This window comes from Lissotriton vulgaris, chromosome 3_1, assembly GCF_964263255.1.
Source record: "Lissotriton vulgaris chromosome 3_1, aLisVul1.2, whole genome shotgun sequence".
Lineage (NCBI taxonomy): Eukaryota > Metazoa > Chordata > Amphibia > Caudata > Salamandridae > Lissotriton > Lissotriton vulgaris.
Genome location: NC_141689.1, coordinates 253,827,460 through 253,971,638, shown reverse-complemented (window position 1 = coordinate 253,971,638; position 144,179 = coordinate 253,827,460). Strand labels below are relative to the sequence as shown.

Here is a 144,179-nt window from a genome sequence, read left to right as displayed (position 1 = left end):
CTCTCGCAGGAAGAGATCCAAGAGAGAGAAAGAAGCAGACTACATGAGTTAGAAATGGCACGGCTCAAAATGGACGGTGAACTAAAATTAGCCGAACAAAAACTGAACCTAGAACATCTGCGGCTCCGAGAAGAACGGGAAGAAAAACAGAGGCAAAGAGAACTCGAAGAAAAGAGACTAGCGTACGAACACGAGCGCAAACTGGCAGAATTAGACCTACGGAAGCAAAACAAAGATCTGGGGGTGCCCGAGCAACCGCGCACCCCAGGAGCGACAGAAAAAAAGGTCCACATCCCCAAGGATGTCGTACGAGAATATTTCCGAGACGACGACATCCAACAGTGGTTCAAGGCCTACGAGATCGCCATGACCTCCCACCGGATCGACCGAAGTGACTGGGGAGCAGGTCTATGGGGGAGGTTCGTCAATGAAGGCCGCAATGCCCTGTTACAGCTCCCCGACCATCTGATGACATCCTATGACCACATGAAGGCTGCCCTCCTCACTCGATATGGGCTCACACCCGAAATGTACCGCCAGAGGTTCCGAGACTGCACCCGGATCCCGGGTACAACTTGGGTGGAATATGTAAACTATTTCAGCCGAGCCTTCGAGGGTTGGATCAAGGGGAGCCACGTAACGACCTACGAGCAACTTTTTAATCTCATGGTGTGGGAGCACCTCTCCAACAACTGCTTCGTCGAGCTCAGGCAGCACCTCCTCGACAGTAAATTGACTGATCCACGGCAGCTCGCCGCCGAGGCTGACCGATGGGAGAGCACCCGAGTAGGCCGGAGTGGGCCGCACGAACAGAACAGGAACAACCAAGGTTAGCACCGTCCCCGAGGAGGAGGAGGAGGCCAGGGCCGGGGGAAAGACACCGCCCCGGCCGCTCCCGCTACCAGCACCCTGCCCCCGGCGGGCCGGGGCAACCCCCCGATGCGCCCGGGGTTCCGAGCCAATGTCACGTGTCACCAATGCCAGCGAGTCGGCCACTACGCCAATGACCCGAACTGTCCACAGAACCAGACTCCGAGGCCCCGCCAGGTAGCTGCCGCCACCCTGGGGGGAGAGCAAATCTCCGAAGAACAGGAAGAATGCGAACAAGAACAACACGAGTGGGAACCGGCCGCCATGGTGCTAGCGTGCCTAGGGGGAAGAGACATGGTCCCGCGGGCTCCCCTACCCGCCAACACCAGAAAATACAGTCAGTGGGTGAACATTAATGGGCGCAGGGCCGAAGCACTACGTGACACGGGGGCCAGTGTGACGGCCGTCCGCTGTCACCTGGTGACCCCGGAACAGATCCTGCGGAACATCCTCTGCCCCATCCGTTCAGCCGACAATTCCGAGAGTCTGTGTCGGATGGCCTGCGTCCCCTTCGAATGGGGAGGAGTCTCCGGCATGTTGAAGGTGACGGTCCGAGATGATGCCCCCGTGGACTGTCTCCTGGGGAATGATCTTGAGAGTTCCCCGTGGGCCGCCGTGGAAAGAAGAGAGCACCTGGGGATGTTGGGCCTCCCGGACTGGGCATGCGTAACCACTCGGTCCATGGCCGCCCGGGCCATCTCCCGACCTGAAGAACCAGAATGGCCAGCACCTCCTCCCCCGGTCGCTCCAGCGGAGGACACCGACCACACCAACCCCCCTGAGCAAACCCCCGAAGGGCTCGCTCAGCTCCAGGACCTTCCCGACCTGGCTCAGTGGCGTCAAGAAGGGGGACCCACCCAGGAGCAGTTCCGTCAAGAGCAGAAGACCTGTCCCTGCCTCGAGGGACTGCGACAGCAAGCCCTCGCCCAGAGCGCGGGAGACACCGCCGGAGCCCATTGGATCTATTGGGACAACGACCTGTTGTATAGTGAACAAAGAATCGCGGAGTTAGGGGCCAGTTGAGTGTTGGTGGTGCCCCTCCGTTTTAGAGACTTCTTGTTGAATTTGGCCCACGATGTCCCTCTGGCTGGACACCTGGGACAGGACAAAACCTACAGTCGCCTGGTGACCCACTTTTTCTGGCCAAAGATGAGAAACGACATCCTCAACCACTGCCGGTCCTGCCCCACGTGCCAGGCCAGCGGGAAGAGCGGCCGCAAACTCAAAGCACCTCTGCAACCGTTCCCGGTTGTCACCGCCTCGTTCGAGAGGGTGGGAATAGACATTGTGGGGCCCCTGGACCCCCGAACAGCACAAGGACATCGGTTCATCCTGGTACTGGTGGACCACGCCACCCGCTACCCCGAGGCTGTTCCCCTGCGAACTGTAACAGCCCCGGTGGTCGGCCGGGCCTTAATGGGGATCTTCTCCCGGGTGGGCTTCCCCCGAGAAGTCGTCAGCGACAGAGGCACAAACTTTATTTCAAAATATATGAAATCCCTCTGGCAACAGTGCGGGGTCACCTACCGATTCACGACCCCCTATCACCCTCAAGGAAACGGACTAGTCGAGCGGTTCAACTGCACGCTCAAGGGAATGATCGGGGGGTTGGAAGCGCCCCTCCGTCGCCAGTGGGATGTGCTACTCCCGTGCCTCCTCTTCGCCTATCGAGAAGTCCCCCAGAAGTCCCTCGGCTTCAGTCCTTTCGAACTCTTGTACGGACACCCTGTTCGAGGGCCCCTCAGCCTAGTCAAAGAAGGTTGGGAGATGGCCCCCCTGAAGACCCCTCCAGACGTCTTCAAGTACCTCCTGACCCTACGCAATCAGACCAGACGATTCAGAGAAATGGCAAAAGCGAATCTTGAGGCCAGTCAGGAGGACATGAAGCAATGGTACGATCAAAATGCCTCCTCCATCGAATTTGAACCTGGCCAACAGGTGTGGGTGATGTCCCCCACCGAACCGTGTGCCTTGCAGGACAAGTGGACGGGGCCCTTCAAAGTGGTCGAGCGCAAGAGCCCCGTCACCTATCTCATCGATATGGAATCTCCCCGGAACCCCCTCCGGGTCCTCCACGCCAACAGACTCAAACCCCACTTTGTGCGCTCGGAGCTCAGCCTCCTGATGGCTACGGACAGTGGAGCGGAAGAAGACTCCGAACCTCTCCCTGATCTCCTAAAGACCCGTGAGAAAGATGGATCCGTAGACGGGGTCCGACTCTCAGATGTCCTCACCCCGGAACAGCGCCAAGACTGCCGGGACCTCCTGCTGCCATTTGCGACCCTGTTTTCCCTCACCCCAGGGGTCACCCCCTGGTGCTTGCACGACGTGGACACTGGGGACAGTCCCCCTATCAGACATCGGGCGTACCGCGTACCAGATCGGGTACGTGCCTGCATCCAAGAAGAAGTGTCAAAGATGCTCACGCTCGGGGTCATCGAGCCCTCGGACAGCCCCTGGGCCAGCCCGGTCGTGCTGGTCCCCAAAGCTGCTGCCCCCGGCACCACTCCTGAGCTCCGATTCTGCGTCGACTATCGGGGCCTGAACGCTGTCACCAGAACCGACGCTCATCCCATCCCCCGAGCAGATGAACTGATCGACCGCATGGGGGCTGCCCGCTACCTCAGCATCTTCGATCTGACAGCGGGCTACTGGCAGATCGGTCTCACACCCCGGGCCCAAGAACGATCCGCCTTTTCCACCCCCGATGGCCACTACCACTTCAAAGTCATGCCATTCGGCATGAAGAACGCTCCAGCTACTTTTCAGCGACTGGTGAACCAGGTATTGGCGGGACTCGAGGAGTTCAGTGCCGCCTACCTGGACGATATCGCTGTGTACAGCCGCCACTGGTCAGACCACCTCCGCCACCTCCGAGAGGTCCTGCAGACCCTCCAACAGGCCGGCCTCACAATCAAGGCCAGCAAGTGCCAAATTGGTCAGGGGTCCGTGACCTATCTCGGACACCAAGTGGGAAGCGGTTTGGTGGCCCCTCTTCAACTCAAGATCGCTGCCATCCAGTCCTGGCAGCCCCCAGTCACGCAAACCGAGGTCCGAGCCTTCTTGGGGCTCACCGGCTACTACCGGCGGTTTGTGAGGGACTATGGCAGCATTGTGGGGCCCCTCACAGAACTCACATCCAAAAACCACCCGAAGGAGGTCAACTGGACTCCAGACTGTCAAGCGGCCTTCGAGAAGCTGAAGGCCGCCATGTGCACTGCCCCTGTGCTCCAGGCCCCCGACTACAGCCGGGAATTCATCGTACAAACAGATGCCTCCGACCATGGCATCGGGGCGGTCCTCTCCCAGTTGAACCCCGAAGGACTTGACCAACCGGTGGCCTTCATCAGCAGACGCCTACTGGCCCGAGAACAGCGCTGGAGCACCATCGAGAGGGAGGCCTTCGCAGTAGTGTGGGCCCTCAAGAAGCTCCGGCCCTATCCCTTCGGTACCCACTTCCGGGTGCAAACAGATCATCGGCCCCTGCAGTGGCTAATGCAGATGCGGGGGGAAAATCCCAAACTATTGCGTTGGTCCATCTCCCTGCAGGGGATGGACTTCACTGTGGAACACCGACCTGGCCAAGACCACACCAACGCGGATGGCCTGTCACGCTTTTTCCGCCTCGACGAGGAGAGTCCCCAAGAGGATGGGTGACTCTCCCCGCCTTCAGCTGGGGGGGACGCATGTTGGACAGGCCACATGAAGGGCCCGCTCCCTCCCCGCATGACAGGGCCCGAGCCCCGGCCCTCCAGGTGTTACCCACAGAAGCAACCCGCACCCCGTCCCCTACGGGACTCCTGCCCCCGGACATCTCTGTATCATGGGGCCGAGCCACTACCAGCTCCATCGCCCGGCCCGGCCGCCATCTTGGACCCTGCACCACAAGGCCGCGTGGCCTCGACTCGACCCTAACCCTGGGCCTGGCCAGGCCCCGACATCCCGGCACCACTATCCTCCCAGGAGGTGAACGGACCACTTGGCAGGTCAATGGGAGAAAGAAGTGTCAATGGCTCTCCCCCGCCAGGTGCCGATCGCCCCCAGCTCCCCTGGGCACTGGCTCCACCCCCCTGCTGGGTGTCTGGACTCCCTCATCCCGGACCTCCCGACCTCCAAGTGCGAGGGTCCGGACATCAAAGGGCGCCAGACCTATAACTCAGGCAGCTCCAGAGTAGGAAGGCAGTTGTATCCTGGAGTCGAGAGACCCCGTGAAGAACTCATCCTTGACGGACTACTGGCGCTGCCGTAGCCCTGCCTTGTGAACTATCGTCCTGCCTGCTGGCGCTGCCGCAACCTTCTGCATCCTTCATCCTCGTCGGGACCTGCTGGCGCTGCCGCGGACCGTCGCTACCTACGATCATCCCGGGACCTGCCGGCGCTGCCGCGGCCCGTCCACCTAGAACGCCGAGCTCGAGGATTGTGAGCTATCCATCATATCATCGCATCTACCAGATTGGCAACAAGACTGTCCCGCTACCCCCTTTCCCATCCAAGAGACTAGAATCGAGGGGACCCCTGAGTCCTGACCTCCTTGTACCATTCTATTGTACTTCAAGATTGCTTATAAAGAACGTTAAACCTTATCTCTGTGTGGTGTACATCTGTGGGGGGGAAGTTACTCGTCTGTACTATCGCTGGAGATGGCTCTCCCAGGAGACCTCTCCCCTTGTCCTCGGCCGACTCTCCAGGTCCGTCTAACACCACCCCTCAGGTGGGAGAGGCGCGGTGAAGCACGACCCCGGGCTCCGGCCATCTTGAAGATGGGGAGCCCTGCCCAATCACAGCTAGGCTCCTGCCCCCCTCCCACAGGAGAGGAGCAGGCAGGGGGTGTACCCACCCCAGGACAGGGATCTATTGGTCCCTACCCTTGCCCTACCTGTAAAGCCCCATAATTTAATATTTAGGGGCACCCTGAACCTTCCTGCCTCAGATCCCGATAAGAAAAGAAGATCAAGCAGAAGAAGACCCGCCATGCAGCTGCTAACAACAGGACAACACCCACAGACTTGGCCACAGCCCTACCGGCCTGTTGATCCTGGAACCCGCTCCTGCTTAATCCTGGCGACTCCTGCGGACAGCAACCTTGGGACACCCGGAGTACCTGCCTGCCTTGACCCTCTTAAAGACTGGGACTCCCATAAGCAGAGGCTCTGCTTCAGCAACCACCCCCTGGTGCCAGCCAGGAAGCTCAAGACCTGCCCACTCTGAACCCGCCAAGCCCGGCCCGTGCCCAAATGATCCAAGACCACAAGGACGTCCCCCCAGCGACTGGGACCCAAAGTCCAGTGCCCAAAGACCTTCCTCGATGAAGCAGATGACATCTGCAGCCTCAAGAACCAGAGACCCCCTCAACCGCGACCAGCTGAGGGTAAGATTCCCGACACCAATAGACACCCCTGCACCTGGCTCCCTGCAGCCCCCTGTGACTGCCTTTGGGGTACCTACCTCTTCTCCAAAAACCCAACTTACCTCTCGAAGTGGTGGTCGCACCTGAAGAATCACCGTCCCCAAGTCTGCAGCCTTTGTTTCCTTTTTTCTTTTCCCCATTGAATGCCATTGAGCGCCCGACGGCTCAACAGCCCGCTGCACCCAGCCGCCCAAGTGCCTCTGGCTGCGCAGCCTTTGTCCTATCCTACTTCCCCCTTTGCCCCAAGCAAGTGACCAGGAGCCCAGCTAACACAGCCACGTGGCCTGCTAGCCAGCAGCCACCAACCGGAGGCCCCCTGCCCCTCATTGGATAACATTGGGCCTAACTACCTCTGCACACGGCTGCCCCTGTGCCGCTGAGGGTGAACCAACTGTACCTACCTGACCCTGAGGGACCCCTGAGTCTATGCCCAGAACCCTAACTTCACCAGTCGAGTACTCACCTGGAAACTGGTAACTCACTTACCTGCCTTTGGATAACATTGACTGGTTTGACTCGAAAAATCTTCTGTGTGAAGTTTTGAAAACGTAAAATATTCCCATAAAATCAACCGAATTCCGAAGTACTCACCTGTGATCAGGAGATAAGCCAGTACTGCATCTTGCAGTGCAGTACTGAACCGCAAAAGTAATCCTAACCGGGTTTACTAGTAACTTAAATTTTCTCCATAGGAACCCATTGTGTATTTTTCTGTGATATTTCTTCTGTGTCTTCTTTTGAAAACTTGAAATATTCTTTAAAAATCATACCAAATACTGAAACTTAATTACTTACCTGTTTTAGGTTGAGACCCCAGTGCTGGACCTAGGAGCCTAGTACTGGATTACATAAGTAACAAGATCGTACTTTAACTGCAACCTGAATTTTCTCCCATTGAATAACATTGCCAGATTTTTTTTGAAAATGTTCCAAGTGTGATCTTTTAAAATAGCTTTAGATTCCTTAAAAATAACTAAAACGTTTTTACTAAACTGTTTTCAGCTTAGATCCCAGGACTGAATCTAGGATCCAGTCCTGGAACTACCAGAGTAATCTACAAAGTAATCAGCTGTATTTATATAGAAAAACCCATGCGCGCCATGCTAAATTGCGTTTAGAATTGTGTACTGCAACCCCTGTACCTATTGTGTTTACAAAGTTTATTGCCTTTCTGCAAAGTACTCATCTTAGACCTTTCATATTGAGAACATTATATTTTGATACTTGTTGGTTTTAAAAATAAAACAACTATATCTTTGATATAAAAACAATTGGCCTGGAGTTTAGTCTTTAAGTGTGCGAAACCTTTTGCTGACTGAGTGTCTACAACAAATGCTTTATACTGTCCTCTGGTACTGCCTTACTGCTCGACCAAGCTACCACTTTAGAGAGCAAGGTCACCCCTGGCTTTAACCTCTGTTATACCTCTGAGGTTTGTGGACTCTAAACACACTAACTTATCTTGGTCCAGTATATATAGAGCCACTTTCTCACATTGGTGGATCAGCGGTGGGATACAAACTTGCATTTGCTGGACTACTTGGTTACCATCTGATCACACAACAGAACTCATAAAGTGCCTTTAGAATTCTAAAATTGGTTTTTCCAAAATACTTAGTCTGGTAGGGCCATGCTTATTTACCGTTAAAATTTTAGAAAAGTAAAAGTCACTATAGTTAAGGTTGAGGGTTAGAACTGTCAGGTTAGAATGTCTCAACAGAACCCAGCTATTAGTGGAGATAACATGGACCTGGTTGAGGAGCTGGACCTCACACCTTACTTGCACTTGAATTTCAAGGAATTGAGGTCCCTATGTAAACTTAAAAATATAGTCATGGGCTTGCATCCAACCAAACAAGGGTTCCAGGAGCTCCTGGCTGAGTATGCAAAAGGCCACTCCTCTGAACAGGGTGACACCCAGTCAGAGGAGGTGGAGGAGGAGGATGATAGCTATCACCCCACCATCTCTAGGGAAATAAGGATCCCCGTACCCTTAACTCCAAGAGTCAGCTTCTGGGAGCCTGGGAACTACACAGGTGGACTAGGCCACAGAGAACACATCGGGGAGAGCCCCAATGAAGAGGACGACTTCTTAGCAAAGTTGGCCAAGAGATTAGACCTAGAGTCCAGACTCCTGGCTCCGGAAAAAGAAAGGAAAGAGATGAGCTTAGCCCCCATCTCTGGTGGCAGTAATACCAATAATAAGGATAAAGAGCAATCTTATGATCCTAAAATCTGTAGGAGAGTAGGGTCTGCTTCCTATGGTCACCCCCACTTTTTGCTGTGATTCTCTGGTTTTTCGACTTTAGTGTGGCTGTGGGCCTGCTAATCAGACCTACAGCCCAGCTGTTCTCTCTCTAAATTGATACCTTGTACTTTAGGTACATACCAGATTGGTTACTGGGTCACCCTTGTGAGCCCCTGTATAGTGTACCATAGGTACCTAGGGCATAGGTGCACCCTAGGCCACCCAGGGGCTGCAGCATGTATTGTGCCACCCCTGGTTCGCCTTCCGAACTGACACCACAGGTCTGTTCACGCAGCCTGGGTAAGGTTGTGTAATCACCTCTTACTTAGATATAATATACCTATATCTACCTTTATATATGGACACATATACACCTATAAGCCACTCCTATGGTAGGCCTCGACAATCCTGGAGGCAGAGTGCTTGGCTTTATGTGAGAGGGTGCCTCAGCATGAGCTGAGCCCCTCTGCAGCTTTCTGAACCATCTCCTTATAGCTGCTCTATGATATAGCCATACCATATACTCTTAAGTGCATTATATTCCTCACAGTTAATGCTAACTTTGGTTTGGCTTTATCAAAACATGTCGTGTAAGGTATCAAACACTTTGGAATACTACACCCCCCCCCCCGCAAATTCTGGCGGCAGGGGTAGCATTGCCCCCTTCTAGAAGGAAAAGACATGTAGCATACTGCTTTAACGGTTAAAGTTAAACAGAGCCTCAGCATCACAAAATGGATGCTGCTGCCACAGACACGAGTCTGACCTCCTGTTGCTGGACGAAACTCAGCAAGGGCGCGAAACTGGACAAAGAGAAAGGGGTAACCACCCCCTTCTCAGGTCCACCCATAGGAGGGACCTAGTCAGGTAATCCAGCCCCCATCCTTAGTATAAGTATAGGAGCTGTGTCCCTGGGACTTTAGATTATCCTGGACGAATCTTAGAAAGACATATCTTGGAACTTCGACATTCCACTCTGACTGGAAAACATCTCCCTTGTTGTCAAGGAGTGACCACCCTGTGCAAACAGGCACCAACAGCAACTTCGCTGATCTGCAGTTTCAAGGCTCCCGTTGGAACCCGAAGACTCTGCGACTCAAGAACTGGACTTCCAGACTTCTCTGACCCCGACCCACGTCCACAGCAAAGCTGAGACCCGTGGCAGACACGAGAGATGTGGGGCCGGACATCTTGGACTTCCTGCATTTTGCTACCTGCACTCCTTTCCTGATGCCTCAGTAAGTTGTGCATTGAGGTACGAGAAGCCCCAGCCCCGAGCACCATTTGCACTGAAGCCCAGGCCCCCACACTTCGCAAGTGTCCCGTGGGCCCCGCCTTTGAGCTCAACGCATCTTCCAGGTTCCTTGCCCGTTGGCTAGTGAGCCCCCTGAACACGCCATCTTGAATTTACTTTGCTTTCTTGGTTGCTCCAGGCTTGCTCCAGCTTCCCTGAAAAGGAGAAGCACCACAGGCCTTGCTGGTCCGCAACAGAGCCAATCTCGACATCCTGCTTGCGTTGCGGTTGCCAAGGTTTGTTGGGTCCAATCCGGATACAGACACTGCAGTCGTCTAGATCCATCGTGGGACAGTTCGAATCTTGCACCTGGCCATCGTCGATGCCTCCTGGATCTCGTGGCTGAAGAGACAAACTCTTCTCCCTCAAGCACCCTACATCGCCTGGTTCCTTCCTGGTACCTTCCTGGTCACTGGCTAGTGACCCAGACTCTGTCCCCTCTTCTTTCAGGTTCTTCACATCACGATCCACCCGGACACTTTTCCTCTGGTCACCTGTAGCACTTCTTTGCAGCTCACCATAGAAAACGATGATGAAACCCGACACAAAAAGACACCTATGCACCCGGCTTCCCTGGGTGACGTAACACGAGTACTCCGGTGCTCCCGTGGGTCTCGACTCTCGAAGTGTCCTAGTTTAAAAGGGTTCCATCCTAGTCCATCCGGAAGTGTCCTTAAATTGCATATTTGTAACTTCTTCATTTCCCGTAGAAAGTCAATGGTAACCTGCGTCTGTGTTTAGACACTGCACGCGTCTCCCGTGGGCCTCCTACTTCCTAACCTTTGGTTGTTTAGTGTAGCCCCAGCGATTCCACAGGCCCCAGGCCTGCTTTCTAACTCTCACGTGGTACTTATACCACTTTCTTAGTATATGTTTTGTGAGGCCCCTAGGGCATAACGTATACTGTGCAACTTATCGTATATTAAATGTGTGACTTGTATTGTATTTTTTACCTCTGACCTCATAAAGAGTGCAGAGGGGTTGTGTTTAGATTAAATACATATATATTTGATATATACCTTGTGTGGTGTCCTTTCATTTGGTATTCAAGGGATTATATATGGTAAAACAACTTGCTTAACTCGCCTACTGAAGTCTTAGCCTGAAGACTGCTGGTTCATGCTAGCACTAGGATAGCTTTCTATAAGGTTTACTTTACAACCACCATCAAAAAGGGTCGTTTAGACTGGTGCAAGGTGCCCTCTAGAACTAGTGGACATCCTATGCCAGGCTAACTTCTCACAAAATCCCCAAAGGGATTGTCCCTAAATTTTAGGAAGGTGATATCACCAAGTGGTTCACAGCCTTTGAGAGGGCTTCTGATATCAGAAGACTAAAGAACCCTCTCTGAGGGGCACTCCTGTGGGAACTGTTCTCTGGCAACTGCAGAGACAGGCTTCTGACCCTCTCTGGCCAGATGCAGAGTCTAATGACCTCATGAAAAAAACTTTGATTGCGGGATTTGGACTCACTAATGAGGAGTACAGAATTAGGTTAAGGGGGTTCACAAAACCCAGACCCTAACCTGGATAGATTGTGTAGACTACTCAGTAAAGACACTGGGTGGTTGGTTAACTGGACACAATGTGCATGATTTTACTGGACTTTATAATTTGTTTATGGAGGAACACATTTTGAGTAATTGCACAAATGAAAAGTTGCATCAGCATTTGGTAGACCTAGGTCTAATTTCTCCCCAAGAATTGGGAAAGAAGGCAGACCATTGGGTCAAGACTTGGCTGACAAGGACAACCACTGGGGGTGACCAAAAGAAGGTGGTTACAAAACCTCCCCAGGGGAAAGGTAGTGAGAATCCCCAAGATAAAAAGTCTGAGTCTTCCAAAGGGCCCAAAAAACCTGTTCAGGTGGGTGGGTCCCAAACCACTCCCTATGTTGAGGTAATAGAAATTTTTAGGTAACCAATGTGTCCCCCACTCGCACCCTATCCATGCACCCATGTTCCTTGTATGTCGTGTAACTTCTTTTCTGTTCATGCTAGAAAGACGCAAATACATTTGCGTCCAACGTTAATATGTCAGCTATCCAGTCATGCATAAAAATCCCGTTAATTAGGCTTCTAGGCCTATGGTGCCAACGTCTTTACATGGTGCGCTTTCACGTTTTCCTCCACGTTTTCTGGCCCAGTCGAGTTACGCCCTTAAACGCCCTTAAACTTAAACTTCCTTAAACTTAAACTCCCTCTGAAAGCTGCCGTTTAGGTATGCATCCCTGACCTCTGCCTTACTTCCTGCCTCAGACGTGCGGTGCCCGGCTCGGCCTGGTTCGCTTGCCAAGATGATGTTTTACCTACAAGTTATCTGCTCAGCCTCCTCGAAAACACATTCCAGTCTAGTGAAATAGGTAAACATATTCCCGGCTGCAGAGCAAAGGGCCCTGCCTTCCTGTCTCCATGCAAGTAATTTACTGCTCCTGTTACCATGGTAGGCCCATGGCCCCCGCACTCTACATGAAGATCCGTATGCACGCACTAGCATTCAGTGTTGAACGGCCCCTGCCCGAGAGACCTTTTACTCCAGACTCTACATCCTCAAAACATACGATATCAGATATGCTATAGGTACAGGTCGTTTTGACACCCCAGACATTAGTCTCCTCTACTCGTGCAAAAGTCAAAGCCCCTGCAAACTTTCTCTATGCATCCACCCACTTGTGACGTTTCATGTGACGATTCTCTGACATGTCCAGTGCACGCCCATGTGTACGCCTTCTTACACGCCTCCTGTTATGCACATGTGTTCTTATCTCTCTCTTTTCACCTGTTACGCCTACTGTACTCATTTCCATGTATACTGTTTTACTATATATAATGTGTGATGCTAATAAAATGTTGAATGTCCCTTCCTGAACCTGAGTGGTGATGGAACCCGATGTCCCATGCTTCGAAGCATTCCATTAAAGCCCATATGACTCAGATACCACGGACTATGCCTCTCATTTGATTGAGCTATCCTTATGACTTGTAATTAAATGGCAAAAATGATACGGTAATATTAATTTACCACAATGTGCTTCAGCCAATAGGGGAAATAACTTAGATCCTAACAAGGCCTATCGTAACAATTGTAAAAAGTTGGGACATTTGACTGTAGACAAAAACTGCCCCTACAATAAAGCCCCTAAGACACCCAGTACAGCTACTCCATGGACAGTGAGTCTAAAGATGGGATCAGATGAGTACCCAGAGCAAATCTGGGAATACACTCAAGCTAGTCTAGTATCCTTTCGGGAAATGGAGTATGCCACTGTAGCTGGTTGGCCACCCAACTGTAAAAAGTATTTGCAATACCCCTCCATTAATGGAACTAGAGTAGAAGCCCTGAGGAATTCAGCTGCCAGTATCACTATGGTGAAGGAAATGCTGGTTTCCCCAGAGCAATACTTGATTGTGAAAACGTACGCAGTCACCAATGCTGACATCATTACCACCCAACGCCCTATGGTGACATTAGGTTGGGGGGAGGTTACTGGCCTGAAACTGGTAGGGGTCTCTTCACAATTTCCAGCTGACTGTCTGCTTGGAAATGACCTGGAAACCTCAGCCTGGGCTGAGGTTGAGCAAATAATCCATGCAGCCATGCTGGATATCCCTAGACTGGTGTTGGTGCAAACCAGAGCACAGACAAAAAAAGAAGGGTGAACAAGTAGGTATGGAGCCTGAAAGTATGGCCCATCCAACCAAGAGAAAAAGTAAGGTGACTGGGAGTCCAGCTTCTACACAGCAAGCCTCTCAGGACACCTCTCCTCAGGGAGAGGACTTGGAAACCCTAGAGGGAACTGAGCCCATGGAGCTTGAGCCTTACCAGGTTGGACTCCTGGGCCCAGGGGGACCCACTAGGGAAGAGCTGTGCCAGGGTCAGCGAGACTGCCCCACTCTTGAAAGCCTGAGGCAAGAAACCCCACTCCTGGAGCTACCAGGAGGGTGGTAGTGCCACAGAAGTACAGGGGGTTCCTCCTAACTTTAGCTCACGACATCCCCCTAGCTGGACATCTGGGGCAGAACACAACTTGGGAAAGGCTAGTTAGCCACTTCTACTGGCCCCAAATGCACCAAAAGGTAAAGGAGTTTGTGAGCTCCTGTGTTACCCGTCAGGCCAGTGGCTAGACTGGTGTCCACCCAAAGCCCCCCCCCATACCACTGCCAGTGGTGGGGGTACCCTTTGAAAGGGTAGGTGTGGACATTGTGGGTTCACTTCAACCTCCCACAGCCTCAGGGAACAAATTCATTCTAGTAGTAGTGGATCATGCTACTAGGTACCCTGAAGCATTTCCCTTTAGGGTTACTACAGATCCTGCAGTAGCCAAGGCCCTCCTGGGTGTCTTCACCAGGGTAGGGTTTCCTAAGGAGGTGGTTTCAGACAGAGGTTCCAACTTCATGTCTGCTTACCTGAAACACGTGGTAATTGAGCAATCTGGCAATGATAGGGCCAGGCTGAGCTCCCAGGACCGGTCCCAGGGCAAAGGAGCTGTGGACCCTGTCCACTTCCAAAATATCCACAAATGTCTCTCTGCCAAGCAAGTCAATGAGGAGTTGTTCAACAAAGCGCTCCATGTGGTCAGAATTGGTATACACCTCAACACATGCTATCCATAGATTGTTCCTTTTTGTGGGCAGGCTTCCAAATCTTTGGTCTTCGATTGTAACACAAGAAGGAGTTTGTCCATTTTTTTTTGGCAAGCTAATATAGTGACTCAATCATCTTCAACCTCGGAGACTCTCCTCTCCACCTCATCCAGTCGCTCTGCACGATTATCTATCCTCTCAGACATGCGATCCATGTTGAATGTTAGCGCATCGATCATTCCGTCAATCTTTGTAAGACTGTGCTGCATGGGTGGAGTATCTGTTTCAGGTCCCCGCTTTCCTCTAGTTCAGGATTATCAGACATGGATCTACACGCAGTAGTGCTAGTCTCCCGGATCTTGTTCTTTTTTTTCGGAGTTCGAGTTGCAGCTGGGCTGAGATTTATCTAACTAGTCCATGTCGGTGAGATGAGCTGGCGACGTCTGACAAAAAAATGCCCCAGTTGTTGTAGACCACTAAAGCCCCCATGATTCTAGGGGCCACGCAGGTAGTCATGCCCTGTTACACAGAAGGATCCGGCATACACCACTAGGTCACTGTAGCCCAGAAATGGTCAGGGTGAGGGCAGATTACATCAAATTAGGGTGCTTAGGCCTCTTGCTCTGCCCGTATTTTGATGATTAACTTATGCCAAATATAAGGGTTACGTCCAGCTCGATTGGAAAGTGTAGGGTTTGCAGCCACTCCACTGTTTATAGCGTTGTACAGGGTCCAATCTTATCTGTGCCCCTCACCTTCAAACACAAAGCGCCTCGCCTGAGGCACTCCAGACTCTAGTTTGCAAGAGAAGCAAGTCCCAAAGGGCAGTCAGACAGAGAGTGGGGAAATTATCCTGGCTGTCCTTAGATGTCCAGTACCATGGGCTTAAGATGATGTCCGGGATCATGTCTGACCATGCAGGCAGAAAATGTAGTCACAGCAGGGCCTCAGGGCTGCATCTGCTCACAAGAGGCAGGACCTGGGGTAGCAAACCAGCCTTTGCAGATGCGCAGCGGGTACCACCCGCTATCGGTCGAGGAGCCTCCATATCTGCAGGAACCACTGCCTCGGCCGCACTCCCCACCGCTGTAGTCCAATCCTCTCCACTGGCATGTTGCACGCCGCCATGGTTGCCCAGGAGCGAACAACTGCTAGGCCAGCCACACCATAGGTCCGATCCTCCGGTCTCTACCAACTTCTTTCAGGGCAGGGGATCACGTCAAGATCCCCGCCACTTCACTGCATGTCAGCGAGCCAGCCAAAGCCCACAGCTCCAGGATCGCCGCACCAAGGACACGGAGTGCAAGGCGAGTCACGGCAGCATCTACCTCCAGCAGGGCCGCCAGCAGGCCACCGTCTAGGTGTTGAGAGGTGCTTCTGCTGTGCAGGCTACTAGTTAGCCACCACCTCATCTGGTCGTTTGTTCAGGAGTTTCTCACTGGCTCCGGGTGCCCCAGTCTTTAGCAAGTATAGGGGCCCGATTGCAGCTGGAAGCAAAGACATCTAGGCACTAGGATTGTTTACGAATTAATGGACAGCAGAATGAGCACACCTATGTGGCAGCCATCTTCGGGCTGAGCAAGCTCCGCCCCTAATCCATTTATATTTACTAAATTAGACAAGCTCCAAAATGTAGATGAAATTAAGCTTTATGTTGCTCATCAGTTCTTCATAAGCTTACATTTCTCCTTCATTCTATCGTCAAGAAGTCCATCTTATAGGTCCACCTTTGGTGTACAAACGTTCATCTCACTACATACTTGCACTATCAAACTATTATTTCTTATATCCCAATCAAACCATTTGTTATTGGCCATGTAAAACAATAGTATGACGGTGCAAGTGTATATGCATTGTGCAAGGCAGCCTACATTTTTTGTGCACAGTGGGAGGGAGAAACAGTGCCATATCTTATTAGATATGGCGTTTGTTAGACTGGGCATCTTTGGAGTGGTTTCCCCTGACTTTTTGCTTCTACCTCCTGTATTTTTGATGCTGAGCTGGATTTCGTTTTTGCTGGATTGGATGCTTTGGGCACTTTGTCACTGCTGATCAGTGTGAAAGTGCAAGTGCTCTTTGTGTAAATTGTGATAACAATTGGTTCTCCCGGATTGGCATATTTGATTTATTGGTAAGTCCCTAGTAGCCCCCATGTCAACCTGGAAGTGCACCAACTTGCCAGGCCCTAATCTTACATGTAAGGCACCCCTATGGTAGGCCCAAGGTACCCCCATGGGCAGGGTGCAGTGTATGGGAAAGGTAACACATGTACTGGTGTGTGTGACATGTCCTGGTATTGAAAGGCTACCAATTTTATTTTTCACTATTGAAAGGCTATCTGTCCCATAGGATGGAATGGGAATACTTTGGAACATCTTACAAGTATAACTTCCCATTGGGACAAGATAAAGAAATAAAGTTTAAGCCCTCTGAACTCAGAATGTAATAACATCTTTTAGTAAAGATGGTTTTTAAATTATGTGTTTGAAAATGCCACTTTTAAAAAGTAGGCATTTTCTTGTTTAACCATTCTGAGTGCAGCTGTCTGGTTTTGAAGTGACAGGGGCTGGGGATGTGCATTCACTGGAGACCACCACTGGGGGGTTGAGGTGTGTCTGGCCCTTCCTGGATGACTCAGAGCTGACCTGAATGGGGCCTGGCTGCATTTAGAGTAGTGGGAGATTTCCTTGCACCTGAATAGGGCCCATCTCCCGTGCACAATGTCTGTACCCCCGTGGTCCTACTGCACCAGTGAGTACAGAATTGGTTTGGACTGGCCTCAGAGACCCTTGCACAAAGAGAACAAAGACAAAATAGGGTATATGCAGTAGACCGTAAACCCCAGAAGATCACTTCTAGGTGGAGAAGTGTGGCTCAGGGGTTAGAGGCGGCAGACCCGGAAGCTGCGATCGGCCCTGGACCAGGGTTCAATTCCCCGCCTCGGCGGGTCTTGGGCTAAAAATTCCACGGACTCGATAATTCTCGCTCCGGTGCCTTCTCGACTCACGGGTTCAAACTCTGCGACTCTGGGCAATAGCTCGCTTAATCTCCACAACGGCCCCTCGCGGCGGGATGCCTGGCTTTCACCTTGTGGATACCCTGCCGGGGTTATCTCACAGGGGAATACCAGGACGGGTTCCCTAAGCAAGCGCCGGGAAACCCACTGCGGGTAGCTGTGCGCTATATAAGCTCAAATACATTTACATTTACATTTAGGCTCAAGAGGCTTTGCCAAGGAGAAGAGCTGAAGAGCTGTGAGGAGTACTGCCCCTTTTTGCTGTGCGGAGTTGGCCTGCAGTTGCTATTTCTGCCAAGGAAAGGAGCAAGACTGAAACTTTGCCGTGAACCTGCTTGAAGAAGAATTTCCATGGGCCTGTGTGTACTGGCCTCCTGTTCTGAGGTTTCAGGGACACAAAGACTTCACCTCCAGCTCCCCTGAACTCTGCTACTGAGAGTTCTGACCTGCCAGGAGGTGCCTGTTCCAGTTCTGGGCCTCTGGAGGAGGTTCCTGCTGGTGGGAGCTGGAAGAAACCTGAAGAACTCAACACATCGCCTTTCTAGCAGCTGTTTCCCCGACAAAGCACCGCCACGCGAGAAGAATCTCCAAGTATCACCGCCCCGCTGCCGAGATGAAGCAGCGCCTGTTGCAGCTGCAAATACAAATGCATTGTGGGATTGCGGCTGAAGAAACCGACGCAGTGCAGCTTGTCAAAACATCGATCGCCAACACATCTCAGATTTCCATACATCGCACCTGTGCAGCACGTTTTCCTGATGCATCACCCACAGACCAGAACCGCCTTGGAGTCAACGCATCACATCCCCCTACAATCCGGTTTCGACACATCATTTCTCTTGCATGCAGCAGAACTGTTGCATTGCCTCTTTAAGGACTCAGGAACCGACGCATCTTTGTTTCGATGCTTCCCATCTCTGCAGCGGTTTGGTCTTGTGAATTTTGACGCATCTACAGGTACTTTGTGTAGAATCACACATCAATAGTTTTCTATGGACTCAGTTACTTGAAAGCTTTGAAAAGTCATATTCTTATTATATGTATGTTGGATTTATTGTAATTTTGGTCTTCTTGAGTAAGTGTGAGCACAAAATCCTTTCCGCTCGCGGATTTTCGGTAAATCCACGAACTCCCGCGAATTTAACGAAAATCCGAGAATCCGCGAGCAGCGGATCCGGGGGGCAAAAGTTCAAGCCTTCAAGCTTGAAGTTGTTGTTGTTGTAACTATTTTAGGATGGCGCCGGCAAGCTGCCAGCGCCATCCTAAAATAGTTACTAAGTTAGCTTCAACAGGAAGCACTAATAGATAAAATAAAGCAGGTGCTCGAGCACACACATGGCCGCTGGAACTAGTTGAAGCTCAAATTCAGTGACTCATTCATCAGCCCAAAATCAATTGTGAGAGTCGTCGAGGCTGGGCAGGTGTGCCTTCTTCCCAAATCTACCGTCGAAAATCAGCTGTGATGCTGGATAGAGGCCTTTGTATCCTTGACTTTCACGAGCGCAATCCTTGTGCTGTTCCTGTGACCAGGAGCTTCTTTCTCTTGATCTGCTGTCTGATCGGTCTCTGACCATTTATACACACAAGAGGCACTTGAACTCGCACAGAAGACCCCCCCCATTTAAAAAATCCGCAAAATTCACGGATTTTGCGGATCCGCGAATCCGCAAATCCGCAGATCTAAATCCACGAAATCCGCCCATGCTTATTCTTGAGTTTTGATAAAGATAGTTTATTTTTCTAAACTGGTGCGGTGTCCATTTGTGGAGTTATCACTGTATTACTGTGTGTTTTGAGTACAAAAATACTTTACACATTGTTTTTGGGATGTCCGTCTACTTGTACCAAGCTACCTACCCCTGGGTTGAGCAGGGGGTGTCTAAACTGTGTATACCACTTACCCAGGCTAGAAGCAAGGGTACCTATTTGGACAAAGGTACCTACCTCTGCCAACTAAAGACCCTCATTTCTAACAGTGTTGTTCTGCTCGCACTCTCTCGTGTTACACAGCACAGCAACTTTGCATGAAAAGTGATTAAATCCTCTCCTGGAAGTGAAAGGGGGGGGTGGGTGTGTGTATTTTTTTTTTTTACATAATTATTTCTATAGCACAGACCTAATCACAAGGGCAGTGGAACATTTCACAAGAAAAGAGATGTAAAGGGGAGGATATGAAGACAAGTGTTTACCAAGGATTGCTAAAAAAAAAATAGGTGTTCAAATTCTTTCGAACTGTAAGGAGGTCATGACTGAGCCTGGTGTTTTGAATGGAGCACCACAGTTTTGGGACTAGGCAAAAAAAAAGGCCTGATTGAACCTTTTGCCTTTTATTGTTTTGGGGGTTTCTAGAATGAGACAATGTTTTGCTCTCATGTTCTTGCCCATCTGCAAATTAAAGTTTCTTGCCCAAGTAGGAGAGAGGCCGGACTAAAACGCTTTATGTATTATTCAGGCTTCCTCAATTGAACCACTTGTACTAACGTTCTAAATTAGGGGTTTGTGGGAGGGTAACTGGACGGTAATATTGTGCTCTCAACAATAATCCTAAAATCTGGATCTCTGTACATATTTTGTTCTTGGTCTATGTGAGCCTGTCAAGCTAAACTCACTTGTGCACGACTGACCCCTCAGAAGTAGGGAGGAAGAACAAAGGTGTTGAAAAGATAAGATGGACTACTCATAAGCCTATAAGAAGTTGGCCCAGGAGTATTAAGTATGAATGTGCAATATTACTATGCAGCAGCATTTCCCCTCCACTAAGTATGGAATTTCAGGCTAACCCTTCCCCAATTTGCATGACAGGTAACAGCAACCGAAACTCTTGGGGCATAGCTTGGTCAATAAGCTTGGGGGGCGTGAGCTTCAGATTGCCCGATCGTTGCGCTGGGATTTCTTGCTAAAACACATTATATGAGAAGCAGGACAAATTGGAGGATTAAGGGTCAGGGGAGAGGGAAAGAGAGGGAGAGAGAAAGAGTGAGAGAAAGGGATGTATGACGTTACCACGCAAGGCAGTATAACGAGTGCCGTTACATCACAGTTGTTACAACGACTGCGATGTTAACTTACTATGCCATTACAACGGAAGTCTTTACATCGACTTGCACTAGATGGCGTGCTAACATTAGAAAAGTGCAATTTACTATTCCAACTCCAGTCCACTTAACAGTAGGGAAGGTGTTGGGATAGTAAACTACACTATTTGTAATGTTAGCACGGCATCTAGCGTAAGTCGATGTAAAGACTTGCGTTGTAATGGCATAGCGTGGTAACATCGCAGTCGTTGTAACGACCACGATGTAACAGCATCGCGGTGTACTGACTGCGATAACGATGTTTCCCAGAGAAAGAGACCATGAAAGGTTCTGAAAGTGTAACCTGTGAAGGCTGTGATGCCCAAGTGCTGGTGAGGGACTACCCTCAGCTGCAGCCGATAGCAAAGTTAGAACTGAAGCAGGCTGCGATGCACACTTTACACATGGCAGGCATACTTGCAATGAGAAGGAAAAAAAAAAAAAAAAAAGCTCCTTTGCACTGTGATATCAGTTGCTTTCCAAACGTTTTTAGGTCTCGCCTGAGCCAATGCGCCTGCGCAATGCTGGCGAGATTTTAGTAAGGGGAAAAGAAAAGTCTAACAAAGCGGCGGATTAGACACAGTTCATGTGAGACAGGCGCGTGCACAACACCAGCCACGTCACACACCACCATTTGTCTGTGCCTCGACATCAGACTTCAAAGGCTGCCCCGCTTCAGACTTCAAAGGAATGCACTTCCGCTCCCCCACCCCCCGCCACAGATATGCCGAGAGCTTGTTTCTTTGAGTGTGTGTGTGTGTGTTTCTCTTGTAGCCGACGTGCCTGTCACCTTCCATTGTTTCTTCAACTAAGACACTTTATGTAAAACACCTAAATACACACAGATGTTTTCAGGGCTAAAAGTTCGGATATATTGTTCAAGCACCCGCCTCTGAAGAAGTTTTCATCCTTTCTCCTACGCCCATTAGCAATGCCACACGCGGCCATCCATTTGTACATACATGTTTGTGCAATTGCGTGTTTGTATGCCGCTTTTTAAAAAAAATTTGAGTGTGTGTGTGTTTCTCTTGTAGCCATCATGCCTGTGACCTTCCATTATTTCTTCGACTAAGACACTTTATGTAAAACATGTAAAAACACACAGATGTTTTCAGGGCTAAAAGTTTGGATATATTGTTCAAGCACCCGCCTCTGAATATGTTTTCATCCTTTCTCCTACACCCATTATTTATTAGCCGCCAACTTTGTTTACTTTATCTTTAAAATGCTGAATTGCGTCATTCACACTTAAACTATGTTTAACCCTTTCCCCTACACCCTCCCTTCTCCAACTGCTCCTGCCCGCACCTTGTCTGTCCGCATCTGCCAACTTGGTTTATTTTTTCATAAAAATGCAGAATCGTGGCACAAGCACTTGTACTTTCACCATGTTTAAAGTAAAGCGGGTTTGACGGTCGCTTGTTGTATGTGGGTGTGTAATGCAGCATACGGAAACACGTGCGCTGTTTATGTGCAGTATTACATGGAGCCACTTGTGTTCCTTGTCAAGCGTGCACTGGACTATGTGTGTTAATGCTAGAGTGTACTACTGAGCCCTATTTGGGCATATATGTTCGTGAAATTGCGTGTTTGTATGCCGCTTTTTTATTTCTTTGAGTGTGTGTGTTTCTCTTGTATGCCTTCAGAGGTGTGAAGGGAAATCTGACTGAGTAAACAGTACCCTATGCATTTCCATCGAGAGTCAGTCAAACACTGGTTGTTGCTACTTATATGATCTTTTCTGTAAGTTGCTAATTTCTTAGCGGCCGCTTCCAGAAACCGCGTGAGCTTTGCTCACCTTATCGAAATTAGCGATAGCCATCCTCCTGTCAGAGACCGATACCGAAGCAGCGGTTCAGGCTGCAACACGAGGACTCTGCACATCAGAGGAATGCAGAGATGCCTGCAGCACTTCTGCGACATTCTAGTTTTTGATGTTGAACTCAAACGTGTGAATAGAACACAGACTGGACACGCTATGCCATTACAATGCAAGTCTTTACATCAACTTGCGCTAGATGGCGTGCTAACATTAGAAATAGTGTAGTTTACTATCCCAACACCTTCCCTGTTAAGTGGACTGGAGTTGGAATAGTAAATTACACTTTTCTAAATTAAAGCGCCTCACACTCTGCACCCTCCCACACTCTGCACTCTGCACCCTGCACACACACACACACACGCACGCACGCTCTGCACCCTGCACATACACACACTCTGCAACCTGCACACACACACCCACTCTGCACCCACACACGCGCACTCTGCACCCTGCACACACACACACTCACTCTGCACCCTGCACACACACACACTCTGCACACGCACACACACATGCACTCTGCACCCTGCACACACACACACACACACACATGCACTCTGCACCCTGCACACACACACACACTCTGCACCCTGCACACACACACTCTGCACACACACACACATGCACTCTGCACACACACACGCACTCTGCACCCTGCACACACACACACACGCACTCTGCACCCTGCACGCACACACACTCTGCAACCTGCACGCACACACCCACTCTGCACCCTGCACGCACACACGCACTCTGCACACACGCACTCTGCACCCTGCACACGCACTCTGCACACACGCACTCTGCACCCTGCACACACACGCACTCTGCACCCTGCACACACACGCACTCTGCACCCTGCTCACACACGCACTCTGCACCCTGCTCACACTCTGCACGCACCCTGCTCGCACCCTGCACGCACCCTGCACGCACCCTGCTCGCACCCTGCTCGCACCCTGCTCGCACCCTGCTCGCACTCTGCAAGCACCCTGCACGCACCCTGCTCGCACCCTGCTCGCACTCTGCACGCACCCTGCTCACACTCCGCAATGGAACATACACTCCAAATACCACTCCGTGCCACATAATTACACGCCACATAATTACACTGCACTCAATGCAACATACACTCCAAATCCCACTCCATGCCACAATTATATGCAACATAATTACACTGCACTCAATGCAGCATACACTCTAAATACCACTCAGTGCCACATAATTACACACCACATAATTACACTCTACTGAATGCAACAGACAATACCACTCAGTGCCACATAATTATAGTCTACATAATTAGACTGCGCTCAACGCAACATACACTCCAAATACCACTCAGTGCCACATAATTACACGCCACATAATTACACTGCACTTAATGCAACATACACTCCAAATCCCACTCCGTGCCACATAATTATATGCAACATAATTACACTGCTCTCAACGCAACATACACTCCAAATACCACTCAGTGCCACATAATTACAATACCACTCAGTGCCACATTATATGCTACATAATTACACTGCACTCAATGCAACATACACTCCAAATACCACTCAGTGCCACATAATTACACTCTACTGAATACAACACACTCCACACAATACCACTCAGTGCCACATAATTATACTACATAATTACACTGCACTCAATGCAACATACTCTCCAAACAATACCACTCAGTGCCACATAATTACACGCAACATAATTACTTTACTCAATGCAACATACTCTCCAAATACCACTCAGTGCCATATTATTATATGCTACATATTTACACTGCACTCAATGCAACATACACTCCAAATACCACTCAGTGCCATATAATTACACACCTTATACTTCGTCTACTCAATGCAACATAAATATACTTTAGCTATCTATCCATCACCATCACTATCTGTCTATCGCCCTCCCTCTATCTATCTATCGCCCTCCCTCTATCTATCTATCTATCGCCCTCCCTCTATCTATCTATCGCCCTCCCTCTATCTATCTAGCGCCCTCCCTCTATCTATCTATCTATCTATCGCCCTCCCTCTATCGCCCTCCCTCTATCTATCTATCTATCTCCCTCCCTCTATCTATCTATCTATCTATCTATCTATCGCCCTCCCTCTATCTATCTATCACCCTCCCTCTATCTATCTATCGCCCTCCCTCTATCTATCGCCCTCCCTCTATCGCATCACTCGTCGCCACCACAGCATCACTCGTCGCCACCACAGCATCACTCGTCGCCACCACAGCATCACTCGTCGCCACCACAGCATCACTCGTCGCCACCACAGCATCACTCGTCGCCACCACAGCATCACTCGTCGCCACCACAGCATCAATCTGTGCAACCATTCAACAACAACTGGTTCAAATATGTTCTCAATATTTCAAGCTTTATTACAAATGTCACAATTTTTTTTTATATTTCACTTCTGTTCTTGGATTTTCGTCATAATAAAATACAATGATACATAATCTTCACAAAAGTTATTTACAAAAGCTATTGCCATTATAAATTACAATACCTTTCATTTAAGTATTAATTATTAAAAAAATTAAAAGCCATTTTTATTTGTAATATCAATACATCTAAGTCACGTAAATACAACACATATTGCATTACAAATGCTATAGGTGTCACATTTCCGAAAGTTATAACTATTGGCATTGTAAATGACAAAGCTATTAATTTCGCTGTTTTCAAAACCAACACAAATAAAAAATTTGTCATTTACAATACCAATAGCTCAAACTTTCCAAATGCGAGACCTATTGCATTGCAAATGCTTGTTCCTTTTTCTATTAATAGTGACGGTCTTATTCACAACTGCTTGGACTGCACGTTTATTTTCCAGTTAGATGAGACACAGAAGTGCGCGAGTTTTCAACAGTTACTTAGGCCTGGCACAACTTTGCTTGCGCTGTTACTGACACGCACTTTAACTTGATTTGGCAATCATAGAACATTTTTAAACATTCCTGAAATTTCATCTGCGACTATTATGCAGCGCAAAGAAAATGAGAAAAGCGCAGCAAAAGTGATAAAAGCTTGTATGGATCATGGGGGTCGGCATTCAATAAGATTTTATTATTTCATTAACCTGTTGCTAATTTTTTTAATGAGTATTGATGTCTTCAGGCTCCTGTGGGAGGGCTGCACACATTCAGGTACTGAGGGGGTTGGAAGTGGCGCAGGTTTATTTGTAGCTCTGAGGTGTGATTGAATCCAGGATTTGTAAAAGTATCAAAACAGGAGGAACAGGCAAGAGAACTGGTTCCAGGCGGCTTCCTTTTCAAGCTCCTCTCCATGCAGCTCTGTAGACACAGCCTTTTGAGGGGGCCATGCTCTTCACAGCAAGGCAGTCTCCAACCTGGAGCACCCACAACAAAGGCACAAAGAGGTGTGAACCATGTTCATCTGGCTATGAACAGCCACAAAGACAGTGATCAGGAAAAGGAGAAAAAGGCTGGTCTCAACTAAAGGTCCTTTCTCACCCTGAACAACCCCCTTCACCTCCATCGACCAAGTGGCCCTGCTACTACTTTAATTTCTATAGGAGTCTGGTCTCCTTTGCCGTCACTGTCCTGTCTATGTCTCCTCACTCTTGCTACACTTGCACTGTCTGGGAAAAGAACGTCACCCCCACCCTGTGCATAGAAATATCATGGACATCCAAATGGAGCCCACAGGCCTCCATCACTCTGCTTTGCTAATACATATACTGCACTAGTCACACACAACATACACTTGGACAGGATTAGCTGACAAAGCAGGCTATATTCTGTTTGCGCAATGACGAGACGCACTCAGACTGATAAATAATAATTTCAGCTAGTGAAAAAAAACACATTTACAGAATAGTGAAGGAAGACATTTAAATAAGAACGGCTCTCTTTCTTCGTCAACTTCTCTTGTGCAGCGTACAGAGCCTGTACAAAGGTTAGGACATTCCAGACTATGCTTAAGAGGGTTGTCCTAAGCTTGGCACACAACAGCTAGGGCTCTTAATGTTTAAATGACATACACTTATCTTACCAATCATTCACCTAAAATCACATAGCCCCTCATAATAATCCCGCCTACCTTGCATTATTAGATCACAAAGAAACTGGAGTAAATGGGTGCAGGTTTCTGAAGAGCACATGACTGACCACAATAACTAACAAACACTGAACTAACCACTAACCTAGGGTTCCGGAGTAGCGTGCTACTCGCCGTAAAGCACTTCATCAGGGATGGTGAGCGCTATGTAAATCCAATTACAAGTATGGAAGCACAATTGGTTACACTTGCTTGTCTGTTGAATGTGTCTATGACAGAAGCATGGTTTGTGTTCTAGAGTGCAGATATGAGAGGTTGCACAGCAACTCCTTCACCCTCCTCTATAGGGAATTGTTGGGGAGAAAGATATAAAATACACCTAGTTATTTGGGAGAAGCGGACCCTAAGATTAGAGGCTAAAGGGAATGTGCCGGAGCATCCCTATCCAAATGCAGGTCGTAACAGCTTTCTGAGGTAAGTATAGTACATGGCTTGTCATAAAATAAGGAGATTACTAATAGTACAGCCAATACAATAATCATGATGCTGATATATATAAAAACATTTATTCACTGGAAAAAACAAAGGTTACATGGGTGTTATATTTACACTCTGGCAGTTCTGGTTACCTGAGCGAACTATAACTTACGCCCTGCAAATGGCAGCAAAGTAAACGTCAGTATACTTAAAAAAGTACCATATTCATTTTTTTAAAGTATGACGACGACACAGGTGAGAGAGATACAGCACAGAGCTCACAGTAACCTCAACTACTACACTCGCTTATCACACAAGAGACAGTTCTCAGTGGATAGTCCTGTATTTCCTAAACTACTACAGTAAACAGTACTGGCCTAAGTAAAACGTCTATCTGTATACGTTAAACTGTTGCAAACCACACCACCACTATTCACAAACCTGGAACAAGGTTGTAGTGCAAATGTCAGATTTACACAAACCACTACGACATACAACCTGCGAGGAGGCGTTAGCAGACAGGCCACTGTGTAACAAACCACTGGTAAAATTATTATTCTTTATACTGGTGTCTACCACAACAAGCCATCATCGTAGAGAAAGGTCTTCGTGAACAGATGAATTTATTGTAATCTACTACTAGTGTCATTCGTCACAAAGGAGAGATGTTAAAGGAAACTGGTCAATATGTCATAAAACAGAACCATACTCAGCCATCACAGTGGAGGCAAGTCTTAATGAAAAGCTTAGACTGTTGCATAGCACAATCATACACATACAGCAGCAGGGAACCTGTGTCAGTGTAGAGGCTAGTTTACTGATAAATAGTACACCTGCGAGATGTAGATCAGACGGCATATGTTAGAAAAAGGATCACTCAGTAAAACAGAAAGAATAGTAATTCTAAGCAGTAGCTTAGTATATATATCTTTAAGTCTCAGAAACATTTACGAAACACTTCAACTCACTGGATGATTTAATAAGTGAGGTCACTGACCAGGTCATGAGTGATGTAATATGTGAGGTCATAAGCAATGCATTATGGGGGCGCAAGTTCTAGTTTGCTCAGGTAATTAGAACTGCTGATGGTTTTGTGTGTAAAATCAGGTCGCTAACTAGAATGTCCCTGTAACCTTTGTTTTTTTCTGTGGATTTCTAGGGCCTTTTTTTCTAACGTGAAGTAATATTTAATTAAGTGGATGTGTGTTCTGCTGTGTGAGCAGCTGCGTGAGTGGCTGTATGGGTGTGTGAGTGGCTGTATGGGTCTTTGAGTGGCTGTATGGGTCTGTGAGTGGCTGTATGGGTCTGTGAGTGGCTGTATGGGTCTGTGAGTGGCTGTATGGGTCTGTGAGTGGCTGTATGGGTCTGTGAGTGGCTGTATGGGTCTGTGAGTGGCTGTATGGGTGTGTAAGTTGGTATGTGAGTGGTTGTAAGGGTAAGTGGTTGTGAGTGGGTATGTAATTGGGTGTGGAGTGGCTGTGTGGGTGGTTTGGAGTCTGACCGGGTGCGCAAGTGGCTGTAGGAGTGGCTGTATGAGTGGGAGTGGCTGTATGAGTGATGGATGTATGTGTGCGAGTTGTTGTGCGGGCATGTCCGTGTCTGTGAGTGATGTGGGTCTGTGACTGGCTGTATGAGTGTATAAGTGGTTGTGTGGGTGTGTAAATAGGTGTGTGAGTGGTTGTGTGGGTCTGAGTGGCTGTATTGGGGTGGGAGTGTGTTTGTGGTCGGAGAGTGAATATGTGTGTGAGAGTGTTTCTCAGTGGTTTTGTGGGTCTGTGAGTGGCTATGTGGGTGAGTGGCTGTGCAGGTTTTAGTGGGTGCAAGTGGTTTTGTGGGTAAGTGGCTGCGTGGGTCAGTGGCTGTGAGAATGGTTTTGTGAGTCAGAGAACGGGTGTGTGAATGACTGTATGGGTGTGAGTTGGAATATGGATAAGTGAGTAGGTGTGTGTTTTTGTGACTGTGTTGGTGTTTGATTGGCTGTATCGGTGTGAGAGTGGTTGTATGGGTGTGAAAGTGAGTGGCGGTGTGGGTCAGTGTGAGTGGTTTTCTGTGTCTATGGGTGTGTGAGTGACTATCAGTGTGCAAGTGGGCGTGTTAGTGGGCGTGTCTGTGCCTTTGTCTGTATGGGTGTGTTTTGATGTCCGAGTGGCTGTGTGGGTTGTGTGCGTGTTTATGAGGGTCTCAGTTGGTGTACAAGTTGTTTTCTAGGTCTATGGGAGAGCGTGTGGTTGTATGTCTAATATGTTGCGTAAGAGGGTCCGTGAGTGGTTTTGTGAGTCTGTGAGAGGGTGTGCCAGTGATTTTGTAAGTGGGTGTGTGAGTTGCTGTGCGAGTAGGTGTGATTCAATCAACCAGTCAGTATTTGTATAGCGCTGCTATTCACCCGTATGGAAATCCAGGCGCTCGGTAGCGGGTTCACAAACGAGCAGTGAGCGAGTGAGAAGCACCGTGTGGATGCGGCAAAAGCAGATCGGAGAAACAGGCAATGTGACACACACGACTGCGCAGGCCGCACTTGTGTTTATCACAAGCCCGAAAACCGCGAGGTATCTGACAATGCGTTTCTCTTTCTTAGAGAACGACTGATTTTGAGTCATAATCGGAACCCGCAAGCACAATAAGGAAGGCGATTCCGTTACACTTACAGCCCCGGACGGGGCGGTAGACGGGGGCGAGAGGCGGCGCCTCGTTTTACAAAAATACAGGTACGAGAGCCTTCGAAACCTGTTTTCAAAGGTAGATGAACTGCTTTGTGGTAAACCCGCAAAGAACCGTGCACTCATAAGCGTATTGCCCAAACAGGTAGTCGCGGCAGCGATTAATGAAAAGACGAAGCATTTGACTGTGATCATCACGGTGGTTTGCATGACAGGTACGAGAAGTACATTATGTATACAAGCACCTCAAGTTTCATTAAAACATATTGGGTTGCTAAAAGCAGGTTATGTGTTGGCAAAAGAAAAAGATATTCCTCCGCCACTCCTTGCATCGCAAGATTGCTCAGACTAAGGTATGAATTCCTTAAATATAACAATAAGTTGTTGTAATGCCCCATGACCACGTCCTGTAAATGTGGACAATTTGTTGTTCATTTCCTAGATTGTTTTTGTGGAAAAAAGTGGTCCTATTTGAGACCTGAAGAAAGGATTGTATCCATTAATGACAGTCACTACAGGTCAACTACATAGGAACATACAGGTACATTTATCCCTTATCCAAAACAGTGGTATCTCAGAAAATAGGCAAACTGGTTGTATTAAAACTTCGTTTTTTGCATCTTAACAGAAAAATAACAGAGCCCTGATGATGGTTTGGACATTTATGGCCCGAACTTGAAACGCGTCGGCAAATCCAGCAAGAGCTAATAGTAACATTTAGTGTGTTTTAGGATAAAAGTGATAAATCCTTTTTTTGCTCTTGTAATGAATTAGCTCTTTTCATGAAAATAACTTTGATCATTGAAATGGTTTAATATATTGCAAAATTGTTGCACTGCAATTTGTATTGTTTGTTGGATGTAATATTGATATTCTTTTGGATATTTTCGTAATGTGTTTTGTGTTAATTGTTGATTGAGTAAGACTGTCAGTAATCTTTTGTATTGTGTATTCTCTTTCTGCCATCTGAAATTATTTTTTGTATGATATAACATGACTAAAAAGGTATAAATAAATATACCGGACCAGATTTAATGAAGTTGTTTCTTTGGTTCCAAATTACAAGTAAACTGAGAAGGGGGCAATCTTCTGTGTTAGATTTCTGGGAAGGTGGAATAAATTGTTACCACCTTTTTGGAGAAGAATTCGGCTGATTACATAGCACCTCAGAGCCCACAACTGGTGTTGCTAAGCTGGTGGTAGAGGTCAACTCCTTGTAGACCTTGAAGAGCTCCCAGAGATTAATTGCTGGCTGAATCTATTCTCTCTAGAAAATGCTCAGCCTTGGCCTTCCTGATTAGTTTATGGTAACACCTTAACTTCTCTTCTATAAAGCTCCTTCCCTTGCTCGGAGTAGTCTTTCCTCCAAAGCCTCTTCCGATGTTTACACCCCGCTTTAGCTGCTCTCAGGGTCTCGGAGTACCACGGAGCCGATTTCTGTACTGTTTTTTCTTAGCCCATGCCCATGGGGTCGTGCAGTCCAGGGCCTCCGTGATACGCTTAAGTTCTTGCAATCCGACTCAGCATCGCAGCCCCCTGGTGGGTCATCCTGCACCAGGGACTTTATTAAAAAGTTCCTGCGAAATAAAAACCCACCTCCTACAGACCGCTATCTTGCTGCAGGATTCCGGTTTCATGGCCTCCGGTCGCCTGATCACAAACGGCACTAAATAGTGATCCGTCCAAATGACAGGTAGAGGGGTATGGGCCACAATATCCTCCCAGTTAGTAAACACTGGATCCAGTAGATGTCCCTTTCTATGAGTAGGGGCAGTTGATCTGAGACCTAGTTGCAGTGTGGCCATTTCCCGACAAAATTCCATGGCCGTAATGCAGGTTCTATCCTCAAAGTGCAAATTCAGGTCCCCAAGCACCATGAATTTCTCATAGCGCAAAGCTGGTTGCGCCAGATAATCCAGTATGCTGGCTACAAAGCCTTTGGGATGACCCGGTGGTCTGTAAATTAAGACCCCTTTACAATGTAGCTTTGGTCAACCGACAGCGTGAAAGACCCTGCCTCGCAATCAGTCAGGCTAATATCCTCCAGCGTGCAATTGACATGTTTATGAATAATTGCAATGCCCTCCCCCCCTACCACCACTCCTATCCAAATGGCTAATCGCATAACCCTTAGGGACGGCTTCTATAATACCCGGGGCTGCCTCCTCCTCCAGCCAGGTCTCTGTGAGGAACAGGATGTCAATCTGGTCGTCAACCAGCTGGTCGTAGACCTCCAGTCTATGTTTCCTTAAGGATCGGCAATTCACTAAGCAGCACTTGAGTTCACTCGTCAAGCCCTCATCCTCCCCACTCCCCATTTGAACATTCTCCGGAGCTTTGGGAGGGTGTGGAAGCAGACTGCGTTGATCAGCTGCTTCATGGTGAGCTTCCTTAGCAGGATGATGTAGAGGTTGCCAGCATGGTCTGTCAGTCGAAGTCTGAGTACGGCAGGTAACCAGGTGTTGTTCCAAGGGGAGGCGTTGTTGCCAAAAATCAGCACTTTGGTCTTGTCAGTGTTGAACTACAGACAGTTGGTCTTCATCCAGTCTTCATGCAGTTTTGGAAGTTATTAGGCTCTGCCGAGAGGGTGATCTGGTGTAATTGGCACAGGATACGATGTTGAGGTCATGGGTTCTGACAATTTAGGTGCTGAAGAGGGTGGGGAGGAGGAATGAACCGAGAGACGCTGCAGGTGGTGCTCTTGGGTTCTGAGGCGAAGAGAGGTAGACTGATTTTCTGAGTTTGGCCTGTGAGGCACGATGTGATTCATCGGGGGACATCTTCCTGGATCCAGATGTGGTGTCGACTCTTGACTAGTGTGTGGTGGGATACAGTTTTAAATGCTGCGGAGAGGTCAAGGAGGATCAGGTTCGCCAATGCTCCTCTGTTGAGGAGTGTGAGGTTCCGTGACAATTGTAAGTGGTGTTTTTGACTCGCCCGAATATGGTCGAGTCTGGTATCTATGAACCGCAAATGACGAGTTTAGTGGGTGTACGCGTTTTCGCTGTGCTAGCCTAAACCGATCGTTTGTTTCGTGGGTTTCTTCATCTGAACCCACGGGTTCCATTTTAGATATGGCATCCATTTTGTTTCTTGCCCTCAAGTAGCCAGCGAACGGACACTGTCCGCTTCGTGACCCTGGGATTCCCAAGCTCTTGCGGAAGACACGTGTTCCTTTGAGGGTGTCTTTATGATGAGGGGGATGACACTGCAAGGCAGATGGCCCCGCTTGAGGCTCATCTTGCCGTCCCAGCCTATTGTCTCAGTTGTGCATTCATTAGGCACGTCTCCTTTGATCCCTGCAATCGTGTTTCCTGATACCACCCCTTTTACACTCTCTTCGATCTGTTCGCTATCCTAGTCTTCCTCTGCACCCGTTTCTGACTCTTCCTTGATTCGTTTACAGCCAAACGGAATGCACTAATGATGGGAAGATGTTCTATTACAGTTGGGAACCGACAAATGCTACTGTAATTATGTTCCGGGCCCTGAATACATGAAAGCGACCCCCTATGAAATTTACTGTGGGAACTGGGTTGTAACCTTTTGTTTTCCATGTTATCTTATGACGAAAAACTGTATAAAAGGAGCGATCCACAGATACAATTCGAAGCAGTCTCCGTGAACCTACATGTTATGTACTTCTCGTGACTTCTGTGTTCCCTGCAGTAAATAAATCTCGAATTTTTGACGCCGAAGGAAGTGTCCCGTGTCTCTGTCATTTGTACGCCGGAACAGGTAACCCACGAAGGTTTCAGGTGTTATTCCTGGCACCGCTGGGTCTTAGAAAAACCAAGTCCTTCAGTTGGCGCCCAATGTGGGGCTGCATCAGTGGTACCGGTCCAAAGCCCGACGATCGTGAGGAACTTCGTGTGAAATCTCCGAGGGAAGGTGCACCCCGCTTCATCGATCCTGTTGTCGAAACAAGTGGCCCGAAGACTTTTCCCGCGAAGATCCCCGCCTCCTGACGGCTGCGACGGACTGCTGCCTTGACTGTAGACCTGTTTTGGCGCCTGGCGTAGACCTTGGTACAGCGAGACGATTGACGGGCCTTCCTGGTGACGCCATTGTTCTTTGAGTTAAGTATTTGTGGGTCGCTCCCAAAATCCTTAGTTGTTGTGGGTGCTTAGTGGTTGCATGGTTCCATTGCATTTGTGGTTCTTTGTATTTTGTTCTTAGTTGTTCTATTTGACGTCTGCAGTCGCCAAAAACCGAGGGTTTTTGCACTTTTGCGGGGACATTGTAATCCAATAACCCTTGACGTTTGTGAAACTCAGTTAGTGTGCACGATGCCTGGCCGTAGTACTTGGTTCAGTTGCTTTAGAGGTTGTGGTGCGGATTCCCGATTGGAGGACTCATGTCCGATACCTCCAGTTGGAACTCCAATTTACGAATTATATAGTCGACATGGTATGGGTCCCATTACATTCAATGATTGCTGGGTTCGCTACACTAAAAATGACGGTGTCCTTAGTTGGCCACCTCATGGTAGTTTTGAGACCCCGATTTGAGATGATCTTGAAGCTAAATTATTCCAAAGAAAAGCAAGGCGGGCCATGTTGGATTCCTTCCGGTTATGGCGTAAAGAAGCCAAGCAGAAAGAAATCAAGCAGCTTAAACGTAATAAGAGAGAAGGTATCGTTACAACGATGAAAAATGCAGAGCAGTTTCAGCGAGACAAAGAAGAGAAGGAAAAGGAAATTTTTGATAGATTGCAACGTATGACAGTGGATAAATGCTATCCCGCTTTACCGACGGGTACGGAAAAGAAGGGAGAGGAAGCAGTAGAGGATCCTTTGTTGTCCTATCTACTGAAGTCGCCACCTCCGTATGCACAGGATAACACAGCTCCCGTGGTTCCTCCAGTTCCTCAACCTGCTGTTCCGGCAGCTGCTAATCAGCCTATCGTTAACCCTGTCATTGCGAATCCTCTTGTTCCTATCCCTCTACCTGCTACTGTCCCTACTGCTACTCCGTCTATACCTTCTCAATCTACTGTTCCCGCTACTCTTGTGGCTACCCCTGCTGCTCCTGTTCCTCCCGTTTTTGGTCCTCCTATTGTTACCCCTTTACTTCTCTCTTCTTCCCCGTCTGTTCGGCGACGCATTCCTAATATTGTTGCCAACTTCTACTCTCCTCTTGGACCGATTCTTGGGTCTGCTGAACCTGATGCTCCCCAAAGACGAAGTCAGCTTCCTGGTGGTAGGGAACGTGACACGCTATATAAAAAGGCGAAAAACTGGATTAGGTATCCCCTTAAGAATCCTCCACGTATAGTTGTTGACACTTTCTCTCAATTCAATGAGCCGACACAAAGATTTGTGTTTGAAGAAATGTGCAAACTCTTACGCGATGAGATATCAGTTGACGCGGCAGATGATGTATTGGCTGCTCTGACTGAACTTCAGCTTCAGTTTGCGAGTGGTATACTAGTGGGTAGCAATGTTCGAAGTGCAGTTGAGCTGCTACTATCTTTTCGTCCCACTATAATGCCTCGTGCATTGTTTAAGGACGAACATGAAGAGTGGATGGCAACGCCTGGTCAGTATCCCATGCGAGAGGTTCCACCAGTGTGGATGCCAGGTGATGCTACTGCTGTTCCTATTGTTCCGTCACATTTCCAGAGTGTGGATACACCTTCCATGGAAACGATCGGAAGTTTTGCAGGTTAAGCAGACTTTGCCTGACCCTCGCAAAAATCCTGCAGGGTACTATAAAGAATTGTCACAGTTAGTGGATGCTACGATAATGAATCTTGCCGACATAGATATGTTGTTTGGTAATGTCGTACCGCAACCGGTATGGGTGAAAATTCGTCACGAAGACCATGCAGCTGAATTAGGTGGTGATTGGGCTGCGCTTACAGCAGCTGATGTACGACAAGTTGGTGGGGCTAAGCCTGAACAGCTTATTACCGATCTTCCGCAGAGGATAATTACCCTTATGAAAACGCTTATGCCAGCTATGAAAGTTAACTGGGACAAATTGTCTGCTTGCAAGCAAAAGAAAGACGCGAGTGTCTCCGATTTCTTTACAAGATTTGAGGAGGCATTCATCGATCATAGTGGTCAAGCTATGGGCACTGAGGGAGGCCAGAGATTGTTTGTGGATAAATTTGTGTTGAATTTGTTGCCTGACCTTAGCAATAAATTACGAAATTCAGAGAGTGCATGGGCTGTTTCTACTTCTGCCCAAATATTGGCTACGGCTCAATATTATGAAAATAGGGTGAAAAAGGAAAATGACCATGCAGATAAAAAGACGAAAGAACTCAAAACGAAAGTTTTGTTGCAACAAGCGTATCCTCCGCGCTAGAATCAAAATGATTCTCAGCAGCGGAATAGATCGCAATCAGTCATCCAGGTCACAAACGCGAAATGACTCTTCTTCGCAGAGATCTACGCTTGGGTACAATCAGTGTGCCTATTGTAGAGGTGAGGGTCATTTGAAATTTGATTGTCCAGTTTTGCGTGATCGAAATAGTGGAAATTCATCTAGAGGAGGCCGTAGTGGTCCTCAGCAGGCTTCACGAGGTAGAGGTCGTGGCGTTACGCAGAATCAAAATGATCGTTCTAATAATTCCTCTGAATCTAATAATTGTTTTGATCAGCGTGGATCATCGTCAGGTAGATCTGCACAGTACAATGTGGACGATTATTACGTCGATCAGGGTACTGACGACGGTAATTACTAGGACAGACAAGGAGAGGGAGTAGTATCAGTTCCGGTTGATCAGAGAGGGCCTTACGTCGCAGTTGCCACCTCGGGCGTACTTGAGCCTTTTCTGTTGGACACTGGTGCAGCGAAAAGTTCCATCATGCATTCGAAACTCCCTGGCGCACCTTTGTCTGGCTTAACAAATGTTTCCGTTGGATTCTCCGGCGCCCCTGTTAGCAATCCGGTTTCTCGCCCTTTGCCCCTCACAATTGGGCCTCGTGAGCTGAAAGCTCCTTTGATTTTAACTACTGGTTGTGGTGAAAATCTTTTGGGCCTGGATTTGTTGAAACGTCTGTATGCGACTTTGTATTGTTCTCCTGCGAGAGTAAAGCTTACATTGGGTGAGAGAGTAATCTCTCCCATGTACTTGTCCATCGATAAGCTCCCACCGGAATTGAGTTCTCTTCCTGCATCTTTGTGGGCAACAGGTCCCAATGATGTGGGCCTGCTCGACATCTCCCCTTATGTTGTTCAACTGAAATCGAATGTGCGATTACCACGTATGCCCCAGTATCATATCTCCCTTGATGGTGAGAGAGCGTTGCTAGCAATCATCTATGATTTGATCGAGAAAGATGTTATCGAGGAGACTCGGGGAAACGTATGTAATAGCCCTGTGCTACCCATTTTGAAACGCACTGATCCATCTAAGCCTCCTGTTTATCGCTTTGTCATTGATTTACGGGAGGTGAACAAAATTGTGGTTCCTCAGTTCCCTGTGGTGCCTGACATTACTGACTCAGATTCCAGCATCTGCGTCCTGGTTCTCAGTGATCGATCTGAAGAATGCTTTCTTTAGCATTCCGATTGCTGAGGAGAGCAGGGACCTTTTCGGTTTCTCTTTAGGTGGCCGCAGCTTTAGGTTTAAACGCGCTCCTCAGGGCTACTGTGAGAGTCCATCAATATACAGCCAAGCCCTGAAGAGCCAACTTGACGCGTTTGTGTTGCCGGCTGGTGCGGCTTTGATCCAATATGTCGATGACTTATTGGTGGCTGCGGACACACAAGACATTTGCAAAACTGCTACGGTGTCTTTGTTGCAACATCTCTGTGCCTTACATCACAAGGTGTCACCTTCTAAACTGCAATATTGTTGTCAAGAAGTAACCTATCTAGGTCACTTATTGTCAGAGGCGGGAAGAAGGTTGACCCCAGAGAGAATTGCAGCGATCGCTCGGATGACTGTGCCAACAACTCAGAGAGATGTGCGTGCCTTTCTAGGTATCACGTCATACTGCAGGCAATGGATTCCAAATTTTTCATTGCTAGCGAAACCATTGGTAGCTCTTACGTGCAAGGATGTTCCAACTCCTTTACCATGGACGGAAGAGTGTCAGAAAGGTTTTTCTGAACTGCGTGATGCGTTGTGTTCGGCTCCTGTGTTAGGTACTCCTGACTACAGTAAGCCGTTTACACTATACGTTCACGAGAGGGAAGGTTGTGCATTGAGTGTTTTGACGCAACAATTTGGCGGTAAGCAGCGTCCATGTGCATATTTTTCCTCGACCTTGGACCCGGTAGCTAGAGCATTGCCGAGTTGTTTGAGAGCAACAGCGGCAGCTGCGGTGTCCATTCGACAATCTGCAGGATTGGTCATGGATAATATGCTTACGGTGATGGTTCCGCATGCAATTGACACTCAATCGTACGAAAACCCAACACTTGACGAGCGCAAGGTTGTCTGGTTATGAGTTGACGCTTCTGGCAAGTCACATTCAAATAAAGCGCTGCAATGTCCTAAACCCGGCGACTTTGTTGCCAATCAATATGGAATCAGACGAGGTACCACCACACGATTGTTATTTGCGAACTGAGGAGGAAACGAAGGGTCGTGTTGACCTAAAAAACACTCCATTGGAAGAACCCGATGACACTAGGTTGGAGGCCGTCGATTCCTAGGAACTCCTGGGGATTGACTATTGCTACACAGAACGAAGTGCGTCAAGAACGTTGCGGACTGTTTTAGAGGATGGCTTTCTCAAAGCTGTCGGAAGTGGAGAAGACTCAATCACAAAGATTCGAATTGCATAGGATTGTACGTACTAAATGCTTTATGTTTCAGGTGTTCCTTCTTTTCCTAACTGTTTCCTCGTTATTGGTGGGTGGGGTGTATTATGCGATACAGTCATTATTGCCTTCTGTTTCACCTACCCCTTCTTCTGAACCTAAACCTACTTCCACTGTTTCTCCTCATTCCTTCCATATCTTACCCCAACACGAGCAGGTTAGACGTGCGGAATTTATGAACAATTCCTTCGTTCAGCTCCTTCATCAGCATCAGTTGGTAATGAACACTACCAATTGTTGGGTGTGTGGGTTAATGCCACATACCACCGATAGGGGAATTCCGTATTTGGTGCTTCCTTACAGTTCCCAGGGTTCAGCTCGAGCATTCCAAACAATGTTTCGTAGCACACTAGATTCTTACCCCCATCGAGAGCCACGCACTGCAGCTCATGGTCCTGGCCCGTACCACAAGCCTTTGGCAAGAGCGATTGCCGATTTAGATAGGGATATCTTCGACGCATCGCTCATCCCAGAGGAAGAGGTGCGAGCATACCGAGATCTGAGTGAGGCTGAGTATAGCATGTCAGTGGGTGATCGGCAGCTTAAAAGCTCGTCTCCGATCTGGATCGTACCCCATCTTGGTAATTTCTGTCTGAAAGGCCTAGGCCAAAGCCCGCGAGCTCAACTTGGGAGGAGTGCCTGTACCAAAACGTACGTTTTGCCGATGCTCTCTTCCCCTGTTCTTTTGACTGCCAAGGGTACTTACTTTGTTTGTTATGACCGCGCATATACATGGTTGCCTCGTGACTTCTCAGGCACTGTTATATTGCGAATCTGTTGCCGCCGACCTTTACTGTTGGGTCGGATTATCACAAGACCAGAGTTGTGAGAGGCGTAATTAGCGAAGAGGACACTGCCGGTCAAGAGGCAGGAGACTTCTTTAAGGGTGTCTTGCCGTTTTGGGGACCTATGATCAATAGTAGGAACCTGAGACAGTTGACTCGAGTGGTGGAATCGACCGCTAATATCACTGCGAGCGCCCTTGGCAACATCACAGCAGAGCTTCAGGCGGACAGGCTTATGAAGTTACAAAATCGTATGGTTTTAGACGTTGTCCTTGCAGATAGAGGTGGAGTATGTAAGGTGATCCATTCGAGTTGTTGCATTTTCATTCCTGACAACGCTCCAACTGTCTATCAAGCCATCTCGAAGTTGCATAAGATCTCCGAGTCCATACACGTGGACGTAGGGGATTGGACGCTACTAGGGTGGTTTTGGGGCCCGATGTCGACGTGGGGTTGGAAGATTCTGATCATTGGGGTTGTTGTGGCATTTCTGTTCACGTGTTGTCTTTGTGTGCAGTGTGGTCCTGCCTTATGTGGCCTCTGTGCTACGACGTGTATAAGGCGGCCACCTGCTACCAAGGAAGCACTGATGGATAGAATAATGTTGCAGCAGCATCTGGATGGTCTGATGAATATCGAGATAGATTCGGATTCCGACTAGTGCTTGCCTACATGAGGGCAAAAGGAGCGTCTGAGGTTCTGTGACAATTGTAAGTGGTGTTTGTGACTCGCCCGAATATGGTCGAGTCTGGTATCTATGAACCGCAAATGACGAGTTTAGTGGGTGTACGCGTTTTCGCTGTGCTAGCCTAAACCGTTCGTTTGTTTCGTGGGTTTCTTCATCTGAACACACGGGTTCCATTTTAGATATGGCATCCATTTTGTTTCTTGCCCTCAAGTAGCCAGCGAACGGACACTGTCCGCTTCGTGACCCTGGGATTCCCAAACTCTTGCGGAAGACACGTGTTCCTTTGAGGGTGTCTTTATGATGAGGGGGATGACACCAAGGCAGATGGCCCCGCTTGAGGCTCATCTTGCCGTCCCGGCCTATTGTCTCAGTTGTGCATTCATTAGGCACGTCTCCTTTGATCCTTGCAATCGTGTTTCCTGATACCACCCCTTTTACACTCTCTTCGATCTGTTCGCTATCCTCGTCTTCCTCTGCACCTGTTTCTGACTCTTCCTTGATTCGTTTACAGCCAAACGGAATGCACTAATGATGGGAAGATGTTCTTTTACAGTTGGGAACCGACAAATGCTACTGTAATTATGTTCCGGGCCCTGAATACATGAAAGCGACCCCCTATGAAATTTACTGTGGGAACTGGGTTGTAACCTTTTGTTTTCCATGTTATCTTATGACGAAAAACTGTATAAAAAGGAGCGATCCACAGATACAATTCGAAGCAGTCTCCGTGAACCTACATGTTATGTACTTCTCGTGACTTCTGTGTTCCCTGCAGTAAATAAATCTCGAATCTTTGACGCCGAAGGAAGTGTCCCGTGTCTCTGTCATTTGTACGCCGGAACAGGTAACCCACGAAGGTTTCAGGTGTTATCCCTGGCACCGCTGGGTCTTAGAAAAACCCAGTCCTTCCAGTGTGTGGATGCCATCAGTGGGGGCGGTCTCAGTGCTGTGGTTGGCTTAAAAAAAACATTGGGAGGTGTCGAGCAGGTTCACTCCAGAAAAATACTGTATACAATATAATATAATGCTGCACATTTTCTTCTTTAGTCTGATAGCCACTGTTGCAACTATCTCATGTGTTAAAGTCATTGTTATACATATGTTATGCACTAGGATAGGAATTTAATCTTTTTGTAATAAATAAAATTAGGAAGCTATATTGTTTGTGAGTAATTTTGAGTGAGTCTATTCATGGTGAAATTGGGTCTAGAACCTACTAACAAGTATTTCAGTGAGTCTCACAGGACTGATCATTACCCAGAATGCACCATCTTGATCTAGCGTGCAGGATGTTTGTGGGGTTATTGCCCACCAGGTTCTCGGTGTACGAATTGGTCAATTAATTAAGACCTTGACACCAAAGGGGTTAGACGGCCCCCAGTTTGGGCTGTATTCTGGATAAATCCAGAAAACGTGTCAAGCCTGATGGATGAAAGGCAATCAATCAGGGTTGGTAGGCGTACCTACTTACCCATGAGGGTCTCAAGGCGCAGTTGATGTCTAAACAATCAAGCCTAAAGTTTCTGTAATCAACTTCCTAAAGGGCGTTTTGGTGGCTTCATGCAATTTTACCATATTATCTACTAGAAAAATTCTTAATCTGCACGCGGTCAGGGGATAATACCAAAGGCCAACCTTTCATTACAAGGTCAATTTACCTTCTAGAAGGTTGTAGTGCACTAATTAGATACACACTTCCATACCTGTGGACTTATTTCTTAGAGGCATTGTGTGTGGTCTTAAAAAAAAAAAATAGACAAAATATCCAATTTAAAACTAATATAAAAGGTGTCCCAGAAGATCGAGACTTACTCATATTTATAACTACCAAAACCACATAATGGAGTTAGTTTTACTGAAAGGGCAAAGGTGAAATAAAAGGGCAAAGGATCAGAAGTAGAGTTGTGAACTGACCTCCACCTAATGCTGTCAGCATTATTGAACAGTGAAACTAACAGCAGTGTGAATGTTCAGGGTTGAGACATATCCCTGGAATTAATTTTCCTTTCACTCTGAACATCTGACAAACCACTAGCTTTGTAAATAAATTTAGTTTATAATTAAATTTGTTTTACACAAAAAGGCAAACAAATAGTTTTCTTTTTTTATAGGAAAGCGACTTTCATGGAAAAAGGTCAAGCAAAGGGCACTAGGTGTCAAAGATTATAAATGTTAATGAACAAGAACTAAATTACACCATTCAGTTCTGATTGGATGATCATATAAGTGATTTATCCCTAACAAATGTGTAATAGTGTAAAAGATAGGTCTACTGAAGCAATGCACTTTGCAAAAGTAAAGTCGATTTTTGACACTTATGAACAGTAAGAAACATATATAAAAAGTAATTCATGGAAAAAATGATATGAAGCTATTAAGAAGGAATCATAGTAGCTGTCAACAGTCTGAATACAAAAAATCTTTTTTTCACCCCCAAATGCGGTGGTTCAAAAAATGTACCGACATGTAAACTTTCTTCAATATTTTACAGGAAGTGTACAGCAGTAGATCACAGTGTAGAAAAGCTGTACTGCAGATTTGCTTATTTTGAAGATATTTCTACAATCCATTTGCGATCTCCATATTTAGCATATTATATAAACTGACCTTCAAATTGTGTACTTCATCTAATCACCATATTAAAGAAAAAAAAGAAGAACTTGCATCTTTCCCAAGAGCACAAAAAACAACCACATCTCGCACGACATGAATTGCTCATGGCTTAAAGTACTTTAACATTCTTGATTACGGAAATACTCCGAACAGAAGAGTAAGGCCAATTCAAGAGACGATTGGCTTTTCCATACATAAGCAAATGTAGCAGTGTGCTTTCCGAGGAGGTTTCATTCATTGGAAGAGATATCAAGCTATCTATCTATATATAGAGAGAGACATAGATAGATATTTTACTAGAGCATTGTCCTAACAGATTCTAGTTTCTGCATTTGACCTCCAATATCATTTTGTGGTCTACTTTTATCCATAATAAACTTTTCAGGCACAGTCTATATTTTTTAAAAACCTACAAAGGGGCTCTAGTTCAGAAATAATGCCTTGATTTGGTTCCAAGTAGTAGGCACAGTTTCAGGCACAAGGCTCCTGATCAAATATTTTAGTGAAAGGTCATTGCCAATTAAATAGTCTCCAAAAACCGTAAGGAGCTGGGATCACAGTGAATCACGTTTTTTCCAACACCACTTGCTTGAATTAATCTTTGCCAATATTCTTTTTATTCTTGGATAACTGTGCGTCTGCTCCCTACTATCACAGAATGTTAAAAAATAGCACATTAATTCAAGAATATGAAAAGCAGAATCAGTCGAATTGAGTGATTAGCAAAAAAAAAAAAAAACGAAATTGATTTATATTAAACATTGCTTCACCAGAGCAAACTTGGACTCTTTTTCAAAGAGCTGAGCAGCACTTACACCTCTAACATTGGTGTGTTTTGCACTAACATACAGGAGGCCAGTAGTTGGTTTAAGGTTAAATTTATTCACAGCGATAACTGCGGTTGGTACTCACACTCCAACCAGAAAATAACTGTCTGCCACAGGAACACTGTCGAGTCATGGAACCCAAGGGTAACAGGACACTTGCATAGGGACATTGACAAAGCAATGTTATACATGCACATGTCCATCAGCCAATCAAAGAGGTTGCCTTCAACATATTTTAAGCATTTATTGTTTGTTCACAAGGGACATCAATTCACCAAGTTACTGGTTTCGACATGTGAACTGTGTAATAAGTAAGAATAGTCTTGTGGCCTTCACATTCATTTCTTACGGATAGGTTTGAGTAGAGTTCTCCTAATGCACTAGTATTTATTTACAGTACTAACCTACATGGGAACATTTTGACTATTTTCTTTCAGCATGAATCATGCCACACGTCAGTCCTGGTAAATGGGGGGCGGGGGGTGGCACTCATGTCTCTTGGTATTCCAAAAACACTAAACATGAGTGCTCCCTATGTGTTTGTGGGGTGCAAGCTGAAGCAATGGCATATCGGAGGTCTGTTCTGAAGTGGTCATCCTGGCTGGAAAGTTTTATAGCATCTGCACATGCTTTTTGTCTAAAAAAAAAAAACTCACATTTAAGATTGGGAAAAATAATTTCGGCTTTATTTTTTGACACTTGCTTTTAGGCTTCTAGAAAATCAAAAACAGTTAGAAAAATATCACAAAGTGGCATAAATGATTACATACTGGCAATAGTAAAAGCATCCTTTAACTTTGGTCCTTCAACTGTTGAACGTGATAAACATGTTGAGAAAACAAACAGAGCAGTTACTGTTATGGAGTACTGTTTCTTTTATCACAGAGTGCATTCGTTGCAAACATTTTAAAAAGTGTTAAAAACGTGAATAAGGAAAAAAGAAACAAACATTCATTCTGTCTAATGCAATTGTCACACTGTTTAGGGTTGCTTTGTAAATTAGCCCCAGAAAAACAGTCATATCAGAGTAACGACGCAGTACAAATCCCATTCTTTTGGGGACAGTTATAAAAGATACTGAGAAATGTTATACTTGCAAAACTCAGTAAAGGTTTGTGTGAAAAATGTTAAATAAAGACACACAATTCGTTCTAATACCATCAGTCCAAACCAACTTCTTGACAACAGTAAAGTGTAAAGGGGTTGCCAATAGCTGAAGTTTCTTCAGGCAAGGTGTCCAGAATAGAGGGGTTCATATCCATGGTCTTTCTTTCGGCATGTGATGACACAAACACTCAACATCCCGAAGAACTGTGGAAAAATTATACAATTTATCTTCAGATAAAAAATAGAATGAAGAAAACAGACTCAATGCATTGCTGAAAAGGTGAATGATACATCAAGGTATTTCATTGCACTAATATATGCTACAACTCATAGACATGCTTCAATAAAACAAGTATTGCCATGTTGTAGTCTGTATCCAATATGGAAAAGTTATGTCCGTAACCATTAACTTGATTAACCTGCTAGAAATGAGCCCAAGATCTATTGGTTATCCATTGGAAAGAGTAATACGCTTGAATAAAGTTTAAATCATCAACCAAATGGTTGAGCCAGATGACAGCACATCTATGGGCGAAGTCATACAGGTTTACCCCTACATAGACATTTTGGTGAAGAAGAATTTACTTCAGCAATTTCAGGGCTGCATGAGTAGGACCATCCTTTCACATGTCTTTATTGTACAGATGAAAGCCATGAAATAACACCACTGCAATTTAAATAAGTAAAAAAGAGTTAAACTAAACTTCCATTATTGACCTCAAAGACACAAAATCTGGAACAGATCAAACGCTCTCTTAATGTCTTTTCCTAGTAAATCGGCCATGCTGACCAAATGTATGGTGCAACTGGAAAGTGAACTGAAGCGGACTTAGTCCCATGATAAAATAAAATGGATTCCTTATGGAATTAGATTCTGGCACTTTTAAATAAAGGAAACAGTTTTTCCTACCAAGATTTATGCAAAGCAGCATAAAATGCGTAGTAGTCTGTATATCGATTGCACGATCAAAAAAACTCAATATTCTCTTCGATATACAACTTTCAAATGCAACTTGTGTACTTGTTGCACCCCAGATCTAAAGTGCAAGTCTCAGGTGCACCTGGTCTTGGGCTGAATTTTGCTGAATCAGAGTTTGATCTTCTTTGCAAGATATCCAGCCTACGCAGAACCTTCTCTTATACACCATAAAACCATGCCTTATGTGCCAACAGCATTCCTTAATTGCCGCTAGAATGCTCCTCCATGAACGATGGGCGATTCCAATAATAGCCTCACCCAATCTTTTTTAGAGCATCCTCTACATATGCTAGCTATGCACATGTCCTATAATTACCACTTTCTCACATCCCACATGGCTTTTTTTTAATAAAGGGTTCACAAGAAGCATGGCCCAAACAATCACCAGCTGCATAAAGATCATGTTTGTATACAATGTACAACTAGTTCAGGTGGCAGAACAGAACAACGTAGATTGGGCCACCAAGTGTAAAAGTGATCTATAAAAATGTTCCTGTTCTCTGGATATTTGTAGGATCACTATCACACTGGTGTAACCAACCAGTCAATTGTGTGCTACCAGTAGCAGAGACATCTTCAGAGCAGCTCGCAGCATTGTGTTCATTTTTAAATAAGGGCAGGGTCACATTTTTCCTTTAAAGATAAGTAAAGGGTGTGTTCAATTGACATGATCATCATCAAGCTGCAGATGGCCGGACCTGATATTGATCAATGCTCAATCAGGTTTATGAGCCAGGCTGGGCACAGTGATGAAGAAATTAGATATTTAACTGTTAAATAAAAGTCCTTGAAAACTCATCAGTATATGAGTTAGAGAACATCATGATGTTTCAGAATGATTTTAAATGACAGAAAAGTACAATGAAAAGCTATTTTAATTATGAACTCTTCATTTTAATTATCTCCCATTTCCTAGTGTCGCTTTTGCTCCCTGTGGCCGGTAGACACTGAGCTATATTTATAACTGAAAAAAACTAATTTCTACAAAAATCCATAAGGAAAGCTTGGACATCCCTCAAAAAGCCAGTCGTAGTCAGCAAGATGTAGCGCCTAAGGGCCACTGTTGTGGAAACCGCTCTGCCTAGCAAGTTGGACGTGTCAAGTCCGCATCGAATTGTGAACTTTGATGCATATCGCCAGTCTATGGACAACTTGGGAGAGTATGGCCCAGGCCTCCTCCGGGACCTGTCGCAGCACTTGCGCAAATGTATTCCACAGAGTGCAAGAATAACGGCCCAAAAGGCATGCGGTGTTCACGGACCGCAATGCCAGTATGGCGGAAGAGAACATCATCTTCACAAATATAAACAGCCTCTTGGATTACCTATCTGGGGAAATGGTAGGGAAAGAGCCTTGGAGGTTGAGGATGGACAACCAAGCTCGAAGGTGTAGGGTGTTGTGTGTGCAAGTTTGGGTCCTCAGGTGAGGGCCAAGGAAGCAGGCAATTGTCCTGCTCACAGAAGCCTGTGTTGGGTTTTACCAGGTACCAAAAAGGACATCAGTGAGAGAGTAATTAAACAGGAGTAGGTGTTTGGATGTGGAGACTCACTGGTTGCAGCACCTCTGTTAAGAGGTTAGTCTTAACTGCCACCAAGGGTAGCTGAAGTTAAAGGACCTCAGCTGCCCTCCGTACCACCAATGCTTAGAAAGCTCCCTCCTTCATAGCCACAGTAGTGGGGAGAAAGCAGACCAGCATCTGGAGGCTTATCCAGGCCACTGGGTTCACCCAGTTCCTCACACCAGTCCATATTTTGTTCTTCCTCATAGGGCTGTTATTCAAAAGGTTCCAACGATCTCTCCCAGTCTTCCCCTAGGAAGAGCACAAGAGAATAGGGCACAAGCTCCGGGCTAGGAGGCAAGGTACCTGTCAGCATCGGAGTTGGCATCAGGCAATGGGGATCAGGATTCAGGTGCCAGCTGGGAGCGTCAGCACTGGATCAGTGTCAGCACCTGTCAAAATCCAGAAATGGATCCTTGGGGGCCAACTGGAGCCGGGGCCAGATTCGCCGGTGTGGTACCATATGGGGCTTTCCCCACTGGCACCACAGGGCCTGAAGGAATGTCAGAGGGGCCAAGCCAGCCGAATAGGAGGCGCATAGCCTCATAGAACTACTTCAGTTAGGCGGGGGTCGCTCTGGGTCCCAGAAAGTTGGGGAGGCGCTGAGTTGGCCCAGGTTCTGAGGAATGAGGCCTAGATTGCAGATGCTCCCTCATCTCATTGTGTCGTCAGACAGGCAAGGAGAAGTTGAACGCTTAGACGTATTCTTTTTCCAGAGGACTTTGAAATGTATAATGTAGACTTCGGGTCCCACAACCAGGACCTTTCCCTCGACCAGGACTTTGTCTTGCGCAGTCACATGCCGGGCCACCTTGAGCTTTAAGGACCACTTTCTCAAAGCCTTCGGATGCATGGCCCAGTAATCAGAGCACAACTTCGGGTAGTGGTCGCGTTCCAAACACCACGGACAGACGAGGTGTGGATCGATCACCGAAATTGGGAAGAGACGGACTCCGCAGGGCTTGAGTACAGACAGTCTTGCACGATGACATCCTCGACACATCAAGAGGAAAAAACTAAAAAAAAAACTTTATAAAACATCTATAAAAAAAAACTGTCAAAAAGTGACTGAGGGATAGCTCTTTTCTGATCAGCGCTGGCTGGCGAGGAAAGAAAAGAACGGACGTCAGCGCACCCATGTGGTGCCTATATGGGTACCACAACGTCATATCGGACACGGATGATGCCAAAAGTGGAGCCCATAGACGCAACCTCCCAGCACACAGGGGCACTGCTCACGAAAAATCTTCTGGATCTAGTCTGATACCCAAATTCAAAGGTAAGGAATCTGCAGCTAGAAATCTCGATCAGACAAGTCAAATATAGTTTGGATGTTTTCAGCAGCACATATTTTGTGTTGATCAGGAATAGCCTCATCAACAGCTTGATGGTCCCAAACCCTTTCTTAAAACCAGCCTGAAGGAGAATATTACTTACTCTGTAACCATAGGTTTGAAGTTTGTAGATTTGTATAATCTCAATACTCCTGTAATTTAATGTTGGGCGTGGTTTTTGGTAAATTGTTTTTGTTTGAAGTAGTCGGTCTCAAGATATCCAAGGGCTCTCCTCTTAGCTCACAGAGAACCAGGACAAAACCACGACAACTATTTGCTGTGAAAAATATCTGAGATCAAAGCTCACTACCGGGGAGGTAAGAGATAGGAGTGGGCGCAACTTGTGTAATTCTGCAAAATTACAAAAAATAAAGCAAAAGTACACATCGGGCACTGAAAACATTACCTGACTGGTGCGTATGGGGTAGAAATGCAACAAAATGTTCAGTTGATTTCCAGTTGCTAGTGTTTAAAATACTGCCGCTCATATTCAAATTTGAAGTTTTGCATTTAAAAATGACCAGAAAGGTCCACTTGGGTAAACAAATCTACCAAAAGTATTTGTTGAACACACATTAAAGGAACTGCCACTTGCATTCAAAACACTGCAATTTGCGTTCAATGATCACCCGAACGGTCCACTCTGGTTTAAAAAAAAAAAAAAAATGACCTAAAGCACTGCTCACGTTCAAGAATTACATGAGTCGAACATCTCAAGTTAAAATTTCTCCTTTTCTGCACGTAGCATGTGTTGCTGCAGATGATATGTTTTTCATGGACTACACAGAAGTAAACTCCCTTAAGAAGTGGCAGTTGATGTAGATGCTTCTAATAAAGTTCTTAATACTATTTGGCCAACTCAAGCCTCTTGTTGGGCTCGAATGACCACACAATAATGCTTACTGCGTGGCTCTGCGGGTATGGTCTACTGATGTGCTGGCTAAGAATGCCATGTAGACTCCCTTCTATTTAGTGCAATGTGCTTTAGGCACTGAAAGCGTATCCTTAGCTTAATATGACTAAATGTACTTAACTATCCGTCTATCCCTCCCTTAGGAACTGGGTTTCCTAGTTGAGGCTTTGCGAAAGCAACAAACAGTTGCTCTGTGCTATGGCTAGGTTTCTCCTGCTGATGCAGTAACTCAGTGTTCTTGGAAATCTTATGTGTGTAAGAAACCGGTAACTTAACTGTAATTAGGTCTTGCCTTCGCAACGCCCATGAGTTGCAAAGGAAAAAGACCTTTTCCGAGCGCGAAGGCTTTTTTTAGCCAAGCACGTGCACGCGTTCCATTGCCTTCAATGGCAACGTGTGCACGTCCGGAGATTCCCTCGTGGGAGCGTGCGCCACCATCTGGCAGCAATTATCACTCCCTCGAGTGAACCTCGCAGCCCCCCTCGTATCCCCTGCTGCCGGCAGCGCTACATCCTCAAACAGCCTAGGAATGCGTGAATCTCTCCGGCGCTCCCATGACTGTGAAAGCCACATTCGTGTTAACCACAGCATCCTTTGTCTCTGCTCTTCAATACCCGGTTTCCTGCATTCTGATGGTGCAAAATATTTTTCATTTCCACCGTAGATAATGATTGTAAATGTGTGTGTGTCGTGTTACTCAAAACAACACGTATAAGATGGCCGCACAGGCCCCCCTCCCACCCCAGGCACACGCTAGTTACATTTTGCCTGCTATTCCCTGCCGTGTCTACACCACCGGTGCCCACCGCATCCCCCCTGAGGGAAACTACCCTCTCCCTGCTGCCTGGCTCCTCCTTACCCCTCCTAACTGGAAACGCACAATGCCATCTCTCCCCGCACAGTTTCGCCACTGTCCAGAAGTTTCTTGGACTAGAGACTGCGGTCTGTTAGCAGCAGCCACCGCCGCCATGCCACGACTTCAACCGACCCTCCCTCCGGACCGGGCGGCAGATCCAGCCAGGAGCAGCAACAAGGCAGACATCTTCCGTCGAGGGCAAATGAAGCACGTAGCTCTCCTCCCCAGCCCCACGGTGAAACTGAGCAGTGGGCTGGTTTAACTGGTTCTGCACCCTTGGTCTCAGCTGAGAATGCATGCTTCCAGACGGTGACTGGGGGGCACAGCTACTGCAACCCCAGAGGTGAGTGAGGCCCAAACCGCTCAGTCCCCGCGGTAATTAGAGTACCCCTTCCCAGAGGAGAATACTCGCCCATGAATACTCCCATTGCTCTTGGTTTCTGTGTGATAGCTTGGGTTAATGCGCCTGCTGCCGAACGCGCGGCGAGGCCTTCCTGTGCCCTTTGACCTTTCACCTTTTCTGTGCATCTCCCACCCTGCTCTCATAGTATTTTCTCGGTGAGGCACGCTTTTTCACCCCCACCCTCCTGAATCTCCTGTTAACTCTCATGGTGCCCTTATAACCCAGCCCACCCTGTGGTCTGCTACGGTACCGTTCCATTGCAATGTGTTGACCCAACACTATGAGGGAGCCCGGCTTGGACGTGCGTCACAGATTCACCACCGGTTTCCTTAACTGACTTTTTTTTGGTGTCCCCGGCCTGTACCTTACTCCATGGCTTTTCCTCCGAGACTTGCTCTGCGTTCTTAGCCCTTTCCTTTTTCCCCCTTCTTCCCTAATCGCTCCATTGGTCTTGTTTTTTGTTTCTTAATGCCCTAGTCAACTGTTAACTGTAGTAACGTTGTAACACTGTACATCCTCTTGTAATTGATCCCCGTTACTTTTCCTCTGTTTCCCCATTTACGCCATTGGTTCTGTTTTTTGTTATTCTAATTGCACTAGTAACTGATGTAGCTGTAACTGATGTAACGCTGAAACTATAAATTAAACTGTTTAATTCTCATGTAAAGCGCTCTGATACCTCCGGGTCTAGCCAGCGCTATATAAAACTCTGCAAATAAAAAACAAATACAAATAAAAATACAATTCACCAGATCTCCCCTGTGCGAGTAGGACTTTCCTGCAGGGTGCCATCCGAACTACATGCCCGCCATTGTAAATCATGGCACTCTGTGCTCTCACCCCACCTCTCCAGGAGGACGCAACGGCCCTACTGTCTCCCCTCGCACATAGTGCATCAGCCAGTGACCCTTCTTTTGTGAGTACCCCTGACACCACCTCACCACCGCCTTCCCCCGCTCCCTCTCCCTCTCTATCCCTGCCCTCTGGAACAGTGCTGTGGGATAGATGGAGAATTAAGAAGCAGTATGGAAGTAAAAGATGGAAAGGGGGGCAAAGAGACACCAAAATCTACTTTCTACCAAGGTACAGTCACAAATATACCTTTAAGGCTCTCTCAGATCGTGCACATGCTTGGTGCCTCCTTTTTTAAGAGCCCCAAGCAAAATTACATTTTGCCGGTTTAGTGCTCCCGCTTTCCTGGCAACTGGGGAATTTGCGTTCTGCATTTGCAACGTGGTAGACCACTGTCGGTTGCCCGATAGTGCTTGCCTAGTTTCAGTAGTCACTATATGCATCCTAATGTGCAGTGGTACCAAAGGTATGCTTATTTCTGTATTATGGAATCCAAGGTCCGTAGTAGTGTTTAAAAGCTTGAGTGCTGAATATTCTATCTGAAAGATCATGAGAGAAGTTTCAAATGAATTTGCTTAGCGAGTGTCACAGACAAGAAATGTGTCCTAAATGATAGTGTGCTTCAGGGGTGGATTGAAAACGAACATAAACCTTCGAAAAAACACGATCAAACCAGCCATAAACAGAAGGGGGCTGCAGCTAGACTTTGGCCGTAGGGGCTTTTTTAGTTGGTTCATGGCAGCCCATTCAGGTCTGAAAGTAGACCCCTAACGCCTTGGAGACCAGCCAAATTGTATGAGAGACGGCATGAACTCCAAGGTCTGCTCCATAAGAAAATTCAATCAAGAATAACTGAGAATCGATACCATGCAACGAATTTCAGCAGAAAATTGTTTGCACATTTACTGGCGATTCAGAAAAATTTGGATCTAATAAATAAAAATGGCAAATGAGTCTTTTTGTATTTTTTATTATAGACTTGGGGTGTATAATTAATATGTCCTGACTGGGAGCAGCACAATATTGTTGAAGGGTGCTATTAATCCACCTAGTCATTTCTGTGTAGCATGGAATCCGTGCTAGCCCAGCAGGTGTGTGAAAGTGCAGATACAATCCCCAGGATTTAATAGATCAAGAGTTTGCACATAGAGTTGCAGAACCACGACGGATATGCAGAGCTGCTGGGGTGAAACAGATGTACGCTTTTTGTCTTCACAAGCAATCCAGCATAATCCTAGAGGTAGAAACTGCCCCACAGGTCTTGCAGGTTCTTCCTGTTCTAGTTAGGGGACTGTTACCAGTTTCACAACTTCTTTAAACAAATCCTTTGAGAGCTGGGGGCTGGTGAACTTCCTTATTTCGTTATGAGATCCGCACATGTAAAGAGTGCTCCTGTATGATAGCTGGCATACTTTGTGAAAGGTCACAAGAGAGCCCGCCCATCTTCCTCCTCTTGAAGAACTGCCTTGTATGTAAGGGGTATAGGTAGGTGACAGTCTTAGATCTTCCTCCCCCATAGTGTCTGAAAATCCAAATTTCACTATCACACATCTTGCAAATCAGTTTGCTGACATCATATTGGTGTTTTTAATCTCACATTATTGTAGACCTTACAGTTTTAGTTGCAGCTTGCTCTCTGCGGAGGACCAAGGTAATCAAACCTGTTTTGCAGAGACACGCTACCATTATTGTGTCTCCAAGTCCTACATAACAGAGAAACTGCTGTATGCCTCCTGGTACAGCAATGCAAAGTAGCCTGCATTTGACATTCTGCTACTGAAAGCAATGTCACTTCTGCATTATGGCAGGTCGTTGATTTGGGTAACCTCTATTTGCCAAGTTTTATTCAATCAATCAAGAATTTGTAATGGGCGGCAAATCAACGAGAGGGTCTCACGGTTCTGGAGTTGCTGCTGCTTACATGGTGATCTGTTCATTTGAACAGCCAGGTCTTGAGTTCTTTCCTGAATTGTTGGAGCAATGAGGTGGTCCTGGGGTGCAGAGGAAGGTCGTTTCAAGCTTTGGCTGCCAGGTGTGTGAGAGCGTGTTCTCCGCTGTTGCTTCGGCAGATTCGGGTGGTTTCTGCAAGGAACAGGGAGGCAGATCGTAGGCGTCTGGTTGGTGGAAGGTAAAGCGTTTGTTGATGTACGCTGGTCCATTGTTGTGCATGGCTTTGTAAATGTGGGTCAACATCTAAAACTGGCATCTCTTCTGGATCAGGAGCCAGTGTAGCTTCCTGAAATGGGGGGTGATGTTAGTACGTTGGGAGAGGTTGAGTGTGGTCGTGGAGTTTTTTTTATTACCTGTAGTCTCTGTAGGAGGCATGTGGTGATTCCTACATAAAGTGTGTATCCATAATCCTGTGGTTTAACCACGTTCCTAATTTACACATGGATTGTGCTCCATTGGAGGGTTGCTCATTTTGGAAGTGCAAAGATGAAGGAAAAAGATGCAGTGCTAACCTAATATCTCAACCTGTTTTCTTTTGTCATCCACCCCAGCACAAACATTTTATTCCTAATATGCATGAATTTTTATAATGCTGTTAGTGTGAAAGAGCACTTCAGGCCAAAGGCTGTATTGGTTACATTCTCTCAAGAGGTCTTCTAATTATAGGAAGGCTGAGGTTCTGGTATCTGGCTTAGGTGGAAAGCTGCTTAAGATGTTTTCTCTCTCAGGCGGTTGTTTATCTGTTGCTTTTGTGAAATCAGAAATGGCTAGAATCAACTACTAACATTAAGAGGACTCTTTCGGTTTGTCCCGAGAGGTTGACTTTATGCAACTTTGAAACCTCCTTTACGCAGACAACGAAGAGCACCATATAGGAGCTGTGAAGGGTATATCCATGTACTGCATTAATAGGATGATTCCACCTCAAAAGAATGTATTGCCATTTGTTCTATCGAAAACAGGCTCTTGTACACCAGGGAAATAAAGAAAAATGATTTTTCAAGAGAGTAACAATGCTGAAGTGAATCATACTTTGATGAGCTGGTGTCCTTCTGCTGTTTCATTGGCCGTATATTAGTATTTCCGTGTTTATCGCCATTGCGAGGAGCCTTCAAGGACAAGCAACCGCCTGTGGATTGAGTCATACCCACTTCTGCAGCTTAGTCCTTGCAGCTTTTAGTGGAGGGAAGTTTGTTGGGAGATGTTTGAGACAGTGACTTTGTAGCACCTCTGTTTTTTTTTTTTTAAAAGAGCACCCTAAATTGTGTTAGAAGGGCTGCATGAACTCTGAAGAAGACACAAGGGCTGAATTTGGACCTTTTAGACGGTTCTTGTGCTACCTCCAACCTGGCCTTCTTGACCAAGTTGGACTTATGCACTGCATTCCTTTCATTAGGCTTTTCTATGCTTCTAAGGGATACGAGACAAGCAATGGCATAGCAATAGGTCTCGCCTTTTGGACCTTCTAAATGTTTAGTTATCCAGCACAATATCCTTGATGCAACAACATCAACTGTTGCATGGCTAAACATTTATAAGGTCCCAAAGGCAAGACCTATTGGCTATGCCAATGCTAGTTTTGCAGCTGAAACGTCTCCAGCTTCACGTGCTTTAGACAATCCTGCCATCTAATGGTTCGGTCCAGAAGTGTCCTCACAGTCTTCACAAATTTGTTAGTTTAATGTTTAGGTGTCAACATAGGTCGACGTCAACAGTAATCCCACAATATTAGAGTCTTTTTTCTTTGTTTTTCCCTAACTTCCTCGAACCTCCTGATAAAAGGAAGTGGTAGGGTTGCATGTGAAATTAGAACTGCTTCAAGCTGCAAACCATAATTTCAGGTAAATTACTGGTTTCTTTTGCTGCATGAAATCTCATCTAGATTTACAAGCTTTGCACCGATTACGTAGCGGTGTTCCTTTTTTGCGAGTAGTGGGTAGAAGAGGAAATGGAGGCAAACTTGTTCTTCAGTACAGCCTGCTCCACTGTAGTGGCGCCGCAGCTAGGGTGACTGACTCCGGAATCTGGGGATCACGGCCCGATCCCCAGCTCCGGCGGCAGGTTAGCCTAGCACCAGACTCTGGGCAATAGCTTGCTTAATCTTCCAGACGGCCCCCAGCGCCTGGAGACCCTTACGGGTGATTATGCGCTTTACAAATGTGAATTATTATTTTTATTACTTCAACCTCTGTACGCCAGTGTACGTGCACGCAGTAATCTGTTATGAATGTATGTTGAGAAGACAAAGTGGCATTTGTGCATTTATCCTGTGTAGAGACATTGTAGCCCACTTCTTCCTAGTGGAGTGTGTCTTTGGTTTGTCGAGCATGGGTTTGTTCGCTGAACAGTAACATAGTTGGATAGTCTGAACAATAGTGTTCTTGTAAGCAGCCATCCCCAGAGATTCAATTGAGTAACCCACAAAGATTTGTGTTGTCCTGATGCGGTGGGTCACTTGCATGTGCACATGACTGCCCTTCTGGCATGTAATGCGTGACAGGACCATTCTGCAGCGCTTGCAGGTTTCTGGAAGAAGGCTGGTATGGTGATAGCCTAATTTATGTGAAAAGGTGAATAACCTTCGCAGGAACTTTGATTGCGTCTTCGTTATTACTTTATCCTGGTGTATGGCTATATAAGGCTCCTGTAACGTTAGCACCTGTAACTCACTAACTCTTTTTAAAGATGTGACTGCTACCAAGAACACACTGCTTCCAGCGTGTAGCTTTGTGCATTGGTTCGAAAGGTGCCTTGCTGGAGAAAATCTTTTCGCTCCTTTGATGAACCTTTAGATCAGTGTTTCAAATAAGTCTCAATGACTTATAAATGCACCTTTAGTGAGGCATATGACAGTGTACACTTTGTTAAATGTGTTAAGTACCAAACTATTAGTGTATACTGATAGAGCATGTGGTTCACTTTCTTGGATTGGCACTGGGTTACATATATTTTCCACTTAAAAGCGTAACACCTACTGGTAGCCGACCTTTGGGGTTCCCCAATTATACATAATGTGGCATTTGGTAGATTTAGGTGTTCAAATTCAATTGTTTCAGGAACCCTGCTGTCAATTGCATTTTCCCTGGGTTTGGGTGGAATTCCCTGCCCTGCTCTGCTGCATGGTCAGGGTGTCCCTCTGCACAGGAATTAGGAATTTAGACACACTGTTTCAACAATTGGATCAAGTAAGAGAACCAAGGCTGTTGAGGCCATCTTGGAGCTATGAGAATCATTGTCATGATGGAAATTTTGATGTTCTCTAGAACTGCTGGAATCATCTGTATTGGTGGAAATGTTTATGTAAAGATCCCGTACCAACTAATCAACGGGGCATTCTCCAGTGATATGAGAGGGTAGTGCCTGGTTGCCAGCATTTCACATTTTCTGATGTTGTGAAGAGATCAAGATTTATTTCATTTATTTGAAGAGTTTTAGAAGTATTCTCCACAGATCTAAAACTGTGTCTTTTATAGACTGTTATTTCCCAATCATGCGTGCAGTTTGCTTGTCAGATTAGGCAGTCTGCCTTAACGTTTTCCATTCTGGGGACATAACTTGATATATTCTCTGCTTTGGCCCACTTCTAAATCTTGTGAGCTAACTTTGACAGCGGATACGATACTACCCCGCTCCCCGTTTGTTGATGTAAACCATTGCTTTTGTATAGTCTGTAAGACTCTCCCCACCCATAGGAGCGAAGAAGGGTTCTAATATCGGAGTTTTGGAGTAGGACTAACTCCAGAAGCTCGAGAGGAGTCATTAGAGAAGGGTGAGGTTTTCAATCTTTGATGAGTCGGAGCCTCTAGAGGTGAAGTCATGGTGGGTAAGGGACATACAGACAGCCTAGTCCCGGAATTCAAGGGATGAGTGTAGCTATGTGGCAAAGACTTTGAAGACCACCTAGACCTCTCCACACCCGACAATACCAGACAGTTCTGATGTGAGGAAAAAGGCATTGGACAACTGCCTTGAGTTGTTGAAGGGTAAGTGAGATATTATCTAGGCTGGCTTCCAGTCTGGTGTGGCGATATGTTCCTGGTCCTTGGGAAAAGGGGCTTAGAGGAGGAGATGCACCGGGGGAGGGGGGTATGAAGGGGGGGGGGGGACAGTAGGGGAGGGGGGTATGAAGGAGGAGAAGGTTAGAGAGGTTCGTAGACTGGATAGATGTATGGCATGCATCATGCAGTGGTAGGGGAGGTACCTGGTAGTGAAGTGCCAGGGGTTTATGTGCCCCGTTGGTGGCCAGGTTAGGGAAGTTGGCAGATTAGAGAGGTTCATAGTCATGATGCATATATGGGATGCATCATTCGGTGGTAAGGGAGGAGTCTGGTTGTGAAGAGGTACCAGGGGTTTATGCGCATGACAGTTGTGGTGAGAGGGTGCGTTGTGTGTAATGTGTGAGCGAGGAGGACAGAAAGGCGGGGGGCGGTGGTGGTTTCCCTAATTTGCTTAATAGCCTCTGATCTAGCAGTCTTAGGTGGTTGGCGATCCCGTTGGCAAGTTGTGGAGTAGAGAGAGATGTGGTGTGACCTCTTGTCTTGGGAGGATTGCTATTTAGATTGCAGGTCTCTATAGTGAAGCTCTCGAGGGGAGGGGGTAGGGTCGCATGGGGTATCGAGGCTGTGAGAGTACACCAGCGAGGCTGAAGGGTTGCTAGCAGGGGAAGTGATCTTGGGAGGGCGAAGGTTTGTACTTAGACAAAGTGTTCTTGAAGTTGGGGAAGATGTTGAAGATGCCCAGATTGTGATCAGATGATTGTATGAGAATGGTCTCATTGATGTAGAGGGAGATGGTTGCATAAAGTTCGTAGGAGGGAGAGGGGGCAACCGTAAGTCTGTGCCCGTGGCAGGGGGAAGGGGTCTTCTTGGATGTGACAATTGAGCTTTGAGTAGAAAGCCATCCTCCATTTGGCACGTCTTTTTGTGAAGATAAGGTTACTAACTACCACACCTTCTTTAATGCAGAAGTAGGAATCAGAGATGATTGTTTCTGCGTGCGCTTTTAGGAGTCTGTGTTTAAAGTTTTTGGATGCGTATTTTGTAAGGTTAGGCGGGTAATTGAGGAGGCACTGTGTACCGAAGCCTCCAGATTAGACAGGATAGAAGTGCAGACTATAGGATCCATCCTCAGGCTTTGGCCAGCTTGAGTCCTGAAGACTGGTGGAATTGAGTACAGTGCTCTGCTAGCCACGCAAGCACAAAGAGTGGCAATACAAGTAAAGGCAGTAACAGAGAAACGTAAAAAGTGAACTATATCCCTGGTTCCACAAGGAGCTTTTAATGCTTGGAAGATCATTGAATAAGAAGAAAAGGATTGCCTTGTGGATGAGCATATGTAGAAAAGAACCTAGGTAAGAGCAATGGCATAATATTGTGTAATGGAGAAACACCAGCTGTTAGTACAGTAACCCTGAAGAATTGTTAAATTTTAGTTGTTCCCACTTATTGAATTCATAGATTACATAGCTATCTTCAGAAAAAGAAGGAAAAAAAAAAAAACTAAAAAAGTCAACCGGGAGTCCTCTTTTAGTTTTACCAGATTCAGAGCAAGGGAGAGGAGCGAGTGAGTCTTCTATTTAGTTGGCATCGGCACAATTGTTAAACCACAGGATGGAGAAGAGCCATACGTGCCTCTTCTATTTCTGGAAACCTAAGTTGGAGGTACAAAATGGCTAAGCGGTGGAACAGAAAATGGTACCGTCCCAAATGACCCCAGGCTAAGAGAGGCACGGCGAGTATAAATTCATCTGAAATGCATTGATTCGGGCCGGGAGCGGTGAAATGCCAAGTCAGGTAGGAGAGAAGCCCTGAAACCTGGCTCCGGGAGTGACGATCCACTGCGGCGTCAGCAGGGTCATGTATCGCACGACCATCGATCTCAGAATTAGTCATAGTGGCCCAATGAGAAATTAGACCTAGCAAGGCGGAGCGGAGGAGACCAGGGCTCCCAATGTGCTGTGAAGAGTGGAGACTGGTAGTCCCCTTCGAGGTGAGTAATCAGGGGGAGGGAATTAAAAAGTCAAGTCAAAGAATTTATATAGCGCACTACATACCCAGAGGGTTTCAAGACGCTTAGGAAGGGGAGGAGGATTACTTTTCAAATATCCACGTTTTAAGTTGCTTTCTGAATGCTAAGTGGTTCTGGGTAAGGCGAAGGTAAGCGGGGAGTGAGTTCCATGTTTTAGCAGCCAGGTATGAAAAGGATCTGCCTCCCATGGTGGTCTTGTTGATGCGAGGTACAGTGGCGAGGGCTTGGCTGGAAGAACGTAGTTGGCGGGAGGGGGTGTAGAAGGACAGTCGTGAGTTGAGGCATTCTGGACCGATGTCGTAGAGTGATTTGTGTGAGTGGGTAAGCAGTTGGAAAGTGATCCTCTTATTGACGGGTAGCCAGTGGAGGTCTTTAAGGTGCCTTGCTATACGACTTCTCCGAGATCCGAGGTCTCCAGCAGATCATGTGCAATTACGCCAGCCCAACGTGGAACGCCAGGTTTCACTGCATCGAGGGGGGTTGCCACACTAATAATGCCGATCTTTGTGCCGATGCTTATTGGACGCCAGCTACCGCTCGTGCCTCCCGTGTTGCCCAAACAGCCCTCTTGATATGCTGAGCTTCACCGAGTCGATGCGAGAGCTAGGGGGCCCACGAGGAACACCCACCATGACGACTCCTGGGCCGATGCCTCATCGGGCACCATAGGCTACAGCCCCTCATCTGTAGTTCTTCTAGCCCTATGCAACTCTGGTCCTCTCATTTCAGTGCAGGCACCTCTGAAAGCCATTGTGTGCGCGCTGGGACCTGCGTTGCTCAGTGATCGCAGCATCGAGAATGGCCGAAACTACCCTTCGTTCATGGCATTTAGAGCACCACCACACCCTACTGTCCCGGCAGTCTTCCTCACGTGGGTAACAGTGACCTGCGGCAATTACCGACAACCCAAGCAGCATATGGTATCCGGAGTGATACCCGGATCGTCCCATCAACAATTACTGGAAACATCGGGTCAGGATGTCGGGGAAAGGCAGTCCAACATGTCTAATCTTCTGCAGTGCTTGATTCCACGAATTCTTAGTGTGGATGGCAAGGGTATGCAGGGCTTTGCACCGCTGGTGATCCCTGCCCTCAGGAGCTCAGAGAGTGCACCCCTGTGCGAGCGGCCATCTTGTAGATATATGCAGGAGCAAGTGCCTCATGGAGAAACCAGGTCTCCTCCTTTTCAACCTATCTCCACCCCAAAAACCTCTGCTGCCTTTGTTTTTTTTTTTTTTAACCACTACTTGGTATGTGCAAATGTTATGGGGAGGAGGGTGAATAAGGCCAAAAAGGATAGGACTCTGTCCTTTATCGGAGAGCAGGCCTCTACTTCCTCCCACATGATTTCTCCTATTTCAAGTCTTTGGGATTGAAGCTGCAGATACCTTACTCCTCTTCCTCTACATCTGTATCCTGACTTTCCTTGGATATTTAATCCTGATCCTCTGATAAAGTATCTTGCATACTACTGTTAAGCCCCATCGGCCTAGTTTTTCAAAGGAGTCGTGGCTTCCTCAAAGGCCATCTTTTTTTTTCAAAAGGTTCTCTATGTCCACTCCCAATGCCTTTTTCTTTCGCTCAGCATGACAGATGTCGATGTCTTAGGCTCTCCATGAACCTTCTCCTTTGAGGACGCCTGTCACTCCTTCCCCCTCTGCGCTTCATCATCCTCAGAAGTAGACATGTCTTTCGGATCATCCTGAACAATGAGTTTCCCCAATAAGATGGAAAGTGCCTTGTGCTCCTCCGACTGCTTGTCTATTTGCCTTTCAGGACTTTATTTTCAGTAAATCTAGTGTATGACTCGAAGAACCATGCTTTACGGCTTGTATGTATGCCCGTCTTGTGTTTTGATGAATTTGGTGCGTTACTGGCATGTGGCACTGTGACCTTCAGGTCTTTACAGTGTGTCTTTTCGACCTTGTATAGATTGTGTTCTACATCTTGGTGTTCTCTTTGGGCCACATGCACCTCTATCTTCTCGTCGTCAGAGAAACCCATCTCCTCCATCGCCGGACCATCCTTCTTTCATGTTAATATTTTTGACATGCCCACCACTCATGCTCGCACAATATGCCAGAAGAATCTTGTCCCATTTCTGAAATTATTGCTGAAGTACTAGTCTACTTGTTGATGTGTTTGCTTCGCACGTCAAAGTCATTATCTTCCCGGGCTAGTACTACACCAGTAGATGGTGGTTGCGAATAGCTCTATGCCACACCATTTGAGGCAGAGCAGAGACCTGGGGAGAGGGATTTCTTCTCTGTTTGTAAACCTAGTACTTGGTGGTCATGCTGTCCATCTCTACCAGGGCTGTTTCCCACTGAACGAGTATATGAAACGCTCAAAGTGCCAAATGAATGCTGCAAGCTCTATGTAATTGATGTAAAAATGCTGTGCTCCTGGCATGTGGTTCCATGAGAGTGGCATCTGTGGTAATGGGCACCTGCGGTTGACGCTCTACAAATGGCCTGCCCAACATCCGTGTTCGTTCTTCTACCATTTAAAAGTGTGCTAAACTCTGGGCGCCACCAACACTAGATCTTTTTGACACTCTACTTGTGACCACTGGCACATCAGACACTCTTGAATATTGTTTTCAGTACAACGGTTATGCAGGACGCCATCAACCACAATAATCTCATTACTGTCCTCACAGTAATGGAACGTGTTGCCTGAAAAGGCAGTAGCAGCCTTTGGAGTGCCATCATCTTTTCTTGATCTGGGTAAGCTTTACCTATGATGGAGTTCAACACAGCTCTCAGAAAAGGTTGGACCTTCTGAGGTGTGACTTTTTGCACACAATGGTCAGACCTAACTTGTGAAACAGAAGCACTGTTGCCTGAATGCGTACTACGTATTTTTGCTCACTGCTGCTCTTCGTTAGCCAATCATTCAGATAGGGATAGACATGAATGGCACAGTTGCACAGATGTGCTGCTACACATTCTGCAAACACCCTTGGAGCCATAGGACCCAGAATGGGTAATGCTATTTACTTACTACAGGTTGCTCTGAGGTGCTAGAAATATGGGAAGTGGAAGTAGCCATCCTTGAAGTTTAGCGCTAACAGATGATCTCCTGCGCAGAGCAATAGGATGACATATTGTATGGTTTTCATCTTCAGATGCAGATGCAGAAATGTAGTGGTTCAAAGTTGAGACGAAGTTGTGTTGTACCATCCTTTTAGCCAATGAGAAAGTATACAGAGTACACTTGTTGGCCATGCTGTTGTAGGGGCACTGGCTTGAGGACACCCTTGCTTAGAGGAGCTTCTCTTCCTCACACAACACTTGCTGGTGTCCCTGACTGATTGCATGCTGCCACTGTGGGATATTTGGGGTCATGGTGTGCACCTCCAAACAGTATCCCTGCTGAACAATTGACAGAACCAGCTGGTCAGGGGTTACTTCTTCCCACTGTAGAAGGTATAACCCAATTCTGTCCCCGACAGGTGTTGTGTGATCAGGGAGGATGGCGTATAAATCGTTGGAGGTTGAGGTGCTCTCCCAAAACCCAGCAGTGCTATTTTTGGTTGTGTGAAAGCGGTTGTGTTGAGACAGTCTTTGCAATGCCTCAAAACCCAGATTTCTATGTCTGGGCCTGGAGTGCACCCATGACCTTTGCAGTGATCGTTTTTAATCTTCTCCAGCAGGAAGTTAACTTAAGGCAGAAGAGATGTTCCCCATCAAATAAGACATGGACGAGATTGCTGCTGCACCTCTGGCTGAAAACCGGACACCCTAAGCCATGCACGACTATGCAGTACAATGCGCTTGTGTTGACCTCATTTGATGTGGCATCTGCTGCATCTACTGCACATTTAATGTTTTTTTTTTTTGCACCAATTTCCGGAGGCCTCTAGGAAATCTTTGATGTTATTTCACCACCTGCAAATCATACGTATCATACCTTGAGAGATGCCCAAATGAGCTGGCATGGTTATTGTGTTGCCGCCCCAACTGCAACACATTTTCTGTCAGCATCAACTTTCCTCCTTTTCTTATCTGGTGGAGTTCTGTCCCTCATTCCAAGTGCAATAGCTGGTTTATGAGCCATGGGCACTACCTAAGAATCTGGAGGCACCGACCACAAATTTAGAGTGGGACTTCTGAGGCACACCTATACCTGGTCTCCAGGCTGGGAGTAATAACACATTTTAACAGGGTCCTTCACATTTTCTGCTGCACATCTTGCAATGCTGCTTAAGATTGGCAGAAACTGTACTGCCTTCACAGGTTTGGGCAGTCTATGGATATGGGAGCCCTCCTCTTGCTCCATCACATGGAGCTGAACTTGAGTGGCCAGCCACCCTTTAGATTACTGAATGGTATACTCTGGTATTATCCGGAGGGGATCCTTTGACTGGATATGGTTCTAACCAGCAGTGCTCTTGAAGATGGGGTTCTAGTCTTCCTAGGCATCTTCCCTATCCTGTACTGGTACTGGGTGTTAGTAAGCATCTTGTGGGTTATACTGTCTTGATCAGAGTCCGATAGTGTGTGATGATGTGACTCCTATAGTAATGGAAACCTATGTGGAGACAGTGCTAGGGTGGCTGTGGTCTGGTGATGGTGCAGCAGAGACTGGTGTTTGGGAGGCAACCACTAGTCCCGTACCGCTCTCTTTGTATCCTTCATATTTGTACGGCAGCCCAGTATATCAACTGGAACCCTCAAACTCTAGAAGTTTCTTATACTCTCATCCTTCAGAACTTGTTCTGTAATGACATAGCCTCAGGGTTTTATTGCACCAACATCCCCCATCACATACACACCAAGTACTGCTTTTAGCATTACATTTCAAGTGCTGAGTATAGATTAAATTGCCTTGAAGACAGCTGCATTACAGTGTCTGATAAAGAATATTAAATACCTTCACAACTGCGAACCCAAGGATAACAAGAGAGGCGTAACTGAGGACGTGCTGCAGCCAATGGTCCAGTTTTTCTTCACAGCCCTATAACATAAGAAAGGAAATACTTTATATTAAAATGTCATGTTTGCCAAGGATCTAGGAATTTGACTGGAAGATGGGAAGGAAATGTACATTTGTACGAAAACCATCAGCTGCTACATTAGAACAGTATTCTATCTCTGCCTCAAACTCTTCACCCACAGTTTTCAGAATACAAAAAAAGAGAGCCCTTATGTACCAGTGATCCTGGCCAGAAAGGTCTATAATAAAAAAGTGAGATTTGTTTTTATCTGTCCATTTGTCTACCTATCTATCTTCACTCCATTTAGAAAAGCAGCCCTCACAGGGATCCACGATTTATTCATTTTATTAACTTGGTGTCAAAACTAAAGTGTTTTCTAGCCTGGTCAAAACATATCGTTTTTATGTGTTTTAGGCACTATGTTAATAAGCTGAATTAATCATAAATGAACCCCATAAATGCTGCTGTGTTCCCTGGTGGAAATATAGATTGAATTTATAAGCTGGCAACCTGCTGCAGCGCCCCTCCCAAACTTGTGCACGGTCAGGAAACTAGATCCGTCACTTGCACAAATATATACATACATACACACACACACACAGATATAGATACACAAAGACACACATCTCACATTTCATCACACGCTCACAGAAGATGTACTGAGACTTGCACTCCTTTCTGTGATTTTATTTCCAATAGCCTTAAATAATAATAGCGTACTACTCTGTCCAGCACAACCAGGGGCCACATTAAACACGTGGCGCACTTTGCTTCATAGCACCTGGTGCAATGAAGGAAAGTGTGCCGCATTATGGGGAAAGAGCAGCCCCCAGGGCAGCACGAACTCGTGTTGCCCAGGGGCATGTGCATCCACGTGGAATACGGAGCGGCATTTTTACAGCCGCTCCATATTTCACTATGCAGCGAGCAACCCATCTTTACTTTTAAAGGGATATAGAGATCCCCTTGCAGGCGGGTGCAGTCTGTGACTGCACCCCCCTGCAAAGGAATTCCTGGGTGTCATGGCCCCCCTTTACTCTCTGCAGAGGGCTGCTCTCCGGAGGCGCACCACGTTTTAGGTGCAGTCCTGCAGGCTTCTTTGCCTCTGCTCCCGCATCAGTAATACAGCACAAGGGCAAAGGGATTTCCCTAATTGGCAAAGGACACCCCCAATGCAAATAAGGGAATGCCTCCTTGAAGACATCACTGGTGCTTTATGTGCAGCAGCGTTATCGATGTTACAGAAAGGGCCACACAAGTGTCTGCGGCCCCTTCTGTAATACTAAAGTGTGCGCACTTTATGTAATACTGCCCCCAATTGGCAGAATATGTTCGCTTGTGAAGGGTGAGTGCTTCCAGTAGTATGTGACTACTAGCCTGTGCAGGTTGAGTTGGCGCTATCTGTACAGTGAGACTGCTACTTGCTGTGGGGTGCAAGAACGGTTTGTATTGTGACCGTTAGTCTGCAATGGTTGAGGGGGTGCTGTTGGCCCATGAGAACACAGTCAGTGTGAGACTGCTACTCTGTGGAGCGAGTATCTTCAGTAGACTGCTCCTCTTAGTAGGGTGTAAGGAGTGTTGTCAGGGTGTCTGAAATGGGGGTAACATGGTATGGAGATGCTTCCGTATGGCCATCAGGAAACTTATTGACAAACTAAATAGTCTAATCTGGTCCTCTAGCAATATGGTCAAGTGGGAGAGAAACCAATTCCCAGATCAGGGAGATGAGTGGTTCCTAATTTCCATAGGGCTTGAACTGTGGGCGAACTAAATGCTTTGGAGATGGAAGCCTGTCTTCTATCATTTTGCCAAAGGGTTCTAGGATAATCTGCAGGCAACTAAGATAAAAAGTGCTGCAAAAGTGGAAGGCTTACGGTGGGGCCTCTGCAAAGTCTGGCCCCAGGGTGGATGACTCCCAGATTAGTGCATCAGATAAAAATGCCACCTCACCTCCAGCTCATCAGAATGAGGAACATATTACTGCCTGGCCAGCCTGCGAGGAATGTGTATTGCTGCATTCCTGTAAGCTTGGTGGAACGCACTGAAGAGAGGGAGAGCCAGGCTCCCCAGTACACTTCAAAGGGTGCTCTTTGATTCAGAGAGAGGTCAAGATGAAGGGGGCTGGGCACATCCCAGGAATGGGATTGACTGCTATGAGAATCAAAGCGTAGGGCTGAGGGCCTGGGCTCACCTTTTCAATATCACTCTGGCTAACATCAAGGTGTGAACTCCTAGTCATTCCCCTGACCTGTGATGTGGGGCCATTAGCTTTGGGGTCACTCCTGCTGAGAGAGACTGCTTTCTGCAGAAAGAGAGCAGAGGAGTGAGCACTTCAGAAGGAAACAGACTCCCAACATAAACTTAAGACTCAGATGCTTGCTAAGACCAGTGTGCCGACCAGTGTGCCAAGTGAGGAAGAGGAGAGCACTGGAGGGAGCGAAGTCCAGAGGGGAGTCCTGCCGAATGGATTCCCTTAGCGAGGTGTGAGGAGAGGGCTGCTGCACTGATTGGGTTGTTGCCCGTGTGCAGAGAAAGTCTGCAATCCTCCTATGTAGAGGAGGTCAGCTGTGAAGTGAGCTGTGACCATTGTTGCACCAACGGAGTAATCGCCATGTGCAGTGAGGACCAGGTGACCCAGTATGTCAAGAGGGGCCGCCTTGAGTGGGCCGTGGCTCATGTGCAGTGGTGAGCCAACAACCCCGTAAGGCAGGAGGGGCCGGCATGAAGCAACCTGCTGTGCCGATCAGGTCGAAGCCAGTGTGCAGTAGAGAAATGGTGACCCCGTATGCCAGAGATGGCCACCTGGGCCAAGCAAGAAGTCTAACCAGATCGGGATAGTCATTTGAGGAGAGAGGCCGCTGTGGTGACCCCTGCAGGCCTTTAAAATAATTGTGAATCAGCATCAGGGACCAAAGAGCTTCTCCAGCTTTGAGGAGCCATGAAAAACCTTCAGCCACAGCGGCTGCATGGCAGAGTGTGAGAAACTTGAGGGCCAAGCTGAGAGATGAACTTACAGGAGAAAGCAGTTGCAGCTCCAGAGCCCATGAAGGGGGAACACTCAGGGACTCCAGTCGCTCCGACCCAGCAGGTGTGGGTAAGACTAATATTGGACCAGTTGGCCCCAGGGAAACATGCTTTCCAGATAGCACAATAACCACTACCACTAGAGCTAGGAAAAAGTCCCTCAGGGCGGTTTGGGACGTCTTATTTCCCTTTGTGGTGGTAGCTGTAAAATAAATACTCGTTTTTTAAAAAATAAAAGCAAATTTTATACTGGACAATCATTTATTGTTGCTGCTCGAATTCTGAGTTGTGCACCACCCTCCAATGCCCAACCCCCTCCCCCGAAAATAGTTCGACTGCTCCACCTGCTCTACTACAGAGAGTCAAGTGCCGAAGCAGTATTTGGCCCAGTTGCTCAGGATCCATTGTAGATCTAGCCCCAGGACACCCAGGACATCAGGAGTGAAAGGCCTTAACGCCCACTAGGTGAACCCAGCAAAACCCTGCATGCCACATGACCCTCTGAACAGGACTAACAAAACTGTTACACATTACACTGGAGAAAAGTCTGCTGTTGCTTGCATAATGGTTCAGTGATTGAGCAGAGTTCTCAGTGAACTGTGATGGGACCAACCTAGACAAAGCAAGGCTATGTTGGTGTGTCAACCCCTCCCAAGTTATGAATTCCCTTTCTCTCACATTTCACCAAGGACTTGAAGCAGATAGCTAATTACTGCATTGGTTTGACAAGGGTGGCACATCTTGGGAGAATCAATTAGTACCCTGGTTTTACAGTTTTTGTTTGGAGATGGAAAACGGAAATTCAGACCATCTCGGATGACTACAATTGTATTTGATCATTTAGAGAAGACTACATGATATACACTGAGCCACTTACCTCTTTGTTGAGTTTTGCAGGCTCAGCCAGGCTTCCTGTGCAGTTTACAACATTGTGCTTACAACAGCTCTCAGGAACGGAGTTATTGCGCGTGCCGTTAGACCAAGGAATGTGCCCCCAATCGGTAGAATTATTCACACCACAACATTGCAACTGTCAATATAAAAACGCATGTAGTCAGTCCTGTAGCACAATGACAGACACCTATCCTCAATAAAAGCCACTCAATTAATTAAGATGCCATAAAGTCAAGACACAATAATAAAAACACAATGCTGAATAGAACACAGTACATCACTGGCTTTTTCTCCTTTGCAAAAAGTGAAATAAACATTTATAATTAATCCACATTATCCCTCATCCAATATTAAAATTGGAAGCTGAAAGTCCTAGGTGCTTGGCAAATAGGAAAGGGTATCACGGTATGTCACTACATTTTACAATGGAAAGAGGTGAAGAAAATCTGAAATGCATTTGAAGGCGAGGTATAGGCCTTCAAAACTGGACTTTGGTCCTTATAAAAAGCAAGTGGAGACAGATGTGTGAGCCAGTCTGGGATCCTTATTAGACAAGATGTTATCCAAGGCCTTCTGATTTCCAAAAACTTTATATATAAACATACTAATATGGGTTTACAGCCAGCCATCCATTGGTCTGGTTATTTGTCATTAACATTTTTCTTTCGCCTACTACAGCATACAGCATGAAGCAGTAGGACAGGCCACTTCAGCTTCAGAATAACTTCACTGTGAGTGATGCCATTCTGCTCTTTCACTGGAAGCACACCCTCACTCAAAGTACTTCCCTTCAGTGCCAGGAACTACTATAGCAATGCATGCTTCTCAAGACCACAAAAATGGGATTGGACTTTTTTTTAAATATATATTTTTAATGGCCCAGCAGCTTCACCACAACAATAAATCTTTACAAAAACTATGACAAAACAAAGCAAGCTTTTACAAAGTCAAAAATCTGGCACCCAACAGCAGACCTATTGGCTTTGCCAATACTGGATTCAATTCTGTGGCTAGGCTGGTTGCGCCATTTTGTATTTTTTTTTATCTATCTGGTATTCAGGGAAGCTCGTTGTGGCACAATATACATGTCTGCTTAGTTTCCTTTTTGTGGATCAGACCTAGTAATGTTAGTAAAACATACAGTTTAATTTATTATAAAATAATCACAGCAGACATTAGAAATTGCAAAAATGTAAAATCAAAAAAAAATTAAAAATGTAAAATATATGTAACAGTGATATCTAGCTGTGCAACTCGGTTGAAACGAAAAAGCTCAGCTTTTACAATGGAGCTCACAACAACAGCATGGTGCTCCTGGGCTCGGCACAATATGATCTTTCTAAGAAGCCTTAGTCAATAGATGGTTCTTTTGACAACAACACTCACTAAGGTTTGTAGGATGAGGTCGCTGCCGAGGTGTACTCTGGTACTTTAGGTCAGGCTAGGGAGTTATCAGACAGCTTTACTTGGAAGACCTTGTGTTGGAAGACCTTGTGGGATCAATATTTAAAGAAAAAAGGTAAAAACTGAAAGAAAGTTGAATATGAGATGGTCCACTTCATCCATTAGCTTTTATAAATTCTTCATGCTTTGCTATTAGGTGGATGGGCTGCACATCAAGGGCATGGCATTTTGTGAATGGTTTATAGTGTCCAATTTGTGTTCCCTTAAAGGTTTTGATTGTTGAAGAAGGCTGCCTCAGATACATTTGTGAGGCTCCTAAATTCTGCCTAAGCAGAATAAGAGGATATCAGATCATTTCTAACCTATCTCGCTTGAGCTTTTTCAAAATAATTTTCTGAGCCCTGCATCTGGAGGTACTGTTGGGTATTGCCTGGATAGAAGTTAAAGTGGAGACTGTCCTAGGAGGATGTGCATCAGCAGGAGTAAACTGGATGGTGAAGAAAACAGAAAGAGCCTTGAGAACCTTGCAGTCTGCTGGTATTTTGTCATTGATCAAAATGTCAAGCTGTGCATATCGAAGCAGAACCGGTTGACTGTGTGCCCCTACGTCATTTCTTTCTACCTGGCTATTTCGTGGAATGGGGTCAATGGCTGCAGTCGGTTGAGGATAAACTGGCTGAATGAATGGCATCCGCTATGGTGATGAGTGTGATATATGTCCCAATTTGGGTTGTAAACAAGATTGGCACCTGTGAAGTAGGTTGATGGACACATGGACATGTTTTGATAGTGCTGCCATGAAACCCCTCCCACCTCACGTTCCCCCCTTGCAGTTGTATGTGAAAGAGGTCTAGGAGAGAGTATAGGTATAGGTTATGCTATGCAGATTTGTAGAGTGCACTATCTTTCAGGAGGGTATCTTGGTGCTGAGCAGGTGAGAGTTTAGACACACCTAGGGCCTAGTGGGAATACTGAAAAAGTCATGTCTTCAGCTTCTTGCCGCTGGAGGCTCTCATGTGTAGTGGCAGGTTGTGTCATGCTTTAGTAGCAATGTAGGAGAAGGTTGGACCACCAGATCTGGTTGTTGTCATGCGTGGAATTTGTGCAAGTAGGAGTCCGTACGAGCAGAGGTGTCTAAAAAGTTTCAGAAGGCAGATGTGTATGTTGAGCTATGCTGGTCAGTGTTATGTAGTGCCTTGAAAGTATTGGTGAAGAGTTTTAATAGTGCTCGTTTATGAAGTGGGAGCCAGTAGAGTTGTGAGATGGATGTGCGGAGGATGAGAATGCAAGTGAATCTAGCTGTTCTGGTAGTTCACTACTTTCAGGCTATGGTCATCCCTTTGGGCAATAATTATATCCTGAAAGACATTTGTGGGATAGGCAGACATTTGGTCATTGGCTAGGGCGACCGACATGCACTTAGCCAGAGGGACAGACATTCCCTTTTTGGGCTGGGTTCACAAACTGGCTGTGGGCGAAACCGTTGTTGGCACTGCTAATGGAAAGCCAAAATTGGCTGTGGATTCTCAGCCCACCCTGGCACAGCTATCAAGCCCATACTTATTTGAAACGGAATGCACTATAATATAAAGCCAGGTGTACTGGGCAGAGTGACTTCTTTACTTAAATGAGTGGTATGCAATGTAAAAGGCAGAGGAAAGCGGCTAATCCCACTCTTCAAGGACTGAATACTCTGGCTGCTAAAATAGGCCCCATCTGACTCCAATTCAGCTGCATTTTATTGTCTTAAAAGACAGTATTGGCAGGCTAACAGTAGGCAGGGGGGACTGGCTACCGGGCTTTTCTTAATAAACAATGCAATACAAATGTTTAAAAAAGTACGCTTTAAAGCGTATTGTATTGTATTAATTTTGAAGCGCTGGCAGCTACTCAGCAACAACATCAGCCCCCCTCAGCAAATAACCTAGACCCCACCCTGCCACCCCAGGAAAAAAACACCCGGTAACCAGTCCGACCCGACAGTAGGTGAAGCCTGCAGGAGGACTGGCTGAATGAAAAAAATCCAACCTGACATGCCCATCAATATTTCTAATCTTCTATGATGGCATGTGAAGAACAGCTATTCATCCACGCATCTTGGTTCACGCCACTCAACCAGTGCCTCTGGCATTATGGCCAATGCTTGCAGTGTAAGTGAGGACTTGTCTGATGCAAGCCCAGCAGAGGATGCCCTACAGAAGCCTCCCAGGGAAGCGAAGAGTGAATGCCCAAGCCACTTCTCTCGTAGCGCGATAATTGGTTATCTGGTAGGAAGGGGACTAGAGCCACACCATGTATGGTTCTTCCTCTAGGGTGGCAAGATCTAGTGAGGTTAGACTACTCAAGTTTCAGGCTTTATCAGCAGTGTTCACAAGTCAAGGCAGCTTTAAACCTGGCTGTGGGTAATCCCATGATCAGGGATCTCCAGCCAGACAGGGCCACCAACTGTGCAGAGTGGCTTCTGGCTGTGTGAGGTGAAGGAGGCATAGAAGAGCACCTGCTCTCCTGTGTGGCTGCATAGTGCTGGTGCAGAGATCTAGGCCAAGCAGCACCTCAACAGCAATCGGGAAATCTCCAAGTCAAGATGGACATATATGATCCAAAGCAGAATTGCCAATGAATTTTATCTTTCGGACTGTAGTGCAGTGTTAAGATAATGTAGCCACTCACTGTAGTGCAGCTTTAGAAACAGATTCAGCTGAATTACTCACTTCGCAGAGTAACACAACTTCGCAGTCCACTGTACCACAAATTCTGAAAGAAAAACATGACTTGTATATAACAAAATAAGCTTTACCTGTTCTTGCAAGAAATCCACAGCCCTGGACTCCGGATTTTTCCCATCATATTTCTGGAACACTTGCGTCATACTTTTATCCAAGTCAGGCCTGATCTAAAGTAAAAGTTTAAAGAAATGAAAAACTGGCCACACAAATAAGATCATAAAAACTGAGCAAATAGTAGTTTATTAATTAACTCAAAATTAGGTATAAATGTCCACGACACCCCAGGACAGATGCCAATAGGTGGATCTTCATTAATCATATTCCTTGCACAACCTAAACCGTTTGCCAGTGGACATCGAGGTGATAAAAGGAACTTTGTCACAACAATAATTATCGACACGACTTCCACACACACTGATACCATCACAAACGTCGCAGGAGGAGCCTAAGCAAAGACCACTGCAATAATTCCAGGGATTCTGAATATGGACTGGTGTTTCCTACTTTGTAAGTAGACTGCTATAGGTGCCAAACACACAACCGGACCATTAGGCCTGATCATATAACAGTTAGTAAATACTGAGTGCCTTGAACTGCCGCATGTAACGGGTTAACATGATGTACCACTAAAGGTGGTCAAACTGTCTATTTCTTACTATGTAGCAAGCATGCCTAGTAGGTCAGGGTACATCCTTTAGTACTGACAAGAAATATAGAGGCAGGTTTATAAACTTTCAGGTGTTATATAGTTGATCAGAGACCTTGGACTGGGGTATATATTTGCCCAGTGTCTTTGAAACAGAAGGCTGTACAGGCTCTCACTGTCATTAAATGGAAAGGGTAAAGTTGGTACGCCTCATAGGGAGCAACCAATATCATCATTGGTGCTGGGCACATCTTCCGTATTACATATAACAGAAACTTCAGAGGGTAAAGGCAAATTTCACTGAAAAATGTATCTACAATGTTTTCCTTTGGGATTGGGGTAGTGGTTAAGTTAAGTGGTTTCTTTGGCATTTTATATTCTTCATAGCAAACATCTAAATCAGGTTTACTCCACTTTAGTTCAGTACAAGATTGCATCGCTACTTGACCTGTTTGGGAGATTATTCTCCGCTCCTTGCAAAACTTCAGACAACTGGCAAATGCTTTTTGCTAATGCGCAATGCTAGTCGGGACAACCCATGTGGAATGTCCCTCTGTTCTCCTGCATGTACTTAATTGTTGTAGTACCTTATCCTATAATGGGGTCTGTGGTAATGGTTATCTGTGGGCATGGGCCGGAGTAGGCCCAGCATTTTATCAGATTGTGGTGATCCAGCACCTTAGTGTGTTCTGAAGATTAGCCATTATTGGACTGAGATTCTCCAAGGATACAGTCGCCTGGGAACATTGGCTGCCTCATCTAAAGTCTGGCATAGAGGGCATTATGCCCAAAAGGCACATCACTTTCCTCAATGTCAGATTGTGATACAAGGAAATCATCTGCAGTTTGGGAACAACTGAATAACCAGTTTAGTTTGTTGCAGGGATTGCCTGGAGGTCTTATTCACCACCACCCATTCAAAGAATAGGTAGACATGGATCAACGGACAGTGGACGTACGCAACCACTAATGAGTTGTTTGACAAAGACATTTGGTGCAGACTTGATGGCAAGTGATAGAGCAGTATGAAGCTAGTACATGTCTCAGAATGAATCTGAGGTAGTCAGTGTTTTGGAAGTGTCAAGCTGTAGACTGAATCATTCCATGGTCGTGGGTCCTTGTGTATTCACCTATGTACAGCAACAGTGGGAGGTCTTGCACAGCACATGCACAGAGCATTTTAGTATTCTCAAGTCCAACATGGGTTGCAAGAAATCATCCTTTTAGAGGAGGGAAGAAAAAAGTATAATCCTGGCTGCTTTCTGCAAAATGATGCAATTCATTGGCATCCTTCAGTAGAGTCATAGTCACAGAAAATGGTCTGATCTGTGTTTGCCATGGGTTTATGGTGACATGTAGTGGGCAAGGTTCAATACAGTAATACCTGCTGATTGAATCCAGTATCCACCTGCTAGGAATTCTTCAACGTGCTTAAAACACTTCGGTTTTCCACCAACAGGTCTGTGGTGGATGGGCAGAAGGGCATACATGACCTGGCTGCTTAGTGAATATCATATGCCTGTGTGTGTCTGGGCAACAATTGAAGCATTGATACTGTGAACCTGCTGCTGTGGTTGTTGCACAAATGTGTGGTGGCAAAAAGTGTAACGTCTGGTCTATGAATGAAATGAGACTTCCAGTAACATGGCAAGTGTCACAAAAATTGTATTGCTTTTATTGTCAGCATCTTTTTTTTAACCTTTTCAAAGTCCCCTTCTACGGTCAGGCCAAATAAATGGTAATCACCGAAAGGCAAGTTCAGGAACTAAAGCTACACTCAGCTGTAATCCAGAGAGATGTTGCCATGCAGAAGGTGGAATATGGGCTATTAGTGGCCAGCAGTTACATAGACAACTGTCCACATGATCATATTAGAAATGGTCTATGGTGTCATGCCTTAGAAGGATGAAAGGTGCCCTATTGCAATTCGAGTCTGAGACCCTCAGATTGCAAAACTATCTGTACCAGATGCATGTGGCAATCTCACTAAACTGCAAGACATTTTAAACCACATGATGCCTCATACAGACTTGGGCATCAACAATGGTACTTGACATGAGGGTGGCCCGTGGAAAGATTACGTAGCTAAGTAAGAGGGGAGAATGGGACTAGAGAGAAACAAATGAGTGAAGAAACATGGAAATTAAGAAAGTGAGGGGACGGGATGAGGAAAAAGTAAGTAAGTAAGGTAAGCCGGTAGGCACGAAAGGAGCAGGAGAAGCAGCAAGAGGAAATGGAAATGAGGAAGGAAAAAGTAAGGAAGAAAGGAGATGGTAAAAAAAGGAATCTGGAAACAAAAGAATGGAAGAGAGCGAGGTTAGGTGGAATTAAATATGTAGTGCAATGGCAAAATTGTTAACCATTGAGCCCATGCCTCCGTTCTACCAAACTCATGGGCGTTTCCTGAAAGGCTTATCTTAATTTTTAAGAGTTGAATTGATCAAGTTTTGCAGATTAAAGAATAACACTAGCACAAACCTGTCCATTTATAATTTGCCCTTCCTCATTTTTTTTTGCTCAGTGCAGTAAAACCATAGTGGTCTTTCTTCTTCAAAGGTGTCACTGTTACGGACGCATGACATACCTAACAGACAGAGGTCAGTGGACATATATTAGCAGGTCTATGGGTTTTCATTTGGTTGAAGCGTGAACCTTTGCCACCTTAAGAAGCTGTACTTATCAATGCAAATCATCAGAGGCTAATGTAAGAGTTCACTCAACCGATGCTAAAATCACACCCTCTTCCGGCTTTTGGAGCCTACAGATGGATGGCAGACGTAACTTGCTTCTTCTCGGGCCAAAGCAGGGTTTAGAAAGGCGGTGCCAAACATGGGCCGGTCTTTTATCAAAACCACACTTAACTACAAGTATGTGACCTATAAGAAAGAAAGGCCGCACCATTTCTTACTAACACAAAGACGTCTACAACCAGGCGTGCAGAAATGTTGTGGCAACAAGTCAAGGTTGCAGGCACAGGCATTCAGCCATATCTACTGAAAAAATCAAAAACAATATAGGAAGGACCAGTGAGAAAAGCGAAACTAAAAACCTAACTGGTTGAATTGCTTCCTACAACATGACAATACATGTTTTCTATGTGTTTATTATTTAATTGGCTTTGCATATAGATTTCCTAATACCTCAAACTGAAACTTACCTTTCCACGGTATACAAATCCCAACACAAAGGCAGCAACTTCAGCAATAAAGATAATGAGAAGCAGGAACAGGAACTGCAAAAGACAATTGGATTATGGTAAGGACATAACATTGTGTTTGATACAGAAATAACCTGGTCATTTTAAAACAGCAGATGAGCAAAACATTTCACTACTTCTTCAAACCAGCTATTTGCTTGGTTTTACAGCGCCAGTAGAGATGTCACAGCAAGATACAATTACCTCAACACTATTATGTCCATAATACCTGCATCTTGCTCAGCTACTCTCACCCTTTAGCTAACCCTAACCCTTAATCTAAATTTTTCCTTTACCCTTTATACAAACACTACACCACCCCTAGCCCTACCTCAATATCTATCACTAATTCTAAATAGGCCTGGGCGGTAAATTCCATTCAGTTTGCGGAATTTGGGTAATTTCGCGTTCCGCGGAGAACGCAAAATTGCCCAAAATCCTGCGTTCCATGACTTCACGAATTTTTTTGCTTGTACGCTTTCTCAAATGCGTGTTCGCAAGATATTTCCCCCGAGCTAGCAAACAGATTGCGAACAGTAAAAAAGCATCGCAGACCAGCAATTCCGCGTGTTCGCTGAATTTCTGCGTGTTCACAGATTTATTACCGCTTCGCAGAGATTTGCGTAACGCGATTATGCAAATTCGGCCCACCCCTAATTCTACTGAAAAACCCCCAAAAAACACCTGATCCAACGAGAACTATTCTGGATCTTCAAACTCGGTACCACTGTATCGAAAGGACTCAACGAACGTCTGGAATTTAGCAGCTTCCTTTGACTTGCTTTATATAATTGATTGACTAGTGTTTATTGGTTTTTCAGTATTTTGAGCATGCATACTTACTGTACCCCATTTTTGTTTTGCATATCGTATCACACATCTTTTACTACACCCATCTTTCTGGTAACGGTTTCTTTCCATTGTATTTTTCCATCGCAACTGTGTTTTTCTTCCATGTGCTGTTTCACTCACTATGAACCTTACTCTATTTTTTCATATTCCCACTTTTCTTTTCTTCGATATATCCTTTACCTTCCTTGGTACACTCGTCCTTATTTTCCAAACTATTCTACAGTCTCATTTGTTTTACAGGCATTTCCCTATGACTTTTCCATCAGCCGACCGGTTTTCTGTTTTTCTTTTCCCCATTACGTTCTCACGGGTTTCAGTTCGTCTTCTTTTCAAACTCGCCCACTACATTTAGACGGATGCGCAGTGTCATCTGCTACTTCCGAGTCCTTCGGATGGAGTCTTTCACCCTCGATTTCTCCAACTAACCCTGATACACTTGGTAAGAGACTTTATTCTTTGGTCACTAAATCAATTTCGCTGTTCGCAGCCACACAGTTCCTTCAGGTGTTCGCTACTTATTTCTCGCGGTGATTTTATATTCTTTCGTATGACACCACACTACCTCCTCCACGCTTACGGGTGTATTCTTTGACGTTCACTATCCACGTACTTCAACTTACGATTACTTTACACTTTCGCTAGAGTCTTTTCACACTACTAAGTTTTATCATTTAACAGCACACGGGTGATTAATTTGGTTCTACACCTCTGATGCCATTAACCTCTTGCATACTTTGGACTTAATATTGCAATTTGACACAACTAAACATTCAGCATGGGTTCTAACTCCGGACATTTCTATCTCTTCTACTTTCATAAACACTCGGCTCCTGACTTACGTACCTCTTTTTTCCACTTGTTTACAGTACAAATCTAACCCCCTGACGAAGAGCGTCCTGCTCGAAATGCATTGGGGTTTTGAATCATGTACATGACGCTACTTTTGGAACTTTTGGATATGATGTTATGAAAACGTCTTGGTTTCCTCCACATGGAGATTTGAACAATAAATTTGTAACTACAAATCAAGATAAATGATCGATACAAAGTGAATAAAACTTTGAACTAGCTTACCACATTGGATACCGTTTTGCTTTACCAGCACACAGGAGTGCTCAGGTTATCCACCTTGTACCTACAAGGTTTCGCATTTGTTATTTAACTTAGGATAGCCATGAAATACACATCGCTGGATCACAACCAAGGCAATCTCTATTCACCCGTTGCTTAAACACAAAGGCCATACAGCAAATTAACCCCTCCGCTGCAAGCCCCCCGTGCTAAGCCTTTTTTTTTTTAATTCGGGGTAGTAGTTCACGCTTAGGCCCCTTTAACTTTTTCTCCACAAAGTATTCACACCCAATTTGCGTCCTTTTCTTCCAACATCTTAAGGATTATAAAGGTACTCCGGCGTTGTGGATTGCCATGGAGGGGACCCAGAAATTAGCCAAAATACAGCTAAATGTTTTTTTTGTAAAAAAATGGGGGGAAAAGTGATGCAGAAGAAAGGGTCTGGTTTTTCCCTGCAAATGGTATCAACAAACTATTTGTGATGCTGAAATCACCATCTTCTCAGCTTTCAGGGACAGGCAGACTTTTGTCAGAAAATTTATTTCACAGTTTTGGCATTTTACTGGGACATAGGCTATTTTTGCTATTTTTTGTGCTTTCAACCTCCTTCCAGTTAGTGGGTATAGAAGCAATAAATGGATACCGGAAAGCTATACATTTCTGAAAACTAGACAATTCTGAATTCAGCAATACCCTCAATGGATATGTTTTTGGCCTTTCCCAGTCACAGGCCATTGGCACACCCACATAAGGGAGGTATAATTTTACTCTGGAGACTGAGGGGAACGCCGAGTGGTAGGACATTTGTGCCACTGCAGTGATTCCATCCAGAATAGTTAGGAAAATTTGATTTATGTTTAGCTACATAGGAGGTTTACTGGGGAAAACATTGGGGGATCCACACAAGCCATACCTCCCTGGACTCTCTCGGGTGTCTAGTTTTCTGAAAACTAGACAATATGCTGAATTTAGAAAGGGGTCATTTATGTAGATCCTTCAAGGTTTTTTTTAATAAAAACTAACCGTTGATAATAAAAAATATTTAAATGGAGTTGAAAAAAACAGCCATTGTGCCAATGTTTTCACCTGTAACTTCTCCTAAGTATGAAATTTTTTAAAGCAATATACCATTACACCTGCTGGGCCTTTCTGGTTGTTGGGATATATAGGACTTGTAGGTTCACTAAAAACCTGAGTAACACAGAGCCAATAACTGAGCTGTGTCTTGAAATGGTTTTTCCTTTTGTACTGGCTGTATAGCAATTTAATTAAGAAAATATAAAAAGTGAAAACAGATAACAAGGAAACCCATATATTTTCAAAATGGGAACAAAATAGAGAGTTTAGAAGCAGTGGTTATTTGTACATCTTCAAAACTGTGGTTACCCACACAAGCATGTGAATTAGATGTCATTTTTCAAATGTACTTTTTTACAAATTGTCTTACATTTGGAAGGCAGAAATGCAAAGAATGTAAATTGGTAATAACACTTCTACTATTATGTGTTCCACATAGGCTCCCAATAAAAATGCTTCCTCACTTGTGTGGGTATGCCTAGTGCCAGCAACAGGAAACGGCCCAACACACAATGTGGACACTTCACATTTTTCCAGTGAAAACTGATTCTTTTTTGCAATGTGCCTAACTGTGGATTTTGGACCCTAGCTCAGCCGGTACCTAAGGAAACCTAGCAAACCTACCTATACATTTTTGAAAACTAGGCATTCAAGGAAATCCAAGATAGGTGGACTTGTGTGGCTCTTCCTAGGTTTGGTTACCCAATATCCCTTGTAAACCTCAAGCTTTGTGTAAAAAAAAAAAAAATTAAAAAAAAAAAACGAAACATTTCTGGGATGGAAAGCTCTAGAATCTGCGGGGAGCTACAAACGTCCAGCCACCCAGTGTTCTCGAAAGTCCCCTGATAAAAATGGCACCTCACTTGTGAGGGTAAGCAGTGTTCCCGCAACAGGGGCTGGCCCAAAATGTACTGTGGAGACTTCAAAATTATGGATTACAAAAATATCTTGTTTTGTGAGCGAGTCAACTGTGTTTGTGATCCCAGGCTCGGCGGCAACCTAGGGAAACCTACAAATCCCAGACATTTCCAAAAAACTAGACACCCGGAGGTGTCCCCTGCAAACCATAAATTTAGCGGCGAAAAGAAAAAGCTCATTTTTCTCTCATTTCTGTGTGGGAAAGTTGAGGGATCACAGTCCTATCACCCAGTGTTCCCCAGGTCTCCCGATACAAATGGTACTTCCCTTGTGTGGGTGGGCCAAGTACCTGCACCAGGGAAGGGCCCAAAACATTAAATATCTACCACAAAACTACCCGTTTTTGCAAATGGCCGAACTGCGTTTTTGGTCCTGGGCTTAAGACCCAACTAAAAAAACCTACCGAACCCAGACATTACTAAAATTTAGACACTTGGGTCTGTGTCCGGAGTAAAATACCTCACTTGTGTGGGTGGCCGAGGGCCTGCGACTGGGAACAGGCAAAAAAATAGGGATGGAGGGTATAGCACAGCAAACTCTAAGAGATATATATATATATTGCTGTGTTTGGTAAGTTTCCCTAGATAGTCATCGAGCCCAGGACCAAAAACGCATGTGCCCCCCTAGCAAACCCAGGTTGTTTAGTGATAGATCATTTTGATGTCTCCACAATAGGTTTTAGCCCCTTGTCTGTCGCAGGTGCTTGGCCTACCCGGAGGTACCATTTTTAACGGGAGACCTAGGGGAATGCTGGGTGGCAGGAAATTAGTACTAGCCCGGTGATCCCACACAGGAATGAGAGACAAATTAGATTTCTTTCAGCTAAATTTGAGGTTTGCAGGAGATTCTGAGTAGGAAAACTTTGGGGGAATCCACGCAAGTCAAACCTCCCTGGAGTTCGCTGTGCTATACCCTCAATGCATATGCTTTTGGCATTACCCAGTCACAGGCCATTTGCAACAAGGGAGGTATAATTTTACTCGGGGGGGACTGAGGGGAACCCTGAGTGGTAGGACATTTCTGCCACTGCGGTGATTCCATCCAGAACTGTGAGGAAAATGTTTTGTTTAGCTAAATTTGAGGTTTGCAGGGAAAACATTGGGGGGGTCCACGCAAGCCATACCTCCCTGGACTCTCCCGGGTGTCTAATTTTCAGAAATGAATGGGTTTGCCTAGATGGCCGTCGAGCCCGGGACCAGAAACGCAGATGCCTCCTATCTATCACAAAACAATCTGGTTTTGCAAGGGGGCACATGAGTTTTAGGTACTGAGTTCGGCAGCCATTTAGGGGAAACCTACCAATCCCAGATATTTCTGAAAAACAGACAGCCAGGGGAGTCCAAGGAGGTGTGGCTAGCAGGGATCCACCATGTTTTTTTTTTTGCAAGACGTTTATTAAGTACCGTTAAGTGTACACAGCATTCCGCCACAACCTGGAGGCCGGCTGCTATAGTGCAGATTATCAATGACAGCAGAGTAGTCAATCAAGAGTCACCATATGCAGTGCTGTAGAACGGCGCATCAATTCATTAACAGTACATAGATATTAAAAGCACATCAATTTGTCTCACTTTTGTCATTTTGTTGATGAACTAAGAGAACAGAACAAAAACCTAAGCATGTGCAATACATCATTCACAGTAGGGGTGGATCCCACGTGGCAGCCGAGCGGCCGGTGGACAGACAATTCACAGTAGGATGGGGACAGCAAGGGCAGCGGGGCATGGACAAACAACACAGAAGGAATAAAGTGCTATATCGGGTCACGGGCTTCACTTAAGACTCCGGAACATCTCTACATCCCCCCAGGGCTGTCCCAACAATACATCGGCACAACAATTCTATCTCATGCATCATCAACAAGTGGAGAATCTGTTATCAAATAGCATTGTAGCGGGGCCCAGATATCCGTGGGCCTGGAGGAGGGAGGCAGCAGTGCAGCATACGTGTGTAGTTGTTCCTGGCAATACACCAGGTCACCCATCCACTCTTTACACTTAGGTGCCCTTCCCCGTCCCCATCTACAAGCGACTCTGCGTTTGGCCAACAACAGAGCCATCGCCACATACTTGCGGTGGGCCGCCTGCAGAGGCTCGACATACCCTAACAGAGCCATTACAGGGGAGGGTGTTACCGTCATGTTTATCATTGTGGAAAGTGCCCGAAACACCTGGTCCCAGTATTGATATACCCGTGTACAGCCCCAAGCAAGGTGCAGAAAATCAGCCCCAGGAGTCCCACATCTGTCACAGGTATCATTATCCCGCAGCCTGAATTTGTGCAAGCGTGCCGGCGTATAATACAACCTATGCACGAATTTGTAATGAATGATCCTGTACCTGCTGCTAGAGGAGATGCGTTCCGTCTGCTGTAAGCAAAACGACCACTGTTTATCAGTAAGGGGTACAGGTAGTTCCTCATCCCATTTCGCCCTTGCAGTGAGCTCAGTGTACTCTACATTTGCACGGATCGACCTATATAGTGTAGACAAGTTTGCAGGGGTTCTCAAATTGTAGTATGTGCTGCAATGGGAGCAGTACAGGGGGCTCGTGTGGGAAATCCGGCGTAATCGCCTGCAGTCCATGTCTCAATCGCATGTAGTAAAAGATCTCTAGTGGTGTCGGTTGTATCCCCTCATATAAGTGGTCTTTGGTGCGATATAAATCCCCCCACGTGCGTACATGAATTTGTCAACAATTTCTGAAAGCCTGTTTCCTGCAGTAGCGGCAGTTGTGGGTGATATGCCAGGGGAAGGAGGGGGGCGTAAAGCAACTGCAGGCCCAACATCTCACTAATACGCAACCAAGCCGTGACTGTGCTAGACAGCGTGTTGGGGGTCTTATCCCTCCCCTCCACAATGGTGTACAGTGCTCCCTCTATTGGCGTGGGGTGTGCTAGCCAATGTTCAGCTGCCAGCTGAGGCATGTACCTAGGCTGTCTCACCCAAAAATAGGCGAAGTGTGCCTGGGCTGCCCGGAAATACAGTTCAAAATCAGGCACTCCAAACCCGCCCTGAGCATAAGGCCTGGTCAGCACCTCCCAACGGAGCCTGGGTGTCTTCCCCCCCCATACCAATTTGAGCATTTCTGAGCGAAGCCGCTTAAAAAAATGTGCACCAGGATAGAAGGGTATGTTGAGGAACAAATAAAGCAATTTAGGGAGCACAACCATCTTAACAAGGGAGGCCCTCCCCGCCATAGAGAGGGGAAGTGTTATCCATCTGGAGACATGATCACTGACCTTATCTATTGCCGTACCATAATTAGCCCACATGAGCGCCTCCCTATCTTTCTCAATGTGAATACCCAGGTACTTAAAGTCCCCTTCACACCATGTAAGTGGATAATCAAGTGGGAATGCACGGGTGGAAGCAGTGAGGGGGAAAATGCAAGACTTGGACCAATTGATTTGTACTCCTGAGAGGGCCCCGAACCTAATAAATTCCCTAAGCAATGGGTGTAAATTATCGCCCGGGTGCCGAACATATAGCGTGATGTCATCTGCATACATGGAGATGAGGATCTGCCTCTGAAAGCATCGCAGTGCACCATCCTTATGGTGTTGTCGCAACTTAGCAGCGAGAGGTTCTGTGGCCATGGCAAAGAGGAGGGGGGATAGGGGGCACCCCTGCCTAGTCCCCCTGGAGATAGTGAATTCTGGGGAAAGCTGCCCATTAACAAGGACCCTGGCCGTAGGGCGCGTATACAACAGCCTTATCCATGAAACGAAAATCGCTGGAAAACCCATGCGTCCCAGCACTCCAAAGACATAATCCCACTCCAGCGAGTCAAACGCTTTAGTGGCGTCTAGGAAGATGGCTGCCATGGGCAAGTCCTCATGGACCGAGTCATACACTGAGAAGGTGCGAAGGTTGTGGGATGTCGCCCTGCCCGGGACAAAGCCAGCCTGGTCGGGAAGGATAAGGTTGGCAACAGAAGACTTATGCGCGTGGCGATGAGTTTAGCAAGAATCTTCACATCACATGTCAGCAACGAGAGGGGCCTATAAGAATCGCAGTGCGAAGCAGGTTTCCCGGGCTTAAGCAGGGAGATAATGAGCGCAGTTCTCATGGAAGCGGGGAGGTGACCCACTTCCAAGGCATCTTCGTACACTTCCCGCAGTACCGGGGCCATGAAGTCTATGTATGTTTTATGAAATTCAATGGGGATGCCATCGAGCCCCGTAGCTTTACCTGACTGCATGCTCATGATGGCTTCCCGGACTTCATCTAGCTCGAACGGGGCGCTCAAGAAGGCTCTCTGAGAATCACTTAACCTCCCCAGCGTCACATCAGTTAGGTAGTCGTCTAAGGACAGTCTCTCTGCCCTAACTGAGGTGTACAATGTGCTATAATGATGAACAAATTCATTCAGTATCTGAGTGGTATCTCTGAGCAGCAGCCCCTCAGCAGTTTCCAACTCTAGGATGACAGTGGGCGTTCGCATAAGCCTAACTGTAGTAGCTAAAGCCTTCCAAGGCCTCTCACCTTCCCCATACCTTCGTGCCACCCAATACTTGTGCCTGAACTTCACCTCGCGCGCAGCCTCATCTGAGTATTCAGTTATCAAATCTCGTATCTCAGCAAGGGTGTCCCCATCCGGGTGTACACGGAGGGCCTCTTCCGCTCGCCCCAGCCTAGCCTCTAGGGCCTTCAGTCGATTCAGTATAGCCTTAAGGACTCCTGAGCCTTTCGCAATGCAGAAGCCTCGTAGCGTAACTTTAACTGCATCCCATATGGTCTCAACATCCCGCACAGAGTCCTTATTGCGTTTAAAAAAATCTAAACATTCCTCCCAGAGCTCTTCCCGAAACGCCTCATCTAAAAGCATCGAAGGCTGCATACGCCATGCTGTAGCAGGGGGGCCCAATTCCGTCCCTTTCAGGGCAATATGAACCGGGGCATGATCAGAATATGTCCTGGGGAGGTGCCGCGCACACGTCAGTGAGGCATAGAGGTGAGCTGTTAGAAAAAAATAGTCAAGCCTAGCCCAAGATTTTGCCTGCGCAGTGAAGTAAGCCCTCCCCCTTCGGCCCACAGTGTGCGCGCCATGCGTCTATGAGGTGATTTTCCTCTACAATGGCACGCAGTACCTCCCACCCTTTCGTGTAGTGATGCAGGGCCTGGTGTGAGCGGTCCAAAGTCGGGTTAATGGCCACATTAAAATCTCCGCCCCATAGAATGTGTTGTGATCCCGTCTCCACTATTGCAGCCCACAGAGTTTCAAAGTAATGTGGGTCATCCACGTTAGGCCCATAGCAGCAGGCAAGGGTCACTGTCATGCGCCCCAATCTGCCCCACACCAAACAGTATCTCCCCTGTGCATCCGTTTGAGCCAGCCATATAAAAGGGCGTAGATCTTTTAACCAGAATCACCGTGCCCCGTGCATAAGAGGAATATGAAGAGAACGCAGCGCATGAGGCCCACCTGCTACCAAACGCATGCGGTCTGTTAGGTGCAAAGTGTGTTTCCTGTAGAAAGGCTATGTGTATTTTGTGGCGGTCCAGATACCCCAGAATGTGCCTCCTCTTTCTATGATCTCCCAATCCCCTCACGTTCCACGTGAGTACATTCAGGCAAGTGTCTCCCATATTTGCAGTCTACGGTATAAATGAAAAATCAAGACCCCCCACAATATGAAAGGACAATCCATGCTTCCGTCAGCATGCACGTCGTGTGGCAGCCTTTCTGAACACTCTCTGCGGCCAATAGTCCCACCCTCTGTATTATCTCCAATGCTCCACCTCACCTCTAAGCAGGTAGGTGTTCTAATAAGTAGTAGTGCACATGCTAAGAAACCAAACTGTTAAGTCAGAACAATCCCAGGTCCCCCCTCCACTGAGGCGTAGATACAATCGTCTAGTAAACAGCTCATCCGACATGCCCCAAACATTAGCAAGGCATCCGACAAGTTCCCCTTCCCCACCCTCCCCAACACACCTCAACAGTAGGACTAGGTAAAGAACAGTCCCAAACATAGCAAGCAACCTAGGTCGTAGACCCCAATCACGCAGTGCCGTTGCTGTACTCCAGTCCACCCCAGATGCAGCACCCGCATTTCGAATCCACCTCTTCCCACCCCCCTCCCACTGAAGCACCCCCAACTTGCCAGCACCCCTCTCCCTCCCCCCTCCCCTAGAAAGCCCACAACAGTAGAACACCAAAAGTGCAATATGCAAGGTCTGCGGGGTATACCTGTTTGGGGTCATCAGAGGTGCACCGTCGTCCACCCCCAGTCCTCCTCCCTCCGCTCTCATCCACTCTTACCGTCTCTGTCCAGGCGGGAGAGGGAGCATGGGGATGGGGGCCTGGCATACATTGCCACCTGCAGTTCCACCCGACCTGAGCCCCCCCAGGGGCTAGCCGCAATCGTCCCACATCAAGGCATCAATCGTCTCAGACCAGAGAAGGGTGTATCAACGCAAATATCATTCATTCCGACCCAGATTCGTGTCCGCCGTCCGCATTTGCAGCTCTCCGGTCTCGTTTAGGCAAAGTTTTAAGGTAGTCCTCGACTTGCTGTGGGTTCAAAAAGAAGTGTTGCGTGCCCTGGTGAGTCACCCGCAGCTTGGCTGGGTACAAAAGCGCATAGTCAATATTCAGGCCTCTTAGCTTCCTCTTTACAGCCAGAAATTTCCGTCGTTGCTCTTGGACCACCGGGGTAAAATCAGGGTAGATAGAGAAAGACACTCCTTCATAGGCAAGGTTTTGGTTCGCCCTGGCCGCTCGCAGCGCCGCATCCCGGTCTCGATAGTTGAGCAGGCGCGCAATGATGGCCCTCGGCGGGGCACCAGGCTGTGGTTGGGGCCCAAGTGAACGATGGGCCCGTTCCACAATGAATTGTTTCGAGAGGGCCTCCTCGCCGACCGTGAGAAGTTTTTCGATGTAGAGCTCCATTCTCCCCGTGTTGGTCTACTCCGGAATGCCCGTGACCCGTATGTTGTTCCGCCTGCTCCTCGCTTCTAACTCCTCATTTTTGGCGGCTATCACCCTGAGCACATTGTCCATGCGGGAAAGCTGTGAAGCCTGCGATGTCGTGGCATCCTCGTTTTCAGAGATTCGACGTTCCGCCTCGGTCAATCGCTCCTCATGTATGTCCATTTTCTGGACGATGCCGTCCATTCTGGCGGACAGCCTGTCCACCTTGTCCACCACCGTGGCAAAGCCCTGTCGCATCTCCTGCAGCATCGTGGCGATATCCGGGACCGTGGGGGTCACCTCCGCCGCCGGACTTCTAGGCTGAGCGACATCCCCCGTTTGCCTGGTCGCCTTCTTCTGCGTCGCAGGCTCAAATTGTAGCTTGGGCTGCCGGTTGTTCGGCTTCCGCATGCCGGCACAGCAGTGATATATAGCGGTACTCCGGTGCCTCGCCTATAAGTCCGGTACTGCCGGAGTTCAAGAGTCGCCGCAGGGCATCAACCCGTTTTCGCACTATGTGGCTTGCCGGTGGCTCCCTGATATCCGCCAGTGATCGCCATTGCGTCCAGTTCCGGCGCGACCGCCAGCATACGGCCTACACGCCACTTGGCGATCCGGGCGTCGCGTGAATTCCAAGGCCGCCGTCTGTGAGGTCCCAACCAGAGCGCGCCTCCGCTGCGGCTGCAGCCCGCTCTATCTCAGCAACCGCAGGTCGTAGGGTCCCCAAACTCGGACAGAGTGGGCAGCAGCACTATACCCCTCTCCCAGGCGCTTTTCAGGCGGGTGGGCGCAGATTTGAAAGGATTACAGCAGGATGAGAATGCCAGGCAGCCGGAGCCTCACTAAGGTGCGGCCATTCAGCTCGTGCGCCCTCTAGCGCCCCCCATCCACCATGTTTTCTTACCCGGTAAACATCAAATTTAGCTGGAATTGTTTTTTTTCACATTTTCCTCACATTTTTGTGTGGGGAAGTTGTGGGATCACCGGTCCTACCACCTAGTGCACCTCCAGGTTTCCAGATAAAAATGGAACCACACTTGTGTGAGTGGGCCAATTACCCACGGCAAGGTAGAGCTCAAAACGCATATTCTGGACACATCAAAATGATTGATCACAAAATGAGCTGGTATTGCCATGGGGGCACCTACATTTTTTTTTTAAACTAGTCACTCAGGAGAGTCCCGGGAGGTGTGACTTGCGTGGATACCCCCAAAGTTTTTACCCATAATCCTCTGCAAACCTCAAATGTATACTGAAAAATAAGGAACTTCTTTCTGAATACTTACTTTAGCTGCCTCTTAAATTAGTTTACAAGTCTGGTATACATTGCAAAACTAGTAACCACAAGAATCATAATGCAGGAGCGTTGGCCTAAATTCCAATCACTGTACGAGGACAGATAATTAGTCAGAATCATATGGGTGTATCTGAATAACTGTAGCTGACTAAATCAGATGTGAGCTTCATTTCTCAAAGGAATTACCTTAAATTACGTAAAGCAAATACAAGGAGTTTAGCAAAACCTACAATATTCCAGATAGCTTTGATTAAATTAAGACTGCTGACTTTACATACCTTAAAAATTTGATATGGTTATATTTTTAACAATTTGTTAGTCATCCATGTTATTACTGTGGTCAACATGCAGATGGAGGGTAATGATAGATTAGAACTATGAAGAAGTTTTATATGAACTGCCTATAGGGGTTTGTACTAGTAGATTAAGAAAAGGCCACCTGTAAGAAACTGCATCATGGACTGCTTAACTTAAGTGCTCTTACATTTAATTACCATCAAAATTAGTGATTACTAGCGCCTTCGAGTGCACCTAGCGCTGGGCTAAACATCTAGTTACCATCTTCCTTAATATACCAGACCTTCTCTAAAGTTCCATATAAATTATTCCACTGATTCTTTAGGAAATATCAGTAACTATCTCTAGAAGAATACACCTCTGGATTCTGAAGAGCCTGCTAACACCCTCTCGCATGGCCAGCAGATATGCTAACACACCAACTAGAGCTGCCACTTCAAAAACCAATGGCTGCTCTCTATCTAAATCTTTCACGTTGACTTAAGGCCAACTATAAGACAGTCAACTAGACCGATGACTAGATATCAACTGAACCAGAATAGCACTGGGAAAAACTGAAGACTTTTCTTAAAAGGGGAAACCTTGTTGTTTGGGTGGGGGAGTTTCTGGGACTTGCTATTTTGAATTTGTATGTATATCCCCTTTTAATCTAGGACAGACTATGTTTTAGGGAGAATCTATTGGTACCATGGCATCTACATCACAGTAAAGCCTAGGTATTGGTATCTCGATTTGTATCCGGTCACACAATCTTGATCTTTATGAAAAGACACTAGGTGCCTTGATGCTTTAACACTGGCACAGGAGCTGCTAGATGCTTCTGCGTGTCTTTTCTCATCATAAATGGTATCGTGGTAAATAACTTACTAAACATCATTTTTATCAAGTAAAAGACTGTCTAGACATTCAAGTTATTAAATCTATTTAAAGTGTCACAATCAATATGAGCTTCTGTGTCCTTCCACTTGCAGGAGTAAGCCTGGACTTCTCACCCTTCTTACGCAGACAGTGTGAAGCGACTAAGTGGAGCCTCATGGCTTATTAATTTGAAATGCACCAGTACTGTGGACATGAGACAGTTGGGAAAAATTATTACTCAGGGTAATATCCCATAAGATCAAACTGCCCTAAGACCCCTAGATTAGGATTTACAACACAAAAGTACAATTCAAGATTTTCGTAGTCAAAGTAATTTTAATCATAAGCATGAGCCCAGTCTAGATTAGTGAAGCCTAAGCACATCCCATGAACCCTGCAGGCAACTCAATAAGACATTGAAATGCCCTTTTGGGCAGTCAGATGAATTGGCCCACAAAAACTACCTCTACGGAGTAAGAAAGTATTTTTTACATTCTGAGCTGTCGCTGCTTCCTCACCTCAGTGCAGCATGGTCTCCCCCTCACTCTTTTAGGCTATCGTCGCACATTGGAACCATTTTAGAATGCTTTTATTTTCGTGATGTGCCTTTACTTGATAGTCAGCTTTGTAACCTTGTTTTTTTTGTATTGTTCTCCCTTGTATGTTAATAAAGACGATTTGAATTAATAAAAAAAAAAAATCTACCTCTGCCCCCAACTGCTGCATTCATACAACTGCCTAGGTGTGGGTTATGATTAAAAGAATCTTCTGGTCCAAGTTTTAGAATACTGCGATTAGGTTTGGATGGAGTTCGGTAGATAAGAAAAAGAAAAAATCTTATCCTTTACGTAGTGCTTCATAGTGCAATTCTTCCATTCCTAAGCACTGTAAATTTACCAAACTCTGATGGAAAGAAGATTGAGTGGTCCTTGCTACAATTATTAAGTCATGATGATCAGATCTCTGCATTTATCAGCGGCGAATGCTCAACTCACTGAGTCATCTTCAAACTAGACAGAAGAGTAACTTCGGCAACTGACTCGGACGTCTGTCTGTCAACAAAAAAATGTATAAAGACCACCATTTTATGAGGTGACAGGGCTACTTTATAGGTTTTAAATAATTGGTATCTATGTAACTTAGATTTCCTTCTATAATATTTATAGGATTCTGGCATTTAGGGGATTGCTGTACACTTGTAAATTATACAAAATAGTATACATCCAAGTATAAATATATCCCCAACCCAATGGATTTCTATCAGCTGAAAATAGAATTGATGTTTAGGTTAAGGACCCAAAAATTGCTGTAAATAATGCTATATATTTGTAGTAGGGAGGCTTTTCTATATCTTTGGCTCTAAGTGCTTGCACAGATCTCAGACATGCAAGGGATTACTTTCTGCTCAGTAAAAGTAGAATTGGGTCTTTATTCCTAATGTATACGGTCTATGAATAAACAAGACCTCTCCCGGAAATCAGAAACGACAGGACTATGCAAAAGTATAACTTTCTTTTTTTAAAAAAAATTTGTACACTTGTTAACACAGTCTCTGCATAAGTTTCACCTTATTAGTACCAGTTGAATACCGAAAAATAGCACTAACCAACAGAAAAGTGAGCAGTCAAGAGCTGGGAAGGGCATTCCATTGTGCACCAACACGTGTTTCCATGTTTTTAGTAACGTTTGATCGGTTTGAGCTAGAAACAATTTGTTTTGTTTTTTTTAAATCTGAAGTTCATGTATCAGATAATCTATTAAATGGTAAATGGTAAATGCGGCAGACACCACAGCTGCAAAATCGCATAATTCCTGTTGCCCTGCTTATAGCGAACTGCACTTAACAAATCTGTTCACTCTTTGGAGGTACCTGCACCCGGATGTGTTGCATCTACAGTAAGTGATGGTGATACTTACCAATCCCAGTCCAACCCGTGATTCCTTAATTGTGGCACAGCACCCAATCAAGCCGATGATGAACATCACAACCGCAATGCTTATGATAATCACGGCGGGGATCATGGTGTATTTGTCTTCAAGGAAGTGGTCATAGTTCCGGTAAGAGTTGATGACGTACACGCCAACATAGCCAAGACCAGCTGCAGCCGCCTAAGACACAAACAACAAACCATGTAAACATGGATTCCAATGCACCCGAATTATAACATACAACATTAACAACAATTGTCACTGACAGAAATTAGATTTTTAAATTCTAATAGAGATTTCGCAAAAAAAAAAAAAAAAATAAAAAAAAAAAGTCATTTATACATTCATACTAGGACTACCATGTTTATTTGGCGTCAAATTGGCAGGAGTGAAAATATTTTGCCAAGGAAAAAAATGAATACTGATCATTTTCTGCAATTAACACAATGTATACATAATTCACGACATTTGCTCACACGTTAAAGCTTTCTGAAAGTTCATGCTGTTAATTATATAGTGAAACTTCTACAGTGTGCTAAAGCGGGGACAGAGTTTCAATGATTCTTAGCCTATGACATCCTCTCAAGGTCGTTATGGTCCGTGCCTCGCTATGAATTAAGACCATTTACCTTTTGTGCACAGTGATTTTGCACCACTCGCAGAAACTTGTATCACTGATCTTATTGCCACGATGGATGATCAGTGTGAGTCATTCATGGCGATCCTGGTTTTATGCAATTGGGCCCTGCCCTCTGCCATGTTTTAACAAGATGCTATTGGTCCCAGCTACATATGCAAAAGCAGCTCTTAACTGCAGTCTCTCTTCTATTTCACTGACGGCCTCTTCTATTTCACTGACTGTTTAGATTCTGCGTTATTATAATTTATAAACAAACCGCAAGTGATAATTGGGCCTGTGAGGGCAACTCTCCCCCCAACCCTCCCCCTCCAGCTCCACCTCCCTGGAGCCACCTCCAATCCCTGCTCCAACTGATCTGCTCCTGCCTACAGGGCAGGCCACAGAGATATCTGCGCCCGAGTTTGCACATCATGCTTTTCTCTCTGCTGTAGAGTTCAGTACTGGGCTACGCGTTCCAATTTACAGAGAATTAGACGGGAAGGAAGTCATTAGAGCAAGACAGCAGATAGCATTATTGCAAGCCTGGAGAAGGAAGTGGCTTTGCTCGGTGTTCTGCAGAGCAGGGTTGGTTAGATAAAGGCTGTTGTGACCGATGAAACATTGCACGGGGCCCACACCGTTTCCAAGGGACCTTGGTCATCCGACAGACCGCTTTAGTGCACCACGTGGAGGTATTAGTCAAGCACTCAGAAAATAAAAAGCAGTTTGTAAATTGCATCAGTTGATGGCCAACCTGATAAGTCTGTGCAAAAAGCGAGAGCCGCGTGTTTACTGTTGAAATTGTTATCACGAAGTTTCTTATCATGAAGCTGCATTTAAGAGTTGAGGAAAGTGGACGTGCAGCTCTGAAGCAATACAAATCCTCCAGGCCCCAGACACTTGTTGTCTTTCAACGTTCCACTCGGCTGTTTACTTCCTTCCTTCCCACTCCTCTGACAGAAGCAGTCCATCAGCTGTTATACAAAACATGCTCAAGGGGGTGCTTTAGGTGCAGCCCACATCCTTCACGTAAGAAACCTCTGAACAAGTGTGGAATTCAAGAAAGACCACCCACAGCTGATATTAACTCGGCTCCCTGCCACTGGCAAAGTGAGTCCATCATAACAGTCTTAACGCCTCCCCTGCTGGTGACGGAACCGCTCCGTCACCAGCAGCGGTCGCGCCGTGCTGATGACGGAGCGGTTCCGTCAAAGCCCGCTCGGCACGCCTGCGCGGCGCGGATTCCGCGCCTTCGCTGAGCGTTCCATTGAGCGGGCAGGGCAGTGACAGAACCGCTTCGTCATGAGCACAGCGCAACCGCGGCTGGTGACGGAGCGGTTCCGTCACCAGTATGGACCCGCCGCGCGGCCGCCCCACCCCCTTAGCACTGCGGCGGAATAGCCGCCGCAGTGAAGGGGTTGAATGAAGTCCCCAAATCACAGGTTGTTGGGCATCATATTGGACTGGACCATCACCACCCCCTTTTCTGAATCGCTTTGTCCACCATAAGAGTGGAAGGGTATGCTCAGACATGAGTCCCTTGCTCACTGCACCATCAGGATTCAAGCAAGCCGGGCCGAAGACGGCTGTAATGCCAGAAACCGGTACCCGGAAGCTTGTTTCCTTTCCAGTAAAAGAATTGGCTTGGTAGTTTGGTCTGCCCTGTTCCCATGATGCACTGGGCCAGGGACAGACTAATTTGCATGTAGCCAGGTTCTGAGCTGGGATGGTGCAGGGAGCTAAAAAAACAGTGATGGATCAAGCCCTGATCTGTTGACTGGGTAGGAGTGTTCTGCTAAATTCAGATACTCTGTCCATCACCACCCCCTTTTCTGAATAGATGTTTACTGGAGCCACTGGTGCCTGCACCCACACATTACAAATCAATCCCTATCTTATGTGGTATTTATACACCTAGGGGCATATGTAGGTAATTTCCATTTTGCGATTCTCAAATAGCGATATTTAAGGAATCGCTTTTTGAGAATTGCAAAATGGAATGTAGGTAAAAATTCGCAATTTGTTTGTGAATTGCTAAAATTCCGTAATTGCGATTAGCAAATTGCGAATCGCAATTAAGGAATGAGTGTCCCATTCATTCCTATGGGCCAAGGGGCCCATAGAAACGAATGGGGATACATTCTCAAATTGCCATTTTCTATGAGAAAATCACAATTTGAGAATCGCAATTCCAAGGGTGTCAGGGTGTCCAAAGCAAAATTGCGATTCCTAAAATGCTTGAGCAAAATAAGGAATCACAATTTTTGTGATTCCTTATTTTGCTATGTGGCCCATACATACCAAAAATGCCCTTTGCGATTCGCAAACGGCTTCCTACATATGCCCCCTACTAAATAGGGATATTCTGGGTGCGCACTTTACCTGGTGTACAATTAGTGCACCATTCTGCCTTCTCATGCTTGAAATGAGGCATAACATGTACAATCTGATTTTGCACATCAAATCACTGATGTTATTCATTATTGCGAACAGTTAATGTTTCACTTTTTGGCAGGTCTTTCCTAGCACATAGCGAAAAAGAAACATTTTAATTGTTCAGCAACCATCACAAAACTCATCATTACTACAATTCAGATGCAAGCTCCCATTTCTGTATTTGTGGGTCAGTTGTAATGAGGTCCTTATTTGGAGGTGGTTCTCAACAGACTAGTGAGCGAGGTTACACGTGACGCAATTACTTACAAATCGCTTAAAGGCAGAGCTAAGTCCATGATTCACAATGAGCTTTTAACTTGACAAACCATAAAGTAATCCTTTTGAAGAATGAATGCAGAAATATATTCAGTCTGTGAAACTGGATCCGATTCACTAACTCATGTGGCAGAAAAGTACACAGGTGAATATATTTCAAAAAGAAATTGATCTAATTTTGTGTAGGGGGCGATAGGTTGTATGGGAGGTTGAACTAACAATCTGATGGAGTGGAAGGCATGAATTAAAAAATATAAACATTAATAAAAACATTAAGAGTTGAGAGGCAAGCAAGCAACAACCAGAAGATATTAAGACGAAGAGAAAGCAGAAGACAAAAGACAACTTGCAATGTGCCTTGGGGTTAAATGGGAGGGATAGGGCCATGAGGCACTAGATACAAAGTAGTTGTGAAGAAAGTCAATGACATGTATACACTCATGCAAAGAGACCAACTAAAGAAAAAAACAACTTTCAATGTCAGAGACTTTAAGAATGTAAGGAATAATATTTTGGTGACGCATTGTATGCTACCCCAAGGTTACCACAAAGCACAGAGTGATGGAAGGCAAGTTAAGCAACATGAAGAGCCTTTTAGAAGGAGGGGTTTTCTGCCAACCCCATGTATCACACCTGTCAGGGTGGTAGTATGTTGTGAGTAGCTGTTTTTAGGTATCTACCTTCCAGGGAGAGAGAAGAAAGATTAGGAGAGGGCAGAGGCTAAGGGGTGCTAAACAGAAGAAAGGATGAAGTAACAGGAATAAGAAGGAGGTAAAGTAAGAGGAGAGAGGTGGTACCGTGATGAATCTTGACAATTTCCATGCTACCGTGTTTGAGAGATACTAGGATAGGTCAAATCTATATTCCTGCTCAGTAGTTTAAACATAACGAGGACAAGGGTTGCAGAGGAGCTAAAGCTATAGAAAAGAAACTAAAAGGAAAAAAGGAAGATTTTCAAAACAGTTTCAATTGAACTTGGAAATCATCACATGGATAGGGCAGAGTAGCTAGATGTTAACCACCGCCGCTATAAAACGATATTGTACTACATCCAGGAAACTTTTGAATTGCATCAAAAAGAGGAAGGAGGAAACAGTTCCAGTGTATGGAGTAGCAGCACCGTAAGCATAACAAGGAAAGTTATGCCAAATACATATAATTTATTATTTCACTGATTTATCAAAAAAGGCCCACACCAAGCAGTGGATGGGGGATCTCTCCGGGTATATGTGGAGAGAGAGAGAGAGGAGAGAGAGAATGGAGAGGGAACACGGATAACCAAGTCATTGAGCACAAGGATTGGGTAAATGTGAGTGTCAGTGCTTGGTTGAATTTGAATGCAACAGATGGAATGGAGAACGTTAGGGTAATCAATGTTTGAATGTAGATCAATCTTTAAGAAGAATGCCATAAATACTGATTTACTTTCTGCAGCAACGTTTTGAGGATGCAAATGTGAGAAAAGAATGGAGGAGGTTGCATTTTATTAGGTTCAGGGAGTAAAGTGCCAGGCTGGGGAGAGTAGACGATGTGGGGCGGGCAGGGGGAAGAACCGCAACGTTGTTGCTGGGATGAAGAAAGGCCAGAATTAGCAGACTACTTCTGAGGAGGGTGCTATACAAAGTCACCATACTAGAAGAGGTACATATGTATGTATGGCCAATGGATCAGAACAGAAACATTTACTTATCTTTGAAACCAAGGAAAACTATTGGATGAAAATGAAATCAAAATTACTAGAATTACAAGACAAACAAAAGTTGTAATCATTTTTGAAATTTAATGAAAAATCTAAGTCTCAGTACATTAAAAAAGTATTTGTCTTGGAGTGTCCGATCATGGCTTTGAACTAGAATGAAGTGCTGGCTGCCATCAATGGCAGTCCCAACAGCAGCACACCTGGCTACTACAATTCTGCAACGTTGTGTGGCGCAGTAGGAGAAGGTTCACTCCTGGGGCATTGGAGGTGGTCTATCAAATGTATCTGATAGCCAGGGTAACATCAGCCAGACAACAGAAACGACAAACCAGCCCTACCCTCTGCGTGTCGTGCTGGAGAATATGGGACACTATGGAGGCCGAGATATTGTCAGTCATATAACTAAGGACACACACAAATGTGTGACTATTTGGCACTGGTTCTGAAGTATATGGAGGGAGGCGAGAAGTCCACCTAGACTAAGAGCCCTAAGAATGTTTTACTGACAGTATATAAGCAGATTGTCCTAAAAGCATATGTTTGAGATGCAGAAGAAGATAAAGGACTGTTACAAATACGAACTAAGTTCGTGGGGAGAGAGAGAAGAGTGAGGAGGAGAATGGGAAGTTGTAGCTATAGCAGTTTTATTCTCTCACTATATGGTTTAATTGAATACTGCTATGCTTGGAGATAAGAGAGAATTGCTTAGAAACGTCAGTAGAGCTATATGTTCAAGGTTGGTCCTATCATATGTTGTGCTTCTCTGTACTAAAACTGAAATATTCATAAAGAGAAACTGGCGTATGTCTATGTAATGGGAGAAGTGGAATTTTATGCAAGTCAAATAGATTTCTTAAGCATTTCGTCCCTTGGGCAAGTACATATTTTACAAAATTCCACAACACTGGGAACGGCATAGGAGCTGGATTATTTAAATGAAAGAAATAAGACTTTAAAATAAACTACATTTTCCTTCACCAACTCCTGAGATGTCGTATCCTTCTTAAGAAGCAATATTTTTTGCTATTTTCAACTTCTGAGGGCTAGGTTAGTATACCGTTCTAGGTAGCTGACCGAGCCCCACAGTCACTTTATTTGTCAGCAAGCCAGCGCTAGCCCGATAGCATTTCTTCATTGCAATTCCCATATTTTGCAACAGTCTTAGCAAAAATCCATAGCCCTTGCGAAATTAAACTAGCACATAGCGATCAGGTGGTTCTAGGTGCGCTTCTAAACCAGGATCTATCTTTTACTTCCCCAACACGTCAATCCTGGGGTGACAGTAGGCCCACTACTATTACTCATGTCTGATGTGCGGGACACTTGAGACGCCCAATAGCAAGCTATAAATACCATTGAGGTCGTCTAGTGAAACATCGAACAGAATAATGGAAGCCATGGGCCTGATGAACCATTAAAAACACACAAGATGATGGACGGAATGTTGCACATTGGCAAAACATTCACCCCCAGTCACAGATCTGGGTTTAATCCATCTTTATTTTGCTGATAGCCAGAAACCTGTCCTAGGATGCTTGATTCTGGTCCAGGGAAGACATGGTTTGGTAGTTTGGGCTGGACTGTTCCCATGATGCACAGGGTCAAGACTGATTTGCATATGGCCATGTCTGAACTGGGGTGGCGTGGTGAGCAAAATAACAATGGATTAAACCCAGATCTGTGACTGGGGGTGGATGTTTTGCCAATGTGCAACATCCCGATCGCCTTGTGTGTTTTCCCGATGGTCTATTCCCATTTGCAAACTAGGGATATGCAGCTTATACCCACTGGTTTGCAAATTGGAATGCAATTTGCAATGCATCCTATGGACCAACAGGTCGCTTCGTTAATTGTAGTTTCGGGGGGGGGGGGGGGGGGGGGGGTCGCATAACGGGGTCATGGTTTGCTACCCCCTTTGATTGGTTACAAATGCAGGGATTGAGGTGTGCACGGGACAGCATACCTCGGTAACTGCATTTGCAGTACCTATTTAATAATGCAGCCGGTGATCAGTACAGGTACAAATGCAGCTTAAAAAAAAAAAAAAAAAAAAAAACCACAAGTGTCATGTGCGAAGATATTAGGCAAAGCAGATATGAGGGGGGGGTGTTCTCTGGGCAGCTGCTTGCTGCCCTTAAGCCACAGTCACAACTGCCAAAATGGAAAATGTATCGCTGGGGCAGCTCCCTCTTTGCAAATCAGGTAACACCCCTCCTGGTATCTTGACAATGGTTGCGACCTAACTGCAGTGACCAATTATCGACACATTCCTCTCCGAAACACAAACAGGAGAGGGAGGACCCTTTCACACACCCTTCTATTTGCAATTTGGACTGGGCTGCAAAATATCTTGTGATTCAGAAAGACTTCCGACATGGAAAAGGGATTTTGTAAAAAGCAAAAATAATGTTTGCGTTTGTAAATCCTGTGATTGCGATTAGCAGGTGTTGCAGCTGCAAAATGTTTTTGTACACCAGGCCAGAGATTCTTAAATACATTTAAAAAAGGAAAAAATAAAAGATTAATACTAAGGAGTGCATTCAGAAATCAGATTTCGAGCTGGCCTTTTACTCATGGTTTGCACTCCTGCAGAGTGTCTTTAGATAGAAAACCTGTAGGTGTAGATTGACATGTTGGAGAAAAAAATGAAAATCACCTTTTCTTGAAAGGTTTTCTTGTTCTTCTGTGGCAGAAACATTTTTCCATGTGGAAAATTCTCTTCGCCTAAATTCAAACGAATTTAGAACTAGAACCCACATCATGTTGGAAGACTGTTTAAAAGCATAGCGTGGAACACTGAAGTCTGGGCACCTGAAACATATCTGGTGGCAATCCAGATCCACAGATGCAATATTCTCGGATAGTATACCTAGCTTTTCCATGGGGTTCGACTCCCTAATGATAAAAAATATCAACTCGCACTGGTCTACATAAAAGAAAACAAGTGTGCAGTTTCTTAAAATAATTTGGCAAAGGACCTTTCAAACACATTATACAAATGTGGTTTCCAACCTATTGCTAATGCCCATTCATTGTGGGCATGAGAAAAAGACATGCTGATACCATGGTAAGGCAATGGTAATTAAAGCTTGGGGTGGTGGAGGTGATGGGGGAAATTTAGGGGGGGGGGCAGACCACTCCTACAAACCGATGTGGAACCGCTGACAAGGTGGGGGTAATTAAACAAGTCCTGAAGAAACACATGCATGGGCTCCAAGCACAGAGCCTTGACCCAGTATTGCATGCAGTGAAGGGACTAAAATCCCGGGGTTACATTACATACAATGTCCGGAGGGCGGGTGGGGGGGGGTTGAGGGGCGTGTCGGCGTGGAAAGCGGGTTTCACAAGCATGTACATCTGCTTTGGGAGCCCCAGGTCAACATGGTTGTAGAATAATATATTAGTAGCTATCTTGAGAGGTGTTCCCTCTTTTGCATGGGGACGGGCTCCAGTGTAAATGAGGAATTTTGGCCTCTGCGTCATATTAGGGATGCAGGCGCAGAGGCACACTGACCGTGCACCACAAAAAAAGTGGTGCATTGTTAATGCGCTGGCTGACGGCAGTACTCTGGAGCAGACAAAGAGGCTCTCCTGGACCCTCTCAGGTACGGGGTGCAGTCACTTACTACGTCTCTGTTGCAACATCGATCGTCAGCCATTTAAAAAAAGTCTAGATGTACTTCCAGTATGGCTCTATCTCTGATATTAGAGGTATATAGAGGAGTTGCGTTGGGTGGAGCTCTGTGCTCGGCTGAAATTTGGGTCTTTGATATGAACCTCGTTGGTCCATACAGAATACTGAAGGTCTCGACTCAACTTACCAAGCAGTACTCCACTGATAACATTGAGATGGGACCTGGATCTACACAGGGTTGATCACATGGTTTATCTAAGGAATATAAAACATTGGATCACCGTCTGGTCCACCCCAGAACTGGTTTCATACAGGAGAGTGCAGAAAGAGTTGATTGCACAAGATAAAAACTGCTCCTCGTCTTGGTTAAAGGTGGTCAAGGATCTTAGCTGTAGTTTGCATATGTCTGAACTGTGGGAACACCCAGAAACGTGGGCAGTATCATGGCTGTTCAGATTAAGAGGATCTACTGGGAGCACATTGTATCTGAAACATGGCGGGATGCTTGTCCGAGGGTGTGAGACCGGTTTTATCCCAAAAATATCTTTCAGAGTTTGAGCACTACATGGATAAGATTACCCCCCATAAAGCCAAAATATTATTCTTCCGCTTTAGAACGGATATCCTTAATTTTAACTCATTGAACCGTGAGATGGAGAGGTGTAAACGGTCAAGCAGAGGAGTGTTCTTTCTGCCCTTTGGTTAAGGAAACTAAGACTCACTTTTTGTTCTTTTGTCCAATATACCATTTACCTCGCTCAAAGTGGATTATCCCAATGTCGCCTTTTAGGATTTAATCATTGCTCTGCAGCACTATGCATTCTTAGATCTGAAACGTGAACAAATCGTGTTTGCTTGGTCAAGATATCTAAATTGGGCCTGGTATTGAAGGACAAGTTGCTCCATTAATAGCAGATTGATTAATTTCACTGACGTGGAGCATGAGGCCAACATTTTTAGCGCCGGGAAACCTACGGGTAGCTGAGCGCTCTACAAAATCAGATATAATAATATAATAATTTGTGGAGCCTCTGTTTTCTGTGACTCTTGACATTTCTTTCTGCTATGGTCATTCCCAACTGTTTATATTGGAGATTTTATTATGACCATTTTATTATGTAATATTTTGTAAGAGTTTTACTTTATAATATTCTAGTTAGGTGTTTTTCTTTTCCTTTTTTTCACATTACATCGTTCATCTATTTTAGGATGTTTTATTTTGGTCTGAAACCTTCGTTAGTAATGATCACACTTGTTCATTGGATTTTGCATTGTGAGGTAGGTTTTATCAGAGTTCGCATTTTTTCTTTTATCTAGAACTGCATTGAACAACAGTGTAATAGGTTTTAAAAATTTTGATTAGGGTTTTAGCTTGTAGCTTTTCCTATGACGGGAGTGCTGGGACTCATTGTACGAGGTGGTTATGGCACACGGCATTTTAGGTAGATCCTGAATTAGGGTATGCAGCTTACGGACACTAATGAAATTGAGAATCGCAAACTGTATTTAACCAATTATTATGGTCCTGTGCTCTTTTGTGGTTTTATTCATGGAAATGTTATTATACATGTGATCATGTCAATTCACTTTTATGGTTATTTAACTAATCGAAATAAAGTTATACTATCCTATACTATTCTATACAACTGCCTGCGGGTGGGGTCTCCCTACCCCTTTGCTAAGCAGGATGTGGTGTTGCCCACAGAGAAACAAGGACCGGCCAGGTCAAACAGCAGGTCTGCTTTTCACTAGTGTGCAAGTAATAGGGAGCATTGTCCCAGTTTGCACCCGGCGCACCAGTTTAAAGGTACACCATGGCACTAATAAGGACAACGTGCAAATTAAGTAATACGGGCCCTTATCTTCAAGCTTAATGCAACCAGTTCAGAAGTTATTGGGTTATATACACATCATCTTTCCCTACATACATAAACAGAGGTACAGATTGCTTCTGATGACCTATGACGTCAGCGGTGCTTGCGGATTTACTAGCCATGATTTCCATCAAAGTAACAAGAGTGACTAGCGGGAATTTCCACCTCAGAAAACACCACTTCACCAGCCAGCAAACAAACAGCTCATCCTTCACAAAGCTACACTAACTTCTACTTCCTAAAATCCACAATGCTGTGCATTGTTGGTGTGTGGATGGCAGCTGAGCTCATGGTCACGCGGGAGCACGTCACCAAGCAGAAGTAAAACAATTCATTGTCAAAGTCCATTGTATGTTCTTTTATATAGTGAAAAGATGCTAGTGTTGCTTCATTTCATACTGATCGACAGTTCATATCCATGCAACAGAAAACTTCACCAAGTAGTCTTAATAAAAAACTACTCTGTTAAAATGGGTAAATAAGCAGCTTGCACTGAGCCCTATTAAATGCTGCCAAAGGTAAAATGAACAAACTTAAAAAGACTGTTTATATTGGGTTTCTGCCAACTTGCGGTATTTGTAACGCTGAAAAGCACATTACACATATCGAAGCACAAATGTTTACTATAATTGTCTTGTTAACACCATTTTCATCCGTTTTTAAATACTTTTGATTTCATTCAGATTTCTTCCCCAATTCTAACACACAAAGTTAATTGGTGAAGTTAATAATCATCTTAAACTATCACACTGATTCCTTTTTCGCTCCCATCATCTTCCTTGGTCTTGTTCATAGTTTGATTCCTCCCATTAACTACATTTAACACTTATCCTTTTACCTCTCCTTCGAGACACATTGCTTCCCTCAGACCTCCTACACGTTTACTAACTATTCCAAATCACACAGGTTTCCATGGCTCTGTTCCAACCCTCTGAATCATACTAGTTTTATTGAAATTAGGTAACAATACAGTGCTGCCAAGTGGTCACTATACCTTATTTCTATACTCCTCTCCATTATCCCGATATATATCCCCATTTTACCTCTTACATTCCCCCCAGACTCCCGATTCATGCACTTCCACTTGAATCCCTACTTTATCTCAAACTTTGCTTTGTTCTGCGTACAGCACAAGACCCTGGCAAGAATACAAATACACTCATGGAACTGGGCAGTGCTAAGCACAGACAATTCAAAATATGCTCCATCTTTTATAGAGTTTTATTGAAGCTTGAGTATGATTGACTCATTCTACTGCGAACCGCTCATGCTTGCCCTCTGTTATCCATGGTAAACAATCTACTTTCTACCTCCGTCCACCTACTCTTGACGCAAGCGCATGATTGTGAAAAGAATCATTGGCCTGTGGCCTACAGAATTATTGGCCTGTGGCCTACCTATATGAGAACACCCATCTCTAGCTCCAAGATCCTTTAACTTCTTTCCTAACGTAACACACCATTCGCCAGTCACTTCCCCAAAGTCTAATCCTACCAGTGGATTTTCTTTTTAAATTGCCACTAAAGGTCCAGTTTTTTTTTTGTTGTAAAATTTTTTATTTTGCATAGGACAAAAGGAAACATAGGAAAGGAGCACTGAGGTGCCGCACAGTTCCCCACGCAGGGGGAGCATTCCAAATCAAAACGATGGTGTTGTCACACCGCAGAGATAAATCTAGTCTAATCAAACGAGGTACCTGCAGGGAATAAGAGAATTAGGTCAAACAGTCAACCATCGGTGCTGTGCATTGTAAAGAAAGGAAGTCCCAAAGTAAGCAGGTCCATGAGCCTATGTAGTCCATTCAGATGTACATACTGACACTGATGTGCACCTCAGTTACTAAAAGAAAAAAAGAGAAGATAAAAAGAAAATGCAACTCCCAATCCCCCCCCCCCCCGCATGACGGTGACACACACGTACCACACTCATTCAGAAAGCCACACTAAATTTGGAAGAGGTGTAGAGATCTCAAAGTTGCTGGGCACACAGCCGACGGCAAGCCTTTAGAGAGGAAGGCAACCAAAGGTCCCCACACAAGCGTGAAATTCTTGTAATTACCGAGGAAGATGTCCGCCATTCTTTCCAAGCTTAAAAGCTTCCAAAGCCGAGCATGCCACAGAGATATCGCTGGTGCCTCCTTCCGCTTCCATGCCGCCGCCAATGTGAGTTTGGACGCCCCCAGGCAGAGCCACAGAATCTTTTTATCAGATCGTGTTTGGTGTTCAAGTCCGGGGCCTCGTAGACCCAACAGTACAGAGGCTATAGAGTCCTCTATAGGGTATTGGAGGATATCCTTGATATGTGAGAGGATTTCCTCCCAATAGGGCCGAATCACCGGGCAGTCCCACCAGATATGGCGGAAGTCCCCTAGGAGTCCACATCCTCTCCAGCATTTATCAGAAGTAGCTGGGTAAATGCGGTGGAGCCTGGTCGGGCATAAGTACCATTGCGTGAGAGTCTTTAGATGTGCCTCCCTCAGATGTAGCGAATGGTTAAATTGGGTCATATCCCGCCAAAGCGCCGACCATTCATTATCGGTGACATCTCTTCCCACCATCTCTTCCCATTGTTCCATATAACGCGGCCTAGGTGACATTTCGGATTTAAGCAACAATTGATAGAGGAAGGAGATAGCTCCCTTCATGGAAGATGTCCGTAGCAGAAAAGCTTCGTACGTCGAGGGGGGTCTCGTAGCCGCCTCCAGCACCCCCGGTGACGTGGCCCAGTGCAACAATTGGGCGTGCAGATACTGATCAGACTGCGGTACCTGATAGTCCCGTACACAGTTAGCGAAGGTCAGGGGATCCGGACCATGAAACAGGTGGGTCAGTGCCCTACAACCACCCTCCCTCCAGGCGTCAAAAGCCCCCTCATTAAGCGCTGGCGGAAAGGCCGGATTAAAATGCAAGGGCGTAAACGGAGATGGGAAAGTCGTCCACCGCTCGTCAGCAGCCAAGGTATCCCAGACCTTCAATGTAGTACCCGTGGGGGTACTAATATAAGCGTTCAAGGGACGGTCCCTCTTCGGCTTCCAGGCCAGATCCCATATCGACCGGCCAGCCACACTCCGGTCCATATGCAGCCAATGTTTTTCTGAAAGCTGCTGCGACCATTCCACCAATACCCTCAATTGGGCTGCCTTGTAATAAAGGTGCAGGTCCGGAAGTCCCACTCCGCCCTCTGATCTAGGTCGGCGTAAGACTGCGAAGGAAAGCCGGGCTCGGCCCCCCTGCCAAATAAATCGCAGTATCTGCGTCTTAAGTTGACGAAAGTAAGTGCTATCTAGCGGAATGGGTAGGGCCTGGAATAAATACAAATATTTAGGGAGAAGGACCATCTTAATTGCGTGTATCCTGCCCAACCAGGTCAGGAATTTGGGTTTCCATCTCTCCAATTCGGTGCGGGTCTTCGCCAGGAGGGGTGGGAAGTTGGCCGAAAACAGTTTGCCCACTGTCGGGGTCAGGTGGACTCCCAGGTAAACAATCGACCCGGTGGCCCAGGCTACAGGTGTCAGTGTCCGCACGTGGGCCACGTCCTCTTGCGAGAGAGTCAAATTCAGAATATATGATTTGCTATAATTTACTTTAAATCCAGCCACTTCCTCAAATTCCAGCAGAATCTCCCTAACGCAAGGCAAGGAACATGCCGGGTCCGCCACCGAGAACAAGATGTCGTCCTCGAAGAGCGAGACCTTATGCTGCTCTCCTGTAAACGGTATGCCTCGCACCCCCTCATGTTCTCTCACCGCCATCGCTAAAGGTTCAATGCTAAGCGCGAACAGCAAGGGGGAGAGGGGGCATCCCTGTCTGGTGCCCTCGAGTGCGGGAAGAAGGCAGACATCTGGCCATTCACTACCACGCTCGATCTGGGACTGCAGAAGTTTGCCCTCACCATAGTGATACATTTTTACGAAAATCCAAAAGCCGACAGCATATTAAACAGGAAGCCCAAATCCACCCGGTCAAAAGCCTTTTCCGCGTCCAGGCCCACAAGCACTGCCGGGCTGCGGAACCTGTCCGCCTTTTCAATTAAGTGAACCACTCTACGAATGTTATCGTGGGTCTGGCGTCCTTTGATAAAACCTGACTGATCAGAGTGTATGATCGCCGGCAACAAGTCCTGTAGGCGGCACGCCAGAATCGCTGAATACAATTTAGCGTCGACGTTAAGTAAAGCTATGGGGCGAAAAGACGAACAGTGCGCTAGATCCTTCCCCGGCTTCGACAGGACCGTGATCACCGCCTCAGCCAGAGATCCTGTAGAAGACCCGGAGATTGCCATATCGTTAAAAAGAGACACTAGGAAGTCGCGTAACTCGGTAGCATACGCCTTGTAAAAAACACAGTATAACCATCCGGTCCTGGTGCCTTGTGCAACTTCAAGTTCTTAATGGCTGAAAGGACCTCCTCCCTAGAGATCGGTGCCTCCAGTAACTCATTCCACTCCTTAGATATCCGGGGTAGGGGCAGACGTCGCAGATACTCCTTTTGGGTTTCTGCCCCCAAATTATCTCCAGTGTACAGGTCAGCATAGAAGCGTCCAAAAATGTCCGCCTTCGTTTCGTCCCGATGTTGCAGTACACCCGCTGCATCTCTGATGCCTCCTATATACTCTCGCTCTCTCCTATCCCGTATTTGACGCGCCAAGTGCTTGCCCACTTTGTTCCCACAGGAATCGGATTGTCGCCCCAGTCTCAAGAGCGTGAGTTCGGCCCTATTGGTGTAGTGGGCCCTCAATTTTCCCCTCACCGCCGTCAATGGTCGGAGGGTCACCCTTGAAGGGTTGAGCTTGTGGGCCCGTTCAAGCTCGACCACTTCAGCTTCTAGGGCCTCGCGGTCTTTCCTCCGCAGACTGTTGAGTTGCGAGTTGAGGCCTAGACACGTGCCCCTGATTGAGGCCTTAAAAGCGTCCCACGTGTTCGAAAGTGAGGTATCCGACGGGGGATTGAGCTAAAAAAATTCCTTAATGGCAAGCCGCAACGCTTTATTGGAGGTATCGTCCCTGATCACCGAGGCCGGGAAGTACCACTTCCGCTGTCCTGTGCCGGGCGACGACCAGCGAAGGCTAAGCACCAGCAAGCTGTGGTCCGAAACGGAAATTGGAAGAATGGCGGCATCCACAATGTCCCCGCGCAGTGATTGGCCGAGGAAAATGTAATCTAGGCGGGAGTAGGAGTGGTGTACGTGGGAGAAAAACGTGTAATCCTTTGTAGCAGGATGAAAAAAAAAAAATAAAAAAAATAAAAAAGCCAACCATCAACCAGCCCCAGTTCCCCCACCACCTGCTGCGTTGAAGTAGAGAACACTCCCGTACCCGCCCTGTGACCCCCTGAGCTGTCCACCTCCTTGTCCCACACAAAGTTAAAATCCCCCAGCAGAAACAGATTCCCCTCCGCAAAATCCCCAACCTTCTGCAACAAGCTTTGTAAAAACGTATTCTGACCAGAGTTGGGAAGGTACACCACCACAAATGTGCATAGTCGACCCTGAATGAGCTCCTTGACCATCAACCAACGGCCGTCCTTATCATTACGCACCTCTACGGGTTGGAAGTGAAGTGCAGCGCGGAAAAGGAGAGCCACCCCCCTATGTTTCGTGGCAGCGGAGTACCTATAGATAATGGGATATGCCCTATGCCGTAGACGCAACTCATCCTTCCGTACCAAATGAGTTTCTTGCAACCCCACTATATCAAGCTGGTGATCCACTACATACTTCTCTACCTTCTGCCTCTTCTGCCTCTTCTGCGGTGAGTTCATACCCTTGACGTTCCAAGTTCCTATGCTAATCGGCATAATACAAAAGAACCCCAGGACTCTCCGCTGCCACCCCATGAGTTCCCTCCCCCGTACTCAGGAGCCCTCCGTTCAGAGACAACTTCAAAGGACCAACCATGTTTCCCCCATTGTAGCCCCAAGCCTCCCACCAGCCTGCAACAGTCCTGACTGCAACTCCCACCTGCCCACACCAACCCAGAGCATTCACACACAACATCAAGCGTCCTCGTAGCAAACCCCCTAGTCACCGTCATGGAACCCCCCCCCCCCACCCTTCACCCCCCCCCCCCCCCTCCCCAACTCCCGACCCTCCCCACAAAGGGAAAAACAATAGGAAAAACACTCAAAACAGTAAAGTCAAAGAAAATACTCATCAGTTCCAGTAGTCCAAAGTTCGTGAGGGGCCTTCCAAACCAGAAGTGGGGTAGGGGGACCAACTTGGTAACCCCCATGGCCATGGTCAAGGGTGTCTCCAAAAGTACATCCATACCCCCAGACCAGAAGGCCGACGCCCCTCCAGCGTCGATCCGTCTTTAAAGCAGAGGTCATGCCGCTCCTGAGCTTTGTTGTGAATCAGCCAGGGTAGCCGAGGCTACCGAAGCCACTGCGTTGCCCCTTTCCTGCAGGCTGGTAGTGCGGTCCGGCCGCCGCAGGTCCGGGGATGCGCCCACTCTGTGCCATGAAGAAGAGCGGTGGCGCCTCCGAGACGGGGAAGCGGTCGCTCCTTGAGAAGGCGGTACATCCTCCAAGCCCAAGAGGTCCTTCGCTACTTGGAGGGAGCGAATCTGTGCAAGCCGATTCTGCCATCGGAAGATAATCTTGAAGGGGTGACCCCATAAGTAAGCGATGTTACGTTCCCGCAAAAAAGCAGTCACTGGCCGGAACTCCCTTCTTTCCCGTAGCGTAGACGCTGCTAAGTCCTGATAAAGCTGAGGGCGGTGGTCCCTGAATTGCAACAATGTGATGGCCCTGGCCTTGCGGAGGATGCGTTCTTTCACCTGTTAATCATGTACACAGACGAGAATGTCAGGAGGAGGGCCCCCTCCTCGCCTGGGCAACCCCACTCTATGTACTCTGTCCATCTTAATTTCCCGCACATCCTCCTCATCCAATATCTGTAGGAACAACTCCTGAACGTAGCCACGCAGGTCGCCTGCCTCACCATCCCACGGCACTGCTCGAATAAGGATGTTATTCCAGCGGGAACGGTTTTCCAGGTCCTCCGCGTGCGTCTGCAAGTCCAAGTTCTGTTCTGTGAGGCGGATGATATCCTGCTGCAACAAATGTACATCATTGGCCACACTCAAATCATGGTCCTCCAGGGTCGCCACCCTCTCACCGATTCCATCCACATCTCTCCGTACGTCCCGCAGGTCGGACGCCAATTGTGCGCGGAGCTCGGAAATGTCTTCCTTGATGGAGGCAAAAAGTTCAGACATAAAGGCCTTTGTCACAGGTGCCTCATCGTCCGACTGCTTAGACGAGCCACTGGCCCCTGGAGACGCCGGTTGCTGTGAGGACTTCGAAGCGCCATCCTTCCCCGGACGCCCCTTGCGCAGTGTATTGGACATCGTGGCGGGCAGCACTCAGTCCAGACGGCACTGGCGATAGCCAACCAGTTACACCAAGAGGCCAAACAAAATGGCCCCGCAACGTGCCCCGCCAAGGCACGCTTCGATGCAGGGCTCGAGCAGCTTACTCCACTTCTGGTCCACTGTCGGGGTCCACGATCCCAACGTCCAGGCCTCAAACTGTACTCCGAGGCGCTTTCCGACCCGCTCACGCGGCCCACACGGCAGCACAGGAGCCCGGCCTGCACGTGCTCGTATGCTTTACGGTTTCCAATGGCCGGCGTACTTAGCGCACCGAGGGCCTGCAGACTTATGGCAGCCGGTCAGGGATGCCGCTGCTATCACGCAGGCCACGTCCTCAATGCAGGCAAATCCGCTCGCTTCTGGGCCCGCCCGCAGGCCTCCACCGCCGGACCGGCTCCATGCTCTTCCTCCAGTCCAGTACGGGGCCCCACCTGTTGTCGATTCACCACAGCGGCCGTCGGCGTGCACAGCCCCGTTGGCACCAGGGCGTCACCGGGCCTCCCCTCGGTGGTCACTGCTGGGTGTCGTTGCTCCTCCGCCTCGTCATCTCGCGGTCCCGCTCCACGCCACAGGCCAGTATCACCGAACACCCCCAAGGCGTACCGGTGACCAGATCAGCCGCTTCGCCTGCAGGGGGGCGCCCCCCCTCTCTCGGTCAGCGCAGGGAGGGTCCTGGGCAGGATCTTAGGTGGGCCTGGCCTCCTCAACAGCGGGCGCTGCGGACCATGCGAGGCCGGGGTCTCGTAGGCCTCAAAGCTCAGTCAGTCCCGTGGCCGCCCCAGTCGCCACTCTGCTCCACCGACGGCACCGGGCCACTCCGCTATGTCAGGGGGGCTTCCGCCGCACTTTTGAAGCTAGTCCGCTCCCTCAGGACCGTGCTATAAGAAGCTATGTCGGATCGGCGCCGGAGCGGCTCGGAGAAGCGTCCTACTCCGACGCCATCTTGGCCACGCCCCCATGGTCCAGTTTTTTGTTCTAATTCCAGCCACCCCTTGCATACCTTTCTTTTAACCTCTGCTACGCTTTTCCTGTAAATCTGTCATTTCAAAGATTAGAGGTAGCGGACACAGAAAGAGTTAATGGGTCAGAGGTGGGCCTCATCCCAGAAATAGAGCTTAAGTTGGCTTCTACTGCCCACCTCCGTGTTGTCACCCGTCAGTCTGTTTTTTAGGGCTCACCTGCTGATGCGCATGCGCATAGCTGGCGAGCTATATTGCAGCTTAAACAGTTTACCTAACTTGGCGATTTGTTGCAGTGCCCGAAGCACGTGCACATCAAAGCCACCAGCCTCCTCAGGCATCTCAAGCCTCCCCCATCCGGCATTTCTCCTCCCTTAATTATTCACTGCAGGGCCGGCCGGCCAACACATCAAAGGCTGCTGCTCCCTCGCCCCCCCTTCCCACCACAGCAATGCTGAGGGATTGTTTATATTGCAGCCTAACCATCTCGCACGCTGCTCTTGAAACAATAACCATTGTTGGTAATGATATAATTAAACGCTCTAATTATTTTATCAGGGCCACACAGAATTTTATAAAGTCTTTTGCTGGCATTTTCGTTTTATGCTGATTGCTATTTTACACCTTTCACATGCTGGCGATTTGCTTCAAAGGAATACTTTCATCCTGAATCCCGTTACTAGAGCTTTCTCCTCTTCTGCTATATATGGGTTTTAGTTGAATTTAATTGATCTCTTTTACTAATGATTTATAAAAAGAGCCACATACCACACAGCTCCACCTACACAGCTCCACCGATGCACCCACCACACAGCTCCACCGATGCACCCACCACACAGCTCCACAGAGGCAGAGGCACCCACCACACAGCTCAAGCAATGCAGTCACCACACAGCTCCACCGAGGCACCCACCACACAGCTCCACCGAGGCACCCAGCCCACAGCTCCACCGAGGCACCCACCCCACAGCTCCACCGAGGCACCCACCCCACAGCTCCACCGAGGCACCCACCCCACAGCTCCACCGAGGCACCCACCCCACAGCTCCACCGAGGCACCCACCCCACAGCTCCACCGAGGCACCCACCACACAGCTCCGCCGAGGCAGCCACCACACAGCTCCGCCGAGGCAGCCACCACACAGCTCCGCCGAGGCAGCCACCACACAGCTCCGCCGAGGCAGCCACCACACAGCCCCGCCGAGGCAGCCACCACACAGCCCCGCCGAGGCAGCCACCACACAGCCCCGCCGAGGCAGCCACCACACAGCCCCGCCGAGGCAGCCACCACACAGCCCCGCCGAGGCAGCCACCACACAGCCCCGCCGAGGCAGCCACCACACAGCCCCGCCGAGGCAGCCACCACACAGCTCCGCCGAGGCAGCCACCACACAGCTCCGCCGAGGCAGCCACCACACAGCTCCGCCGAGGCAGCCACCACACAGCTCCACCGAGGCAGCCACCACACAGCTCCACCGAGGCAGCCACCACACAGCTCCACCGAGGCAGCCACCACACAGCTCCACCGAGGCAGCCACCACACAGCTCCACCGAGGCAGCCACCACACAGCTCCACCGATGCAGCCACCACACAGCTCCACCGATGCAGCCACCACACAGCTCCACCTACACAGCTCCACCGATGCACCCACCACACAGCTCCGCCGAGGCACCCACCACACAGCTCCACCGAGGCACCCACCACACAGCTCCACCGAGGCACCCACCACACAGCTCCACCGAGGCACCCACCACACAGCTCCACCGAGGCACCCACCACACAGCTCCACCGATGCTCCAACTAAGCTCCACCAATGCACCCACCAAACAGCTCCACCGATGCACACACCACTCAGCGCAACCACAGCATCACTCAGCGCAACCACAGCATCACTGGTTCAAATATGTTCTTTCAATGTTTCAAACTGTTTTCAAGCTTTCACGCTTTATTACAAATCACAAAAAGATGTTAATATTTCACTTCTGTTCTTGGATTTGTCACAAAAAACACTGAACATAATCTTCACAAATGTTATTTACAAAAGTTTAAGCTATTGCCATTACAAATTAAATAAATTATTTAAGTATTAATTATTTTAAAAAATTAAGCCATAGTTATTTGTAATATCAATACATCTAAGTCACGTAAATACAAAACATGTTGCATTACAGATGCTTTAGGTGTCACATTTGCGAAAGTTATAACTATTGGCATTGTAAGTGACAAAGCTATAAATTTAGCTATTAAAAAAAACATATACATTTTTTTTATTTATAACACCAATAGCTCAAACTTTCCTAATGCGAGCCCTATTGCATTTCCAATGCTTGTTGCTTTTATTCTTATTATGGGGTACACCCCACTTGCCTCCGGATCACTTATTTCTCAATGTGGGTGTTTTAATGGAGTGCTGTCTCTCCCAATGCTCCGGCTTTCTTTTTCCAAATGTGAATGGTACCCTTGCTCCCTCTTCCTCTCCCATGCCCTTTTTGAAACACTCAGCCACTGCTTCCAGGTGTATTTTCACAAAGTGTAGTAGTAGCAGGGATATCGCTGGTCTGGTAGTGTATAGAAAATGTCACTAAACCGAAAAGGATCATTGAACCCTCTCAATTACTTCTAATGATAGATAAATGTGTCACCATTGTGCCCTCTAGTAACTCAAGTACCACCCTGACATGCCCACGCCGAGGCAAATAAGAATTCCAATCACTAGGGCCTTTCACAGGTCCTGTCTTACATTAGGAACAGGTGTTCGTGTGAGGAAATCATAAGCAAATATCTGACGAACCTATCCATAGCGCACCACCCATGAACTAAAAGGTGTAGACAACTTTTGCCATTTTACGTTATTGTGAGAAGCAAACCGGCCCATTCATTTCTCCAGCAATAACCTATTGGTTGAGAATGTGAGAGCTTATCTTTCACTCGTGAGTTTCCGGATGCATTCAACCCAGCGGATCTTTAACGTTGATATACCTCAACATCGAATGGTTACAAGGCGTAATGCTGAACTCAGTCATTCCAGGTCACGAGTGCTCTACTACCTTGATTAAAATCACTAAACACTAGAAACTTAATCTGCACAAGAATGGGAGAAGCACCTCGTAAAATGCAAGTAATTCGAAGTCGTCCAAAAATATAAGGGAAGAATGTTCCACATGTATTCAATAAGGTGTACAATTAGGATCAAAAGTAAGAGGACAGGCTGCAGTTAAGATTATATCCTTTATTTCTTTGCCAGGTAATGAAGAATAGAGCCTAAGCTTTCATCCCAAAGACAGTGGAGTGGGGCTTCAGGGTAATTGCTGCACAAATCTTTTTCAAAATGTGTTCGGCGCAAAAGCATTTAATATTCTTAGATCGTACCTAATATTGCTTTTCCAAATAAATATTATATTTCCTATCCAGCCTTTTGGCACTCGGCCCTGATGCCGTAACATTACTTGAAACAATGGATACAGGAAACTGCTGAACAACTATTTATCGATGCACTTTTAACTGATAGGAAAAATAACACTTTGAAAAGCATCAGTTAGGTTAAGATCTAAGAGTATTAAATGTTTTTCTGTACTAACTAATTTTAAACAAGATTTAAGCAACAACAATTACCCTGTAGATGCCCAGCTGCCTTTGGGAAGAAACACGTTAATAACATCTTAAGTACAACCGGTCCGCTTACTTTTTGATCATAAGTGTACAACGTACTGAATATAGGTGGACACTCATCCCTTTGAGTTTTAGAAGACTTTGGAGTGACTTGGGTTTTATGGAGTGCTTCTAACACTCTTGTGCAAATGGAATGCAACATTGTCCATCCTTAGGAGATGCTTCACCAAAAAGATTACGCGATGGCATGTTGTCCAATACAAATGTCTTGGCAAGCCGGGAGACCTGGTTTACATATAAAGTACATTGTGGTCATGCTGTCTGTTCAAACTACGACCACTTTGTGTATAAGTGTTGTCTGAAAAGCTGGAAGACCTAGGTGTACTGTCAAAAGCCACTTATGTGTAGGAATCATTCCTGTGAGCATCATTGTCCTGGTTTGGTTAATTGAGCAAAGTGAGCTCATCTGCCTCTGAAGGAGGTGTCAGGATTAAAGGCCCAGAGCGGCAGGAGGTTGAGAGATTATTTATCTACTAAAAAACTTGTCATGATACACCATCGTAGTTAGTGCTGAAAACCAGGCTTCGCCAACACTAGATCCTCACAGTTAGCAGTTGCTTGTGAGCGTTATCTAGCATTTCTGTAAAGCAGTGGTCTTGAAGCTATGTCATACCCCCTCCCCGAAAACAAAATATATTTTTCACAAATCCCTATAAAATTAGCGGCTATACTCCTATTTAGCAATTTAAGTATTGCAGTTATATTCAGTTATTAAAAATGCAATCAAATACATTAGTACCAGAATGCTATGGGCAGTCTGGTATACCCAAGGCAATGGTTCTTAATGTTGTAACTTCTGTGGGCCCCCACTTAATCATCACTGGAATCTGGGGACCCAAAAGAATTATTATTTGAATCCAGGGACCCCCACTAAGTCATAACCGGAAGTTGAGGTCCCCGACCGAAGCAATTTTGATGATTTGACCCACAAAACAATACACCAAAATACAGACACAACCATTCATCAAATACACATTTGGAGGGTTAGAGATTTTCTAAATTCAATTGATGCCACCCAACACCCATATTATAATCTCTTTAATGTACCTGCACTGCCCCCACTGAGGATTCAAACCTAATTTCTTGCTTCCGATGTCAAATTCCTTCAAATTTACAGAACGCTTTAAGAATGTCAGCTCAACATTTCACTTCTTTATTTATGTACACTACATTGATCTTTTTTTATTACATTTCCTAAGCAGTCGCAGACTTCAGAGTAGGCGTTGCAGATTCAAAGTAGGCCCTGGACCACAGTTTAAGAGCTACTATCTTAAAGACTCCCTGTTTGCAAACTTTTATGCTTTATCAGAAATTGAGGTAAGGAACCTTGAAGATTATTTGGAGCCCCATCCTCGTTTAACACCTAATTCCAGCTAGGATATGAGAGACAAATATGTTACTGAGTGCCCACTACAGAGCGCTTCTTGCTCCTTCAGTAAAAACAAAGCACTGTTTTCAGCATTCCGCTCTTCTTGACCAGTGCCTGGTGCCATTCAGCTTGAAAACCCCCACTGTTAAGGATGCATGTGCAACACTGTATTTGGTACATGGCAATTCTGGCCTCAATAACAACAACGTTATCATTCTCACTGTTGGAGGATGCTACGTCCTGTAAAGGGGAAAGTAGACTTTGAAAGCAGTCTTTGCTGGGGTAACACTTTTCTGTGACGGTACGGAGTATGGCCCCTAGAAAATTCTGGGTTTGCTGTGGACACAAGTGTGAATATTTTGATATGGATGGTGAAGCCTGGGTGATTAAATTGTGGGCGGCAACTTTCAAGCGGGGTTATTCCCCCTTTATCAGCCAACTGTCAAGATATGGGTAGACATAACTTTGGCTGCACCTTAAATGTGCATCCAATACACCTAGACATGTTGTAAACACTCACAAAGCTGTTATTCTGAATGGTAGGACAGTGTCAACAAACACTAGGCACTGGTGATGCGTCTGGGGTACAAGGATGCAAAACTATGCATCTTCCCGGTCATAGCATTTCATTTGATCCTGAGGAAGTGCCCAGGTCTATATGACGTAAATGGCACGAAACATGTCGATCACTTGAGAGCAGGGAATTCACAACTAGGCACATTGTCACTAGTCTTGTGCCCCTCTCATTCTTTTTAGTAAGGCAGTTTACCTTCCCAATAAAATTGTTTTTGGACTAACTCACCTATTTTAAACTGACATCTCACATCTATACATACTAGGCCTCTTACCCCCACTGCACCCACCGGCAGGAATACAAGATCCCCGCCAAAGAGCCCCGTTTGGGTGCTCGTCAGGTATTGCAGCGCCGATCTGACGAGGAGCAGGCTCAAATGATGAAGCATGACATCTAGCTTGCTAGGTGTGCGAGAGCCCTAGTTCCAAAAAGGAGAGCTCCCCTTACTGGCATACATTTCTAATACATCACACTCCAGTTCCCTCCTTCTCCCATCGCTTACTCAGAGGAACTTCGTACCCTTGTTTGCACACTGATTGTCATTGCATCCATAGATTCAAGGTTAAATCCTCCAATTGCAGAAGGTATAGGCTTAGGTTCCGGCTGGCAGGTGTTAAATGATCAGGGGTTTGGAGCAATGAGAGGTAGGACACTGTAGTTTCAGTGGTACATCTACCCATGGCCTTACCTTGGCTATTACCATAAATGCCTCCTCTAGAATATGGACTCTGCCGTCCTGCCCATTTTCCCTCTAGAAAAGGTATTGCTGTTAGTTTGGGTTGTCTTGAGGTACTGGGACCAGTCAGTAATGTGAACACTGACCACTCAGCTAAGAGGTATCGAGGCGGGGACAGGATCAGAAGGTAAAGGACTGCCACAATAGCCTTTTTTTCCCCCCAACAGAGAACACAAATGAGGAAACAAATGTTCTCAGCCCCAGAGGAATTTCAGTACCGGAGAGATGAGGTGCTTTCTCTTTTCCATAGGGATGGTTCTGGGACCGGAGAGCAAGCCCTGCAAGGGGAGTCCGAATGGGACCATTATGAATCAGATTCTTGCAAGGCTTAGAGTAGGACAAACAAGGAAGTAATACAAAGGATGGACTTTCTCGTCAATTTTACCAAAATGTGCAGTGGCTAGTGCCTAGGATAACAAGCATTGGCATAGCCAATAGGTCTCGCCGTTGGGACCGTATAAATGCACTGTGGGACCGAGAGGATAGACAGAGGACAGTGAAGACATGGGTTTGGGAGAGGAGACCGGATAGGAAAGTTCAATTAAAGCAGAAATGGTTCAGGGTTAAAACACAAGAGAAAAGGGAAAGAGTAGGAATAGGGAAGAAAGGAATACGAACGTTAATACACAGGGTCAGGGGCGTGGACCCCAGACTCGGCACAAAGGACCATTGGAGCAGCTCTTGCTTGAGCCCCCGCCAGAGCACACTGGGACAGGCCGGCAGCAACCCCAGGTAGGCAGCCTGGCACTGGGAGAACCGGGCACACGTGGGGAGGGGCACATGAGGTACACAGACAGAGGCTTGTGGGACATGGGCACACAGGACAAGCAAACAGAACAGAGGAACACGGGACGGGGGCACCACATGGGATGGGGGTACACAGGAGTCCTACGCGACAGACAAGTGGGGGGAACAGGAGCACCAGGGGCTGAAACATGGGTTGGGGTCACGGAGACCAAACAACAGTCAACAGATGCAAAGGGAACAGAGAGAGACACGTAGCACTGAGGCCAGGGGACCTGTGCAGGGGCAAGAGGGACTGACACCCTCGGTTAGAGTCTGGCGGGAGGTTCAAGCATCCTGCGATTCTGGTCAAATAGCTTATCTCCCCGTGCCTAAAAAGAAATAATGTGCCCGTCTGTAATGTAACTGGGGCTCATGTAAAACGCTCTGACCTCTTCTGGTGTAGTTATAGCTATATAAAACTGCAAAATAAAAATCACTCTAATTTACTGCTGAAAAAAATTAAATAGTACAGTACTGTTCCAATAATGTCTACAATCTTTACAAGGTCGACCAATACACCTAACAAGCTTAACCCCAGAGATGCATATACAATCTGCGATCTTGAAACTGGAAAATAATTAACAGACAGCTGCAGCGTGTATCATCCAGGTACTGTCAACATGGCTCGGCTCCAGATAGTATAATGAGGGCTGACGAGTGGCCTCGTCACACCGGTTTGAAAGTGAATTACTGGGCTGGATGAGGCAACGAGAAAAAAAATCAAAGAAAACACCAGGGAGTAACAGACAAGATTAGAATGAACCTGGCACCGCATTGTGTTGCCGCAGAAAAACTTTATTATACATGCTAACAGAGTCCCACAGCTCACTGAACAAGAGCGGTTTACAGAAAACAGTGCCCGGCTGCGGCCACAAAGTGAACGCGATGCGAAGCCTTTGAAATCCGATACCGAACAGATGGCACACAGCGCGCCACCGCTCGTAACTGCACGCCAAGGCCGTGGGCAGATACATGCAGACACCTTTGACCAATTGCGTGAGGTCTTTTTTAGAAAGACACACGCAAAGACCAATGAAAAAAAAACAGGCATGAGCATGTGGAAAGGCCAGAGCGTTTTCAAGAAGTCGTTTTCCTAGAGCGACGCTTGTGTGCTGCACTAGGCTCGACCTAAAAATGCCACCTCATCACCGCCAATATTCAAAACATTCATGGATGTGGAAGAATACCAGAAGGATGAAAGAAGATTCTGTTCAAGCGCTGGGCAAAGAAACAGTTTTCCCAATATCCACTGATCCCAGTGACTGGAACTGATCTACAAGGGTGACCCGGTCAGCTCGTGCATGCTGCTTCAGAGACACAAAAGACATAAGGATTCAATCCTGCAATCCAGCTAGCCAGTTATTTGTACACTGCAGAAGACTTGGAGAGCCTTAAACGGAAGGAGAACCGGGTGCCTCAAATTCTGTCCCGAGGTCCTTGGTATGTAGGAGAGACCAGGAGCAACTGTCTCAGCATCAAGTAATATTAAGACTTAGTCATTTTTCTGGCTTTTGGAGGACCAGGACAACGCGGAAAATACTCCCCGAATAAAGCTGATCTAAATGACTATATACCGTTAGTTTCAACTGCATGGACCTTTCTCACCTGGCATTTGAAGCTACTGCCAATTAGCATCCTAGCCGGTGAAGCAGTCATTGGCTGCAGCTTCCCATTTTACACAGCTGAAGTAAAGCGAATGAGAGGCTGTACCTTGGGTCTAGAACCAGTCTCAGTGGGTTTATTGCTGGTAAGGAAGCAACGTTTCTCATATTAACACCTTGGCTGCTAGGTGTTTTCCCCCCCTGTGCTGGAAACTGCACTTAGGCTGCACTCATGACGAGCTCAGCTCGTCATCAGCACAGCTCAACTGTGCATCATGACAAGCTGAGCTCGTCATCAGCATCGAAAGGGTTAACATCCCCGCACCTAGTACAGCTGGAACACCCTGAACTGTGGCTCAAGGGTTCTATGGAAATTTCCTTAGGATAAGTGTAGATCTTTACACCCACCAATCACTAGCGAGGGAATACATTAAGAATGACTCCCACCAACACTACTGGGCCTGGATACAAAAAGAAGAGGAAGAGGAAAACCCTCTTGTCCAGGTCTTTCTAGGGAACAAATTGATGCTTTTGTTCCTGCAGTCCCCAATACCCAGCCGTACGTGCTTCTCAAGGAACAGATGAATGGTTCCCAGCCTGCTCGGAGTGGAGAACCAAGAGATCAAAAAACAAGAGGACTACAGTGGCTAACTTTTCTAGATTATCTCATTCAGATTTGCTGGTCCAAAAACAGCAGGCTTCAGCAGGATCCGAAGATGGTCTGAATTGGCGTGACGAGAAGCTGGGAGCTTCAGCCTGTGCCCAGAGGAGCAGAAGTCCGGCAGGTATGTTTTTTTTTTATCTCCGCCTCCTCCCGTTGCACCCCTGCGCTGCCTCACCAACCCCTGGGCTGTCTCCCCAGGCCCCCCCCTCAACCCACCACATTTCTGTGACTCCAGTAGCTACTGGTTATGTGCATCATTTATAAATATCTCTGATAGATAGCGTTTAGCTGTTTGTTGATGAAATGGCTATTGTATACAATAGCAATAATAATAATAGTGGATTTTGTGTCAACCCATTGCCTATGTTGCCACGCTCTAATAACTGTGTAACCATGTAAGCTGTAACTATGATCTGCTGCTCTGATACCTCCGGGTCTAGCCAGCGCTATATAAAACCTTTAAAATAGAATAAATGTACCCAGCCTTGTGGAGTCCTCACTGGCTGTAGAGTCATGTCCTTGCCCAGTCAGGATTTTGAGCTCAAAGAAAAACAACTAAATCGTAAAATGAAAGAAGCCAGCAGTAAAGGGCGGCAATGTGATCTCAGCATCTTTGCACCTTAGGCAGGTACAATTGCCAGGTTGTCTGGCTCTGCTCCTTGGGTACCAAATCTCAAGACACCAGCAGGACTTTGACTTAATATTTGGAATTGTTGTGTCCTGCATTGACCCAAGGAGTATTTGGACTTCCATGCTGAAAAAGTACACTGCTAGCCGGGTCAACCCACTGAGCTTACCAGGCCCCCCTCTATTATTCACATGAATAATCCTGAAATTAAATCTCTGGGCATGTGATAGTACATACTCAGAGTCTTTGTTCTTGAATCTCACAACCGTATTAACATGATGAAAGGTAATGTGAATAAACAAATAAACATACCAACTAAAAGATTTTATTCTTTGCCTGAAAATACAGAACCTTTAAAAGACCATTATGGCAAGGGGAATGGATGAGGTGCTGAAAGGGAAATAATGTAAAGGGTATTTTTACAGGTATTTTGCAAGAGCAAATGTGAAACATTTTAGAATACTCATACATATGCCACATTTCCATCCTTTCTAAAAGGGGAAGAAAGTGAATATATTATCTGAACGTTTTTTATTTTCATTATTTACACCCTTCCTTTACCAGCAACTACAGCACACAGATTGGGAAATTAGACAGTGGTTTCAGTATTAGTGAAAAATACAAATCTGATTCTTCAGAGACTATATCTAATTTACTGATAAATGGATCTTTTTATTCTAATCTACATACCACGTCACTTTCCTTGGTCACTGGAGGCACATGGCTTGCTAATCATACTGGACCTTGAACAATTGCTTAGCTTGCTCAGTAATGCATCACCGGATTCTGTGCAGACAGAAACAACTGCTTTTAAGAGTGCAGGGCACCTTAGACAGCACTGAAACAAAATGCAGATTTGAACTTCAGCCCTGCCACGCAACTTTTTACAAACTTAACAAGCACCATAGGTCCCAGATCTTTTCTACTGAACGAGCTGTAAACACTAACCAGAGCTAAACAGAAGAATTCCTTCACAGGTGGTTGTATTGGAAGGAAACATTTTGCTTATTGATGGTTTTGATTCATTTCCAAGGACATGTTCAACCTTTCCCCAAACCAAATGGCTACCTGAGGATATAGGCATCAGTACACAATCATGTGAAAGAGGTTTTTAAAAATATCAAGTATACTTTTGCACAATATATTACAACATTCAACCAACATCCTTACAACCCTGCCTGGGTTTGATGTACGTGGCAGTATACAGACTCACGATCTGCCGAAAAACTCAAAATGCGTTTGGCAAATGGTCATGCAGCCTAGGAATGGTTCACACCCAAGTCAGTCTTTGTGGCTTAACATTTTCTAGGACCTGAGGTAGAATCAATGTGATATAGGGTGCAAGAGAGCAGTATCACGAACATCAGCAGCCCATCCTTAAGGGCAGAGAGCCCCCCCAATCTTTTTACACAAAATAAAAAATGTCTGTCAGACGGAGCAAAGGTCAGTCACAGACACTGTTCTTGTCAGATCAGGCAGCCAGGAAAATATGTGCTAAATGTGCAGCGCCTGAATGTTTAATAGTGAAGATTCTAACAGGCACTCCAATAGGATCCACAATTTCCATATAATGAAATATGTAAAGGTCAGCCTGGATCTTTAGCACTCCCTTTCTTCACTACCATCACAACTCCCCTCTTCTGCCTTACAATAGCCCTACAGCAAATGTATCATCTTTTGTGGTCCTGCTATACCCAGAACTCTTCTAGGTTATCATGAACTGTTCTTTCAACAAACGTGGTATACATAACAGTAATAAGTTGAAGCCATGGAACTCACGTGAGCTTTATGGGCTGTTACGAAAGTTGTATGTGCTTTAAGAAGTTAAGATAAGAATGACAGTTTATGTGCTAAGGCAGTGCATGCTATCAGCCAGTTTTATGGTTTTATAATGTGAACTCAAGAAGAGCTTTGATATTGTGGGATACAGTAAAATTCTGATGACCCTTTCTGCTATGCAAGGATTGTATTAGCAATAACCAGCAAATAGTTAGAGCCGCTGTACCAGCAGAGCATACAATACTTTGTGCATTGCACAAATGAGTGCTACATAATGAGGGTCTATGCCAAAGTGCTAACTTCATTAATATTAATTCTAGGAGATTAAGGCTTAGTTAAAAGTTACGTTCAGTAAAATGCACCACATTGGTGTGGGAAAACGTCCATACGTTTATCTCCAATGATGATGGGTATGAGTCTGAAAGTGACCTGGAGGCTTCTAACCAGGCTACAGTGCCCGTGCTCTCTCCCTGAAACTGATGCATGCAAATAGGACGTTGACCCCCTTATAAGTCCTTGGAAAGTGGTACCACTGGTACCCAGAGCATGAGTTGAAGGGGTCACCAGGGCCTGTAGCACTGATTGTGTCACCCTGAGTGACCCAAGTAAACAGATAACTTCCCCAACTCTACTTTGCCCTCACCATGAATTGCAAGGTCACGGCACTATTTCTAATATATGTCAGATGTCCCTACCTCTGGCATAAGTACCTCAGATGATTCAACTTGCAAGGAAGGGCAAAGAAGAGACCAGAGGCTGTGACTTCACAAACTGCACAATGCAAAGTTGCGATACTTTGCTTCTATGGCAACCATACTGCAACTCCACAACTGAGACTCACCCCAGACTACAGTTCCCCCAGCACAAGGAACTTCTCTGAGAGCCAAAAGCAACTCCAGAACTCCCTTGGACTAGACGCACTAATCCCTTGCAGCCAGCAGGCACTGAACGCTCCAAGAATCAAGGAATCACTGTTTATGGGGCTCACCAAGGTACCTCCCATAAGTAAATAATCTCAAGCATTGTAGGATAATAGTCCTGACCTCCAGCAAGTTTCAGGTGGCTACTGCATTTCCCCAAGCTCCAGGACGTCGGAATAATTTCGATCTGAGTTTGCCACTGCCAAGGCTTATTGGTGGCCAGTCCAGCGATCACTACCTTTGTTCAAGACGGCAACTCAAGGGACCTCCGCAGCATCTTTAACTTCTCACCTCAGTGGTCCTGTTGTAGCGTTTTTGCCTACATTTCCTCATAAACACCATCTAAGCGGGAAAACCAGCTCTCCCCAGACCACACTTCAGCACCAGGAACAGCCAGCAGCACTCTGCACCAGAGCCCTACAAGCCAGGTAAAGTTCGACTGATAGGCGTGGCCTGGTCCTGGGACCCGCATCACCTTACCCCGCAGTGGTTTCCACTGGACTAGACATTCATGTGACCAATTTTCACTAGGGCTTTTCTCCATTGACTGTAACGCTAAAGTTTTGTTGTAGTGAATTGAACAGATTTTTCGTTCTAAAAATGCGTAACTCCGGTTATACTCATCCGACAGTTCGTTTTGGTGTCTAAATTTTTACAAAAAGTCTGCTTTCTTTTTTATAAATTTGTGTCCGATTTCTTTCAAGTCGTGTCAATTATTTATCGACCAAGTTGTTACTCTGAATTGCTTAACACATGTTCCTCTGCTCTGTGCCACTCTACCAGGACTGACCTAAGGATACATTAGTGGGAATCCAACTGACCCATATGGGGTATTGTGAGAGTATCACATAGTGAAGCCCAACGAGCCTCACTGCATAATACTCCACTTCCCTACAACCAGGAACTATGTTGTGGTAAGATCAGCCCTATAAGTTTAATGGACTTTTCAGTCCTTACAAAAATGATATGCAGCATAATTAGAACGTTTGTAAAGTCTTTAAATATTGCCTGTCGACCAAGGCAATATTCAGAAGTAAAGAAAGAAGCAACGCTCACTGCAGATTCAATTTGGCGTACAAAATTACAGAAAAAGAAGGCAGAGCAAAGACTTTCTAAAAAACAAGAAATGTTTACGGTTGGAACAAGGAAACTCAGCTGGAGGTTTTACAGTTTTTATTATTTTTGACCCAGAGGGGTAGTGTAAGAGATAAAGACTGGGATAGTTTAGACACAAGTTACAGTGGTGATAAAACATGGTTATTATTTAAGGTGAACAAACAAACCATCTGGCACAGAGAACACAGTTGTCTTTGAAAAGTAGTATTAAATGATATTGAGATAACCTACCAGAGAGTCAAACTTTATTAACAATTGATACACGCGTAGGGTCATGTGAATTGTCCAACATGAATGTTCAGGGTCTGTACTCTCCCATGAAAAGATGGGCACTGTTTAATCACTGCACCCACAGTGGTTTATATAGCCACTAAACATGGTTTGTGGGAAGCAATCGCTAAATTGGATTCATTCTGAATGCTGTGCCTAACAGTTCGGAGACTTTAGGGATATCACATCTGTATTTTGGAGGACGTGTGAGCAATACTAGATATCCTGCAATTGAGCGAACAAATCGATTTATTACAAAGAACATGTGAGGAATCTATATCTGAAATATATATGGAATATATTAGTATCCACAGGAACATTCACATCGAAATGTATGATCTAGGTTAGCGATAGCTATAAAAAGGTATATACCGTTCTGAGAGCACAGAGTTCTGAAGAAGTGGTAGCACACCACAAAAAGTGTGTAGGATGCAATCCATGAAAGGCTATAATCATTGAACAACAAAAAACTATTGGCAACGGTCTCTATAGGTACACTATATGGATGTTTGACTTCCACTGCAAAAGGATCAAGGCATTTCAGTACATAGATGTGATAACTGTCTTTGAAGAGACTGAATTGAGAAATGTACTGCATTTTTAACATATCTACTTGTTTTGTTGAACTAATGTGAAACTATCAGTTCAAGATTAAATGTAGATATAGGTGTTCATTGGAAAAATAATATTTGTGTATGAAATAAAGAAATGAAAATAACTAATGTTTTAATCACTTAACACTTAGTGACAGAAAAAAAGTATAAACACTGTACCTATAAAATAGAACATTCATCCTCCACTAAAACATTATTTAGACTAGTACAACACCTCTCAGATTCTCAACCCAGAACAGAGTTGGATATTTCACAAGCTTTTTGCGATCAGCTAGCAACCTTTTTTCAGTCCAAAACATGGATATCTACACAGAGTTTGATCCCAAATCAAGGCTATGGTCTCAGGCAGGGATACTACAATTGCCCAGGAGGTGCCATCTGGCTTAAGCATTAACACCAATGGTCTCTGTAAATTCACTACCCTTTCATCCCAACAGGTCACACAATATCTTTTGAACACCCATGCAGGATCACCCCTAGGAGCCTGCCCTCCAGCAGCTCTTCACATGGCAGTCAACATCATAGCAGAACCGCTTTGTAAACGTAGAAATAATGTGATTCTATCTGGATCCTATCCTCGAAGTAGGAAGCAAGCCATCATTAGGACTTCTAATAAATTCTAACCTAGACCACGGGGATTGTAAGAACTACCGTCCTATTTCTGCAAAGATCCTGGAGTTGCATCCTAATAGCAAATTGATGAAACTGTGGAACAGCAACTTTGGCTTAATGACTCCGTTCGGCTTTAGAAAACACCATGGGACGGAAACCGCCCTAATAACAGCCACTGACTAAATCAGGCGCACTGTGGATGCAGGGAAGGGGGTGGTGTGGTTACTTCTTGATCTGTCTGCAGCATTTGATACCATCTCGCCTACACTGCTGCTGGACAGACTCCAGAAACTTGGCATTTCCAACCAAGCACTAGCCCCCCGTCCTAATCTCTGATGGAAAGTTCGCAAAGGGTGAAATTACAGTACCTCCACTCTGAATCTTTTATTTTACCCTGTAGAGTTCCGCAGGGTTCATAGCTGCGCCCCACACTTTTCAATCATTATGTGGCACCCCTAGCGGCAATGATTTCCTCCTTTGGGCTAGAGGTGGTGTCATATGCAGAGGACACGCAGATCATGGTGTCAACCCCTAGGGGTTGGTCGTCACCATCAGAGAATATTCTCGGTTGCATGACTAAAGTGACAGCGTGGATGTCATGTAACTTCCTGAAGCTGAATGGGGACAAGTCTGAAATTATGATTTTTGGATCAGGAACATCAATCTGGAACAGCAAGCGCTGGCCCCAGTCCTTAGGATCTTGTCCAGTTCTGGGCAAGAAGGCCAGGAATCTTGGAATACTGTCGAACACTGAACTTGACTTTAATGTCCAAACGAACTCGACCATCTCCACTTGCAGCCGGATTAGAAGGATGCTTATAAAATCTTCCCCCTCATCCAACTGCCGGCACGCAAACAGATAGCTCTTGCCCTAGTAATGTCCACACTAGACAACGAACTCAAAACAGAACACACAATATAAACTCAAGGTGGTGCAGAATGCACTGGCGAGTCTTGTCCTGGGCTTTCGCTTCAAATCACTCCGTATGGTACACAAGGCACCTTATCTCCCTTACCCTACAAGATTAAAAACCATGTTCTGCTGGCACTTCCCTGGTAGACCCCTCCACTCATCTCTCCAACTGCATCTTGCGGTGCCGAGAACCAAAATAAAGGAGTGGGGTGATTGAGCACTCTGTGGCCGCAAGCAAACTCTGGAATTCTCTCTTTTATCTTAAGGGGCATCCCTCTTCACCTGCCAGTCAAGAAGTCTCTTAAAACATGGCTATTCTCCGGCTAATTCCTTAGCTGGGGCGGATGGAATGGTGTATTGAAGGTCCTCTCCCGGACAGCTAGTCTTTAGCGCCTTGATGCCTTCGGGTGAATGCTGCGCTCTATAAATTTCAAATGAAATCCTAGTGATTAATCCCCACAAACTGGACTCAAGATAGCCTGGCTGATGAAGGGTGTTACCCAGAAACGGGTCAAAAGATGCCGGTTTCTGGTTCAGGGAAGACCTGGCTTGGCAGTTCAGGCTGGACTGTTCCCATGATGCACAGGGTCAAGACTGATTTGCATATAGCTGGGTCTGAACTGAGGTGGCGAAGTGAGCAAAAGAATGATAATGGATTTAACACAGATTTGTGACTGGAGGTTAGTGTCTGAAAAGATTCAGTGCTCCGTCCATCATCTCATTTTGTTTGCCTTGCTCACCCTAAACCTGGTAAACCCCCTCACTTATATGAATCATATAAATTTCTGCCCCTGATAAATGTGGACAACACATCCTTGGCACAAACGATAGCCAACAGGATGATGCCTCTCTTGTGCGGATTGTGCATAACAGCCTGGCTTCGTCCTGGGCAGGTCAACTGCTGATAACTTGCAAACATTGGTTGCAGTTACACATCAATTGAACCAAAGGTCATTGCATTGGCCCAACTTCTCAATAACCTGCAAACACTGGTTGTAGTTACACACCAATTGAACAGATGTAATTACCATGGCTTACTTTGATTCAACAAAGCCCTTCAACTCATTTCTACTTACTGTATTCGAAAGAATGGGTTAAGACAAAGCCATGAAATATTACACAAAACTGCTCTACAGTCTCCCCGTAACACAAAAATAAGTGTAAAAAACAATTAAAAAAATATATAATCAAATTTCCATCCAATAATAATTAAAAGAGGTACAAGACAATCATGCTCCCAGTCACTCATTTTATTTGTTTTGGCAACAGAGCTCCTAGCCATTTTCTTAGAGCATTTCATCATTGCCAAGGCATAAAATTTGGATTCTGGAGAATCCTACTGTTCATTGTATGCTGAGGCATTGTATACTGATGCGCTGCCCCAAGGCATTTTATGCAGTGTAACAAGGAAAAATAAAATTATATATAACACTAGTATCATTTTTTTTACGTTGTTTGGCAGGTTTTCAGGGTGGAGCTTGGCTGTTGTCACAGCCAGCAAGGGGAGGAGTGGTGTGACCCAAAGTGCGCATGGATATGGCCAGTCTTCTTGGGCCGGCTGAACAGTCATGCGCACTTTGCTTGTTCCCCATCAGGTTGCAATAAACAGCCTGGTGAGGAACATGCTCAGGCTCCCACTGCCTGTCGAAGTGCCGAAACATGGAACTCAGATCAATCACAACACTGTATTGCAGCGTTGTGATTGGCTAAGGGGAGCCTGGGTGTGCTTCCTGCTTCAAGCAGGAACAGAAGAGGACAAGGGAATTACTTTTGTTATATTTCTTTTTCTATGCCCCCCTCACCCATGCTACTCTGTGGCAGCCGCCACCGATTTTCTTATTAGTTAAAAACCCATAACTTAGTCTGAAACGCATAACAGCGAAATCACAAATTACGGCATATGGTGAGGGTTAAATATCAACTGAACAGAAAGGATTCGTTTACCACTAACCAGAAATACACACTCTCGAAATTAAGACTGTACAATAAAATGGCAAGACTTCCCTATCAGATACCTGGGTATACAATACCACTGGCACACGAACCTTACCATCAGGGAGAAGTATGGCAAACGTATGGAAACTACGGCATCCATAAAAGAAAATTAGAATACACTACCACCATCAATGGACTTCATCATGATGGCGTTGTTAAGCAGGCAACTGAATCTTTTTCATAACATTCCAAAACTATTAAACCAGAAATTGTTAAACCAATTGAGATCTCACATGATTAAAGCTCGCCAGGGCGGGAATGTCGCCTAGAATAAGTTGGGAGTAAACTGCAGCTACGATATAAGCAGGAAAGGATTGCAAACCCTAACTCTAAAATCCATCATTTAATTTCACAAGCACCACTGGTTTTACAACATTAGGAAGAACCCACATAAATAACGGTTGGCGGTTCAGATTCCTCTTCAAACCATAATCATGTAGATAACAAGCCTAACAAAGAAATTCATATAGTAAATTGTATACTTTGGGTTTGGTCAAGGCTGCTTGAGATTTGTACGATTGGTGAAGGATATTCCCTGTAAGTGTAACTGATTACCAACCTTCATAAGGAGGTTTCAAGTGAACCAATAGCGACAAAAGATCTCAGTCATGGACAGTCAAGAATCAGGGAGGCCTGTAGGTTAACAAAAGAAACATTACACTAGAAGAATACATTGCCAAGGAATTGTGCACCCAACTGCATGTTCTTCAGTCGCAGGCTGTGCCATACTATTGGTGAGATATGCCCTTCATCGCTAGATAGGACTGAAAAGTGGAAATTGGAGTGGAAATGGCAAAGCTATTCCCATTTAAGCTGATACCAATGTGTATTACTCAGTCATAAATGATTTGGAGGGAGGGCACACCCATGCTAGAGATAAAGGGGCCCAGGAGAAAAGTTGAGACGATCCAATGGACATTATGCTCTCAGCAAACTAGGGAGACATCTCCTAATGGAAAGCATAGATTAATTAGTTATAAATGTATTCCTCTAGTCCATTATACACCAATCGGCATGGTAACATTTAGCAATTGAAATTGAGTTGCAGGTGTTGTGCTGCTCCAAGCTCGGTATTTATTAATTTTGCCTTGATGGAAGGGAGTGCCCAACCATCAAGGCCTATAAGCCACAATATTTGATGCACTATATGTAAGTAGTGAAAGGAGACTGGAGCAGTCTCCAAATGTTGCACTCTTAGGATATGTTAAATAAATCCCTAAAACATACAGTAATTACACTGCAGTGGCACAGCTTCTAGGAAAGCAAAGAGTTGCCATTATCTGGATGGTGAAGCCAGCCGTTCAAGTTTGAGGACTGGCTTAAAGATACATCTTTCTTGTCGAAAGCCTCACAATCAGGGACCATCTACAAATGTACTTATCTGGGTGGGAAGGAGAAATGTGACTATCTTGTTTTTAAATGTAATTGTTACCAGAGGGTGCTGTGTCAGGGGAGACATCAGAATATAGGGAGCTGGCAGGGCTGCTTACCATGTGGATATAGTTGGCATAAATGCTGTAGAGATGGAGCCTTATAGACCTGATGGTACATGTACATGATTGGAAGACTTATGAAATGATGCATGCCCCGTGTCACTGTGAACGTCCTATTACTTAAAATAGCAAGTAAAATTTAAAAGAAAAACGGTTGAAATATTTTTTTTAAATAGTGGAGTTTAAGTTGTGAAAAAAATAGGCTTTTTTTAATATTTAACTTTTAGTAATGAAGACTTATCTACTTTACTTGTATGGCCCCCAGACTCTTGCAGTTGCAGAGAAATGTAGAGTTTGCAATTTGTTTACATACTGAGTCAACAGTCGAGCCACGGTTCAGAAAGATTTTATGTTTTGTACTGGCAATGTACAACTTGATCAAGAAAAATCTAATGAATACAAATTGGGTATACAAAAGACTATACATTTTAAAATGTACCCAAAATCTGAGTTTGGGCCATATGAAACATTTGTACCACTCCAGATGTTGGATTACCCATATTCTAGGCGTTTATGAGGAAGGGTTTTTTCGCACATCATAAGTTACAACAGCAAGCAAAACATGGATAAATAGAGAATAGAAAATGTCCTTCCATCCGGCATTCCCACATGTCTCAATAAAAAAAAGTTGCTAAAAATGTATTGGTGAGGTTCCTACCAGGACAGGAAACACCTTAGATTTTGGGGATGCTGGATGGTAAAACCACTCCACATGTGATACTTCGGGTGGATCAACAGATGTAAATGGAGACAGGAGAGTAGCACAGCAGTCTGAGGATGAGAAGAAACATGGATAGTGCAGACGTGGTAGTGGTAGTTCAGAGCCGTGGTAGTGCAGAGCCAAAGAGGGCAGAAACTGGAGAGAAGGAAATCATTAAACATTCAAGAAAGCAGGTCTTGATTTATTTCCCAATGGGACAGTGCCCGTCTCACCAAACACCCAGGCCGAAAGATGGACAAATGACGAGCAAAAGTCAGACGGCAAAGGAAGTGAGAAGTTTAGGATATCTAGGAGCTCAAAGAATTGTTGGAACTGGTAATTAAAATCCAAAGATATTGTGTATAAACTATCAGCTGCTAACTGTTAAGACAACATACAAATCAACCAAGCGAGTAGCTCCCGAGCCAGTTTTCTTTTTTGCTTTGCATTGTTCCATTTCTTGCAACACACTTGGAATGTGACACAGGTACCAGAATGCAAAGCAAAAACAAACAGTAGAAAATGTACTTGCACTCTACATCCCCGTTCACAATGTGAATGGAACATGTGATTAGAGAGGAGGGTGGGGTCCGGTCGATTTCTGTTGAGAAGAAATGTGGGAAGGGCGATTGCAAGGTAATAGTAGAGTAGTTCTACTTCCTATGCCTACATACTGGTTTTAGAGCCACTTATAAAGGCAAAGTAGGCAGTTTGTGGGATGATAAGGGTACAAATTATAATCGGACTATTTCAAAGCACAATCAAGGCAAGGCAAACAACTAAGCCAGTGAACTGTTCTAAAACGTGTGCTTAATAAAGTAAGCAATACATGTGCAACAGAAACTGGAACTATAAAAGAGCAACCGTCCGTAAAGGCTCAGTGGAATGTGTGAATCATTTCCTTTTTCTATTTTTTCACATATTTACAAAAATGTCTCTTTGGAAAATAGGTTCTCATCGCCAGACAAGACTGCGGACAGAGGTATACAATGAACTGCTGCATTATCCATTTGCAACAGATTGAGCGAAATATTCTATAAACCCGTTAAATCTCTACAAAAGAAGACCTGCTCTAGTCCCAATTTCTTTAACAAGGAATTATTGGATTATAATGTTCTAAGACTACTGTGGGATGTTATGTGCACAGTGCACGATTAGAAATTCTCTACCTGTATTAAGATGATAAACTTTGGTTCATTGAAATTTTTAATCAATATCAAGATCTAGCAGTTTCCTCAATATGTAGGTATTTAACCGGTGAGTGTATATTGCGAACACTGGCTTCCACTTTCTACAGCAACAACAAAATTTAAAATAATTTTGCATATTAGCAAAAAGACACACATAGCAACATAGTGGACAATGTATACTATGGATATTGCTATGAGAGTTCAAGTCTGCTACTGTGGTAAAAATTGTTCTAACCAAGTAGTAGAGTTCCATCAGCTGATATAGTTAAAAGTGAGACACGGATGTGGTTTCAAATCGTGCATATCCAAATGCTTTGTAGAGCACCCAAAAAAACGTTTATGCACTTGGCTACATATTCCAAATACATTTATGAATAAACACATACAGAGTTGTAATTCATACTGCTGGGCAGATACAGCAGGTTATGCCGACGGTCACTAAGCACAGCACTTACTGGTGGCAGGTGTGATGAGAACATGTAGCTCAGCAGTGTGAGAAGGCAACGGTGGGCAAATAGAGAACCTGGCATAGATATTTAACATGAAGAGGTGGCATTAGCGAGAAATTTGAGAAACTGGCATGAGTGGACAAAAAAGAAGGTTTAAATGAAGGGTACAATTTAAAGTGTAGTCTCTGATGTTATGTTATGTTACTGTTTGTTTTATAGAGCGCTCAGCTGCTCCAAAGAGCGTCCCGGCGCTAAAGATTATCACACCTAATACCAGCAGCAAACAAACAGCCATAACGGAAAAAAATAACCAGAATTAACCATAGCAGCATTACAAAGCAAACAGATGAGTTTTAAGTCCCTTCCTAAAAACCGAGAGATTGGTGCACGTCCGCAACGTCAAGGGCAGTGTGTTCCAAAGACGGGGTGCAAGGTAACTAAAGGAGCGACCTCCACAGCGAGCACGCTTCACTGTTGGGACGATAGCCTTGGCCTGGGCAGCAGATTTCAGAGGTCTAGATGGGAGATAGAAATTGACCCTTCTCTGCAGATATTCAGCGCCGAAATTGTGAAGCGCCCTAAAAGCTGTAGTTAGGGTCTTGAAGAAGATGCGCTTACGAATCGGCAACCAATGCAGAGAGACAAGGAGATTGCTGGCCCTAGATCTTCTAGTTAGACCGAAGATTGCCCTGGCTGCAGAAATTTGAACTATCTGCAGACGAGTCAGCAGATATTCAGGAAGACCCAAGTAAAGGATGTTGGCCTAGTCTAGGCGCGAGCCTATTAGTGCTTGCACCGTGATTTTCTTATGCTCCAAAGATAAATAGGGCAAAAACCTACGCAACATCCTTAAGATGGCAAAGCACTTCCCAGTCAGGCCAGCAACCTGGGCTTTGAAGGAAAGAGTGTTGTCAACCATCACCCCCAGGTTCTTAGCTGTGACCGAATCGCTGGCAGGGGGAAACATGGCCGAAGGCCACCATTGCTTCCATCTTGGGTCTGCAGGACATCCAAAGAACAATATCTCGGATTTGTCGGAGTTGCATTTGAGGCCACTTTTCTCGAACCAGTCAAACACAAACTCCAAACACTTCCGAATGGCTGCTCCATCGAAGTCACAGCCCCTGTCACATGTGAACAGGAGCTGTGTCTCATCCGCATAGGATATGATCTGGGCCCCTAGCTCCTCCACCCGTGCCGCAAGAGGTGTAAGGAAGATATTAAAGAGGGAGGGACTAAGAATGGAGCCCTGCGGGACCCCTACCTCAAGCTGCGGCATCAGGGCAGAGAAAGGGGGAGCCCAGATCGTTTGTCTCCGATCGGCCAAAAAAGACTGAAACCATGCGAACACCGTTCCCCGCAGCCCAATCTCCCAGAGTCTAATTAGGAGGAGGTCGTGGGGGACGGTGTCGAAGGCCGCCGACAAATCAAGCATGATAAGCAGGGCCTTTCCACCCCTGTCGAGGGTCTCCTTCACAGTCTCAGTTACCTCAAGTAGAGCGGTTTCGGTGCTCAGGTTAGATCTAAAACCAGACTGTGACTGATGTAATAGGGAGTTACCCTCTACAAAGTTGGTAAGGGTGGTATGAACATACTTTTCAGTGACCTTGGCCAGAGCAGGAAGCAGCGAGATTGGCCTATAGTTGGAATGTAGTTTGGCATCTGCATTCGGTTTTTTAATGAGGGGAAGAACTAGGGCCTGTTTCCAAGAGGAGGGGACTTTGCCCGACTTCAGAGATGCATTAATGAGGGTTGATGATCGGGTTGAGGGCAGGTGCCAGGGTCGCAAGACACATGGCGGGACAAGGGTCCAGTGGAGAGCCAGATTTCAGGCTAGACAAAAGGTCCAGCGAGGCCTGAGGCTCTAAAGAGGGAAAACAGTGCAGGGTAGGGCCCACAGAGTCCATATGCATAGCTGGTGGGCATAACCAGGGGATGGAAAGGCCATCGACCGCTGAACCCGTACTCACAATGTTCTGGGTTCCTTGCAAAGCTGACTGGATAGTACGTATTTTATTAGTAAAAAATACTGCAAGCTCCATGATCCAAGGTTCCGAAAAAGCAGACGCAGGAGTACAGCAGGAGGGAGAGGTGAATTCTTTAACAATCTTAAAGATCTCTTTGCAGGAGCTATCTGCTTCCTCGATCCTTTTAGCCAAGAAGGATTTTTTCTCTGCAACGATCTCCCTGTGATATTCTTTCACTGCTACTCTGTAAGACTGCTTAGCAGATGTATCATAGTGCCTCCTCCAAATTCTCTCCAGCCTCTTGCAGTGCCTTCTCTTGGCCGCCAAAGCAGCAGAGAACCACGGGGCTGATGCTCTTGCCAGTTCAGATCAAACCTGGCGAGGTGGTGCCAAGGCTTCCAAACGTGCAGTGAGCCAATTCTGAAAACACACCACACCGTCCTCCAGACTACCCGTAAAAACACAAGGATGGGTTTCTAAAGCCTGGGTGATCATGGCCGGGGTGACTTTGTGGAAGGCTCTAGAGCTGCGAGCAGCTATCCGCTTCGAAATGCGGGCGGCCACTGGCTGATGTACTAACGTAAAATCCGCTAGGAAATGGTCCGACCAGAAGACTGGGGCAAGGGAGGAAAGGACCACCGGAACGGTCGAAAGAATTTGATCTAAAATATGCCCCTTCTCATGTGTAGGAGACTGCAGGTACATATGAAGTCCCACCGACGATGTGAGGGAAATTTTAAAAACTTGCCACCTATTCATTATGATGTTTATTCGTCCCTCTTACTTTGATTCCACCCCAGTCATTTAGGACTAGTTACTTTTTTTTTTTTTTTTTAAGTTCACTTGTCTGGTTTCTTACAAAAAAATAAAAGTCTTGCAATTCATTTTTCAATAAGGATGCTCAACTACTATTTTGCTGTTTAAAGCCTGATTGTGAAATGCATCACGGTGTGCTTATTTTAACACAAACATTTGAGAAGTAGGAAACTTGTTTACTGTACCCGGAAACCGAACATGTCATTTTACAAGGTTGTGTCAAATAAAAAGCACACTGAAAAGCAAACTGTTTACAGGATGTAACATGATCACATATTAAATTAATGCCAACACACAACTTGTGAACAGTGTTTCTATAATTTAAAAACTAACATTGGCTCAAGAGTGAGTGAACGCTCTTAAACTACTGCCGAAAGTGCAACTAAGATTATTATTATTGCATTTATTGAGCGCACAGCTACCCGGAGGTTTCCCGGCGCTTGCCTTGGGAACCCGTCCTGGCTTTTCCCTGTGAGATAGCCCCTACAGGGCATCCCCAAGGTGAAAGCCAGGCATCCCGCCGCAGGGGGGCCGTTGTGGAGATTAATCAAGCTTAATGCCTAGAGTTGCAGAGTGAGAACCCATGATTAGAGCAGGCACCGAAGCGAGAATTATCGAGTCCGTGGACATTTGAGCTCAAGACCCTGCCGCGTCGGGAATTGAACCCTGGTCCCGGGTCTGACCTCAGCTTCCGGGTCTGCCTGCTCTACACCGTGAGCCAGACTTCTCCGTGCAGTGCAGTGACCGAGCAAACTATCAACCTGTGCTTATACAGTGAACTCATGAGGGTGGGCCTTAGTTACCCAATTCAAAAGGTGCACAGAACATGATTAAAGAGGTCCTGTTTCATATAACCCATCAGTCTTACAAGCATTTTGGTAAAATTTGAAGTAAAAGATGCAATTAAGCTCACGATGTGGACTACAATGACAAGAGATGATCCTCTATGCACACAAGGGCATTTGAATATTGGAACCAAAGTAGTGTCTGATACATTGTACTCTACATATCATTTACAAAAATATCAGCCCAATTGAGTGAATAGTAGAAAATGTACACCCAATGAGAATATTTTTGTAAACAATATTTTATGAGGATATTTTTGCTAGCCGTATTTTTAGATTCAACCGTGTTGGAATTCTACTTAAAGCCTACTGCTCTTCAGTAAATTAACTCACTCACTGCTTCTCTGTCAATGCATAGATCACAGTCCAGGGTCCATTATAAGAACGTCTGTACCTAAAAATATTTACATTTTTGGCACTCAACATAATTTACTTCGCTTATTAACACAGTATTGGATAAAAACATTAGATGACCTAAGGCTCGCACAGAACTTCAATGGATGGTCAGATCAGTTTTCCTTAAATATACCCCGACCGGTGCTTTAGAAAATCTTTACTGATGGCAAACCTGTCCAGAGTGCTGCGAAAACTCAATTTAGATCTAAGAGTTTCTTGTAGGGAATCAGTTAGGAAAACAGTATGGGGAGCTACACTAATCCTAAGCAGCGTTTACCTTGCTGTCGAAGATCAGTTTATTCAAAACTACGGGCCTCATACAAAGAGACACTTGAGAACTGCATCTATGCATGCAGCCTCGGGCTCCAATTTATGTTTAACAGCCAAAACCTCTGCTCCCACCCTCAGCAAGGTTTTCAGTCTTGATGGCAATATATGCTAGATGCATATATACAAAAGAAGGTTGGAGCCAAGCCTCAAATACAATGGCCCAAAACAATAATAAGGGAAAGTATATTTTAAATATAAGTATTAAAGTAACAGAGAAAACTGAAATAGCTTCTCACACGGTAGAAGCCTGAATTATAAGTGGTGTGATATATCAGGTGACATGACACAGAAGTACAGCCACGAGCTACACAGAGGTCTGCACATGATCATGACCCGATTTCTCGGCGTTTATGGCCGTAGGGGGAGGAGGCCTGTTATACAGCATCATCATGTGGTTATTCTGATTTTTTTCAAACCAACATTCTAGATTTAATTGAATATAATATCGTCATATTTAGAGGTTTCCGGGCTGTGAGATAAATCAAATGAAACGCCAAGGCAGGCATATCAAAATATATGCTCCTAAACAATCTGGAGGAAAATTGACAAACTGCTACCCTCAAAGAACAGGGTGTTTTCTTGCAAACTGAGCTAGAAACTATCAAAATAATTAATGCTATCCAGACAAGGTGTGAAATCTTACACTTTTTTGGAGAAAATTGTTTATTGCAAACAACCAACTGAAACATTGAAATTGAGATCATACATTGTATTAATTTATACTTCCTATTTCCAGACTTGATATTTTGATCCCTCAATAAAATAACCACGACTTTTCCACAGGGCACAAGGTCAAAAGAAACAAACAAACCCGCTCAGTACTAGAAAACTGAGTTTTAAATATCATGCTCCCAAAATGTCGACAACTAAAATGTCGACAGGGCAAACCAGTTAAGTAGGCTTAATTCCACATAGCACGATTACAAAAAAAAAAAAAAAAAAAAAAAAAAAAAAAAAAAAAAAAACAAGGACCGGTTTCGCACTAGTTAGGCCTCATCAGCCGGGTATAGCTGGGTTCCAATGTGTGCTAAATGTGTCACACAGACCTTGGTCCTGTGCACAATGTAACTAGGACGAAACCGGTCCTGGGTTGCTTATATTGTAGTAGTGCAAGGAGGACCGTGCCTGGCAGTTCGGGCTGGACTATTCGACCGGAGCACGGTCAAGACTGGTTTGCAAATAGTTGGATCCAAAAAGAGGTGGCATTGTATGCTAAATAACGATGTGTGCGAGGTTCTTTTGTTTCTAGTTGTGTCCATTGGTGACGGTCTCCGTGATAACATCACACAAACCTCCCCAGCGTTATTGTCCAGAAAAGGTCAACAGCCAGGCGCTTTCAATAGTCACCAAAATCAATTTCACCGACTAAGTTTAGACAAATAATTCGACAGAAAATTCTCCGATTTTTTTCAAACAACTAGATTCAGACTGAATTCAAAACGTACACATGACTGTTGTAATCATTTCTACAACGACTTGGCATGCTTGCTTACACGTTAACGCTAGCAGATTTTTGTTATCTAAGTTGTGTATATATATATATATATATATATATATATATATATATATATATATAGTTTAGTTTATTCTTTATAAATGTTTTACAACGTACGCTTGTACTTCTACCTGGTTACAATACCTGGACTCCCACTATTACATTTTAAGAGTGACAATATTGCTCTTTTTAAACTTTTCACCCCTTAGAAAGAGCACGCTTACCCAGAATATGAGGCTGAGCAAAATCAGGACGGTTTTGGAGGTGATGACCCCGCAGTCCATATTTAAACTTTAGTCGTCTTCGAGTCCAGTGAGTTGCTTGCTGCCTGTATATCTCAGCAACACCTTCCTCTTCTCTACGTAGCTCTTATCTCTTGCTTGATCGGAGAATGAGCTGCCAGGCACATGACTCTCATTATCCCGCGGAGGTCACGTGGCTGCTGTGCTTGCTCCACCCTTCACCCGAGGAGGAGGTGGGGGGAGCCATGCTACGCTTGTTCCACAATGATATGCTACTGGAGCCGCCATCTTTAAATGGAGTCCTTTCCACGCCACTGTACCAGCTGGACGGAATATTAGGTTGTAATTTGTTAACAATGAATAGGTATTTTATTAATTTACAAGAAGTAATTGTATTTATTCGGGAGGGAGGTTGTGTACGCATAGTTTTTTACTGAGGTATTTAAAGATGTCTCCTTAAGAAAAGTACATTTTCTGCAATCAGACTTTCAGTTTTGCATCTTCAGCAAAGTTCCAACATGTCAGCGAATAGCAGGGTTACCATGTGGCCCATTAAGGTTCATTCTTTTTGGTCTGTCCTGAGGTGTTATGATACTTTGATGCTCGCTTTAGCAGCATGTTGGAGTTATGCTTCAACTTTAGGATAACTCCCAACTCTTCAGGAGTAAAACACGCATTAGGAGGGAGGGGTGAGGGGGGGTGAGCAGACACCAGACAAAATTGAGAGTGTGTAAAAGGCCGCTTTTATTGAAACAGGTGCATATTCACAATAATACAACCCTGGCAAAACGCCTCACAAAACTAGACCTCACTAATTAAAATATTACCTTACAACCCCAAACGTCAGGCCCGCCCCTAATACGTCACAAACCCCGCCCCCACCCAGTACAACATCATTACAATTCAAACAATACAAAAATCTGCATAATAATTTAAACGTCATCCCAACCCAAAAACATAACGTTACATTCCAAAAATTGCCCACCAACAACTTACGTTACCCAAACCGTTTAACCACCCCACGAAACAACTATTTAAACTTTTCCATCCATCACCCAATTTTACCAAAAACCCAACAACCTTCATGAACCGTCTGACAAAGAATCCCCAATTTCCGCACGGCACCTGTTCCAAGCGACAAGTAACAATTGACAAAACCCCATATCCACCTGTTCCGGAAAAACGACCCGAAAAAGAAATAAATAAAGAAAAAACCCTGAGATGAATGAAAAAGAAAACAAGAATATACTAGGGAGGGAGGGAGGGAAAATTTTCCAATTAAACTAATGAGCTCCCGGCCACCAGGTCATTCAGCCTAAAATGGTGGACGGGAGGAGGAGTCAGGGGAATATATAACTGGGCTCCTTCAGTAGGAACCAAGGGAGCCCAAAAGGAGCCCAAAAGAAGCCCAATGCTGGCGGTCCGCAGACCCCCCCCCACTAGCCCCTCCCAATCAGCCCGGGGGGGGGACCTCCCTGCGGTCGGCTGCCCCCCCCCCCAAGCCCCCCCTTGGGAGGGAGGGGTGAGGGGGGGTGAGCAGACACCAGACAAAATTGAGAGTGTGTAAAAGGCCGCTTTTATTGAAACAGGTGCATATTCACAATAATACAACCCTGGCAAAACGCCTCACAAAACTAGACCTCACTAATTAAAATATTACCTTACAACCCCAAACGTCAGGCCCGCCCCTAATACGTCACAAACCCCGCCCCCACCCAGTACAACATCATTACAATTCAAACAATACAAAAATCTGCATAATCATTTAAACGTCATCCCAACCCAAAAACATAACGTTACATTCCAAAAATTGCCCACCAACAACTTACGTTACCCAAACCGTTTAACCACCCCACGAAACAACTATTTAAACTTTTCCATCCATCACCCAATTTTACCAAAAACCCAACAACCTTCATGAACCGTCTGACAAAGAATCCCCAATTTCCGCCACCCAGAAAAGAGGGGGGAAGGAATACCCTCCTCTCTTTCTGCCCCCCAAAATGACCAACAGAGAACCAAAAGGCCTCAACCCAGGAAGTTCTGAATCTTCAAGCACTGTGAAAGCACCTCTCGCAATTCCAATAAATACAAATCCATCCCGATACGAGACAGATGAACACCATCACCACGGAAAAACTCCAGAGTGTCATAACGGATGTCCTTATGGGACACCCGCCCAAAACCCAGATCTCTACAAAAACGGGAAACCTCCAAGTTCAACTTCCTGCGTGCCTTATCAATTGCCCTAGGCTTCAGCGCACCCCTCCAAGTCCTCCTAGGGACCAATTCTGTCCATAACACATGGCAGCCCGACCACTGTTGACGAATTAGAGAAAGATCCTTCTTCATGGCTCTCAAGAGAACCACCCCCTTCACCCCACAGAGATCATTTTCCCCGAGATGCAAGAGCAAAACGTCTGGACAAATACCCCCACCAACCAGGAATTCAAGGCCGGAATGAGCTCCCTCCAAATCATACCCCCTTTCCCCTTCCATACAACATTAAACAAACGAGAATTAAAACCAAGTGTGGGACCAAAATAACTCTTTATAGCTTGAGCTTCCGCACGTCTAACGAAGGAATGTCCCACAATCCAAATCGTCATGACCGATGCACGGGGGCCAGCCACCGAACCTGGAAAAGAAAAGCAGCATCAAATTCAAGAAAGATTAGCATCCGCAGGCGCCGAAACACGATCATTCCGCACATAGCGCCTAAAACAGTTGGAGGACCAACGACCTAAAGACATAATGTCCTGCTGCGACCAACCCCTATTGTGAGCCTCAGTTGCCGCCCCAATCCTGAAAGAATGAGTACCGTACTGTCGTTCATCCAGGCCCAAGAAACGCAGCGCTGTACGTAACACCATGCGCAGTTGGTACTCAGTCACCCTGGAACCATCCTGATGCTGAAAAACAGGGCCCTCAATGGCGGCCCCCGAACGTCCTCTCAAGTTCCTGGCCCACCTAAAAGGACACGTCTCAGAGGGAGAAGGTGCCTTCAGCCAAACTCCCCTCCCCCTGCTTTGTTGGTCCGTTTTTGCCCGAGCCAACCAAATGTGCAGTCCTGAGTCGAGAAAACGAACATCCCCCCACCCCACCCCAAAACCAAGTTTAGAGCCCAACAACTCAGAAACTCTGAAAGCACCAAAAAACATCCAAACCATGAGAGTGGAAAAAAGACACACCTCAAACTCGTCCACACAAACTGAGGGCAAAACCTGTAAAACTCGAGCTAAGGTCTGCCAAGACAAAGGTTGGCGAACCATCCGTTCCCGACCCCTCTCCCTAGACCAACCTTCCAACATACGCCGACCCACCTCCCCCGCTGAAGGAGAATAACCCCACAATAACTTGCCCATGAATGAAATGCCAGACAATTTCCCAGCAATGGTCACGCGTGTCAAACCCCTGTCCATCAAGAGCAGAATAAACTGAACAACGTCTTCACATCGTCTCCAACCCGGAGCACGCCAAACGGCCCCAGATTCCAGAAACTCCTTCCAGGCTAACTCATACGTCGCCCTAGTAGAAACAGCCAGCGAACCTACCACCAACTGCAAAACCCTGTCTCGCCTACAGTCCACAGACGTTCTGGCATGGGGGTCGGCATCCTGTCCGCCTCCGAGGCTAGCCCATGGAATCTCTCCCACTGTGAACGAGACAAAGCATCCGCAATGTCATTGTCCACCCCAGGAATGTGCAAGGCCTTAAAACTGATGTCATACTTCAAGCACCCCAACACAAAGACCCTCAAGAGCTTCAGAATTTGAGCATCTCTGGCCGACTGCCGATTGATAATGTCCACCACAGCTTTATTATCAATTCGAAACAGCACTTTTTTGTGAGCAAACTCATGGCCCCACAAAGTCAAAGCAACCACTACGGGGAATAACTCAAGGAAAGCAATACTCCTGCCTCCATTCTTCCACGCAGCAGGCCACTGTTCAGCACACCATCTGCCCTGCCAGTAGAGACCGAAACCATCACTGCCTGCAGCATCTGAAAAGATTTGAACGTCCCAAACCCAATCTTCTTCTCTGTACAGAGGAATGCCATTGAATGAGTGTAAAAATGAAACCCACATCCTCAAGTCCTCCTTAACACCCGCTGACAGGCGGACGTGATGGTGAGGTAAAAACTGACCAGATTGTGGTAAATATATGATTTACCGTCTTGATTTCTATGGAGGTAAGTACTTAATCAATAATAACTCAATCGGAAAGAAAGACGCAGAGTCCGTGGTGTTAGAGTTCTTAGGGGTTTTATTCCTTAAAAAGGAATGGTCATGACCGGATATCTGGTTCCTGCCACCACTGAGGGTGCAGGAATTGATAGAGCAATATTTTATTGACAATACATAGCTTATATACTTGAGTTACATTATAGGAAACCAATATAGTAGGCGTAACAGCTGAGAGAAACAAGATAAAACACACATGTGGTCATGATACGTAATTAGAAGGCGTGAACTAGGCGTGAACATAGAAGTGTGTGCTAGAAACGTCACAGGTAGGTGTCATAAGTGGGTGGCAACAAGAGCAGAATCTTGCAATGTCAGCAGAAATCTGAGGCCTGGATGCGCGCGCAGCTGCATGACGTGTGACTGACGTGAAGCTGAAGGGTGCAGGGGACTTGACATTTCAACTAGCGGAAAGAGACAGAAGTCTGGCATGTCAGATCAACTTGTGCTTCTATCATATCTGATATCTGATGTTTAGGAACTGAGCTATCTGGACGGAAAGGTTTCTGGGGCAGAAGCTATTCTATACTGACTGTGAGTGCGTGTATAAGCGCCTAAGTGTCTGCATGAGAGGCGTGGGGGCATGGGCCTTCCATGGGAGCATGGTAACAGAGGTTATGAATTACTTGCACAGAGACAGTAAGGCCAGGCCCTTCGCTCTGCAGCTGGGGGAATGTTTACTTAAACTAGTAGGCAGGAATGCATCTTCGGAGAGGGAAACAGATAACTCGAAGGTTGAATTCATTCTTGGCAGGCAGCAGGCTGAGCTAAGCGCGGTGGGCCGCGCTGAAAGTAAGGCAGAGTTCACAGGTACAGGGGCAGCCTGGGCTGAGGTTTTCAGAGTCAGAAGGCAGGAAAAAGGCTCGATGGCAGAATTCAGGGCCTACTTTGCCAGAGCTGAAGAACGTGTAAAGTACACCACAAAAAGACGTTGGCATGGCATACTTAGGAACGGACCATTCAACCCATTCAGGGTGGGTCTGAAAGAGGACATGTTAACGTTGGACGCAAATGTATTTGCGTCTTCATAGCTGGCACAGGAGGGAAGTTACATGCACTTTAAACTCGTACATGGAGACGGTGGGGTACACGATAGGGAACATAACTTGACCAAAAATTTATATTTCCTCATTCCCTCCTTGTTCCCTACGTACCCTTCATGATATCTCGATCATCATGAATCGATCAGTCTGTTCTTGTAACATCATTTGCTCGTCTCTCTTCCGTTGTCGGTTTGAGAGAAAACTGGAATGTTCAATGCACGATGTGGCGCACAGTCCACATATCGCCGGCCCACACTGTAGGCACAGGCAGCAACTGAATACTATGACAAGGGCAATGCCTAGGAAGGATAGGATCTTCCATCCCCAAGCGGTCAACGTTGTCCAGAACCAACCGGACCAAGTCCAGGTGCCTGGATTCTGATGTATTAAACTTGCAATCTTATGAAGACGTGTAATAGCTTTGTATACAGAGGGCGCGTTTTCTGGAATGAAAACACAGCAACTTGACCCGATGACCGTACAAGCTCCACCTCTATCTGCCAAGATGACGTCAATAACAAGACGATTTTGAAGGACAACAATCCGCATAGCAGACTGCTCCTCTGTTAAGTTACCTAGGGCAGAGGCAGTTTCATGTACTACTGCTTCAAGTGTTCTAGTTAGTCT

At 45.9% G+C, this 144,179-nt stretch overlaps 1 protein-coding gene across 1 annotated transcript; it reads right to left on the bottom strand.

The window, feature by feature from the left end:
- Positions 1–43,864: 43,864 nt before the first annotated feature.
- Positions 43,865–138,407, bottom strand: LOC147726289 (tetraspanin-36-like). The gene is made up of 7 exons (XM_086960379.1): positions 138,246–138,407; positions 91,214–91,405; positions 75,971–76,045; positions 72,239–72,334; positions 68,021–68,173; positions 64,056–64,139; positions 43,865–44,509 (listed from the first exon to the last, which is right to left on the bottom strand). The coding sequence occupies exons 1-7, from the start codon at positions 138,303–138,305 to the stop codon at positions 44,423–44,425; spliced, it is 747 nt and encodes a 248-aa protein (XP_086816505.1). The 5' UTR covers positions 138,306–138,407; the 3' UTR covers positions 43,865–44,422.
- Between the last annotated feature and the right edge of the window lie 5,772 nt (positions 138,408–144,179).

Coding starts and splice junctions, on each gene's coding strand:
- LOC147726289 (XM_086960379.1), bottom strand. CDS start 138,305: ATGGACTGCGGGGTCATCACCTCCAAAACCGTCCTGATTTTGCTCAGC. Junction 76,046..91,213: donor CACGGGTTGGACTGGGATTG/GTAAGTATCACC, acceptor TGTCTTTTGCAG/TTCCTGTTCCTGCTTCTCAT. Junction 64,140..68,020: donor CTGCAAAACTCAACAAAGAG/GTAAGTGGCTCA, acceptor CTTATGTTATAG/GGCTGTGAAGAAAAACTGGA.